The following is a 144179-nucleotide window of genomic DNA, read 5'->3' on the forward strand; positions in this document are numbered from 1 at the left end:
GATGTTTATGGGCTCCGGTTACCACTTAACACCATGTGGGCTGTGAGCTCGTCCACCCATCTAAGCAATAAGCAGAGCCGCTTAAAAAGATCTGGATTTTACGTTTATAAGTTGATGGGACTGGACTTTATTCGATGCAATTTAGACTTGAATAGCACGTGTTAAAGTGCGTAGCGGTATTCACGTTATGATTTCCATGAGCTCCGGGACCCGCTTAACACCAGGTGGCCAATATAGATAAATTAAAAAATATATATGTATCTGCTAACGACAATTCTAAGATACTTGTACATCCAATGACAATTTTATTATTGTAAGTCGATTTTGTCTCTTTTGTTATAAAACTAACATCATAATCCTTTAAAATAATATATTTTAGTTCTAAAGTCTAGAATTATTTGACGATTTTGCACGCAGCCCTAGGCGAAACGTGACTATCTGAAGCTTGCACTTGACTGTATGTAAATTCTAGGCCAAAGGTGTTCAGCTTGCTTAGTTTTACTGCGATTTCTAAGGAGTCTAGCGCAAAATTCTTTTTATTTTCAAGGTAACGTAAAATTAGGGAATTTCTAAATTGCAATAGATGTTTGATTCAGTCGAAGTGACATTAACAAGTTGTATTTTGAGTAATCTATATATTAATACGTGAAGCAAAAACTTTGTATCCCTTTTTACGAAAATTGCGTGGACGGAGGAGTATAACATTTTCCACACTTATAGAGATTATAGAGAAGAAGTGCACAATGCTAAAACTTTTTTTAAATAATGCATAAAAGATACATTAAATCAATACAGAAAATATTACACACACTACCATGTATTTGACACACACACGCATGGATACTATTTGTTCATTGTCAAACTTTTCTTATTGCATAAAGTCTATGGTCAAATTGAGAATATATTAAATACTGTTTGTCTTTGTTAATATTTGTCTAAAGTGTAGTCTTGGCGAAATATGTGATTATAGAAGTATAATATATTTATTATACTAAGACTATTTATTGTCTTTGACAATAGAGCCGTAATAATGTTCAAACTTATAATTTCAATTATTTATAGTCGAATTTTGACTGCGGGACCACTAGTTACATATAAATATATTTGTTCTGTAATATATTCCAGCATGTAATGAGGTCATTGAATCAATGACGTTTCCTGATTCCGGTTAACTGTCTCATTGTAGTAATTTACAAGAGACGCTAATGGTGATCTTAGAAAAAAAATCACAATATGTTCCACAATTTAGTACCAAGTACTGTTGATTTCATTAGTTCTAATTGACATGAAAATTGTTATAGCTTTATACAAGTTTTGTCGTAAATGAAACACAATTTTACTAATCGAGTTCCCGTTTTTTATTATAATATCTTCGTATTATTTCCGACATTTCGAGTTCTTTACAGTTTTCTTGATCATGAAAACCCGAGATTAAGTTGTAAAAGCAGTTCTACTTATATGTACCACTTATTTTTGTCAAAGAAAATACTTTAACTTTAGTGGTGATAAGGTACTGTTGTACGAAATTGAGAAAATATCTTTTTAAGAAAAGATTTTAACAATGAAATAGACAGAGAGAAAGTGAAAGAGACAGAGAAAGATTTACAACGACAATGACGTCAACCGTGCCGTGTGGAATTAGGAATAGGACTGACTGTATAGGGAGGGGATTGTTCTCTAACAAATGATCATAAGTACTGATGCTATTAGGGAAAGGTGATGATAGAAGCAAAGCTAAGTACCAGATGGTATCATAACAGTACGCTGCGTTTCAAAACATGTTGGTATTCTAGTTCTGTCGCAAACCGACAATGCGTTTTTAATTGTAAATCTAAAACAGGAATTACTATATTACGTACAGTAATGGATGACCTTGCTGCTCGTTGCCTTTTTGACAATTATCACCGTGTTATAGGTGTAACGAACGCCCATTTTTATGGATCTTCAATGGATGCCTCCATGGGACTGCTGGGACACAAGTTCGCGCTCTGATTGTAATAATAGCTATAGCCGAGAATAGGTCATATACCATGGTCACAGCACAAGTCACAGATCGTGTAATATAAAATACAACACCCGTAAAAATATAATTAGTGTAATTAGTAGTGGAAGTGTTGTGAGTCCGCGCGAGTAAGTACCACGGCTTATTTCTGCCGCGAAGCACTAATGCGTTTCGGTTTGAACGATGGGGCGGCCATTGTACTGTACAGAGACTTTAGAACTCATGTCTCAAGTTGGATGACGTTATTTACGTTAACCACTTAACACCGGGTGGGCTGTGATTTCGTCCACCCGTGTAAGCAGTAAAAAATAATCATGAACAGAAAAATTAAGTTCGTATTTCGAATAGTCTGCGGACTGCCGGAACGTACGAACAGATGAAGCAATAAAAGTAATTTTATTGGGGAACTGTATCGGTGTTTGTGCACAGGGCGGCCGCCGGACCTCTTTGTATGCTAATAGCCTTTGTTTCATAACTCGTAGGGCTTCTACTTAAAACTTTCGTTAAATGAAATTTATCGTAGCCACATCTATCGGTGATAACTGAAAGCCTGAATGAAGCACTTGAAGCAATTTGATATTAACGTCTGTATTTCGAGTTAGTTACATTTCTGTTTTAAATTAAGTGACGTCATCACTTTGGATCATTTAAACTAGTGGTCCCGCAGTAGTCGAAATTCGAGTATAATTAATTAAAATTATAAGTTTCAACATTATTATGGATCTATTGTCAAAGATTATTATTATACTTCTATAATCACTGATTTCATCAAAACTACACTATAGACAAATTAATAAACAATATTAACCTATTCTCAAATTGACCACAGACTATAAGCAACAAATTTTTGACAATAAACATAGAGTATACATATGTGTGTGTCAAATACATGGTAGTCTGTGTAATGTTTTTTTATTGATTTAATGTATTATTAATGCATAATAATAATAATAATAAATTGCATTCTGCACTCCTTCACTATATATTCTCTATAAGCGTGAGAAATTTTATACTCCTCCGTCCGCGCAATTTTCGTAAAAAGGGGTACAAAGTTTTTGCTTCGCGTATTAATATATAGATTTCTTGACTGTATTTGTCAAATAATTTATACAAGTCGCGTTGCTTTGAGCATCAAAGCTGAAGAATGTAGTTTAGCATTTAAAGTGAGCGAGACGCCGTGATAATCGGGGATTGTGATTTATGCGTCGCGATTGATAAAACCCGTTCGTTGTCATTTTAATCCGCGGTAGTCAATCATATATTGTATATTTTGCTGTTTTTAAATAAATAATTTGGGGAAATAAGACATGAACTGACTTAGTGAACAGAGTACAAAGTCTTTGTACGGGAGCTTGAGTCTTTACGTCTCTACAAAATTCAATGTTTTTATGAGAAAATGTTGTTCATGTATTGTTTCAGCTATTTTACATGAGTCGGTCTAACTAAAGTACCTAATTAAAAATCAGTACCTAAAATTATTGTTATTAGTTATGTATATTAATATCTAATCTATAGTTATATAATTATCTATAGTTTATATCTAATTTAATCTAAAAACAATCTAATCTTTATTTTAATTTAATCTTATTATTTATATAATTTTGATAGCCCTGTGCATGACGTATGAAACCCAAATGCGTCCGCAGGCCACTGCGTTCATTCGCTTTATTCATGGAACCTCTGTGTACGCTGCACTTGGCGTAACCCTAAATATTAATAAACTCTTTACAAATTGTTTATAAGGTATTCAATTCAAACCACAACGAATGATGGGTAGTCATGGTGGTAGGACCTCTTGTGAGTCCGCACGGGTAGTGCTACACGGCAGAAATAGGCATCACCCCGCCTATTTCTGCCGTGAATCAGTATTCCGTTTCGGTTTGAAGGGTGGGATAGCCATACTGAGACCTTAGAACTTATATCTCAAGGTGGGTGGCGCATTTATGTTGTAGATGTCTATGGGCCCCAGTAACCACTTAACACCAGGTGGGTAGCAATAAAAAATAAAAAAAACAAAAAAAATGTATATCTTAAAATACAAATGATGATTTAAAAGTCTTAAGACTTTGTGTCTATTAGTTTATGTAAATATGTAGAAACATATTCGACTGTTTTCGCTTAATCATTTCAGCAAATAATGAAACTTGAGGTATTATTAAATCTGAGCACGCGCGTAATGAAATTAATCATGTGGCTGTAGATAGTGGTATGTGTGATTTAAGAGGTCGTTCCGAAGATTACGTGAGGCGAGTTCTAGGTGGAGAATTAGATTAGATTTTATAGCGTTTTCGATTTAATTTCTAGCAAAACATTATGAACTCAGAAAGAGTAACTTTGTTAAAAAAGATGTCAAAATGCTTCTCAGAAGTTTACAACTTTTATTCGCATCAAAGGAGAAAACTTTTTGAATCAAATTTTCAAATGGAATCAACAACTTAAAAGGGACGTCAAAAAGTGCAGCTTCTTCTATTCGCCAATTTGACGCAAGATTGATTCAATTCAGAATCTCCTTTCCAATTCTGCATACACCCGGATAATGCTTCAAGTGGTTCTGTCGATTTCGCAAACAAATTTACCCTGAGCTTCCCTGACGTTGAGCTGTCTCACTCCCATTTCATAAAGGGTTAATTGCTGCAGCTCTCCTTAAAGTGGACACTTTCGTGTCTCCTGACATTTGAGGTACGACGAATCGTCCAAAACGGACCCCTTTTTAGGGCGTGAAATTGAATCTTGTTGAGGGCGGAGGGTGCGCACAAAACTTAAATATTTAAGGCGAAATTACTATCTGGAGAGGCAACCCGACGATTTAAAGGTAAGGTATTAATTTTACGAGCCCCATTGTAACCGTAACCAGGACGTATGGAGTCGTTAACTCTCTTCGTCGGTTGTCGACTGAAATTGGTAGTAGGGACGAAGTCACCGGAGATGCCACTTTGTGTGTGGTGATGGAATTAATTAACATTAGCGAGGGCGTTACGTGCTATTTTCATGTGAGGTGGTTGATGAGATTCTGCGGTTGTTTCCACAAAGTTTAAATCTGTTCTATAGCATACTGGATTCTCGTTTACATTAAGGTGTGAGATATGATTCATTTCCAACGTGAAGTTTAGACTTAATATCCTAATAAATCCAGCAATGAACAACTGTAAAATAAATAAATAAAACAGTTGAAGCACTTATGACCAAACTTATGACCACTAAATATATTCTTTTTCTCTGCCACACTGAACATCTTTACAATAATGTATTGACCAGAAATTAGCACGTGACAGACACTATACATAATACATTTTCGTCGTTAACTTAATCAAGCCTTTGATCTTGTTCCAAAGATTTGCCGTATCAGTTGAACTTCATTAAAACCAACCTTTCAACTTTGATGGGCTCTCATTAATATGATACAGCATCGATACCTTTATCTTATAGTTTAGAAACAATGCCGATCGAGTTGAGGGTACGGAACCTAGGGGTCTCTGAAGATCCCGAGGGAAGTCAATTTCATTAATACTGTGGTTGGTCTCGCACTTGGCGGGGGTTCTGACATTTTTTTAACATGTTCATCGTAATTGAATACCTGGTGTTTGGAGGCAGTGAATTAAGATTAAGGTGACTTATTAGGCTCGTTTTTACTACCCTCTAGGGATTTTGCACTTTTTTAATTTTAGGGGCGTAATTTAGTGTACTTTTATTTTATTTTATGGTTTTACTTTAAGATGTAAATCTAAAACAGATTAGTGTTGTATATATTTTATAACGAATCTAGTATATCTGAAAAACTAATTAAATTTACTATTTTATAAATACATAAAATGCAGTATTAATTAAGAGCATTGTTTAAAACTCCTATTCCAGATCTATAAGACCTATCTCAATTAAGCTGCAAAGTTCAAAGTTAAAATGAAAGTCTTCCCATAAACTAATGCTTCCCAGTTTATCTTAAATTTATCTTCAAACTTGTTATTATTCTATACAAGAAAATTTTCCCGCAAAACACATTTCCCGAATAAAAATGGAAGCTTAAAGAGTTTGAGTTTTTGTGATGTAATCTTATGAGATTACCTTGAAATACTTTGAAAGGGGAAGGGAAACTCCCGAGAACAAAGGGATTGTTTTAGATTTGTTTTGTTTTATGAAGTTTACAAAATTTCTAGTATTTTGGAGGTTTGTATTTTATTACACAAATCAGTCAAAGTTCTCGATACTATCCAACAAGTGAAGGTTTGCCCTTTTTTTTGAGGAAAGTCCCGACATTTACGTTGTGATGTTGATTATCTCCGATACCACTGAAAGTCAGGGGAGCCTCACAGACGTCACAACGTGAATGCAGCCATCGTTCAGATAGGAAGTCACGGACTAGGAGATGTATGGAAATGGTAGTGCAAGGTAGAGGGGAAAGAGGTCGACCGAAGAAAACATCGATGGAGTATGTGAATGACGATGTAAGAGAGAGAGAGAGGAGTGAGTGTTGAGATGAGAGCAAGAAGATGATCTGATAGAAGAGAATGGAATAGAAAATTTCGCTGTGCCGACGCCACCTAGTGGGATAGGGTGGAGAAAAAAGAAGAAGTTCAGATAGGAAGATACGACTGCTTTGCGGCAGCAACGAGTATGATGGTGGTACCTTTAGTATTAGTTTATATCATCAGCAAAAAATATTTAATAAAACAAGTACATACATAATTATTAAATAATATAATTAATCGATAGACATTTCAGTTTTATCTTTCTAATTCAAGGCAGCCTTATCTAGTTATTATCCGCCATGATTCTTAAAGTATATATTACAGGGGCAAATTAATATAATCTAATAAATGTATAGTGTTTTTGATAACGTGTCAGTTCGTTCCACACGCATGCACCGAGCAGTCGCAATGAGCGTGAAAGTGATTCTGTGTCTCGTGCTAGCCTGCACATACGTTGAAGCTCTCCAAACTGTTAACGGAAAGATCAAAATCAGTGTCGGCACTAGCGCCGGATGTTCCGACACCGTGAACTTCATCAGCCAACAGCTTAAAGAAGCCTATGACCTGTACAAAGAATACCTAGAAATTGAATACGTACCTTGGGGTAGAACGCGTTTTGAGAATGGACAGTTTACTTGCCAATTTGGAGTCAACGACTGCTGGGCGAATAGAGTTCATCGGTGTGCCTTAAATATGCTGCGCGGGAACCAGGATGCCCAAGTACGCTACATGCAATGCGAATACGCTCCGCCTTTCCCGTCTTTTATACAAGGCTCATACGTCTGCGCGCGTGAGGCTGGCTTGGATCTGGTCAATTTGGACCATTGTGTTGCGAATGTTGGTGATGAGTTGGACACTAGAGCTCAAGCAGCCGCTGCCCAACCAATGGCAGTTATTAATTTCGTGCCTTCGATCGTTCTTAATGATGAGATTGATAGAAATCGCCACAACGAAGCTTTCAGGAGACTGCCCAGTTTGATTTGCTTCGCTTTACTTGACGACCCGAACAATGATATTACTAGTTGTCAAATTTAGATCACCAATGTTAATTGGATTTATTAAAAACTTTTTTAATTAACATTAGCGAGTTTCATTGCGTTATCCAAACTTCCTGTTCAAAAGAAACTGAATTCTTTGAATCGTCTTCATTTAATTTAATTACAAACATTAAACAGAAAATGAAATAGCTACTTGCTAAACTGTTTTAAGTCCGCTACTCAATTGACAATTTGAGAAGTTTTATCTTAGTTGGCCCCTATGCTCCGAGGCTCCTTTTCTGCTAAATGTCCAACTTTTGCCGCCTTTTAATCGTCAAAGTTCGGCAATTGGACAATCGGCTAGCAGAGATATAGCTAATAGCTGTGTTATTTCAGACGATAAGCTAAATGATAGCATTTTCGTTATTACATTGCAAACAGTGGCCTTGCTTATCTTTTAACACGAAAACTTCGTGTTTTGCTTTCATATGTCAAATTACCACTTAGTCTCGATGATAATATTCTCGGCATTAATCACACATTAATAAAATACAGTTAGAACTAATTGATATAATATATTTACTGATGATACAACGTCTAGTGAGTTCCTACGGGTAGATACACTTACCTGCCATGAAGTAGTAATGCGTTTCGGTTTGAAGAGTAGGGAAGCTGTTGTACTGGAAAAACTGAGACTTTAGAACTCATGTCTCAAAGTAGGTGGTGGCATTTACGTTGTTGATCTCTATGAGCTCCAGCTTAACACTAGATAGGCGGTCAGCTTATCTACCCAACTTAGCAATAAAACAATATATTATATTGGTATTCCCACAAAACATATGGCAGAAATACTAAAGGCACGTAGAGTTGCAAAATACGAATGGAACACTACATGTAATTTGATATTTAGCCTGTCCTTTTGGTTGTAATGGTTTGCAAACGATCGTCATTACTGTCCCGACAATGCATTGTGCATTGGAATACGAGTCGTCATAACATGGACTTACCACTTTTTTTACAGGGTTACATTTTTATTTTTTTATTTTATTTTTTATTGCTTAGGTGGTGGACGAGCTCACAGCCCACCTGGTGTTAAGTGGTTACTGGAGCCCATAGACATCTACAACGTAAATGCACCACCCACCTCGAGATATAAGTTCTAAGATCTCAGTATAGTTACAACGGCTACCCCACCCTTCGAACCGAAACGCATTACTGCTTCACGGCGGAAATAGGCGGGGTGGTGGTTCCTACCCGTGCGGACTCCCAAGAGGTCCTACCACAATTACTTCTAAGTTTCTTCTCAAGAACGGTTACTGGTTAGGTGTATTAATTCGTTGATCGGCGTTAGTATTAGCATAAATTATAGGCGTTCCTAGTGTTAAATGACTTCAGGAATGATCATTTAGTAGCTGTTCTATTGTTATTGACCAAATTGAAAATCTAGCAGAAGTAACTACATATGTGGACTCGAAATTAACTAATTCCAGTGTGCTTAGTGCAAGTTTTTAACGTTCACGATAGCGTAAAAGTGAACTTAAACTTGTATGCAGTTGGAACACCACCCTTAGCGGCAAGGGTTCTAACTCCATAGAAATTTGAATTAACTTTTAAACTAATGAGATCGTTAACGAATTCAAAATAAGCACAGAAAATTAGTACATTCTCGAATGGTCACGGATCACCAGGTAGGACATGGGTTCATCCATCGAAGCTCACTACCTAAGTAATAAAATGTAAAAACACCACATCATACGAAGTAGTAAACATATTTTGTACGAATATAAAGTGATACCTAATGCCCTGTTTAGCTTAGCATAGATATCAGGTCTCTCACTAATGTGGCCAGTCCTTTTTAATTGGTACAGACTACAAAGATATGTATTATTACGAGAAATATTTGCAAAAGGCATTATAGCTCATTACTTATCTATTTTAAAATATGTTTTTTTGAAAGCGAAGATAAATAGGCAAAGGCTTGACTTAACTTACAGTCATATGTTCATTGACCGTTGATAGCAATAAAAAAATGTTATTCAATAAGTTTTGTCATAATCCACGACGTAAATTCCAGAAAACCGCTTGAACTAATGTTATAGTGCTTTTCATATGCCGCCCCTTGTTTCCAAACTACGGTTAATGTCGTGAATCGACGTTGCAAAGTAGCCTGTGACATTTTTCAATAGTTAAACCGAGGGTATTATTGGTTCGTGAGCTCGAAAAATAGACCTAAATGGGATAAGTTTTAAATTGATATATATGTATGGATTGTTTATTTTAACTTCTTCCTAACAGAGAAAATGGTAGTCACCCAGTGCAGTTTCGTATATTGACTTGGACAAGGATAATTTGTAAAAGGTTTTGATACCTTACGTTGTAACAAATAATATAATAATAGGTATAAATACGTTTTCAAAGAATTTTTGCCCATGTAGGAATTGAACCCATGACCTCGAGCTGAACAATTAGGGACGCTAAGTATTGCACTACCGAGTTTGTCAAATTTTGAGCAATTCTATGGGCAAGTTTTCCCATTATGCGATTTCATCAAATTCACTCACTATCTCTGGGATAGGAAAACATAAAAATTGGACGTCATATTTATGCAAATGTATGTATATTATATAATTATTTACACAACATTTCTTCTGCAGACCACGTACATATAGGTACCATCAATGTACTTGATTAATTTCAGAAAGAGCCATGCATAGCATAAAGTTTTCTGCGAATTATTTTCGCGTTATTATCTAGAAATGGTCCAAACAGGCAAGAATAAAAAGAAAAATTATGTAAAATTCGATTTTATCTTAGCCTTTTGCTACTTTAGCTATTCCATTAAAAATAACTTGTTATTAATGGGTCATATCCATATGTTTACGTTTCGACACTATTTGAATAAACAACATTCACCATTGACAGGTCATAGCTGGTCTATCGGGTGCATTGCAACCGGTTAATGTGCAGCATTAACGGTTAAGCTGAGGTATTAACCGGACAACATACACCGTTTACCGGCATTATCACGTGTTATGGTTATTGACTTGTGGGTATTTGAATTTTGTACCCGGATTACATTGAAATTTGTTCTATAAAACACATCATCACTAACGAATCCTAATTTATTGACTAGGATTGTGTATCTATATTGAATTAAATGCGTTTAGTGAAATTTATTCACACATTTCCCATAATATAATTGTAAGATAACATCTGGCACAGTGTAATTACGATCAATACTTTAATACTTTTAACTTTAACTGTAATTACAATTAATTTATTAAATCATTAATTGTTGATTCCAAATCATTCTGGTTCTGTTCATTCGCTTTACCGTTCGTTTTGCTGCAACATAGATCCGCCATGACGTGGGTTATTCGAGGAGGACATGCTTGCGTTGAATGGCATTTGAACTTAGCGTGACCTGAAGTTTTCGGTACAATGTAAAGGATTCAGTATCCTAAAATTGTAAGGTTCCAAATGGAGCGCACAGCACGTGCACAATTGACATCCATTTTAGGCTTTAAGCAGGCATGGTGTCTTAGTCATGTTATTTGTAACTGGAGGAGCCGAATCTACTATACCTCAAGTTTTTCTGCAAGTCTTCGCTTTGCGGCTGAACCAGTGACGCGGGTAATATAGATTTCTGTAAGTCAGGTACCGCACCACCTTTTAACAGTAGACTATTCCGAATTCGTCCTATGTTAAATTAGTTTGCATTTGGTAGCGGCTCGGCTCTGTCTCTGGCATTGCTGAAGTCCATGGGCGACGGTAACCACTCACCATCAGATGGGTGGTATGGTCGTATGCTTAATAGGGCTATAAAAAAAAGTTAAATAGTCGTTAATTTGTTGGTTTTGAGTTCACTCAAGGAAGGCCGCGAATTCGACCAACCTTAAAGTGGAATTAGAAAAATAATAGTATTATTAATTCATTTTGAAATTTTGAAAGAAGCGCTTTATATGTTATTAAATTCATTTCAGGCAATTCCAGACCATGTTGCAGTTCATTATAAACTAATCGCACCCTACTAAAGGAATCTAGAAAATAATATAGTATCTATATCTCTCCTGTTAGTTCTTCCTTCAGCAACGTCAAGAATGAATTAATAACAGTTGAAATTTTACTACGCTGTTATTAAATTTCAGCGCCGTCAAGCTCTGACTATGGTGAAATATTCCTCGCTAAACTCCCGAAGACTTCCCGTCGTACCAATAGAATAGTCCCGTTAAAACTTTCGCTGTATTAAAACTTGAGATACGCACTTCGCGAGCATCGTTTCTTACTTTTATGCACTCCTGAGGTGTTTTCTCTGGCAGTAAAAACTTCCCAAAAACATGAATTTTTATTAACGTTCTCCATTTCGTGTACTGCCAAGCATATAACAGGGACAGATGAATTTCTACGCAAACCATAAAATGCCGTGAAGCCTGCATACGTATTTCACAGGGTCCGTATTGTTTTTTCGTTTTTAAATTTTGTATAACTTTAGAGCTATGTTTTATTGGAACGTTAACTAAACTAACTAACTAAACATCTGAGGTGTTTTTAAGGTGAGGCGAAGTTTGTAGAAATCGAACCCGATCATTGCTTTTTATTCAAAAATTAAAATCTATCGTGGGCTCTGATAGGACAAGATGGCTCAGATGACTTATTACCTGACAAGAGTGAGATGAGTGACAAAAGTGACTGTCAACTATTCACAGAATGGGAGGCCTATCCGACCTTTATTCAGGTCATCCAACTGCACTACATTCATCCCTGGGATACAATGCTAACCAAAAATAACATGGCCTTTTGACATGTCCGAGCGTAGACGGCATAGCCCTTTAGGCTACCAGCGAATAGGTAGGGAAAGCAAATAAGGCTTTATAACAGTAATTTTTAAAATTTAATTTATAATTTTTATTTAAATTATAATTTATCCAACCGTTTTTTAAGGTATTAACAAAAAGTAGAGGAGTTTAAGTAGGGACCCTGACATTAGACAGGGTATTCGCTAGGAAGAAGAATACGACGAAGAATAAGTTTTTAACAAAATATATTCGGCGCTAGCAAACAACTATGAAGCAAGTTTATTGTTTATTTAATTTTTTATTGAAAAATACATCTTGCTCACCTACCGAAATTGATTATCTCTTATTTGCTATATTTAATAAAATTTGATGTACAAATATTTCAATCATTTATCATTCAACGTACAAATATTATTTTGTTGAAATGCTACAGTATTAGTACAACATTGAGTCTGTGGGCGCGGTCTTTCCTCGAAATCACCAAACAGTGACAGTTACAGAGGATACACTGCTAGAGATAATCGTATCAAATTATTTTACCGTATGCGGTAACAGCTGCGTTCACCCACAGTCTGGTCAATAGATAATTTTCTCTCGGCTAGAATCTAGTAGTAGCTTAAAATATGGATAACAAGAACGTTCATCAATTTAAGAGCGTAAAATGTAATGTTTATAACCCTTAAGAATCAAACGGAATTTAATGATTAATTCTTTCGTTAATTCTGTAAGGGTTCCGAATACTCTAGGTTGTTAGTGTAAAAACAACAACTGAAATAAAATGGATACGCTATTATCAAATTTTATTGTATTTAAAATACAATAAGGAACCCTAGAAACTGATACAGAAATACACATCTGTCCTCGTCGGGTCCGGACGAGATGTAACAACCGAGCTCCCTGGAAGTGGCCGGTTGAATAATTGAACAAGCATGGTACAACGCGCGTGCAACGTTTCGGCGGATCGATATGAAGTTACACGATTAGTGCTGAAAATAATTTACTACTTATGATAGCTATTTATTTTATTCTATAACATTGCGGCAAGGCGTAGACATGTTTAATACTTTGACTATAGGGAATTCTGAATATCTTCATCCAATTGTTGCAGTACCTGGTCCACAACTCGAAGTACCTCGCACGAGTTTCATTAAAATTTCTTGTTAAAAAAAATATAAAACTCGTAGAATTTTTTGCAGCCATTCTGCTCGAAGGACCAAACACACTATGTACAGAATTGGACTGCACCGATTCTAGTATAATGGCCTGTGGCAAAGTCCCTACTCCAGTAACGACGACCTAAAAGAAGTAGATACGAAGTGTGGAACACCTTTTAAACCATATTGCATGTGTATGCTATGAATAATGATGTATTTATTACTTATAAGTGAGGATTTTCAGGCTAATAACATTAATACTTTTTATTAAGCGACAGAAATTGTGATACTTAAATAATAGTAAAATTATGTACCTTAAACACACAGGAATAAGTTTCCTATTGACTGAAACGAGAAACTTAACTACGGACTGCTAACATAAAGTTTAAGATGGCTTCATTTCAAGCAAACTTAAACACCAGAATTTGAAAATTATAAGTTCCCTACGAAATTTATTGAAACTGTTAACTTTGGTTGGTCGTAAAGATTCTAGCACGTAATTAAAAAATATGGGCCTTTAAATTTTTCACCCCCACAATGGAAATGTAATTTAACTCCATAGCCTGCCGTAAAGCGTCGAGCACGTGGCGTTTTATAATTGAATCAACGTACCAGATAGGTATTTGTACCACAAAAAGTGGCGCTTTAATAATAAAATCTTGTTAATAAGTAGGGTCTTTTATCTAATAATTCTATTCAATTGAGCCTTCATCGTCACCTACCTTTAGGTACCTAGTAATTCTTACAAATATTGCCCTTACCTTAATCCTTTTATGTGAAATGTAATATTTATGTGAAAAATGTTTATTTATTTTTATGTGCAAATGTACTATGAGTATGTCTATGTGTTTGAGTATATTATGTATATAAGTATATATATATGAAAGTATATATAAGTATATGAAATAGGAATATGAATTATGTGTATTATTTGTATATGTACAAACCGGGACAAGTGGCCAGTATTCGTTAGGCTCATAACATCTGCCCACAGCAATGTTACTGAATGACGACCACGACGGCTCTGACAAGAGTGATACGACAAAGAAAAAAAATGTACATTCGTATTCTTTACCCAATCAACGTGGTACATTACAATACATACATACATTACATGTAATAGCACAGTTCTAACCCAAACGGGTAGGTAACACCATATCTTCTGTTTCTACAGCGAAGAAGTCATGCATTTGAGGGGTGGAACAGCCGGTTCACAGTGCAATTGAGATTTCGACCTGATGTCTCAAGATTGTAACCATTTTGGACCATTTTTTTTTTTTTTTTTTTATTGCTTAGGTGGGTGGACGAGCTCACAGCCCACTTGGTGTTAAGTGGTTACTGGAGCCCATAGATATCCACAACGTAAATGCGCCACCCACCTTGAGATACAAGTTCTAAGGTCTCAAGTATAGTTACAACTGCTGCCCAACCCTTCAAACCGAAACGCATTACTGCTTCACGGCAGAAATAGGCAGGGTGGTGGTACCCACCCGCGCGGACTCACAAGAGGTCCTACCACCAGTAGTAGACCAGATGATCTATGGTCCTGTTCATCCATGGAGGCCTATATCCGCCTACGAATCAATGATAAGGCACTCGTAATATCGCGTTCAGTCACGTAGTTTCAAGATCTATATATTATTATGTAGGTAATACAATATTACATCTTAGTCCGTACAATCTTTACGTCAAAATCAAATTAACAGTTAAAACATTTTAAGGAATCCTCCGGTACGATTTCAAAAACTTTCGCATTAATAAGTCATCGAAAAGTCGAGAATAAAGTTTGTTTCAATAAAAAGACAGCGGAGTCTTTCAAAAGTACGAAGAGCTGATAAAACCTGCCGTCGGATATCGATTCTGACTTCGTTTTAAACAAGTTTGATGATACTTATCAAGTCAGGTTTGTTTTGTCTTTAAATCAAGATATTTTGTTAATTCATTCAAGACTAGTCTAGATTTCTTGTTCAATTCTCTCTTCTTCTAAGTTGTTATGTAGATTTTTCTTTTTAGTTATACTATTATTTATCTAGAAGCATTTTCTCCTTAATTATATAATTGGTTTTCGATGATTAACTTCACGATCTATCTGATATCATAATTGGAATATTAAAGTCCATTTTGAGGCAAGAAAAGTCTCAATAAAAAAATATTGTTAATGTTGTTAAATTGTTAGTTCCTGGAAAGGGAGCGTATTATACCTACTTTGTAGCAAATGTGGACAGGTGGTACCACACCTTACAACCCAGAATGCACTTTAGTATAGTCATTTTGAAAACTTAACTTATATTTAATCAACATTTCTTTCTTATTTACGATTTTAATAAATACATTCAATGCTAGCGAGCAACTATAAAGCAGGTTTATTGTGGATTTAAATTTTTATTGAAAAATACATCTTACTTACTTATCAACGTTCATTATCTCTGTTATATCTAATCAAATTTTATGTACAAGTATTTCAATCATTAATCATTCAACGAACAAATATTATTTAGGTCAAATGCAACAGTATTAGTACTTGAATTATTGGTCGAGTGCCCATCTCCATGGCAACGGTCCTGTAATAGTTTCCAATAAGCAATATCTTCCGAATGAGCGAGCCCGTGGCTAATTTATTTACAAGCTTTGTGGGAATGCCTCTGAGACAAAAGGTAAGCATATTTCGGCACGGAATAGTTACCTTGCTTAGTGAGGACTTAATAAAATAAATGTTTTAGTGTAGTTATAAAATCGTTATTTTATTTCGTCGGTACGTTCTTTAGATTGGTTTATTAATCTCGTTCGTTTGACGATTTTTTTCTCTCTGCAAGTATATCTAAAGTCTTCCAATAAGAATTTTCACTTTGATATAAAAAAAAACAAATATTTTTAAGGGAAATTAACGGTCGTTTTTTTTTTATTCTAAAGGAGAGGGTATGCCATTAATAATGGAAAACAATATCAGACAAATGGCCGCTACGTCTACGCCAGCATGAAGATATTCTTTTCATAAAAAAATCCATCAGGATTTACATTCGCACTTTTTGTATAGTTCTCGAAGAGCAGACGAAAGAGCTTATAGATGACGTGAATGTCACTTACATCAACATAGTAGGAAACTCAGCTTAGTGGAGTGGCTTACCTACCTAATTAATGGATAGGCATACTCCTTACAAATTTTACTCAGCATCAAGTTTATAGCCGATAGTTTTTTCATCAAATTTATGTACGCTCAAGCACACATTTTTAGACACTTAATCGCATTGTACTCATACAGTGGGCTGCAAAAGTTTTTCTGTTGTCTTTGTAGGCAGAAGAGCATACTGCCCCTTTCATGGTTGTGGTAACGGCCGCTCATGGGCCTTCCGCAAGCTTCTTTTGAAGAAGGGCATATCATAGCCTTCGGAAAACACCGTTGATGTGTGTGACTTGGTGGTACGTAGCGATGTTCATTGAAAACACAGAAAAAATATGAACCTATGATTAACGCCATCTAGTTTTCGAGGAAGGCAGATGAAATGAAGTCGTACGTAAAATATGTATGTTGTAAATTCCTAGATAAAACATAACAAAGTCTTAACAATACTTAATAACAAACAACAACTAGTCGTTATCTAAAATAGACATAGAAATAACATTAATAACGCCATCTAGTTTATATTTTAATAATTAATTAAACTGGATTAAATTTCTCATAGGATTATTACTAGGTTTGTACGACTTAGGGTGTCCTTGCAGTTACGCAGTTGACGGTACAATGGCTGTTCCATTAGGAAAAAAAACACTGATTTATCCAGTTAATATGTTTCTACCTAGCCGTGCGAGCTCAGTTCTCCATGCTAGCTAAATCTATAATATTATTACTAAATAAAGCAGGTGATTTAGTCACATTACGTTTTTTTTATATATTGTCTCTTAAAGTCAGTGCCCAGCTTAAGGTCTATTTAAGCTTTATACTTATATTCTAAATCATAGGATGTAAGGAGAAACTTTTGTAAACTCAATTCGATTCGAGAATGGATACCCAAATAGTTTGTAAATAGTAAATATTCGTTTTGCTGCTTTTTCCTTTTGATTCGAATTCGATTACGACTGTCAAACTTTGTTTACCCACAAAGTAATATATGACCTACAAAAAAGCAATTTCCCTGGTCAAGCGTTGTTAAGAGAAATGGAAACTTATTTAATAAACTACAAGAGTGAATGTTTCGTTGGTATTACAAACTCGAAAGTTTTGTTTTCAAGTATTCATAAGCAGAGTCGGATTATAGTTACTTGTTCCACAAATTTCGGTCCAACAATAACCAAGTCTCATATAAAAATAATCGTTGTTTATTTAGGGCTTGAGAATCGGGCCACGCTTTGCCCGAAACATTGCTTTATATCTAAATAACGCATTTAATATATGTATTATGTATATCGACCAAAGTCTGTATATTGATAGTACTAAATCAGAAATATAGAAAGTTTCAAATCAATCAGTTTTACGACGTATAGAGAATCAAACATAAAAATATGATTTTGTATGAACAACGTTGTAATATGCTAAATGTGAATGAACATTCTCGATTTCACGACATTTTTGGTTACTGAAATAATATCAATTTAAAGGCTTCAAGAAAACTTCGAAAATGCTATTCACTTTTTTTTTTTAATTGCCCTTTTAGGCAAACGAGCACACAGCCCACGGTGCCCGATGGTGCGTGGTAACCGTCGCCCATGGATGTTAGTAATACCAGGGGCAGAGTAAATCTGCTGCCTACCGTCTATGGGCTCGGACGACTTAAAACAACTAAGTTATTATTTATTGTTTTTACTTTTTTAATTAAATTATTGTTTTTCATGCTATTTTTAGTATTGTATCGATTTTGTATCGAATTCTTAATTGTTATTAATTGTTACATGTTGAAAACGGGAGGTTTTATGGCAAGCGAAGACCTGTGTCTTCGAATTTGTAAAGCAAGCCCTCATCATCTTTAGTTAAACATTTTGATATTTAGTAGACAGAAAATTGACGGCTCATCTGGCGCTAAGTGATTACCAAAGCTGATTAGTGCAATGCCTACACCAATTCCTGTCTCAGACATGATGACATCGAAGTTTCAATTTTATTGTAGCAACAGTAAGAATGGAAATAACTCAATGTCACACCAATGGAATTCTACATTTTCTTTAAAATAAATTGCATAGACTGGTAAAAGAGTTTATGGACCAACTGGTATTTCGTGGTTATTAGAGCTTATAGACTGCATATCGTGAACGTCGCCAACTACTTTGAAACATGAGGTCCAAGGTTTGGTCCAAGGTTTGGTTCAATATTTTTTTCCTATCTATGCTGATAGCCTTGAGAGGCTATTTCAGCTTGTCCTTGATGTGTAGGTGAGTTCACGGAGCTCTCACGGCTCTAGCAAGAGCAGTGCTTTGCAGAAGAATCTACCACCGGATCGGAAACGCAACCCATTGAGAAGATCCGGCGAGAAACTCAGTGGGCTGTGTCTATGGGTTAATTTACTCGACGAGCCCTTCGTCGCAAGCGACGGTTTTGGCGAGGACGGTGACCGTTGCTTGAGGTACCTAAAAGCGTCGTTAATGGATCGTGAGGATCCCGTAATGACGTGTTTAGGGTGAAATCGAGTGTTAACCATTTGGTCCACAGGATCGGGTATGGTTGGTCCAAGAAAACTTATTCTAAAATGCATAGTTTGTAACGTGCGCAAATCCGCCCATAAAATGTTTTAAAGCCACGAGCCCGGCCAAGGTAACCGATTTAGCCTCAATTTTCCATACGGATGGTCCCGTTGGTTCGCGTCGCGGATCTACTGCCAATAAACAATATCTTCCAGCCGAGCGATCGTCGAACGAGTATCTGCTAATTAGGGACGTGGAAACCGATCGAAAGGAAGCCTTTGATGCGAAACTGAAAAGGTGACAACGTTCTGACTCGCTCGGGCGAGTGTTTTCGATGTTTTTCGTGATGTTTGTATTGAACATTAAAATAGAGCAGTTGTCTGAAGCTGATTGATAATCAAAGAAGTAAATTGCTTGATCTTATACCTTTAAACGAGCAATTCTTGGAAATTCTCGGAATTCTCGATTCTCGGAAACGGCTCCAACGATTTTTATAAAATTTGGTATATAGGGGATTTGAGGAGCGATAAATCGATCTAGCTACAATTTATTTTCAGAAAATGTTGTTTTATTCGTGTTTTCAATAATCAACTTTATCGATAATCAACTTTATGACTCTTCCCGACATCTATTGGCGAATATTAATACAATTTTTCTTAATTGAGAGCAACTTACTACTTTAAAGACAAAACTAGAGGGCGTTATCAAAAAAAAAAAAAAACAGCAAAGCTCGGTCATCATCTACTTAGTCGTAAATCTGGATAGATCTTGCAAATTATTTTCATGTAGTTATAAATTTTATATTGCCCACAAGTCATTCATGGTAGCTTCACCAGTTCATTGTTCCTTTTCTTAGGAATACAACCTTTACTGCGCCTTCCAGGATCACTAAAAATCTTGAGCCTCTTCTACCATCTATTGAACTAGTAACGTGCTATCATTGTTTTGATGAAGAAAAGTAGGCAGTAGGTAGTTTTGTAGGCAGCGGCTTGGCTCTGCCCCTGGCATTGCTGAAGTCCATGGGCGACGGTAACCACTCACCATCAGGTGGGCCGTATGCCCGTCTGCCTACAAAGGCAATAAAAATAAAAAAATAAAAAATTTTCGATGTTTAACAACAACTCCTTTAAAGAAATTGACCGAATCAAAACAAATACCTAAAATTGTGTTAAAATACATTCTTTTTATTACAAAATGTTACTATGTTATGGACAATCTTATACTTTTATACATAAAAACTTTCTTATAGATATAAGATTATGGGCTCTGATAATCACTTAACACCAGGGTAGTGAGCTCGTCCAGTCAATAAAAAAATCCAACTTATTATGTTTATAATCACGTAACAAAAATTAAACTAAGCATGTATATTTTTAGTATAAAATGTAAAAAGTAAACGTATAAAATTTTATTTGCGGAAATCAGATTAAAACGTCACTTCCACAAATGAAACGAATCTATTGTCACTTCATTATGCTAGAATCCATCAAAATATTTAGGCTGTAGAGCATCTATATATTAATACGTGAAACAAAAACTTTGTATTCCTTTTTACGAAAATTGCGCGGACGGAGGAGTATGAAAGGACAATGCCCAAAAGTGGGCCAACTTTATGTCAAAACTATTTGTACTTGAAAAACTATGCCTTATTTTTTCACGTTGCTTAGTTTATGTATCAACATTTCATTCAACCTGGCATTGTTTTCCAAAAAAATAAATTACTTAATTTATAGCATCCTAAAACTATCCATGCCATAGTTTTTAAATTCGCCAATTTTCAAAGGGCTTCTTAGCCCATACAGCCTTATAGCAAATCTATATGCTGTCAAACGAAAGAGCTGTTTGTGACTTGATCAACAAATTAAAAAAAAATAGCTAATGCTTATAATTCACAGGTTTCTTAGTTTATTTTTGTTCAATTCAATATTTATTGTAATAATAATTATTACTTAAAACCATGAATTATTTAATATTTTTAGATATTAATGATTCCATTAGTAAAAATATCAATGGCCTACCATTACTCTATTCTTATTATTTATGATCAGAGAGTTTTGGCAGCAACCCGAGTGAAGCGTCACTTGAATTTTTATTTTAATGTTTTTTTAATAGTTTATTGTGTAATTTGTAGTATTTGTATTTGTAATATTGTGTATAAAAGGTCTGCGTAAGCTCATGCTCAGTCAATGTGGTATTCGTCGAGTTGACGTAAAAACTCCCAAAAAGCAATAAAAAGAGATACACCGGCTTTTTATTGACATAAATAATATATAACTTCGACAGACTAGGCTGTATAGGCTACGCTCTTTGCCTGCTTATTGGTGAATTTAAAAACAACAACAACAATATCGTTGCCTGCTTCCGGATTTTCATTTCATTTTATTATTATTATGAGGATATAATAATAATAAAATGTACGTAAGGGCTTATTTCTAGCAACATTAACCACAATTAACTTATTTAATACTGTAAATAATTATGAGAGCGATTATTGATTTCGAAGAAAACAATTAACAACTTAATTTAGCTGCAGAAAAAAACCGATTTCTCTTAAGCCTGGGTGAGAATATAAAAATCGTTTTCTGAATATGAAACGATATTTCTTTGTCTATCAAATTAAGTTAAAACCATCATGACAGGACAACTTTTTTTAGGGGCCCAAACGCCCATAGAAAATGGGCATTGTCCTTTTACACACTTATAGAGAATATAGAGAAGAAGGCTAATATTTTTTTTAAATAATGCATAAAAGATACATTAAATAAATAAAGAAAACATTACACACACTACATACCATGTATTTGACGCACACACGCATGCACACTATTTATTGTAAAACTTTTGTTCTTGACTTGAGAATAAATTAAATATTGTTTGTTGTCTTTATTAATATTTTTTATAGTGTAGACTTGGCGAAATTTGTGATTACAGAAGTATAAAATACAATCATAATAGTGTACAAACTTACAATTCCAATTAATTATAGTCGAATTTCGACTACTGCGGGACCTCTAGTTCTAATGAATCAGACATATACAGTTTTCATAGCTTCCAAGGTACACTGCTAAATATTAATAGCCTTCGGTATTCGGGTAGAAACGTTCATTAAAATTTGAAGCAAATGATTGATTTTCCTAGATAATTTTAGATGAATATCATGTTCTTACAGGAAGTGAAGCTCGTCGTAGCTTACCCGTCGCTTTGGACTTAAAGCTTCTCATGTAATTCTGAAACGTTAGCTGCGAGCTTGCTGCATGAAAATACGCCGTAACATATTTGTACAATGAATTTTTTAAACTAATTTTGTAAACTAATTTCATGGTCACGGACAGTGATTTTGTTCGCCGTAATTATATCTACTTACTCGCGAAAACCGAATAAAATATTTTATATATATTAATAATAATATATTCCTTTGAATGTGTAACCATTTTAAGTATGTATGTAAATGTGTATAATAATATGTATTTGTATTTAGTATAAATTTCATTGCTCCTACCACTATTTACTCTGCACTACCCTTGGTTAACTGGTAGGGAATGCCTTAGGCATTAAATCCGCATGTAAATTTTACATAAAGTGTAATAAATAAATAAATAAAATATTATACGCTATTTCTTTTGCGTCATAAAATAAACTTAGCAATACATCTAGCTTGTTCGTACGCCACGAAGAAAAAAAAACTACAGTATTAACTATTGGCTCTGATGACCAATCAACACTAGGTAAGTTATGAGCTCGATTATGCGTCTAAAACATCGATATATTACCACATATATAATCGGTAATATATCGATAGTCTAAAATCACAATCATCATCGAAGAACGTTGCCATTTTTTCATGAATTTTTTTATTGCGTAAATGGGTGAACGAGCTCACAGTACACCTAGTATTCAGTGGTTACTGGAGCCCATAGACATCTACAACGTAAATGCGCCACCCACCTTGAGATATAATTTCTAAGGTCTCAGTATAGTTACATATCGCAAACTCTGACAGTACGAGATTTGTTTAAATGCAAAACAGCGTGCACACAATGTTTTACATCTTCAGAATTTAAAATACGTCACGTCACTAGCCAGTAGCGTTGCCGTGAAAAATATCGTTCGGGCACCGGGTCGTGGGATCGATTTCAATAAGCGATAACTTCCGCATGACCGGACCACTGTGCTTTAGCGGACCGTTTGCGGGATCGGTGATCAAAGCCTCACAACTAGTGTTACAAACGTAACGTAATCATTTTTGGGGAATGTATATTTGTGAAGTTTTGATTTTTAAGTGTACTTCGGAAAGTTTTGCGTGGTAGTTCTTACGACTTCTTTTACGCTAACGCTACTATTTACGCTTCTTTAACGCTAAATTTTACCTCCCACTTCACTTACGTAGAAAATGAAAATGTCTTTGAATTATAGAATGTTAAAGAGCTATTTAAACTCCTGTTTTGAAACATTCTTTATTGCTGCTCCACTTGTATTGATCTTACCGTGATGTTATATAGCCTATAGCTTCCTCAATAAATGGCGTATCTAACACTGATAGAATTTTTCATCATCGGCCCAGTAGTTCCTTAGCGCGTTCAAACAAACAAGCTTTATAATATTAGTATACATTTCTAGTCAAATTTTAGTTGTGACCTAGTAGCAAACTGAAATATAAAGAACTGTAAATTGTATGTAAAAGACACGAGTTTTTCGTAGTAATGAGTGACTTTGAGCATATTTTATATATGTTAAAAAATAATCAAGGTAATATAAGAAATGTGAGCTTCACACGTACCTTTGTCTACGAGTTTATTATGTCTCGCGAACAAGCCAATACCTTGGACTGTCGTTACAAATATAATCATATTGATATGTTATATTTGAGCTATTTTCTATTAAATGTATAAAACTAAATGCGTTATTGAGGAGATATACCTCGAAAGAATAATATGCGCTTATTTAAAAAAAAATACAGGCTGTTACAAAAAATACATATTTCACACTTTTGACACGCGTGTCTCCCCTTTAGATTTATTGCAGTAAGAATATGAAGTAGCATTCCCGAGCAAGGATTTTCCTTTGTTTTCAACTGGAAGAGATAATATTAAAATGCTTTCGTTGTTACGTCACAGCGAACGATCTCGAATGTTTCGAATCAAAAAGAAATGTGCGGAAACGTCACGGAAATGTATTTGTGAAATTATCAAGATCTGTGACGATTTTCGTGACGTCACATTTGTGTGGTGTACGCGGATTACTTAATATGACTCTTATGGTTATTTTTTAAGGCTTAAAATACTTACTGGTGGTAGGACCTCTTGTGAGTCCGCGCGGGTAGGTACCACCGCCTTGCCTATTTCTGCCGTAAGGCAGTAATGCGTTTCGGTTTGAAGGGTGGGGCAGCCGTTGTAACTATACTTGAGACCTTAGAACTTATATCTCATGGTGGGTGGCACATTTACGTTGTAGATGTCTGTGGGCTCCAGTAACCACTTAACACCAGGTGGGCTGTGAGCTCGTCCACACATGTAAGCAATAAAATATATATGGAAATCAAGTGGTATTCGTGATGTAGTGTTTATGGTATCCCGTTAGTCATTGCCATCTGAATTGTATTGTAAATGTACAAAATTGTAAAAATGTAAGTATAAATTTAGTAAAGTTCCTTTTAGAAAAGATAGTTAGTGGTACGGCATCTTGTGAGCCCTTAGAACTTATATCTCAAGGTGGGTGGCTCATTTACGTTGTAGATGTCTATAAGCTCCAGTAACCACTTAACACCAGGTGGGCTGTGAGCTCGTCCACCCATTTAAGCAATAAAAAAAATCTCAACCTTAGTATTCATGTCTTAAGATTGGTGGCGGCATTTTTGTCGTTGATGCTTTCCTGTAACCACTTAAAACTGAGTGGGCCGTAAGCAATAAAAAAAGTGTATGAAACATATTTTTCAGTGATCAAAAATGACCCGACAAATTAAATTTCTCGATACCACTGAACTGCCTCTAACAGCAAGTCTAAGTTTCCTCATCTCGCTCGCATAATTCACTGTTAGAAAGTATTTATTATAAGCGGACCAAGTTCTTTCCGCCATCTCTCAAAACTATATCGACCGTTAAAGATCTATTACCTAACTTGCCCGGGGTTTCCCACTTAGTACCGTTCCAAGGAAATTGTTGTGAAATACGATGTGTTGTGACTATAACCAGTGGTGCTTGAATTTATGAAGCAAATTCGTTTGAAAAGAATTAAGGATGTTAGGAGCATTTTTTTTATTGAAATTAATTTATTGTCTTCCAGTGGTTCTGAAACTTTGTTTGTTAAACTTTCTTCTGAAAATTGTGGACCCATTTGTAATCTTTGGCTTAAAGTTTGAAAATCATAAAACTTAAAAAAATTCAAACTAAATAAAACTTTGAACCAACGAAATTCCAATCTATAATACATTTAGATTAATCATAACCCAGACCAAAGAAAAGAACAAACACATTTCTTTATTGACTTTTATGTCCCCCGGGACGAATACTAAAGCTTTCAAAATAATGAATTGATGCGTACAAATACTAGTATTTTCTTCACAATACACTTAAAGGCCTGCCTTGTAGAATGTATGCACATAATTTCAGGGTAAAATTGCCAACCCTTGTCACCTGGATGACCTTTATGAATTATACATGGCAATTTGCTGGCAGATAAGTTATCGGACAACGGCCGAATACATCTATATTGCCTCGAAAATTTCGAAGCTTATTCTTGTGAAGTCAAAATTATATGTAGCTTATTTTTTCAGCCGTATTTTAATTAGTAGTACTATGATGAGTGTATTGTAAGAGCCAGACCAAACTGTAAAAGTAGTTTCAATTATGGCTACGACACGTGGATATCGGAGAAAATGCTTTAATTTAAAATAATACAGTACTGACATTAATGACCACTTAAAAATATTTAAAAATAACAGCAATGCTCTTATTTCGTGCTTATCTTAAAATGTGAGTTAATTTTGTGGATCAGTCTACAGCTTGGGACATCCGTTGCCACATTCAACCCTTTTAAAGTAATCGAATGAGGTTTTTCTTTGCGGACATCCAGAATTGATATTTTATGTCTATCGATGGATACTTTTATTCGCTTGTTTAGGCAAATAGAAGGTTGAAACCGTAAACCGCCTCACGCACAGCCCGCCGTTAATATTATTCGGTGGTCTGGGTTGAGGAAACTTCGAGAAAGGTGTAAGGTTTGTTAGTTTTAGGATGTGTAGTGAAACTGCGTGGGCAGGTTACAGTAAAACCTGTTTATTCCCACCGCTGGGCAATCATGTGTTCCAATTTCAAGGGCTTTGAACAGATATACAATAAAATTTGGACTTCGGTGTTCTCACGTCTCCAGTGTAATATAATGTAAGGTAACATAGCTACCGAAAGAGAGACATATTTAAGTTTTCTTAAAAATTTTGGTTACACAAAAAGTATTTATCTAAATGTCCGTAAAATAAAAGCAAAGATACTTTATGCTATGAAGTTTTAATAACAGAAAATACTTATATCAAGAAACACTCAAAATTCTAGAAACAATAAAAGTTTGGCAAAAATAAGAAAAGCGTTCGTGCATTCGCAGAGGGGGATCCCTGCAACAGATGTTGCTGAATGATGAAAAGCTTAAAGCGATTACGCTTGCTTCAAGTTTAATGCAAAAATAAGTAGACAATGCAATCTTAAGTGTATTATTCCTTGGAATTTGTCATATTTTAAGAAGTTTTCTTTTCGAATTTCAAAACAGGGGACGAATAAATACGCGATGTTTAAAAAATGGAATGACTGCGACTTGTTTTCGTTCAGGAGAACATTTTATGGGTAATGTACTTAAAAGTTTAGGGGTTCTGTTTTTTTTAACGATTTAACTTTAAGCACTACCTATACGAAAAACATTAATAAAAGATAATGTTTTTGACCAACTCAAATGCTCCTTCTTCAAAAACTTCTTTAATATCTAGGATCAGGTGTATACGTCCCACACAATTTACGTTTAAAATTTAATAATATTAAGAAGTCTAGGCAATCTAAAAATATATTCAATGTATTTAAATAGCAAATCTAAAAGTTTATTATAGTATCATGTTGCTTATTAGTCTCTAGTATAGTCTGTATACAATAGACACGTCGTTTCATTACTTGGGGGTTTTGTTCTATAGGCCACGACGTCTTCTTCAAATTTTACTCAAGTCTAAACGTATGATAAAGACTAAAATGAAACGATTGTTTAAACATTGTAGACAAAGATGAAGATGTCTTTATGACCAAAGTATATTTGATAACATTCGAAGATCATGCATGATAGTCTTAAATGATATTACAAGGTAAAACCAAAGAAATATACTGATGATCATTTATAATAAATATAGTTTCGATATCTTATTGAAGTGAAAACTTCTTTAGAATCGTTGTGATTTCAAACCGGATGCAACGGAAAAAACGACAGGTAAGAGACACAAATACAAAAATGTGTAGGATGAAGCCAGCAAAGAATGAGACAGAAATATACATACTATTTAATACAGCGCCATCTGTGAGATTTTTTAATACTAACGTGTGTATGAAAGCTCTTGTAGTGAATTTTAATTTAGGATTATACGTGAAATTAAAATATCAACTCACAGAGGGCGCTACCTTACAATTATTTACTAATGACAAAATTTTACATTTACTTAAGACGTTTAGGATAATTCTATTTTAATTTTGGAAGGTTTCACTTCTACCACGTGTGAATTGCACACATTTTGTTTTTATTTATGTATAGTTTCTCGTTTGCGTTTGTTTGATGTAAAAAAAATTTTTAGACACATTTGTTTGAGCAAGGGGAAGATATGCTACTGCTTCTACAATGTTTGCTTTACTGTTCAGTGCGTTAGAAATACACGTGCATCAGACGTACGGGGTACTTTGTCAAAGAAAACATAATGGTGCAAATGTTTATTTTTGGTAGTATTTGGTGTTTATTTTAAAAATTTATTTAAAATATTGTTGTTCTAAAATACTTTTTAGATGACAGTTAATTTTTTTTTCACCATGTAACTGTATTCATATGTATAGCATCTTACCGATCCATATTATTAAAGTAGTTTCTTTTGTAGAATTTTCACTTCTAACCTATAAAGACTGAATTAAATTACGAAAACTAGACATAGTATAATTTAAAGCAAATTTTTCTTAATGTACTTCATTGCACCAATAAAATGCGGTCACTGCTGAGGTGTTTATACAACATGGAAAAAACGTTGTCGCAAAGTTCTGATTTTAAATACTTTACTAGCACGTTTTGGAATTTAAAGTAAAATTTATCCGCAGAAGTCGTGCATTCTCGTGTCGATTGTTCACGCGTTTATTCTACAGTCTTCCATATCGCGGCTGTTTATCGCACGATCGTCGCCCCCCGTCGCTTTCGATGATCTGTCTTTGAGGGAACTCGGGGCTTGCAGACGAGCGTTCGAAATGTTAAATTATCAGTTAACGATAATTAAAATTAGAGGTATTAATATATTTTTATCTTCGGAAGACTTACTACATAGTTATCGAAAAGCCAACTGTCATATAAAACGGAGTGGTGTAGTTATTCAAAGAAATAACAAAGATAAAATAAAGACATAATAATGAACCGTAAATAGAGGATTTAAAAAATTTAAAACAAAGTAAAATGATTTGTGTTTTGATGTGAGTAAAAAGGAAAAAAGGTGCGTGTACGCGCGTAAGAAGTTTTACTTTATTTTTATTAAATTTATTTCTTTTTTTTTTAATATTTAATAATTAATAATAAATATTTATCGTTAATAATTTAATAATATTTAGTATGAATTATATTAAATAATAATTTTGTCATTTATATTACTAAATAATATATACGGATAGTTAACCTCAATTGTATTGGAGCACTTAGGAAGGTTGATGAGCACAGTTTTTTCACAAATATTTTCTAATATTAATTAGTATTGAATTATTATAAATCAGAATATTGATTATAATTCAGACGCACATATAAAATTCGCACTTGTATAATGAAAACAAAACGAAAACACGTGTTTTAAATGTAGAAACTCAAAGCATGTGGATAAATTTTATTAATATAAATACACAGTGAACAGAGACGGCGTGCATGCCAATATGCGCCTCTAACAGAGGTTCCATTTCTGTTTTGTTGGTAGCATTTTTTACGAGTGTACATGCGTGAAAGTTCACCTGCGGCTATATTCAGACTCGCCAAGTTACGTCGGTCCTATTGTAATGAGCGATTTAGTGGGCAACTTCATTTCTGTTAATATTGTGACACGGTGCGCGCGCATCGTGAAATTTCACTCTCATCAATTTTTCATAACGCGCCTAAAGAAGTATAACTTCAAAAAAGTCGTACATATAGAGTTGGGTTTTATGGTCATGTTTTATTTTTCTTGTTATTCTTATCTTACGGCGATCGGTTATTAGAACCTACAAATTGTAGTTTAATTTGTTTATAGTTTAACTCTGACTCCTCATCTGACTTTAAAAATCTTTGATAACCACAGAACTAGATAGGTTTCGAGCTCAACTGTTCAGAGTTAAGTTAGGTATCAATTATAACTTTTGTACAAAATAATGTCTAGCGTTTCAAACGCTCGTGTGTATAGTTTTTTGTCGCGCGCACCCATGATCCATCTTCGTGAGTACACGCGCAAGCGACGCGTGATTCCACCAACAAGGGTGCAACGGAGGGAGCAGTGAAATATTTATTTTTTCCCTCCCGAACGTCGCGGGGACGACAAATGGTGGCAATGTCCGGACTTTGTAAGATGTTTTGTTAAAGGGATAGATTGAATGGGTGTCTGAGGACTAGTTTGTGTTGTCTGTTTAGCTATTTTCTGTGGGCCCTAAATTAGAAGTTGTTGTTTTGTTAATGTTAATTACATAATAATATAACAAAAATCGAAGCGTGTACAGAATTTCCTGGTTAATTGTCAGTTTTATACTGAATGTATCTTAGGAAAAATATGAATATACGTGCTGCAGACATAATTAAAACCGATTTTACGATTTTAATATTAAAAAATTGTATTGTCCTTTAATTATATTATTCCCAACATTTAGAATACTTTGCCGTTTTCATGCTCACGGATGAGTCGACGAGTTTTAATTCAATAATTTCAGTTTCCGTTTCTCGCTTTACCGTTAAAATATCAGAGTGAGACCTCAATCGAGTTGTATATTTTCAATTCGAATACAGATTTAGGTCTGTCCAAAATTGTGCTAAATCACTTTCGGCTAACGGTGTTTGTTTCAATTAAATCGGTCCAGCAGAAGATGTTTAGCTCTCTGACTATCTTACTAGGGTACCATTATTCTTCTACGAATTCTGCGTTTCTGCTGGAAGAGCGGGACAGCTGTTACACAATACGACTGTGATTTAGACTTCACATTTCAAGGCGACCGCACGATGTCTACAGGTTCTAGTAACCACTTAAAATTAAGAAGAAAGCTAGGTCGTTCACCCAACTACGCAATAAATAAATAAATGGTTTACGCGCAACTTGGTGCACGTGAAAGAAGTTTTACTTCTTTTGCGTTTTTCAAAAGAAGTTTTACTTTATTTTGAAATTGTGTTTTCTAGTTTTATTAATTTTCTAATTTCTCTTATAATAGGGAATACTGTGTATAAGAAAAACGACCTCTTCACTAATTATATATAGGATAATATATATTTTTTTAATCTTAAAATTAAAATATAAGGTAGTTAATATGTTACTGCCATCTACAGGAGCAATGAGAAACTAATAACAAGCCATCTGGTGGCCGAGGCCCGTAAACGAACTGTGTATAAGAGGAATGACCTAGTCACTTTCTCCCTCTCTCCACGGTCGAGTGGTTCGCGAGCCGCTCTACCTACTTTCTCTATTTCGCTTGTCCTAAATTGTATATTTTCTCTCTAGCCGTAACGAATCTCTCTCGAGTTAAATTTTACACTCAACGCGCCTAAAGAAGTTTCACTTCACAAATGTATGTTAGTTTTTGGTATTTTTTTAGCAGAATGCGTTGACAGATGCGCACCGATCTCACCGTATAAGAAGTATATCGACGGAAGAAAGCGGAATTGTCGTAACTTGAAAAAGCCAACTTTATACCGGAGCCATAAAAATATTTCAAAAATTCATACACCAGGTGAAGGAAGGTAGGTGTGTGTCTTTTTAATACGCTTTTATTAGCTTCAGACGTATGTATGTAACGAAATCTTTGAACATGATTTTGACCCCCTTCAAAACGTCGGATTAACTCGAAATTTGGTATAGTTATTAAGGATTGATGACAATTTAATATTTAAAAAAAATTAAAAAAAAAAAAATTAAAAAATTGAAATTCATTCTATAAATGAAAAATAAATAATAGTTTAAAAAAACTAACAAAATACTCTTTTATAGAAAATCCAACTAAAAAATAGAAAATAAGTTTAAACGTGGAGTGCTTTTCAGGATATTATCAAAATAACCCTTCTACTCATATCTGTTCATAAAATATTTATAGCTACTAATACCATGCACCCCACGACCCCACGCTTTTTTTTACAATAAAACCATTTTTTCTTACACTATTTTTTAATTCAAATTTATTAAAATTTATTTTCTATTTTTTTAGATGGATTTTCTATAAAAGCGTGTATTGTTAGTTTTTTAAATTATTATTTATTAGAAATAAAGAGGAGAAAGCGTTTCATCGAGTAAGATGAAACGTGAAACGAGATACGAGAATTTAATATGTGTATAAAATCTATATCGAATAAAGCGGTTTGTTATAATGCAATTGTAGCTCGGCGTTAGGCAGTCGGCACGCCCTAGCGAAAGGAAGTGAATAAATTTAGTTTCGACGATTTAATCGCGAGTAGACGCAAGTCACGCGATCTCGACGCGTAACAGGGAAAATAAACGACGTCTGTGGATCCCTTGAAGTCCTCGAATAATGATTTATGTATTTTAATTGGTCAGACGAGGTCAGGGTAGATTTTAAAGGGATATCGTACATGTCGACATCTTCCCATTGGAACGATAGAGTGGTATACTAAAACTGTTTTCCAGCGGCCATTCCCTGCGATAACTTGGATAAGTAAGGGAGGATATGACATGATGTGGAACTATTTAAGCGCTATGTTGTGTTATACCTATCGAAACAAACTTTTCCCTCCTGGCTGAGCTTGAGGCTGAGAAACTTAATCCTCCTCCCACTTGTCCTGGCGAAACTTAAAAGGCCCCTTAGGCCGTCACTTAGTCTTCTATCGCAAAAAAAAACAATATCGTGTTTTAGAAAAGACTAGGTACATATTTTTATTATTCGAAAATCAAATAGAATTTTTCGTACTTCCTTGAGGATAGAAAACAATATTGCTTCATATTATGGTCTATTTAATTATTGTTTAATATTCTATTCTAATATCCTTCTTGTTCAGACCTAAACAAACATTCCAAATTCAAAGTTAATCGCGCTCTAATATACTCACGATTTATAGATCCATACAAAGCTTATTTTCTATGGGATTTGATAAACAAATAAAAATTTCGTACATTCTTGAAGCTAGAAAACAATACTGCTTCATATTATGATCTATTGAATTATTGTTTAATATTCTATCCTAATATCCTCCTTGCTCAGACCTAGTTTCCTAAACAAACATTCCAAATTCAAAATTAATCGCGGTCTAATATACTCACGATTTATTGATCTATACAGAGCTGAGTTAGACGAAGCGATCACTTACAACGAAGCCCCGCTAATGGCTGAACACACAACGTAATAGGGCATCCGATTGATTTATGATTTCAATGCATGCACTGCAAACTGGATAGGTACCGCCGGCTTTAACCATTGATGTGTATCGATTATAATCGGATTTCAATTGTTTCGAGTGCATTTTCACGGCTTTTTATATTTCAAAGATATTCCATTGACCGCTTCGTTTGTCATGGTGATTCTGGTTGTTATATCACGGCGTTTGGGTTTGATTTCTAGTTGTAGTCAGTACTTACTCTGTACTGGTGGTAGGACCTCTTGTGAGTCCGCGCGGGTAGGTACCACCGCCCTGCCTATTTCTGCCGTGAAGCAGTAATGCGTTTCGGTTTGAAGGGTGGGGCAGCCGTTGTAACTATACTTGAGAGACCTTAGAACTTATATCTCAAAGTGGGTGGCGCATTCACGTCGTGGATGTCTATGGGTTCCAGTAACCACTTAACATCAGGTGGGCTGTGAGCTCGTCCACCTACCTAAGCAATAAAAAAATAAAAAAAAACTAAAGATTTTAGATATTTGCTATGCTTATTTGTGTCTGGTGCTAACAAAAAATATTATTATCATTGCATATGAGTGGTTTTAGAGCCGCTTTCCGACTACGCTATAATATGATAGCATATAGAATATAGTATATAGCTCATAGCATATCGCAATATCGCACATCATACATTATTATGGACACCTTCACACCGTACTATATATTGTTGGCTAAGTATAGGCTGCTATACTTTATGGCACTATAGTATAGCGTAGTCTGAAAGAACCTAAATTTCAGAGGCAACTTTTAAATTTCCGCGAATGCAATGAAACCGATGCGTTACTCGCACACACTGAGTTTCTCGTCGGATCTTCTCAGTGGATCGCGTTTCTGATCCGGTGGTAGATTCTGCGAAGCACTGCTCTTGCTAGGGCCAGTGTTAGCACCACTCCGGTTTGAGCCCCGTGAAATGGCTGAAATAGCCTCTAGCCTCTCAAGGCTTTCAGCAAAAAAAAAGAAGCCGATGCGCAATTGAACGTTTCAAGTTTCGTTACTCTGAAAGTGCTACTTAAAGCAGGTGTATTCGAAAATCAATTTGTCATAAAATCGCGGTCGAAAAACAATCGATTTTATTACTCCGTCGACTACACTTCACCGGCTTCCACACTAAATTCGCTGCATCGCTGCACCGAAACACCGACAGAAGCTTTACAGCGAACATTAAATCTCGTTCGCCGGTAAAACTGTTATAAATCGATTCAGCCAGGTTAAAGAATTAAATGGATCGTAAAAATTAATAGGCGTCTGTCGCGACGAATCGACGGGCACAAGCCGAATGGTACTTTCCCAGTTTATGAATTACTTGGGAACTTTATGACGGCTTTGTCAGGCTCGGCACTTTTTTCCCGCGTCACATGTTACAGACGGACGCGAAATTGGATTTTTTAGACAGAGAATGGGAAAAATATTGCGATAGGGTGTGTTTGTTCGGACGTACGCGCGCTGCTAAGTGATTGTTTTGTTTAGCACGCGATTTTTTTCGTTGATTTCGATGAAACAAACCCTACGTTCGTAATTTCGGTGTAAAGATAAATAGAAAATAAATGCTTTTCTTGCTAATTATGTTATCTAGTTATGATCTAAATGTATTTAGTACATAAACATAAAAACGACAACACATCTACAACAACAAAAAAACCTCAGACTTTGTGTTAATATGTGGCTTCGAGTACCAGGCTCTCATAAATAAAAGGAATACACATCGGAGTCGACCTTTGTACTGTGCACTCGACCGGCTGCGGGAGCACTGCACGCCTCGTGGAGCAACTACTGAAATGGCGAATGAAATGTTTTTAATATGCACGACGCGGGAAATTTAAAATTGGAATCTGCGCTCGCGGAAATATTTTTCTGGATGCTTCTTTGTTGCGTTTTGCATTAACGAAATCTTTCTTTTCACAAACGAATGGAATTTGTAAGACATTTAGTTTTGTTTTTCCCCTAAGAATCTGCTAGTATTTGCTAACAAATCGTAATCTATTTATTTATATTGAGAATACAATGACGCGGCAGTATATTAGAAATGTTACCTTAGTTTATTAATTATACCTTAGTTTTGAATATTCTGAATTGGCTATGGAATTTTAGATAATAACATTTGGCTATTGGTGTTTAGATGTTGTTAAGATAATATATTATACCATGTCACTTCGGCTTCCTTAATTTACTAATACTATATGTACTGGTGCTAGACTGTATAATGAACCTGAACGGGTAAATACCACTATTCAGCCTATTTTTATCGCGAAGAACTCCTATGCGTTTCGGTTTGAAGGACGAGAAATTCACGTCGGTAGTCACTAACCAGTGGGTCGATGATTGGTGTATGTTATTAGATATGTCAAATTTGTTGTTCAGGTAAAATAAAACACGATGCATTTTAATCGGATGAAGGGTTGCTCGAGCCAAACTCTTTAGTTCAGAAACTACCGGTATTATAGCAACGGTTACCATGGACACTTTGTTTATGTGTGTGCGATCTTAGATGATAAATCCATCCTGGATAGAATTTACGTACAATCCATTATTGATGATGTTAACATCCAGTTTACGAGCTCCGTTAGTTTTAGGCGTGTTTTATGGCCTGTAACTCTGCCAATGCCGGTCCCAAGCCCTGACGAGTAAAGAGGAGGGTCGAGTTGGAGTTTGACCTTTCCACCGTAAAACAGTCAACGCCGAATGTCTGGCGGCGGCTAATAAGCCAGACCCAAATAAGGCTTCAGCGGCCTTGAAGAGCTAAATCTCTTCCAAAAGCACCGCAGTGGAAGGACGCGGGAACCCACCATGTGTATTTTCCCAAGAAAGCCTCATGAGGCCACGACCCTCAGGATCGAGGACTATCGAGGCAAGGAGGGAAGATGGCCTGCAAACATATGTACACGTATGTTACTTCATCATTCTAATTCAATTTCTTTTCGAAATTGTGTTTTCCTTTTATCAGTTTTCACACTATTAAATTCTTATATATATATTTTTTTGTTATTGCTTAGATGGGTGGACGAGCTCACAGCCCAGCTGGTGTTAAGTGGTTACTGGAGCCCATAGACATTTACAACGTAAATGCGCCACCCACCTTGAGATATAAGTTCTAAGGCCTCAAGTATAGTTACAACGGCTGCCCCACCCTTCAAACCGCACCGCATTACTGCTTCACGGCAGAAATAGGCGGGGCGGTGGTACCTACCCGTGCGGACTCACAAGAGGTCCTACCACCAGTCCTTATATAACATTGTAACTTTTGGTAATCGAACTAATATGCCGAAATGTATTCAGTAGTAGCAAAACAGCATTGTATATTTCACGATTCAGTAACAAACATACTAACGATTAACGCAAACAAAAGTTAACACATATAACAATAATTCGTTTAATACGTATTATGTGAATTCGTAATGGCCGTATTAAAAGGAGCCATTATAAGCGGCTAACCGACTCGTGTAATCACCCATTTGTATGTAAATTAAACTTTACTAAGATAATATAAGGGATTTGACTCCTCGAGATGCGAGGTCAGGTAATTACGGAGTGGCTTTGTTTGATGAAGTATGAGATATCGGCTTTGTTTTAATCGTTGTTTACGTGTTATGTACTATTTATATTTATGTTTGTTTAATTATTATTGCACTAGTTATGTCGACGATTTCACGACTGAGCTAGTGTTGTGTTGAGTGTTTTTTTTTATTTTTTTTATTGCGTAGTTGGAAGGACGAGCTCACAGTCAACTCAACTCAAGTATAGTTACAAAGGCTGCCCCACCCTTCAAACCGAAACGCATTACTGCTTCACGGCAGAAATATTTAGGGTGGTGGTACCTACCCGCGCGGACTCACAAGAGGTCCTACCACCAATAATAATAGCTATTGGAGTCTACATAGACTTACTAATGTGTATGCCCTCCTAGCTTCAGATATAAGGTCGGATTGCTCATAGACTACCCCTACCTGTTTCTGCCTACGTTCCGGTTTAAAGGGTGGGGCAAAGTTGTACTATAAATTTAAACTTAGAACTCAGGTCTCAGGATGAGTGACGGCATTTGCGTTGTTGATATCTATGAGCTTCGGTAGCTACTTAATGCCGTGGACCGTGGGCTCTTTCACTCGTTCTGAGCAATGGAAAAGGTGGACCTGTTTATTAAAGTTCTTTATCCCTGACGGAGCACTCATCAGTCGCGAACATCAGTATTTTTTTTTATTGTTTGGATAGGTGGACGAGCTCACAGCCCACCTGGTGTTAAGTGGTTACTGGAGCCCATAGACATCTACGACGTAAATGCGGCACCCACCTTGAGATATATGTTCTAAGGTCTCAACTATACTTACAGCGGCTGCCCCACCCTTCAAACCGAAACGCATTACTGCTTCACGGCAGATTATTCACGGACAGAATCACCACCACCACTAAGGATTATTTTCAAACCACATCTAAACAAAGACATTGTACTATCACAGTGCTCGCTGCTTAATCATAGCGTACAAGTTTCAAAGAACCTGACTCTATACTGAAAATACAGTTTATTCCAGTCTAGAATACATTTGCATAGAAAACAGAGTACGTGCTTAATGTATAGACCGTTTTTCTTTAAGAACAAAAAAAAAACAGTGTAATCCAAGTTGAGAATACCAAAATAACTGGAATTATATATTACTAGCGACCCGCCCTCGCTTCGCTTCGGAAACATTAAAACACACATGAAACCAAAAAAATAAAATAATTTTTTTTTTTTAAAAAGTAGCCTATGTTCATCAGGGACAATGTCGGCTTCTAATGGAAAAATAATTTTTCAAATCGGTCCAGTAGTTTCGGAGCCTATTCGAAACAAACAAACAAACAAATCTTTCCTCTTTATAATATTAGTATAGATCATAGATATTAATCCAAATTAGACATATTAGTGTAGCCGGTAACTACCAGAGAATATAAGATTTTAAGAAGTTTGCATAGGTATAACCGATCAACCATATTTGGACCGTCGGTCTACCGAGCAATTTCACTCGCTCGATGGAAGATCTTCCTTTTGTGGTTATCTCCCAAAACTATTAAAAGTATCACGTGCTACAGATGACCTTGCCTTTACTTATCTTATAATAAATAAAATTAAAAAAAACTAAATCGAAACTAATGAGCTCGACCATATTAAAACGATCGTATCGTAACCAGAACATGAATGTTTAACAAACAGCCATTAAAAGCTAAACAAGTTCCGTTGCGTCATCAATCATCGTCGATTGACGGATGACGTCAGCATTGACAGTAATGAAATTTTACGCCTGCATCAGTGCGCTCCGTTCCGGTAATTAGACGATAAGTGGACTCGTAGATGGGATTCTCCCTAATGAGTATTTCGTATTTCAACTGGCTACGTTGTCAGCAGCCGCGACTTAGTTTGTACTTTGCTGTATTGTTCTAGATAGCATGATTAACTGTCTACAATGAGCAACATCGTTCAATTAATTATTAATATTAAATTCATTTAATAACACCACAAATGCTCGAGGTGGATAGTTAATATATTTGTTGGATAGTGGTGCATGATAATTTAATTTTGTGGTTTGATGGAAAATGATGTTACATGAAAAGTTACTAAAAAGCTAATAACGAAGAGCGACTAACGCTTTTATTTGTCTTTGATAGTCAAATCATTGAAATAAATATGATATTGGATAAATTTGTGCATATTTTGAAGTAACACAACCGAACACACAACTAGTTAATCCCACTGAATGTCTTGCTGGATCTTCTTAGTGGGTTACGATTTCCATCCGATGGTATATTCTGCGAAGCACTACTTCTGCTAGAGATAGTGTTCGCAAATTCTCTCAGGTTGAGCCCGTGAGCTCCCCTACCCGTCCGGACGTAGTTTGAATAGCCCCCTAGGCTACCACCGAATAGGTAGGTAAATAATAAAAAACGACTGCTTTACGGCAAATATTGGTTGTATGATAGTACCTGCACATGAGAGCACAATGCACCCAGTTCGGAGAGATTAGAGGCAGAATCAAGAATAATTTGTAAGGAACAAGATACTTTAAATAAGACTATTGGTCCCCAGTAGTCGAAATTCGACTATAATTAATTGAAATTATAAGTTTGTCACTATTATGATTCTATTGTCAAAGACTGTTTATTATACTTCTATAATCACAGATTTCGATAAGATTACACTCTTAGAATTACACTTTAGACAAATACTAATAAAGACAAATAATATTTATTCTACGAGTATTTTGAACACAGATTTTAAACAATAAGAAAAGTTTGACAATATACAAATAGTATGCATGCGTGTGTGTGTTAAATATGTGGTAATTGTTTTATTTATTTATTGATTTAATGTATTTTTTATGCATAATTACAGGTAAAGTACAGTATTGGTTTTGTACTTCGCCAACCATGAGCGACCACACCGGCGGTCACGACCTTTAAAAGACAACCAGGCATCCATGGTCACTTTGTATTTTTTTCTTTCTTTTGTTTAATTTTTTTTCTTTTCTTCCCTTCCTATGCTGATAGCCTTCAGACATCAGCGTAACCGGACGAGACCTGTCATATACATTACATTATTTTGATTGGTAGCATAGAAAATATTATTGTTCTGCTTGGAATCCTAAAGCTGTATTTTCACCTTGTGACGTATGTTAGCATTAGCATTAGTAGGAGTAGGAGGAAGCACCAACAACGTCTTGAGGGTACTAGCTGAAAGACTGGATGGCCCGACCCTGGGTAGGTTCATCAATTTGCATGTTCAGTTCGTAAGTTATTTGTAATACTAACACAATATGAGACTGATGTCGTGAAATAAAAGTTTATTATTATTATTACCATCACGGTACCTAGAGAAATGAAAAACTTCACAAATCGCTTTAAAACGTAGATTTAATTGAGACTGCTTTTATGTTTTAATATCGGGCTTATGATTTAATTTTAATACCATTTCAATATATTGCATGTTTTGAATAATTTACAGCTTTCGCGGACACTGATACGGACATACATAGATTCATATTTTTATTGATAGTGACATTCTTTTAACATAGTTTAAGGTTCTGTGATTTATTTGTAGAAAAAAATTACTAGATCTATGAAACCTTCATTAATTATTCCATTTGCATTTCAGCTGTAAGGAACGAATTGGTTGCACCACTAGCGTTGCTGATGTCCATAGGCGACTGTGACTAATTACAATTAGATGGACTGTACGCTCGTCAGTCCAAAAGGATTTTGAAGCTAGTTTTTTTCTTTTTCGAATTAGTTAAAAAATTTTGGCCTGTCGTTTCCTAAGGAACACCCGCGGGCTAATAAGACATGCATTAAAAAGGCTTTTAAATCGAAACAGCATAATATAAAGAGCAACAAAAACTGACATGACGTAGATACGAATAAAGGACAGGTCCTGTGACAACCGGAGATCGCAAGATACAAGTACACAAAATGTAGCATGCTGTTGTTAAACAAAAAGCAATTGCACTATAGACTCTGTGGAATTCCGATAAGGTTCGATGATGGTTTTCTGACCGCAAGCAATTTGTAATGGAAGCCGTCTTTTCGACGTCTTTGGGTGTAAATTATTCAAACGCGGCTCATCTTCGGACGCTTGACTGATTTCTACTTTTTATCTCCGGTAAGACAGTCTTAAAGGTAAAGTTTGGGGTTATTTGAGGAACGAGGAGCATGGGAGATTAACCACGGAATGTCATTGTGGTCAAAATCTCAAAGGTTTATGATTGACGCTATTATTTGTTTATTAGAAAATCTCAGTTGTGAGCCAGGTGGCCCCGGAATATGGGATTAAATTTTCTAAAACTTACAACTTAGAAGGCGAGCTTCTGAAGTGGTACTCGTTAGTACAAGTTTCGAAAAATGTCTTCAGTTAGTTTTGAAGCCAATTTTGAAAATTAGGATATTGTCAGATAGATCCGGAATTCATACAACATTAAAAGGTTTGACAGAACAATTTTCAAATAATTTCGCGACGTTTGATTAAAAATCTCACTTTTGTCATATTCTAATTTTCAACTTTAATAGCAATAATAGCAAGCAACTTTAATACGATTTTATTATTATTATTCTATATAGTGAAATTCGGGTATGCTCCACAATGAGTATCGTTGAATGTATAAAATACACCTATATATTCCAACCACATGTGCGTCGCTTGATATCGATGACAATATAGTCCAAATGTTTCTTGAAGTGAAAAACTATACCTTCTTCGTAATCAGACGAATAAGTTTCGAGTTCCAAAACCATAGTAATTTGCAGATACTTTGACAATATCAGATAGTATAAATATCAGATATTATATCAATAGGATCAGAACACAAAATTACCTCAAGGATCGGAGTATCGGGCACAGATTTGATCCGGTCCTCAAATAGTAAGAGAACGTGGTCAGTATAGTAGCGGTAATAGGCCTGATAACTCATTTCGACAGTCGTCAGAAAACAATAGTTTTAAGTCCGATATTCTAAATGAATAGATTTGGATCTTGTGAAATCCTTATGGTGTATATGAGTTTCGACTGTTTGACACTGGGTGAGAGGTAAAGTAAATAGTTTTAAGCAATCTATTTTTTATATATACTTGACTATCAGACCCGGCGGACTTCGTAGTGCCTCAATCGATAAATAAAAGACCTAAGCTTTTGTATAAAATAAACATAAAACAAACAAACGGAATCCGTTCAACGGGCGACACAAAGGAAAAACAAAATTATTATTTTTATTTAATTCCGAGCATTTTCATATCATCAATCTACCTTTTAAACCTTCTCTGGACTTTAACAAATAATTCAAGACCAAAATTAGCCAAATCGGTCCAGCCGTTCTCGAGTTTTAGCGAGACTAACGAACAGCAATTCATTTTTATATATTAAGATTTAGAATATTAATTATAATTTCACTGCCTCACTTTACAGTTCACAAGGCGACCTACTACAAAGTTCGTGGTAGAAGCAGGCAGAATGATGGTGCCCATGCATACTCATAATACGCCCTATTATGAATATCCTATAAAATGTTGACTAAAACGAGTATTTCACTGGAACGCCCATACAATATATAGAGTATATAAAACTGTCAGAATCGTGAAAACCGCTTAATAAAATGGAAACCATAAAACCTTACACGTAGAACATACCGTGTCCAACCACGAACGCTGAAGGTGCAAGTCGTGACTACGCGATCGTCCATTTATACAGGGAATATTTATTAATCAATATATACTATATATCATCACCTATGGTTGTATTCCTTAACAGAATCACACAGTATACATCATCTCGATCTAGAACATTACAAAACATTTCAGTTTTTAATTTCAAGATATTGTCAACTATTGCATTGTCGTTTCTACCTATAATTGAGGTAACATTTTTCATGTGTTTCTTGTCAATTTGTATCGTTTTGTATTGGTGTGAGTGGCATCACGTGCTAGTACAACTAATTAAATACATAAATAAAAACCAGTTTTTATTGCTCGCGAACTTACGGTCTTATCTTAAGCTAAATGGTTATGGGATTCTACAGATGTCAAAATGTGAATGGCGCCTTCAAATACATGAGTTCGAAGTCTCAAATGTATAATGGTTGTCTTACCCATCGTCAGAGCATGGGTGGGATATCACGATATCTATTAATGCCAGTGATCCCGCCACCTGGGTTTTTGCGCAGCCAAAATTATAAAAATCATCTTTTTCTTACTGTTATCCCAAATTATGTGTCGTCGACGCATGATAAGTATGCCGTCTTAGCATGCTGGATAAAGATTTCACATGATTACGTCTGCCTATCTGACATCAACCCTCCTTGGGTTATATCTCCAGCAGCACATTGCAACGTGCCCTAGAGAGTTGTTCTGTATTTTCATTCGGTGTTACTTTTACTACATTCGTTTTTGTTACTATGATTTACATATAATTATTATAAAAATTTACACTAAAATTTATATGTACTTTCAAATACACCACCATACCAGTCAGCAATAATATAGTCACGCAATAAAGTTATATGATAACGTTGTCACTTTAGGAATTGTTCATGAGCTGTGTCTAATGTGGTTCAGCCATACGAATATTTTTCAACTTTTTTTTCGGGCCTTGTGCCGCGCCTAGAAGGTATGTGGGACTTGATGATGTTGGGAGCAAACTGCAGGCTCAAGGAGTTTTAGGGCTTTACCGCACTAAAATACTCTCCTACGCTCTTACATCCTCCGTCCGATCTCCGTCCTTGGTCAGAACCCGGTCAGAGGGGGTTCCCGCAGTCAAAACTACAAACATATTCACGGCACCACTCCAAGGACGCCCGACCGAAGGGTAAGAATAATTATTATCCAAATGTCAAGTTTATTGCACATTTGATAGGACGGCTGCAGACAGCCAGCGGCTGCTCACACGCCCACAATCGTGGGTGCCTTTTACGGTAACGTATCTGATATTGCACTTAGATATTATAAATGTTCGATAGCTTTTGCTGAAAGTTGTGTTTAGTATTATCCTGGTTTTGCTTAAGACTTTCAAATTTACGGAATTCTTTGAAATAGCACGAGAATCTGACCCATGTTTGATATGTACAGGGTCTAGTGGTTGCTTTGTGGACTATTTTTATTTTGGAGTATCTGATACGAAGATACAGTGAAAGCATTCATAAAGTTTTACATCTTGCCTTTATCCTGCTATATGGGGTCGGCGCACCATTCACAGAACTACTATGAACATTTTCCCTCGGGCTATGTAGCTATATGGGGAGACCGTCATGCGAGATTTCTCATTCACAATCGAATGTTCATTATTTTCAAAGGTTCGTGATGACGCTTGTTTGAATTGTCCATCAAATTGACAATTTTTTGAACAATTCAATCAAACATTAAGTCACAATCTGTTCCAGAGCTAATCGTAAAATGTTTGTTTTACAAGAAATAAACATCGATACGATAAATGTTATTTTATTTCCAAACGTTATTCTTTATAAGCGAACTAACGAAGCCAACAAACTGAATAATCGCACTGAAAACTATTAAATTTACTGATAAATTTTTATTGAATTCCCCGTTCAATATGAGAGGCGAGGCGTTATTGATGGATGCGTCGTGACGGGCCAAAAGCACTAAAATGTAGTATGTCACAGCTTGGATATTTTGTTACTATAAATACTTTTCTCTCAAAAGATTTTGTGGGCAGACAAGTTCACGGTCCACTTGGTATTGAGCGGTTACTAGAGCCCATTTATAGAACAGCGTGAATGTCATCACCCACCTTGAAATATTATTTGGTCTCGTCTCAGCCGTATAAGAATAAAATTTAAAATATTTTTTTTTTAAGGTAAAATATTTGATGGCTTCGTAACTGGACAATTGGGTATAGGTCTATATATTGGCCTACCCACAGTATATTAATATTCTGTGCGTAGGCCTCCCACAAGGACCGACGAGGAACCTGAACCGACGACCTATTGAGGTTCGCGGGGATCCGCTGTATGTAGGCAGTGCAGGACCGACCTATGTAGCGAGGCTTGGGGGAGGCCTATGTCCTGCAGTGGACGTCTGTGGGCTGATAGAATAGAATAGTAATGTGACAATGAACAGGCAAAAATATAGGTCAGTTTCTGTAGTATTTATCCCTAACACCATATTATCCATAATCAATACATATAAATAAAATTGGAGTGTCTGTTTGTAATATTGAAATAACTGATTTTTACTACATGCATATGAATATAACTAGTCAGGTCATAAGTATTGTCACACAGTAAAAACTTTTCTTTTAGAATGCTGGCCACAAAAAAGTTTATTGAATTCGAATTTCGAATTGTTCATGAAAATAAAAATGTATACTTTTAGAATTTTACTCATTTTTAAATATGGAGTGGACGCTTAAAGAAGACCGTGTTGCAGTTATTGCGTTGCATCGTTGCGGTTACGCGCCAATTCAAATTTTTAACATACTGAAAAATTTGAATATAACCAAAAGATTCGTTTATCGTACCATCAAACGATACAATGAAGACTCTAGTGTAGATGACAGGTCAAGAAGTGGTCACCCTCGGTCTGTTAGGACTCCAGCAGTGATAAAAGCTGTGAAGGCGCGAATTCAAAGAAATCCCAAACGTAAGCAGAAACTGTTGGCCCTTCAGATGGGGTTAAGCAGAATCACGGTGAAAAGGGTGTTAAATGAAGAATCGAAGAAAAACAGGACATCGTTTGAATACTCGTCTAATGGACCTGAGACTGAAGAGATGCCGCGCTTTGTTGAAGCGGTACGCGGGAAAAAAATATCGGGAAATTCTTTTTTCGGATGAAAAATTTTTTACCGTAGAAGAGAGCTACAACAAAAAAAATGATAAGGTGTACGCACACAGTAGTGAAGAAGCGAGCAACCGTATTCCGCGTGTCCAACGAGGTCATTTTTCATCCTCGCTCATGGTATGGTTGGGAGTTTCTTATTGGGGCTTAACAGAGGTACATTTTTGTGAGAAAGGTGTAAAAACGAATGCAGCTGTGTATCAAAATACAGTCCTGACGAACCTTGTGGAACCTGTTTCTCATACCATGTTTAATAACAGGCACTGGGTATTCCAACAAGATTCGGCACCAGCTCACAGAGCGAAGAGCACACAAGACTGGCTGGCGGCGCGTGAAATCGACTTCATCCGGCACGAAGACTGGCCCTCCTCCAGTCCAGATTTGAATCCGTTAGATTATAAGATATGGCAACACTTGGAGGAAAAGGCGTGCTCAAAGCCTCATCCCAATTTGGAGTCACTCAAGACATCCTTGATTAAGGCAGCCGCCGATATTAACATGGACCTCGTTCGTGCTGCGATGAATGACAGGCCGCGCAGATTGAAGGCCTGTATTCAAAATCACGGAGGTCATTTTGAATAAACTTTAGTGTCATAAGAATCTATGTTTTGTTAAGTTCATTTTGGTATATGAATGGTTACATAATGAATAAACTTGTTTCAATTATTTTACATTAAACATGTGACAGAATTTATGACCTGACTAGGTATATACGGTACATACACCAAAATAATTTTTTTTACAATTTTTGTCTGTCTGTCTGGCTGTCTGTTTGTTCCGGCTAATCTCTGGAACGGCTTGATCGATTTTCACGGAACTTTCACTCACAGGTAGCTGATGATATAAGAAGTAACTTAGGCTACTTTTTTTAGACTAGCTTCGCCCCGCGGCGTCACCCGCAGTACTACAATAACCGCGGGTAACATCGCGGGACTCAACTATCAATAATAAAATTTAATGTTTCCGAAGCGAAGCGAGGGCGGGTCGATAGTCCAATATAAAAATTTATTAAAAAAAATTTTTTTTATGCAATGGGAATATAATATTTTTTCAGAAATGCGCCATTTTAGTGCCCAACACGAACCATAATACGGAACAATGTTTCATATCAAATTTTGGGACAAGTTTGTGTCTTTTTTCATGGGCCATGAGGAATCCATCACCGATATGAGGAAGATGTAAGGGAGCCGCGAAAAAGTGATTTGATAGATTGTAGCAAAGGGTGCGATGTAAAACTCGAAGAATACCTCCTATAAAGGAGTTTGATAGACGACATGTATTAGCGTGGGGAGATATTATTAGAATATTCGCTGCACCGTACGTTAGTATAACATAATATTAAACTTAAATCATGTTTAAACATTTAAGAGTGGTTCAGGCTATGTACACTACCGTTATGGGATACAATTCAGACTTCGATATCAGGTCACCAGGTTGTGGCATTCCCTTTGTCTTCTTCATTACCTATCCGATAACCATCTAACACCAGGTAGCCGAAAGCTCGACTTTCCATCGGTAGCAATAAATAAAAAGTTGGCTTAAACTAGCTGAATTTATAAAAAAAAAAGTATATGTTCAAATTTTTTTTCGATACAATTACTCTCATGATAGAAACGTTGGGAAATGCAAGCAATTTGGTTTTTTATATTTCGGTTACTGCATAGAATCTATGATCTATGTATTTAAATATATTTTTTCGCATAAAAATGTGACTGGGACACGAACTTGCGCAGTTAAACTTTAAGGGGGTAGCATCTCAGTTCGAACAGCATTTTCACACTCAGATGAAACTCAATCGAGCGAACGTCCCATAACTCAATGGCAGTAAACTTTAAAAGTCGCTTCTGCATTACAAAAGAACGAGGGAGCTAAAAATTTCAGAAACCCTCGAAAGGAATGCCGCAAGGAGTCGAAGGGAGCGTCTTACAAATAAGGGGGTAGAGTCCGTATTGTGTGGAACCTTCAAAACCAGACGATCTAATCGACCCTTTTGAAATTCCAACTAGCGGAAAAGTCATATTTCCATAACAATAAAAACGTGATCCGAACATCTAGAAACGTCCACCCGATATTCGCGGATCATAAAATCGGATTCGTTCTTTAAATGGAAAGTGTTTCATTTAATTTGAATCTCATTGATTGTTGCAAGCTTAAAAGGATTATGCAGGATTAATCTCATGTTTTTTTAAAAAATTATTGCTTAGATGGATGGACGAGCTCACAGCCCACCTGGTGTTAAGTGGTTACTGGAGCCCATAGACATCTACAACGTAAATGCGCCACCCACCTCGAGATATAAGTTCTAAGGTCTCAGTATATTTACAACGGCTACCCCACCCTTCAAACCGAATCGCATTACTGCTTCACGGCGGAAATAGGCGGGGTGGTGGTACCTACCCGTGCGGACTCCCAAGAGGTCCTACCACCAGTGATTACGCAAATTATAATTTTGCGAGTTTGGTTTTTATTACACGATGTTATTCCTTCACCGTGGAAGTCAATCGTGAATATTTGTTGAGTACGTATTTCATTAGAAAAATTGGTACCCGCCTGCGGGATTCGAACACCGGTGCATCGCTACATACGAATGCACCGGACGTCTTATCCTTTAGACCACGACGATTCTTGTATTTCTGTTTGCATGTCATGATCTACTATATTCTCTGAATATCTTGACCGAAAAATTAAGTTGTTTAATGGGGGTGCTAAGCATTGGTTGATTAAAATAGCTATACGATTAAAATTTGTATGGTCTGATTTTGAACACTATTTCACATTAGACGTATAATGCATCAAGCGAGGTAGTGCTTGCCTATTATTTGTGGGCTTTGGCTAATATATCTTGATAAAATAAAGAATGACTTCAAGTTAAAAGGTCTCAATGATAATAGTCTGATTCAAAAGCAGCATTGACCCGTTCTCCAGCAGCCATTGATACTGTTTCTTCATTTTTAGTCCGTAGTGTGAAGACCTAACTATTACAATAATCTTAGTAGGATATAATGCAAGTCTTGGATGGATCAATGGATGTTGATGCATCACTATTGTGCTTATGCAATTAGTACTGCGAAAAAAAAATGCATCATGCTTATGCTTTTTTTTTTATGAAAATTAATTATTATTATTTTTTATTTTTTATTTATTATCAATAAAAATCTAAAATCCATTTGATGGTTAGGTACGGATTGTTTTAGTTATTCATTATATATATATTAAGTACCTATTCCAAGTTCCTAGATATTTTTAAACACTACTCTCACAATTTTATGGAACAAAATTCAACCCTAGAGTGCGATCCACAACAAAACAACTCAAGGGACCAATTAGTTTCCTAGTTATGAACTTTTCATATGTCAGATTTATAACGTTCACATTTGGGAATAGTGGTACTAAAATATTTACATCGTTTTAAAACTAAGTGCAAGAGGCCATCGTTCAGACCTTTGTATTTAATATTTGAAGAAGACGTTGAAGAAGCTTTTTCGTGTTCAATATTCAACAAGTTACCGATTACTTAAATTGATAAAACTTTTACAGATTAGAATCAATCAATCGGTCTACAGGGAATCGTAGGTATGCCAATTTCAAAATATTGATAACATTGATTTTAAGTTCTTCAAGTTCAGAATTTGAACAAAATGTTCGTTAACTTGCTTTAATTAGCTGAACCTAAATGGGCTGCATGCAGTGAAATCTAGTTTACATGAATAAACCTTATTTTCATACAAATCCATCTCTGATTTCAAACAACGGAGGCCTTACCCGAGAATAAGCTACATCAGGTAGGTAGGATGCATAAATTTAGCCTAACAAATTGCGAATCGATGGAGAAAAGTTATGATTGTTCTATCCACCTCATTTATGTAAGATCGTAGATAATAGTATAAAGATAGAGAAAAGAAGTGGACAGGAGAATGTAAAAGAATAAATCTGAGGTCGTATTCTCCTTTCATCGCTTGTGAGAGGTAGAAGAGTTGGAGGCCCATCTAAATAGTTACTGAGGCCCATAGAAATCACGAAGGCCACTGCAACTGCCGACTGCAAGACATGAGATCGAAGTATCAATAGCATTTTACAACTCTTACCATATACTTAAAGTTGTAACGCAGAACTGCACATTTGTGCAGTTCTGCGTTACCGTTCTCCATTTGGAGCAATGGACAGTAAAGTTAGCCACTGAGGTAGAAAAACACTTTTTTTTTTATACAGGCAATGTTGCATTGTGCAGGTTTTCAAACCCACAATATTTCGAATTAAAATTTCAATTTAAGTTATTTATTTAGTTGTACAACATTAAGACATAACTAGTAAATTTGAATTCACTTTACTTCCACCAGTTGAAGGATTAATTAATCGTTGAGTACCCACTAAAGACTCAATTTATTTAAAGGAAAAACACATAAAGCACAGTCGCTCTCATTCGGTCTCATTTACATTTAAAAGTTGAATATAATCTGTATAATTTCAGGAGTCATTGAACGAATGACTTTGTTCCGTTCTCGTCGAGTTCACGAACAAGTTTTTAGTATGCGCGCGTCGTTTGTCAGCAAGAGACAGAGGGAAGCGTTAATTTGACAAGGGATCGTCTCGCGACAGTGACCCACTTGCGGAATTACGTTGTTCCACGTTCTTACCTTGTCGCAGTTTTTACGAACGTTATAAATCGTTTTAATGCGACGTTTACGTGGTGGATAGTTAGCGATGATCCTTTGTTGTCTAATGAATTTTACTGGATTGACCGAAGAAACGTCGTTCGCGTTTGGCTTAGACCTCACGGTTCTAGGTGAGTGGGGCACTCAGCTAGAACATAGCACGGCTATTTTGATAGTAAATTACGTATACGTTTTAATATTAACGGCCGTCTGGTGTAGTGGTAAGTGACATAGTCACTACACAAGGGGGTCGCGGGTTCGAATCCCGCCAAGGGAAGATATTTGTATGATGTATGAGTATGATGATAAATATTAAATGTCTTTTCTAGGGTTATGGGTGTATATTAAATATATGTATGTGTATAATAAAAATCTTACATTTATTTCCGTTATCTGATACCTGTAGCAAAAGTTCTTTACGAACTTAGCACGGGACCAGTTAACGTGGCGTGATTGTTACTATATATATGTATATTTATTTATTTATATTATATCGTTTGAAATCTGGATTGAGGGAAGGAATTTGGTTCTCTCTATGCTTTGTATCGTATGCTCTCTAGAGAGTGAGGAATTGTGTTAGATGATTCCATAATCTCGTTTTTATCATCGCACAGCCTTTTTTTCTTTTTTTTTTTCGGGTAGTGGGCCGAACCTCCTACGAAGTCTCCTCCAAAAGGGGCGCGCGGGGTATGTGAGACTCAACGGTCTGCATGGTGTTGTGAGCAGAAAGCGGGCCCAAGGATTTTAGGACCCACCCACTAAACGACTCCCCTGCACTCTTACACTCGACGTCCGATCCCCTCCGAGGTAAGAACCCGGATGAGGTAGGGGGGTTACCGGCCACCGAAGTAGAGTTCATCCATACTCTATAGAACCACTGCGTTCATCTTCAATGAGTTTATATAGATCATTTTTACCTTTACGTGCTTTACTCTGTGATAGTCCGTAGCTTCGCTGTATCCCTGTCAGTGCTGACGTGCATCGCCGATGGTGCTGATGGTAAACACTCACATTAAGTGGGCCAGGTGCTCAGATGCCTACTATGGTATTAAAGAAAAACCTCATCCAACCCACCAAGTGCAATAAAAAAACTTTGCATGCCGAATATAGAATGTAGAGAGTAATCAAAAAAACGTTTCGATTAAACCAAAATGTAAAAAGCAGATGTTTTTACATTAGTCAGTTCGTTTTTCATGAGAACTAATTCGACTCAGACCTCTATAAGTGAACATTATTAATCTTAGCGAGCTAGTTACTTCAGCAGTTTTCTACGTCAAACTTAAGAGCATTAAATGTAAAAACACTACACCAGTTTCGTAGTTGGCGAGTGGCCAGGAACTAAATGCCCCGTTTCTCAGGGGCTCAACGTGTTGGACCGATGGAGGGTATTAATGATTTTTAGAAAATAAATCACGATGAAACAGCATACTGCATGATCCGTTTTGTTACTAATTTCCTCATGCAAAAGGAACATGAGTATTTTTATGTAAGTTCGCAATAAGTTAAATAGATCGTCAGAAAATACCCTAAAATGTTGAAACGGTGGGTGCCTAGACCACCCAGCTCAACCAATTCATATAAATTCGTCGAATTCTCCTTAGATAGGAGGAGAATATTCCAGAAATTAAAACATTCCAAAATTTCTTTATCTACAAAATTAACAAGTCAAATATCATAAAATAAATCATATTTGGTTTCCAAGAAAACTTCATTAGTACAGGTTACATAAGTCAATTAGCCTAAACTAAATCGATGTCTTCGATAATACCTCAAGGATTTTACGTGGGCTCATTCACTTGATGATATCCTCTTTATTTCGTCACGAAGTTCAATATACCAATCCTATTTACGTAAGAACGAGAATAGTTATTCCAAGATAAAACACCTTGATTTTCGTCGGTGCCAGAAAATTTTGTATTCAGTTTTCATCCCGTCTCGCTTGGAGAATTCAAAAATATACTTTAACTTCCATCGGATTTCTTGTAATGTGATCTTGAATGCTAAAACCACGATGCTATTTACCGCATTTCGACAATAAATTAGGTAGTGTTTCCTCTTTTTTATCACGGAAAATACATTATATTTTATTTGCATCATGAATTTTAGCCATCATAGTTATGGAAAAAAAAATAGATTTCGATCATCTTTACATTTCAACTTGAAGTATTATACAAATTTAGCGGGCATGATAGCAGACGTTGGACTGCTTTAAAAATAAATAAATATAACCTAGATTGAATGCTACCATGTCGAATTGTAAATATAAACTTTCCAGGTACGCAGACCAGACCAGACCCAGAAAACCAAATAAAAAACTTTGAAATTTGACCAAACGTTTCAGAGTAGTTCAGTGATAAGCTTTTGTCACTGAATTCACCCTGAATCAATGCCAATCATGCCTCCGGATAGAGCGGTAATGTTTTATATGAATAAAGATAATATACGGGTGGCCCATAAGTCCTTTGATATGAAAAAAAATTTATTAAAATAAAACTAATTACATTATGAATTAAATTTTTATTTACATAAAAAGCTTAAAAAACGGGAATTATTTTTTGAAAATAACATCTCATAAATGTAATCCGTTGCGATCACGGCACTCTTGCAAACGACGTCTAAAATTGTCGATGACTGCGCGGCACGTCACTGCTGAAATGCTTGTCATTTCTCTGCGGATGTTTTCTTTTAGAGCCTCAATTGACCGCGGGTTTGTGTCGTATACTTTAGCCTTAAGGTAGCCCCACAAAAAAAAATCCATCGGGGTCAGATCTGGACTACGTGGAGGCCAGGAAATGTCTCCTCTCTTAGAGATAACTTTGCCAGGAAAAAGTTGACGGATAACGGGCATAGCAGTGTTAGAGGTGTGAGAAGTGGCCCCATCCTGTTGAAACCACGTCCTGGCATTAAAGCCTGAAAAGTTTTGCAATTCTGGTATGAAAAACTCTTCGATCATAGCCACATATCGCTCCGACGTAACAGTAACTGCGCGCCCTCTGCCATCCTCAAAGAAGTAAGGCCCTAGGATACCATGGGCTGACATAGCGGCCCAAACAGTCACTTTCGGACTATGTAAGGGCTTCTGATGCTTAAGTTTTGGATTGATGGGGCTCCAATAGCGGCAATTTTGTTTACTAACATGCCCGTTAAGATGGAAATGAGCCTCGTCAGAGAACATTATGTTATTGAAGGAAGTAAACCGATTCAACATTTCATTCGCATAATTTTGTCTTTGAATACCGTCAGTTTCCTTTAATTCTTGAACCAACTGAATTTTGTAAGGGTGCATATGTAAATCTTTCTTCAAAATCCGTTGTAACGATGTCCTGGATACGTTTAATGCTCTGGCGCGCTTACGAGTTGACTGTGTCGGATTTTCGCGAATAGACTGTGTCACTGTGTCTATGTTTTGTTCCGTACGTGACGTCCTTGGGCGACCCAACCGCGGTTTATCTAACGTCGAACCGGTCTCCTCGAACTTAGCAACCCAGTTCTTAATCGTTTGAAGAGTTGGAGTGTCGTCAAAGTTGTGTAAACCTTTGTGTTCTCGAAATTTACGCCGCGCAACGGTTGCCGAATTGTCGTTTTTATAAAACTCGCGCACACAAAACGCACGGTCCGCTCCGGTAAAACGCTCCATCGCGACTAAATTCCCAGAAACCGAAGTTACTCCCCCCGCTTCCCCTGCACCGCTCACGCGCGCCCTGTTCGTTTTATTCAAAGGAGACTGAAACGATTACATACATTTTTGGGCCCGAATGTAACGTGATGAAACTAATATGAATTAATAGATTCAGATTTATCAGTACCTTGCTGAAAATTATAAAAGTTTTCTCAATCTGAGAGCCGAGTTAATAAAGATTTAGTAAAAGTTAGGTTATGTTACAATCTCTTTAAAAGAGCTGAATAATAACTTATTTAAGCATAAGTAAATGTTTATTATATCCATTGGATAATCTTTTAAATGTTATATTATGAATGAATATCAATGATATATATCAGGTATGGAATATGGAATTGCTATCCCACAATTCACACAGCGATCCATAATTTCAACAGTATCCAATGCAACAATTTCAAGTCAAACGTGTGAGCGATCTTCGGTGTCCAGTGTAGAAGCGATTGTCGTACAAGGCTGGCAGAGTTGGAATCCGTAATAATAAAGCAGTGATCGTTGAAAATATAAAAACAGCCGGATAGATACACACTCAAAATGCGTCGAACATACAAAACGAGTAGAGCAGAAAAAACCAACAAGCGCCAAAAAATAATTGTATAATCTATGAACAAACGTCATGTCAGCTTACTGTCAAAGCTGTCATCAAAAATACAATCGATTTTAATCGATTTGAAATCGATAATCATATTACTTTGTTAAGTAATAATAGACTTTTCTTCATTTATGTATATAATCGCAATTAAATCCGGCGCATACCGCACTTGTATACAACAAGTATAAATCGCTCATTTAAATGCTTTTGCATTAATTACCTAGTGCAATGTTTTTCTTTTTATAATCCTGTAATCGATTAATTAAATCGATCACACCGTTATACCGACAAAAACTAACTTTCTCATTTTTCTCCGGTCCCAGAAAGAGGATTGAGGTGATTTTTTATATTCTTATATAAAAAAATATGACAAATTTTTAGACTACATTCCAAGTTATTACATTTTTGGCCCACCATTTTCCGTCTCCTTTACTTTTCAAAGGACTTATGGGCCACCCTGTACATTAACAATGTATGAACGAATAAATAATGAACTGTTATTCATTAAAAATGAACTGTTTATTTCTATAGATGGGCAGACTAACTCATCTGGTTAGTAGGTCGTTACTAAAGCTGATAGGTATCACGATGCGAATACTGCTTTGAGACATGAGGTCGAAATCTCAATTGTACGGTACAAGACCTGTCCTACTTCACTCAGTATTCTGGTCGGAACTATGTATCTTATTAAATATGCACTCAAGAAATTTTGGAAAGAAATTCCGTTGGAAACGAACAGCGCAATAAAATAAACAAGTATCTACTGGTGCTTCCGATGCAACATAAATATTCATCGATAGACCATTAACAGAAAACAGAAATGGAGCCGTGAGATCAGGTATAAATATTAGATTCTTTTAATCCTGGTTCGTTCAAAATAGAGTCCCTTGGAATATTTACCCAATAAGATTAAATGGGAAAGCTTTTTCTTGTTGATTACGAAGAACAAAAGTGCGGTTGGAATAAGTAAAGAGTTCGGATAAACAGCTTGGATTTTTTGTGTTGGTAACCTAGTTGCAGGCGAAATAAATTGGTTTGTGCGACCCATTTAATGAATTCTTCGCGAGACACCCAGTGACACGTGGCGCGATGTAGCCCGGATATTACAGAAGATTTCCTCTTTATTTTTGTTGGTGGTGATATAATGTAACATCTTAAACAATTCAGGAACGTTGTTAATTTATAAATAGTTTTTGCGCCTTGATATAGTTTGTAGTTTTTAATTCGTCAAAATGCTATTGGTGATCTGGTTGAAATTGTATTCAGCGGTGAAAAGTACAGCAATGAGCTTATTTGTTTTATATATTTCAGACAGGCTATTTTCAGTACCAAAGTCGTATTGAAGGTGATAAACATCACGATGTGAATAGAACCATCTATCTGAATTATGTTGAGCTAAGACATGATGTCGCAGTTTCAATTCCAGGCTGTTTCAGCTTTTAAATTGAAACTAATAACTGGTTCGTAGAATATGTTCATGTTTTTGAAGAATTATCAGAATCTATCAAGTGTGCTCCAACTGTTAGTGTATATGTTACCGGCAATCTGTATAATTCAGGTATTCTATATAATACCTAAAACGTTAAGGTAATGTATGAAATATTATCAATATTATTTTCCAGTATATACTTTAACTTTATATCTATATATTAATACGTGAAGGAAAAACTTTGTACCCCTTTTTACGAAAATTGCGCGGGCAGAGGAGTATGAAATTTCCCACACTTATAGAGAATATAGAGAAGGACTGCAGAATGTTAATATTTTTTTAAATTATGCCTTAAAAATACATTAAAACAATAAAAAAAGCATTACACACACTACCATGTACTTGACGCACACACGCATGCATACTATTTGTTTATTGTCAAACTTTTCTTTGCAGTCTGTCAGTTATAGTCTGTCAAATTGAGAATATATTAAATATTGTTTTCTCTGTTGTGATTAAATAATAGTCTTTGACAATAGAATCATAATAGTGTACAAACTTATAATTTCCATTAGTTATACTCAAATTTCGACTACCAGGGGACTACTAGTTTTATATTATTATATTAATTTATATGATAGATATATATATATCATATAATATATATATATATATATATATATATAAAATTATATTCTCGGTCTGGATGAGACTGGCAGTCAATCAAATTTACTTGACAGCGAGAATGAAAGTCAGATGAAAATTATATTGGTTTGACAACAGTCCCTCTTTTGGAACAAAGTTCCTTATGGGACGATGCGGAGGGGTACCCTAACCGGGAAAAAACGTCCGTAACGTAAGATTTTTACTAGTAATGCACACAGTGTACGACTTAACTTTGTCATAACGTACAAAAAATAACATATTTTTTTATCATTGATTGACCACGATCTCAGAGCGTTCGTTTGCGCAATACACCAACTCTTATGCAAACAACCGTGAATGAAGTGTACCACAATAAGTTCGCACGTTACCGAATGACCGTGGGTTGTTGCGAAACCTCCAGTTTTATTTTCTTTATACCTCGAATAGAACTTAAAATTAATATTTTATAATAAGGAACTTCATTCCTATCCGGTGTCCCACGACACCACACATCTTTTTTTATTCCTTTTTGTTTTGCTGGCACGGTTCGCAAAGTTGTAGATATTGCAAGCAACGCAATGATATGAATATGTAAACAAGTCGCACTTCCTCTTCCCTGTTATCGTCTTTTACACAAATTGCCGGCAGCGCAATCGGTATTGTATAGAATGCCCAGGCAAAGTATAAAATGAAAAATATTTCATACATTACCTTAACGTTTTAGGTATTCTATACATTGCCGAGGTATTGTATAGAATACCGTATTATACAGATTGTCGGTAGCATATACATAGATAAAAAAGTTACCAGGAGTAATTTGGATCATATTTGTAACAAAAACCTACAACCGGTTGCTATGGGTTTCCCACACATACCTTCTTACACTCACTCATGCTCAGACTCATTACACACAGAGGGTACATTAATACATTAATTTCTATATTTTTTGTTAATTGTTATATTTTTAAGCACATATTGTCACTTTTATGTAATCCATGAATTTCAGTTTTGTCTTTTTGTATTTGAAGTAAAGCTGTTGTATTCTTTGTACGAGGAGCACTGCTGCTTGAGATACAGGTTTTATCACCTACTTCAAGCACAGATGCAAATTATGATTGTGTTTCTACTTCTATGTTAACAATAAATAAATAAAAATAAATGGGTTGTCGGTGTCAGCCTGAATTTTAATATTAGTGATAATAAGGTCACTTCCTAAATTGTTGTCACCAATATCCGTTTCCTACGTTAGCAATAATAAGGTCACAGTTCGACCTTGTCAAGCCAGCTCACAGCTCGAACAAAGGGCATATAATCGCCAAATCCAGCAGAATTTCATTGCCATCATTAGAAAAAAAGACGAATAAGTGATTTTCTCTCTGAAAAATCGTGAGTCTGCGCAGTGAGTCTCACAAAAATAATGTCGCTCCAAATTGAATCATTTGTAATATTCATTCCTTTTTACTCATGCTTCTGTGGACGGTTTGTAAAATCTGACAAGGATGTTATGATTTTACTAGATCTTCTTTTTTTAATTTTTCTAAATGAATGATTCTATGTGTACCTTAGTTGTGAACATGAAAACATCATTGTACTTCCAGAATATGTTACAGCCATAGCGCCCGCTATGGCACGGTGTTTCTTGAGTTGTCATTCTCAAAACAAGGTGTGAAGAGCATCTTTAGTTTTTTTTTTCCTACTTAAGCTGGTAGCCTTAAGGGGCTTTTCCAGCGTAACCTTAACTAGTAGGTGAGCTCACGGGGCTCAAACCTGACGACGTTGCTAACACGAACCCTAGCAAGAGCCGTGCTTCGCAGAATCTACCACCGGATCGGAAACGCGACCCACTGAGAAGATCCGGCGAGAAACTCAGTGGGCTGTGTCTGAGGGTTAATTTACTCGTGGAGCCCATCACCGCAAGCGACGGGTTCGACGAGAACGGTGACCGGTGCTTGAAGTACCTAAAAGCACCGTTAGTGGATCGAGAGGATCCGAAATGACGTGCATCTTTAGTAACTGTACCTGCTTACCTCAAGCAATTAGTCCTGGAATCGACCATATTTAATATACTCTTTGTGTGTGATATTCCAATATTGAAATGTGGGTAAATATGATAGTTAAAAAAAATTAACTTATGATTAAATAAAAATAATGTTTGAGCGACTCGTCTAGTCAACAACGAGAACTTTAACTCGTCTAACATTTGAAAATATTTTGACATCCGCACCATTAAACCGCGGGTGTGAGAGGAAGATAGCGAGATGCCCGTACGACGTTCCCAATCCCATATAATAGTGATTAATTTGAACAGTATCTTGACGTCACTTGTGCTTAATGAAATAAAATGAAATATACGTTTTGGAACGAAGATCCTTATGGGACGATGCGGAGGGGTACCCTAACCGGGAAAAAAGGTCCGTAACGTAAGAATTTTATTAGTAATGTTCACAGCGTACGACTTAACTTTGTAATAACGTACAAAAAATAACATATTTTTTATCATTCATTGACCACGATCTCAGAGCGTTCGTTTGCGCAATACACTAACCAACTCTTATGCAAACAACCGTGAATGAAGTGTATCAAAATAAGTTCGCACGTTGCCGAATGACCGTGGGTTGTTGCGAAACCTCCAGTTTTATTTTCTTTATACCTCAAAAAGAACTTAAAATTAATATTTATATAATAAGGAGCTTCTATCCGGTGTCCCACGACACCACACATATTTTTTTTGCGTCACACGACCGACCTAAACTTGCATTTCCAGTCGTACTAATTCTCAGTGAATCCCGTCGTTCCTCCTTTATGGAACTCGTTTCACGATAATCAACTGTCTTCAGGAATCCGTCGACGTCAACGTGCCGGAAACGGAAGAAGAATAATCCGTTTCAATGTATCTTTATTAATATCTTTGCTTTTAAATCGTCACTTGGAAGTTGATGGTGATTTAATTTGTGTTTTCATAAAACGTTTCTTCTATGGAGATTGGATTTAGATCGAAAATCTTTCGAGCGTGTCTTTTTTATATCTGTAGTTGAGTTGACGAGCTCGCAGCTCATTCGTAATAAATGGTACTAATTATTACATACAGAATGCGAATTTATAAATCCCAATGAAATTGTTTATTTAACATAACATTTTCACGGTATAAATAGGTGGTAATATTTTGCGGGTTTGCAATACGCCTCAAAGGTCATTTTTGTAAATCTTTAATATCTGTATTAGTTTGTCAAAGTTATACATTTTAATTGATTTGGCATAAGTGAAGATTACTTTACGTCGATTATAATCTTATAAGAATGAAAATTTATAAAAAAAGGTTAGTAATACCGTATGTAGAATGTAGGGTGTACACAGTAAGTAGGGACTCCAGACTGAGCCCCGTAAAACCGTCTACACATCCGGTGAAGCTAACATAACCCTTAGCGGTTACTAACATTGAAATAAAAATAGTAATTAAACAATAAAGAATGATAACTATTTTGAGAGCTATGAAACATTTTTTTATTGCTTAGTTGGGTGGACGAGCTCACAGCCCACCTGGTGTTAAGTGGTTACTGGAGTCCATTGACATCTACGACGTAAATGCGCCACTCACCTTAAGATATCTAAGGTCTCAGTATAGTGACAACAGTTGGTCCGCCCTTCAATCCGAAACGCATAACTGCTTCACGGCAGAAATAGGCAGGGTGGTAGAACCTACCCGCGCGGACTCACAAGAGGTCCTACCACCAGTAATATTTTCAATTCCAAATTTATGTTCCCGTTCCAAGGAACATCGCAAAATAAACAACAGAAATAACAACTTACCGAGCAACCTAAATAAGGAAAGGAGCAATCTGATTTCTCGCTCTTGTCCCGAGTTAGAGGGAAATAAAACTGTCGTTTCATAGCGGAACGGGGTTGGACATGTTACTGCACCCGCTACTGGTATGCGGGAGTCTAGTGGCCCGGCTGTAGGGGGAGGCTCCCTGGCGACGTCACCCGCGATCCGAGCGGTACAAATCACGCGATTTGTGCACGCGACCCAACTACTCCGACCTCTGTAAAATCAATTAAAATTTCCTAACATCCGGCTTTGTTCGACTTCCATTACCGCTTGTGTTATAAAAGCGAAAAGTCCACTACGAAACGAGCCAGTAATACAATTAGTTTCGTTTCGCTTAACCACAATGGTTGCGTGAAGTGATTGTTGGTTGCTGAAGCACTATAAAATATCGATGTTACTGTTTATTTTCCAGTAAACGCCTCTGTTTTTTTTTCTTTCTAATAAAAAAAAAATGCCGTTGAAATAATAAGTCAGCTGTCAGGGGCACAATAGATAGCACGCCAAAATCTTTGTCAGGCACGACGCTACACGAAACCTTATGCAAATGTAGCTTTATAAGGTTTTCTGCCTTTTCATGGCGCGACAACGTGTTTTATGGGACAATTTCGAGGGCAACGCATCTGGATTAAGTTTTACGACCCTCGTGATAAGACTGACTTTGGTGTGACACTGTATCATGAAAAGAACTTGAGAAACTATTTTTGTATAATAAATATTATTCCAAGTGAAGTACTTCGTATTTGTAATAAACCGTGTTCAAGTACTTCGCTTTTCTTAAAATAAACTTCTCATACAAAGTTTACAGGTACAGTTTTGTTTTGAAACATGATTTCAAGAGTTTTCAACAGAATTCTCGTTTCTTTACAAGTTTGGGAACAGCTGTGTTTTCCTTTCAACAACATTACGTTGAAATCGGCATAGATTAGCGCGTTCACAAAAAGCAAACCTATGTGTCTGTACTTGTCATAAACAAGGAGTGAAAGAAAGCCGGGCTACGCATTCCGCCCACTGTCACATAATGGGCGGGTGGCAATTTAAAACAATAAGCACGCTTTCATTTCCAAGCTATACTTTATGCTTGGCAAGCACGCGAACTCTGCTTATTATGTATCGCTTGCTCGGCGCTCGAACCCCGCGAATGCTTATTACTGCGTTAACAGACTTTTTTAGTAACAATAAATGAATCTTTTCTAATGCTTTCCGAATGTCGTAAATACTGTTTTGGTTCACTGTATGAGATTAATATCGAGTTGCTTCTGTATTTTTCTGTAAATTCGAATTATAAGCAAATTATTTCGAAATTATGTCAAAAAAACACAGACAGGAAGACAGCATACGAAGATACTTTCTGTTTCATTTAAATGTACAGAAAATAACAAAGGTAATATATGTGTGGCATTTAAGAACGCACCTTTTTATGATGCGTAAGCCGGAACGCACGAGAGGTGGGAAAAAGAATATAGTCTGTGACACGGGACCTTTTTACCGCCAAAAATTTAAAACGTAAAAATAATTTATAATGTATTTAATAACTAATATAATATAATAACTTAGGATTGTTTATGCCACTACAACAATAAAGCTCCTATTGTTTCAACTGTAATGTTAATTACATAAAACACGACTTTACTGGCGAAATAAAGAAGGGACTCTATACGGACTCCCTTATATGCATACGGGATGTCCAACAAAGGGCATGTCAAGCGGAAAAATTTAGGTAGTGTTTGTGATTAGTTAGTAGTTAGTAAGTATATTAGAATAATCGATATGACGGGAAAAAAAGAAGTTTCCCCTAGTAAATGGTTTCAGAATAAATATATACTCATAATACTTGAACATAACGATCACACTATTTCTTTGCCAACCCTTGAATTATGTTTTCCGCGAGGTATCGTAATATGTTTCGTTCACCTTGAAGCAAGAGTTTTAAGGTATCAGCTGTAACAGTACAGCGGCCGTTCCACCCTTCAAATCGAAACGCATTACTGCTTCACGGTAAAAACAGGCAGGTACCTACCTATGCGGACTGACGAGACGTCCTACCATCAGTATAAGGTTTGATTAATATCCATTCTAGGACACCCTTTATATACCACTATAACGCCTCTTTCGTGCCTAGAGTCTATGTCATTAAGTATCGTATTATTCAAGCAGTGATTAATTTGAAGACCCATTCGTGCTAGTGGGCTGAGAACGTTTGTATGATGGACAGTGCTGTAGTTCATACAGTACAGAGCTACCTCGCTCATTCGCGAAGCAGCTACTCTTGAGTAGTTAGGTCTCCTTTGGAGACGCTCGGGTAGCTGTTAGCAAATCCTACCCTTCTTGGCTGAGCCCTTGCTCCCTGCTTGCCCTGGTAAAACTGGAAAGGCCAACAGTAATTTTACAAACATAAATAAATAAGCTGCCTCGCCGGAGATGTGTGATCGAGTGCAAATTATCCGGTCTTGGAATTCAGTAATCTGCAAGCACTAAGGTAATGAAACAGTTCGCATGCACGCTGTATGACTAGATTATAAATATCTTGTAGAAAAGTAGTCTGCAGTAAGCGCGATATTGATATATCGACGAAAAAATAAAATCTTTACTCTTTGCTACCACGAAAACTAAAAAGTATTCGAAGTCTGGAAAATAAACGATATTAAGAAACGTAAAATTAGTTTTATTTATATCCATGATTTGCAATGACTAAAGAAAATACTTTAAGGAAATCACTGTGGTTGATATTTTGAAGATACAATACTGTTTTGGCGTAACATAACTGCCGTGGATGGCTTGTATCGAGCTGCAGGAGTGTAGAAAATACGGTGTTCATCATTTTAGTGTGACTGTTGCAGTTGTTCCGTCGTAGGTTTTTTTATTTTATATATTTTTTATTGCTTACATGTGTGGACGAGCTCACAGCCCACCTGGTGTTAAGTGGTTACTGGAGCCAGTCGTAGAAGTCAATCGTGAACATTTGTTGAGTACTTATTTCATTAGAAAAATTGGTACCCGCCTGGGATTCGAACATCGGTGCATCCCTCAACACGACTGCAGTTTAATTAACAGAAACTCTGGAAAATATAAAGATACAGCAGGTATGTTGCGGTGTACTATTAATAAAACATTATTAAAGAAAATACATACACACATTATATAGATAATTACCGTTAAAGCTTCGACAAAGTGGCATGACACGAGAGCCCTCTCATCGTGGCCGCTGGAAACTACATATCCGATCCTGTAGACCGAATGGTAAACAAGCCAAAAGTCGCCCAAAGCACGTCATTACGATCCTTCCGATCCTTCCGATCCATTAACGGTGCTTTTAGGCACCACAAGCACCGGTCACCGTCCTCGTCGAACCCGTTGCTTGCGACGAAGAGCTCGACGAGCTAATTAACCCACAGACACAGCCCACTGAGTTTCTCGCCGGATGAAGAGGACTGAGAAGTCAGTGGGTCGCGTTTCCGATCCGGTGGTAGATTCTGCGAAGCACTGCTCTTTATAGGGTCAGTGTTAGCAACACTCCAGTTTGAGCCACGTGAGCTCACCTACACACGTTAAAGTGAAGCTGAAATAGCATCTCAAGGCTATCAGCATAGGCAGGAAAAAAAAGGAAAAAAAAACCGTTAAAAATGTGTATTTTTAAAAATTATATTATAAAATTTATATAATATATGTATTGCATTAAACTTAGACCCGAGGTTTACCTTGGACCAGCTCTTTCGAGTTTTCGCAAGAATTCAGAAGCACACTTGGCCTTTAAATTGGAAAATCTAAATGAAATAGAATAGAAAATCGGAGGTTTCGAATGTTTCTTTAACGAAACAATACACTTCGTCTAGACATTCTTTAAATAAATTATAGTTTCGATAAAAATAATAAAGCGCTTCAGTTGAACGAAACCTTTGCTTGGCGAGCTGACGACGCGAGGCATTCTTTTCAAAATAATGGTTTCTTTGCAGAAGTTATGTTAACGTCTTCATTGTGTCTTATAAATATTGAAAGCTTTGAGAATTTGATGTGCAGAAACTTCATAATTGCCATTAATGTTGCATGATAAAAATAACATTTTTATTCTAATCAATTCTAATTTATACGATAAGACGTGGGGTGCATTCGTGTTTAGCGATCCACTGGTGTTCGAGTCTCAAGCGGGTACCAATTTTTCTAATGAAATACGTACTCAACAAATGTTCACGACTTCCACGGTGAAGGAATAACATCGTGTAATAAAAATCAAACCCGCAAAATTATAATTTGCGCAATTACTTGTGGTAGGACCTCTTGTGAATCCGCGCGGGTAGGTACCATCACCCTGCCTATTTCTGCCATGAAGCAGTAATGCTTTGAAGGGTGGGGCAGCCAAATTCAAATTCAAAATCATTTATTTCAACTTGGATATCATTAAAAACACACTTGTTGAATGTCAAAATGTAAAAGAAAATGTTAACTCTACCACCGGTTCCAAAAAAAGCCACAGTCCTGAGAAGAACCGGCGAAACAAACTCAGCGGCCTTTTTTTTTTTTTTGTATTTTCTCAACTATTTTCTTTTTTTTTTTAACAAGAAAACATATTTACAGTATACAAAAAAACAAGTCAAAAAAATACAATTCAAATAAATAATAATAATAATGAAAAATGAAAAGGCCAGGAGCGAACGCCTCATTCCCACGTAGTGCCATCTAGTAAAAAATCCTTAACTTTATAATATGCCTTGTTGCACAAACGTTCCTTGACAGTTTTCTTAAATCTATGAACAGGTAGTAGTTGAACGTTTTGTGGGATCTTGTTGAAAAGCTGTACACCCAGCCCCCTGAAAGAGTTGCTTATTTTCTTAATTCGAGCCACCGGCAACGCAAGCCTATGTTTGTTCCTAGTGTTCACATTATGCAAATCGCAGACTCTGGGGAATTCTACAATGTTTTTACGCACGTACAATAAATTTTCAAAAATGTATTGGGACGCTAAAGTTAGAATTTTGATTTCCTTAAACTTGTCCCTCAAGGATTCCCTCAGGTGCATATTATAAATAGCACGAATAGCCCTCTTCTGCAGGATGAAAATCGTTTCGACATCGGCAGCATTGCCCCATAGCAAAATGCCATAGGACATAACACTATGAAAATAACTGAAATAAACTAGACGTGCCGTATCTTCATCAGTATACGTTCGTATTTTTTTTACCGCAAACGCTGCAGAACTAAGTCTATTCGCTAACTTGCATATGTGAGGACCCCACTGCAGCCTGGAATCAACTGTTATACCAAGAAAAACTGTCGAATCAACAAGCTCCAGTGTCTCTCCACTTACAATGATATTAGTGTCTACTTGTCTAACATTAGGTGTGGTAAATTTTATACATTTTGTTTCTTTGTTATTTAATAACAGATTATTAACACTAAACCAATGTACCACGCGCGAGATAGCATCATTCACATCGTCATAATCTTCCAATTGTCGTTTAATTTTAAGCAATAAGGATGTATCATCAGCGAATAATACGACCTCGTGACGGGTTTCAATAAACTTTGGTAAATCATTGATATACACAAGAAATAAGAAGGGACCCAATATGGAACCCTGAGGAACACCCATATTAAGTAAGACACCGGAAGATCTCTTTCCTTTAACGTCTACCTTTTGGATTCTTCCGGATAAATAAGATTTAATAAGTTCTAATGAAACGCCCCTAATACCATAATGGTGTAATTTCCTCAACAATGTATTATGCTCAACACAATCAAAAGCTTTAGATAAGTCGCAGAATACCCCAAGGGCATTATGCGATTCCTCCCAAGCCTGAAAAATATTTTTAATAAGATCTACACCTGCATCAATAGTCGAACGGCCTCTAGTGAATCCATATTGTTTGTTATGAAGCAGGTTATTGGAATAGAAATGGTTCAAAAGCTGTTCCAAAATAATTTTTTCAAAAATTTTACTCAAAGTTGGTAGTACTGAAATGGGTCTAAAGTTAGTGGGGTCAAAAGTACTACCAGATTTAAACAGAGGTATTATTTTACTATATTTCATTAGATCAGGAAACACACCACTATCAATACAGTCATTAAATATTGTAGCAAGGTAAGGTGCGATTATATCAATAATGGATTTTATAACCTTAATTGATATTCCCCATAAATCACCAGTTTTTTTAATATTAATGAGCTTGAAATTATCAATTATGTCCTTTATAGCAATATTTGTGAACTTAAAGTTAACACTGCATTTATCAACATGATCTTGCAGTAATGCCGTTGTAACTATACTGAGACCTTAGAACTTATATCTCAAGGTGGGTGGCGCATTTACGTTATAGATGTCCATGGGCTCCAGTAACCATTTAACACCAGGTGGGCTTTGAGCTCGTCCCCCCTCTAAGCAATAAAAAAAATCATGTTAGCAAAGGTAATAGTTATTTTTTTTGCTCGTGAATGCACAAACAACTTGATATTAAATGACTTTCACTTGGATTAAACAATTATAAATTTTTATTACATAGTATTTACAATGGTCGTCTTTTCCTTTTCTCTACATTTGTATTGCAATGTTCTGTACCACCACTACAAATACGGAGTTTTCTATAACACTGTATTTGTTTGAATAATGTTTGTTTTAGCTTCGTTGGACATCCAAACATTGTAAAACTTATAAAACGGCGACTAACCCCTAGGCTATTATAGGTTTTAATGCAGCACGTTACATTCGTAACAAAGTGGCGCCGAGTATATTATGGATCTTTTATGAGATCCTCGTAAAGGCAAGGCCGTCATCAGCCCTGAAGTTTGGAAGGCTTTAAAAGATTAAAGCCATTAAATTTTTATGAAGGCCCCTGTCAGTGAACCGGCAATACTTACGATAAGGACTGACTCAGGAATTTCTAGTTACATTTTCTGAGAAATACTGCTGCGTAAACGAGATAAAAGTTCCTCAACATGACTATGCTGAAACGAAATGGCGTTTAAATCTTCGAGATAACGCTGTGTATATCGACATTATAATTCAAAATTAGTGCATTGGGAAAGTATAAGAGATAACATTCTGTGGGTCTCTGAATTAAATTGCCGTCTTCGAATTTTCTTTTCAGACTTTTGGGTGTGTTAGATTGCCGATTAGATGAATGGGGTTGATATTATTTTATTATAGACTAGCGACCAGCCCTCGCTTCGCTTCGGAAACATTAAATTTTATTATTGATAGCTGAGTCCCGCGATGTTACCCGCGGTTAGTGTCGTACTGCGGGTGGCGTCGCGGGGCGAAACTAGTCTAAAAAAGTAGCCTAAGTTACTCCTTATATCATCAGCTACCTGTCAGTGAAAGTATCGTCAAAATCGGTCCAGCCGTTCCAGAGATTAGCCGGAACAAACAGACAGACAAACAGATAGACAAAAAAATGTTATTTTGGTGTATGTGCCGTGCCGTATATATTCATATGCATGTAGTAAAATGCGGTTATTTCAATATTACAAACAGACACTCCAATTTTATTTATATTTATAGATTGGCAAGTCGATATCTTGACTGTAATAAGAATTTTAAATGAATTAAAATTATTTGAGGGATATATGGATGTCAGCATTTTTGGACTTTGCTAATCGCTTAATATCTATAAGTTATAAGCTATAAAATCACCAATAATTTGAGTGAAATTATAATAAAACATTTAAACTATAACGTGATAGTTCACACAGCAAAAGCGTAGTTGTTACAGCCCACTTAAATGAATTGAAGATCGCAAAACCTTGTAAAATTCGTTTCCTAACTAGGTCCACACAAAGCTTTGCAATACGGCTTTGCTCTCCAGTTCGGAAGCAAGCGAGCACAAAGGCTACCCTAGCAAAGAGCCATTTGTCTATTTTACTCAATGTATCTCGTTACAGCGAACTGATTATGCGGGCCCGCACACTTACGTTCCTTTGTCGGTCTACAATTGTTTCATCTAAAAAGGATTAGATAGCTCGTATGAAAATAGTTTGGTGTGTGATTTTCGGGGAAATACAACGGAAATACAATTTTTAACGGGCAAACCCTTACACCTTAAAAACCTTAAAACTTAAAACATTAAGTTTAAGTTAACACCTTAAAACTTTAAGTTTAAGTCTCAATATTATATGAGGTAGTCAGAGCAAAAGTGGCCTAGCCCAAAATATTTCATATTTGGGCTTATACCTAGTCAGGTCATAAATTCTGTCACATGTTTAATGTAAAATAATTGAAACAAGTTTATTAATTATGTAACCATTCATATACCAAAATGAACTTAACAAAACATAGATTCTTATGACACTAAAGTTTATTCAAAATAACCTCCGTGATTTTGAATACAGGCCTTCAATCTGCGCGGCCAGTCGTCTATCGCAGCACGAACGAGGTCCATGTCAATATCGGCGGCTGCCTTAATCAAGGATGTCTTGAGTGACTCCAAATTGGGATGAGGCTTTGAGCACGCCTTTTCCTCCAAGTGTTCCCATATCTTGTAATCTAACGGATTCAAATCTGGACTGGAGGAGGGCCAGTCTTCGTGCCGGATGAAGTCGATTTCACGTTCCGCCAGCCAGTCTTGTGTGCTCTTCGCTCTATGAGCTGGCGCCGAATCTTGTTGGAATACCCAGTGCCTGTTATTGAACATGGTATGAGAAACAGGTTCCACAAGGTTCGTCAGGACTGTATTTTGATGAACAACTGCATTCGTTTTTACACCTTTCTCACAAATATGTACCTCTGTTAAGCCCCAATAAGAAACACCCAACCATACCATGAGCGAGGATGGAAAATGACCTCGTTAGACACGCGGAATACGGTTGCTCGCTTCTTCACTACTGTGTACACCTGCGTACACCTTATCATTTTGTTTGTTGTAGCTCTCTTCTACGGTAAAAATTTTTTCATCCGAAAAAAGAATTTCCCGATATTTTTTTCCCGCGTACCGTTTCAACAAAGCGCGGCATCTCTTCAGTCTCAGGTCCATTAGACGAGCATTCAAACGATGTCCTGTTTTTCTTCGATATGCCCGAAGCCCTAAGTCTTCATTTAACACCCTTTTCACTGTGGTTCTACTTAACCCCATCTGAAGGCCCAACAGTGCTTCTTTGAATTCGCGCCTTCACAGCTTTTATCACTGCTGGAGTCCTAACAGACCGAGGGCGACCACTTTTTGACCTGTCATCTACACTAGAGTCTTCATTGTATCGTTTGATGGTACGATAAACGAATATTTTGGTTATATTCAAATTTTTCAGTATGTTAAAAATTTGAATTGGCGCGTAACCGCAACGGTGCAACGCAATAACTGCAACACGGTCTTCTTTAAGCGTCCACTCCATATTTAAAAATGAGTCAAAATTCTAAAAGTATACATTTTCATTTTCATGAACAATTCGAAATTCGAATTCAATAAACTTTTTTGTGGCCAGCATTCTAAAAGAAAAGTTTTTACTGTGTGACAATACTTATGACCTGACTAGTTATATTGCAATATATTTAAAACATTATCATTTTTTATGCAAAACCATCCTATACCTAGTTTTACCTATTGATAACAGATGGCTTAATAAACATTATTTTTGCGCGTATTATTTTTGCATACGAAGCAGTGTAAAAGTAAATTCAAAACTCATTATCTTCATATTGACTATGGTAAGCTTAGGTCGCTTTTGCGCTGACGGCCTCATATAAAAGCTACAACTTAAACAAAAATAGAGAAAAATTGGCCCAATTTATAAATAGAAAGAGTGCTGTTCAATTCTTCATAATGACACCGGGCAATACACATCATTAGATTTTTAGCATAGTCTGAACAAAAGTGGTTCGTAAAGGTCACGTTACTCAACACTGAGGAACGCGGTACAAGGAGGAGGTGAGAGTTTGGTTGGCAAGTGTTAATGCATCCGCCATACCTTGGTGGCTATATACCTTACAACCTCAGATGATTAATTGTTTCGGTTTCTTCAGACTTTTTGAAATATACCTTTAAATTATGTATAATATCAAGTTGCAATAAGTAGTACTTGTCTCAGCTTTTTGATCACAGTTCCCAAAATTTCTACAGCACTTTCTGGCATAATGTTATTACGTACAATGTCGCAAAAACCTATCGAAAAAAATGGCAAAATTATTTTAAAATCAAATATAAAGTATGGTAAAAATATCTTGAATTGTCCATATAAAATACAAAATGACTTTTCCCAAGTCTATTATTAAGTAAGCAAAGTAGCTTTGTTTTATTCAATGCAAATATTTCAATACAAACCGATCTTAATTACCTATTGTTTCATCATGAATTTCAAGTTGTATGAATACGGACGTTTGTGTAAATGCACGGAAAATGGGTCGATCCTTACCATTAATTGAATGCAATTAATTAGCCGTTTTCATTTGTTTGAAATTACTTCTAACTGCGCTTTGTTTATTGCAAACGTATTTTTTATGTTTTTTTTGTTTTCATAAAAAGTGAATTTTCTTTTGATTGAATAACAACATTCAAAGATTACATGTAAACCGATTGGGTCTTTACCGCTCATCAATAAATTCATGCAAATTAGAATTTGATTTTTTTTCCTACCTAAGCTGATAGCCTTGAGAGGCAATTTCAACGGAACCTTAACTAGTAGGTGAGCTCACGGGGCTCAAGCCTGACGACGTTGCTAACACGAATCCTAGTAAGAGCCGTGCTTCGCAGAATCTACCACCGGAACGGAAACGCGACCCACTGAGAAGATCCGGCGAGAAACTCAGTGGGCTGTGTCTGAGGGTTAATTTACTCGTCGCCCTTCGTCGCAAGCGACGGGTTCGACGTGAACGATGACCGGTGCTTGAGGTACCTAAAAGCACCGTTAGTGGATCCGAAATGACGTGTTTGGGGCGACGTCGACTGCTTTCCATTCTTTCCGCAGGATCGGGAATGTAGTTACCGGTAGCTACGATGAGAGGGTTCTCGTGTCGTGCCGCTTTATCGAAGTGGAACCAAAATTTTAAAAGTTCAGATTGGAAACGTGGATTTCGACCAAAATCCAAATCATGTAATCAAACAATATGTACGCATATTATTATTATCTTAAACATTTCCATTAGTTCCAAAGAAAGGCCACTGAACAACTATATTGCTTCGATTTATTAACGTAAACATCTACACATCTCGATATCAGATTAACTTCGACATAGAAGAATGTTATCTTAATTTATACAAACAGAAGCGTAGTTAATTAGGTATATTTCATTCTGTGACGCCCTTCAAGTTCAAAGATAAAGATAAAATTATGATCATTCACTTTAGATTTCAAAGATAACATTGATACGGTATTATGCGGAACATTTAGGAGTTACGAAAAAGCTGTATATGGCTATATGAATAGAAAAATTGAAGTTTTAAGTTTAATATCGAGGCAGCCAGAAATTCGGATCGACTTTTAAGACTATTAGGACTTTCTGTTATTGAAATAAATGTAGATAGAAATAAAAATGAACGATAATGCAGTAAAGTCTTCAGTTTTTGCGAGTAGTATACATAATTAAACTTAACTACTTTTACGGTTTTTATTTTCATTATATTATTTTAGGCGTTTTCAAAAATAGACATTGAACGGGGTCACGGACGACAAACGTGTTGTTCGCCAATATTTTTCTATAAAAAATCTTTCTCAAATTTGCAATAAAATGTCATTTATGTCATTGATTTTTTTTTGTCGAGACCTTTTGAAATCCTGAGACAATATAAGATATTATCTTAAATATAGACATGAACCGTAGTAATTTTTTAACCAAACAAATTCTTGAAAAACCCCATTTTAAAATTTTATAACAATGAGATCTAGATAATCCTTTGTAACTTAACAACCTATTCCAACTACGCGTGGACGGGCAGAAAGATTGTTAAACATAATATGTACTAATAAAATAGCTTGTCCAAAATCTATATACATACGTCTTCAACGATCCTCTACACTGTTTAATTTAAATTATCTTTTAGTTCAAGCAATGCTCTTAATTGGAAGTCAAACATGTTTATTAAAAAGTTTCAATGGCCTTATAATTAATTACTCTTTGTACTATGCAATGATTTTTTATACAACATATATGTTATCTTCATAGTAACTGACTCTTCAAATCTGATCGCGCCATATATATCTACATACCTATCGAAATAGTGCACACACATGTTGACAAGTAGCATTAATGAAAAGTATAAAAGATGGGATAAGCGCGTGAGTAAAAAAGATAGCTATAATTGGAACGATTGCACTTGTAATATTATTATTGCATTTGTTTAGACGCGACTAAAGACGAAACGTCCCAATTGGCCTGTTTTCGAGTCTTCACTTGACGTGCGCTTGAAACATATCTGCTTCTTTTTACATATAAAATATCATTGGTACTATGTCTTTTACATCATAGTTAAGAAAATTTTCAATTTGGGCCGGTACTTTGTGTGAATTGAAATGCTAATCAAATATTTAAAGATGTTATATAATTTTTAGGCTAAAATTGATGCCACGGGATCTTTGCTCAACATCTTTCCAAAATATAGGAGGGAGTTTCTCTAGTAAATTTCAGGACACTCAAGAACCTACAACTTACGTTTTAGTGGCGCAAAGCTGAAAGTGAAACCCCTTTAATTGGAATTGTATAATAAAAATCAATTCAGCAATCAAAATTATAGTATTTATAATTACTAGTCGTAAGGCATCTTACGAGAGCGCACGGGTAGGTATCACCACCCTGCCTATTTCCACAGTTTTAGGGGACTATATAGATTTTTTGTGTGCACATCTGCGATCAGTCTTGGACTATGAGCAGATGTAACACAGTAACATGATGCTATTACATTGATATCGGAAAACGGAATTTGCGTAGTTTTTCTAGGTTCAGCAACCTTTGTGGCTGAAAACGTAGAATAGAGTTTTATGTCAGGACTCGGCCTGTCTATACAGGCCCAATTTTTTTTTATTGCCTTTGTAGGCAGATGAGCACACGGCTCACCTGATAAGTGATGAGTGGTAACCATCGCTCATGGACGTCAGCAATGTTGGGGGCACAGCCAAGCTGCTGCCTATAGCGATGATACGGAGTCAGCTAAACATGCCATTCATTATTTCCTTGTGATATTTGTGATGCGTGTTCTATTGATATGAGACATGCTGTTTGCCGTTTGGGTCGAGGGTGTTACCGACTGACCTAATTTAACTCCAAAGTAGTAAATTGTTCACGTTCTAAGGGCCGAATAACCTACCTAATAGCCTACCACCACCCGGCCTCAGTAATCGTGTATCGTAATGTACTAATGAATAAATTAGTAGAGTTTTCTAGATTCAAAGTTCCAGTCTTGTGAAATTTCAAATTCTCGTATTTTTATGTTCCTAAGAAGATTGCAAAATTTTCACTCCGCTGTCTCTCTGAAAATCTCAAAGAATGTTTTTCAATCGAACGAAATTGAACAAACCCAATATTCGCTTTGAGTTCTTGTGAACTAGATATCGCTGCAAACCACTCTCGAAGATTGCTGCACTGGATTTTTAAATAAAAAAACTAACTTGAACTTGTCTATAAAAAATATGTCGAGCAACGTCATTTGAAGGTAATAAAAAAGCTTAAACTATCTTGTACCGCATTAATACCATTAAAAAAAACTGTTAAATTAAAGTTATTAATAATGGACAGTGAGAGGAACATCTAGAAAATTTAGAAGTCGTCGTGGCCTAAAAGATAAGACGTCCGGTGCATTCGTATCTAGCGATGCAATGGTGTTCGAATCCCGCTGGCGTGTTGGTACATTTTTCTAATGAAATACGTACTCAAAAAATGTTCACGATTGACTTCCACGGTGAAGGAATAACATCGTGTAATAAAAATCAAACCCGCTAAATTATAATTGTCCGCACGTGTAGGTACCACCACCCTGCCTATTTCTACCGTGAAGCAGTAATGCGCTTCGGTTTGAAGGGTGGGTCAGCCGTCGTAACTCTACTGAGACCTTAGAACTTATATCTCAAGGTGGGTGGCGCATTTACGTCGTAGATGTCTATGGGCTCCAGTAACCACTTAACACCAGGTGGGCTGTGAGCTCGTCCATCCATCAAAGCAATAAAAAAAAATCTGAGATAAATTTCATTTTCCATTATTGCCAACAAAGACAAACTGATAATTTGCCGTTTGAAAACTTACGATGGTATATCACTAATACACGTATAGCGAAGTAGTCAATTTACTTCTTTGTCTCCGTTTGTGAACACAAGGATTTAATTTACTGCAGTCGCTTTGAAATAAACTCAAGAATCCGTTCTGGATATTGCAAAAAGGCAATCTATGCTTTGAGTTATTTTCCGTCTGGGCCACGCGGAGCGTCTCGTGCAGATACGACATCTTTTATAATTCTATTTTTAAAGATGCTTTTTTCATAGATCGGTCAAAGGGTTCACGGTCTAGCTCGTAAAAAGCATGAGGTCGAAATCTTAATTTTATTATATAACCGCATCTGTGACAAGTTTCTAGGAATGCCTGACTGCTTCGTGCAATAGGCATCGCTTATTGGGCGTGTCAATGAGGAAACGAAGATGACAATTCGTCTTTTCGCATTAAATCTGTGTAATTTCCAAAAATATTTGAAATTGAGTTAATATGCGGAATTATTTGGTATCACCAGTATTTTTCTCATAAATACTGTCAAAAGAGCGTAGTTTAGTTTTAGTTTTTTTTTAGTTTCCCTATATTTTGACTACTATGAACAAAATTAATACATAATTTTATCATACTTTAAAGGACAGATAATGTAACTGGTAAAAAATAAAAAATAAATGTTGCATAGATCATCAATTTTAAAAATATCACATGTTAAACCTTTAAAACACTCCTGTAAAATTAATAAGTTTTGAGATTATACAGTTTTAATGCGAGAAGACGATTTGTTTAAATGGACGCAATCATCATGAAACGACTACGTATGTACTGAAAATATCGTATTTTTAACAAATGTATAGTTTTGTGCATTTGTAGAACATAGACGCACGAAACAACCTTTTCTGGATTTGTTTTTTTAAATGTTTTTATTTCCTGTCAGATTATGCGAGTCGTAGATAATGATAAGGTGACAATCTGGAGAAGCTGCTGGTAACAGGCAAGGTATGCGGGAGAAGGCACAGAGGCAGAAATCCAATGCGCTGGTCGGACCAAATACGCTCCACTCTCAATACCTCAGTCCACGTTGCTATCCACACAGCCGAGGACAGGCAGGAATGGCGCAAGATGATGCAGGAGAAAGTGATTAGAGGAGGCCACGACCCTCAGCACTGAGGATTATCGACGCAAGGAGGAGGAGATAATGATATGAGTATAATGAAATCTACTTATATAGTTTACGCTTCGTGTTGACGAAATCATATGGTAGTCGCAGACGGCTTATGTCGTAATAACGCACGTAAATATAGTTCTAAATCATGTTACAATTTAAAGCCTTATAATAGCAATAAATAAAATAGAATATTTTTAAACACAAGTAAATTAATTTCTATGTTGTACACAAATTTAACTAGTAAACGATAAATATTTCATAGAAACAGGTTGTGTACACATTGATTTAAATAATATGTAAAAGATTGTTAAATTTGGGGAAGCTAATTTCTGCTGAGCTGGACCTATCGGACGGCTTGAGTTTTGAAACTCGAAACCGGGGCCAATAGTGCAGCTACACTACTACTGGACATATTTTAATGAAGGCAAAATAAAACGCAGCGTTTATTCTTTATACTGTCGTAGAAAAAGTATGAAATGAAATAATCTAAATTCTGCGATGACTTTATCTTGAAAGTGTTTAAAAAAATTGCAACAAAATGTTGTTGAAGCTTTTTATCATAAACTAGAAACATAAACATATCACTAGGTTCAGCAATGTTAGTTGAAAATTTATTGTCTTGATGGGCTATAATTCAGAATACTTTTGACGTTTTATTCAGAAGAGCATCAGTTATGGACATCAGAAAATCGGCAACCACGCCGCTCCCTATCGCTGTATCACTTCATATGAAACAGAATATCTGCCTGTTGATTCCTAATATTTAACTTCTAGTGTCTCTCCAGTATCAACAGCAGGCTCCCTAGTTTGATTATTTTTACACCGACAGGCCATATATTTCATTCTGCTTTAAGTATGACGAATCGATTTTCAGATGCTTCTCAACCATATCGTGTTTCTGCATATCAAGACGCCTTATTAAAGATAATAGTATGATCAATGTAAGCAGAAAGCCTTTCGTTAATTCAGAAAGAGTACAATAGAGTTTTTCTTTATGTAGCGCTATAGTTTTAGTGTCCAGTGCGTTCCGTAGAGACGACAAACACAGCGAGTCGTGCCAGCTGTGTCTGGATATGATGTCTTTAATTAAGGCCCTCGGCTCGGACAACTTTCCTCCTTGCCTTTTCTATATTGTGTCAAGTTATATGCCGGAATCTTTGTAGAACAGGTTTTGTTAGTGAATAAGTTTTTTTACTAAGCTCACGGATCCAAATTCAATTGACATACGTTTTCCGGGGTTTTTCAATATAGTGCTTGAAGTGTTTGCTATGAAAATGTTCTTTATTTAGGGATTTAAATGTCTTTTGCTATGTTATTTCGCGTTTAATTTGATTATTTCCGACGTTTGAATACATTGTAATTTTGATCATGACGGACGACTAAGGTATTATTCGTAGACATTAGAATTTCGTGCTAATTACCGTCACAATTTCTTAAAAAAATATTTCTCTATATTTACGTTTCTTTGCATCCTTAAAGAACTAGCACAACTTGATGTCTGACGATCTGATTTTCGTCTTCACGATAAGAGGTTAAAGAGAGTTTGTGTGCGTGTGCGTGTTCGTGTTCGTGTTCGTGTGCGTGTGCGTGTGCGTGTGCGTAATGAAATAAAAGAATGAACACGATATTATACAATACATAACAGTAGTTTGAATTACGTCTACGACTTGCAAGTACTAATGCTATGATGTTAATTTAATTTTTTATAATAATTTAATTTCAAAAAGAAACAGTAGGTAAACCTGTCCCGATATTATGATTTATTATAGTCACTCATGTCGTAAATAATATAAAGAGATTTCAAACGGACAGTTCATGATAATAAAGCAATGTTGGATAGATAAATTACTCTGTATACATAACAATTATAGAAAATGTATAATGATGCATTGCAGCTTCAAAAATGTAAAGAGCTGGTTTTTTTTTTTTGGTCAGGAGGAAATCGCCGGTCTTCCGCCCTCCACTGGGGATAGAGGGCGGAGCATGTCAGAGTCGAACTGACTAAAACCTCCTGTCGCTCAACAACCAACGTCCAAACCTCGCATGAGACAGAACACATGAAGAGGCAAAGGGGGGAAAGTGAAGCGTTTAGTGCCGAGCACATCTCTCCCATCACCCTCCCCCTCGGGACGCCGGCCCGGCGGTCGTCGGCGCTACGACCACCAGCCCTCTCGGTCGGCAGGCTATCCGAAGCCCGCCTAGATGACGCCGGTTAGAGTGAGCTATCCTACAGAATACCCCGCTGGACCAGAACCAGCGTGGGTCGAGGATAGCCGGCCTTCCATCACCCGGATGCTCTTGCGTAAAACGCGTGCAGAGCAGCTTGCACGTCGTCTTCTTAGCCCCCCCCTCGCCGGTCCCCAGACCGACATGTGAGGGGGGACCCGAAACACTTAGAGGGCCAGGGCTTGGGCGAGATCCGCCTCCCTGGCCCCCGCTCGACGGCGGCGGGATTGTGCGTCTCTCACGCGCCCCGCCGCCTCCTTCTGCGAGATGGTGCACTCGCAGAAGTTGAGCATCGCCTTCCACGACTCGTCGTCGCCGAGCATCGATGCCACAACACTCGGCAACGACAAGTCGTTTCCTACTTTTGCGACGAGGACACGGCGCCACCCCTCCCATGCGGGGCAGGCGACGAGCGTATGCTCTGCCGTGTCCAAGTCGCAATCACAATGGTGGTAAATAATTATATCTCCCAATTCATGAGGTCCCTACAGAACTTGTAATCTGTACCGTTTTAAAAAGCATTTTTCCAATATTAAAACCAGTGAAGCATTTTAGTTTTAGTCGAATATTTTAATACTTAAATTTTTAATCCGTGACGTCAGATTCGAGCGACAGATGCTGCTCAATATTTATAAAGGCTTTATTAACAGCCTTCGTTCGGGCTTACAAAATTCGACTTACAAAAATGAAATTTCTGTAACATTGCAATTTTTGTTTTTAACAAATTTAAAAATGGAATTTCATTGAAAATCAACGTTATTATTAAATATATTAATATTTTTATAATTCTTTCGATTTTCTAAATTGAGGCTAGACGGATATACAAGGGGCAATTTGTATTATAAAATCCGGAAAATGCGTAATCTGTGTTCGATATAATAATATGTATTTGTAAGCTTGAAGGTAGATATTATCTTGTTGAACACCGAGTAAAACGAAGTCACCTTTGATTTCTGATTTAATCAACAATATGTTAACTTGACAATTCACTTTAACACTTGTCCAACTTTAACCAGTACGTACAACAGTCACTGAATCACACAACGTAACAACGATATAGTAAGTGCACCGGGCAAACGCAGTCGAACGAATGTTCATTGCGTTTTTTTTTTTTTTTTTTTTTTCCTACCTAAGCTGAGAGCCTTGAGAGGCTATGTCAGCGTAACCCTAACTTTTGTAGGTGAGCTCACGGGGCTCAAACCTGATGACGTTGCTAACACGAACCCTAGCAAGAGCCGTGCTTCGCAGAATCTACCACCGGATCGGAAACGCGACCCACTGAGAAGATCCGGCGAGAAACTCAGTGGGCTGTGTCTGGGAGTTAATTTACTCGTCGAGCCCTTCGTCGCAAGCGACGGGTTCGACGAGAACGGTGACCGGTGCTTGAAGTACCTAGAAGCACCGTTAGTGGATCGGGAGGATCCGAGATGACGTGTTTTGGGGGACGTCGACTGCTTTCCATTCTGTCCGCAGGATCGGGAATGTAGTTACCGGCGGCCACGATGAGAGGGTTCTCGTGTCGTGCCGCTTTGTCGAAGTGGCGCATGGACGCCGACTTATATACTTACTGATGGACTCTAAGTCCAGGTCGTCATGGAGGTCGACGTTCCTGACGAACCACGGGGCTCCGACGGCTATCCTGCAAAAACGGGATTGAATAATTTGGAATGATTTCAAGTGTATGCGGGCCGCGTGAGCGAACACTACACTTGCATAGGTCATGACGGGGCGTATGCAAGTTTTGTAGAGTGTCACCTTATTTCTAAGGGACATTTTACTTCGCCTACATATCATCGGGTAGAGACGTCCTAGAATGAAGGCGGCACGATCGCGTACCGTCTTGATGTGGGGGCGGAATGTCATCCTACTGTCGAGGGTGACGCCTAAATATTTGACCTTCGGGGCCCACGGTATGGGCTGGTCGAACATCGTGATCGGGCGAACGGCGGGGGCGGGGGTATTGACGCGCCTAGTCGGGAGGGGGATGCTCAGCGTGGTGTTCGGAGGGCGACCCCTTTTGAAGAGCACCGCTGTGCTTTTCGTGGGGTTAATGTCGATGCGCCACTTCCGGAACCACTGTCCCATGGTGGTAGCTGCGGTCTGAAGTCGTCGATGAAGCAACGCCTTCTTCCTACACGAGTAGTAGATGGCGGTGTCATCGGCGAAGAGCGCCAGATGGGTCTCCGGAGACCGGGGTATATCGTTGATATACAAACTGAATAGTAACGGGGAGAGGGCGGAGCCTTGCGGGACTCCGGCTGTGACGTGACGGGGCCGGGAACGCGTTCCCTCGACTCGATATCGGAACGAACGGTTCGACAAGTAGTCTCGTATGATGAGCACGAGTCTGTCTGGCACTCCCATGTTATACAGTTTGAATATCAAACCGTTGTGCCAGACTTTGTCGAACGCCTTCGCTATATCGAAGAAGAGGGCTCCTGTCGGAATGGGTTTCCGCCTGTTCAGCCCTAGTAAGATGTGCTCCGTGAGGCGGTGCACTTGATGGACGCACGAGTGTCTGGCGCGGAATCCAAACTGCTCGTCTATAAGAATTTTATTCGCGGATACGAAATCCCAGAGGCGTTTACGAAGGAGCCGTTCGTATAATTTGCCTATCGCCGGGAGGAGACTGATGGGGCGGTAACTCGCGGTTTCGTTATTCGGTTTGCCCGGCTTGTGTATGCCGATAACGTCCGCTTCTTTCCACGCCGCGGGAAAGATGCAGTTCGTCATAGCAGCATTTAATATCGTGGCCAACATCGTTATCAGTTGGGCTGGTAACAGTTTTAGCGCGCGGTTGCGGATGCCGTCGGAGCCGGGAGCTTTCCGTGGTTGTAGGCTATCGATCGCCTCCTTGACCTCGGAAGTGGTAATGGGGGTAACGCGTCCGAGGGCGGCAGGGAAGCTCTGCGCTCGACCTCCCTGTCGACGAACTCGGTGTGTTCGGGGTCCGCGTGTTGAGTGCTGGTGGTGCACTGTTCTTGCAGTGCATCGGCCAGCAACTCTGCCTTGTCATCGTCATCGTAAGCCGGTGATTGGCCTGAGGGGCGTACGAGAGGCGGCATAGTGGCTATAGTTTCGGACTTGAGGGTCCTAGCTAGTCGCCAGTATGCTTGGTGGGTGGGCGCGAGTTCTTCTAAATAACTATCCCAGTTTTCGTTTCGGGCGTCGCTTAAGCGGGATTTGACCTCCCGCTGTAAGCGACGCATCCGAGTCCGGTTTGAATCCGTGGGATATCGATCGTAGGCCCGGATCGCCACGTTTCTAATTCTAACGAGGTCCCTAAGATCGGGGGAAAGTCTGATGCGGTGGAAGCAGTCCTCCACATCGACTTGTTTCGAGGATCTTATGATCGCCGTCGAGACGTGATCAGTGAAGATGTTTATGGATTCGACGGTATCCTCGGGGGATGGAGTTGAATCCGGGCCGCAAGGGAGGATTGGTGGAGCGGTGTCAGCTAAGCACGTGCCCAGCTTCTTCCAATCCACCATGGTCCTCGTATCTGGTTCGCGGTTGACTGGGCGACCGAGCTGCATTACGACAGGTCGGTGGTCTGAGTCGAGTTCTGACATTGCCTCGATGGAGCGCAAGCGCAGAGTTACGTTCCTCAGCAGTGCCAGATCTATTGTGCTCGGACGACGCGCGGCGTTGTACGGATAGCACGTGGGGGTCGGGGGGTTGAATATCTCGAATGTGAGGTCGTCTATGAACGCGTCGAGACGCCTACCGTTCACATTCGTGCGATGGCAGTTCCACCTAGTGTGGTGGCAATTTAAATCGCCTGCCAGAATGACCGCGTCCCCCATACCGAGCAGTGTCTCGAGGTCACTGCTCAGTAGGGGTTTGTCAGGAGGGAGATATACGGATGCGATGACGATCGGCTGGTGTCCCGTCAGCGCGATGCGGCACACTGACGCCTCGATATGTAAGAGCGAGGGAGTATCGAGAGGGACGCAGTGCAGGGCCCTCCTATAGTAAATGACAGTCCCGCCCTTGCGGGTGGAGAGTCTGTCATTCCTAACCATGACGTAATTCGCGACTTTGGGGTCGCGACGCGAGGGCTTTAGGAAGGTCTCCTGCACCAGAAGGATGTCGATGAGATTGTCACGTAGAAACTCATAAACCTGGTCGCGCTGACGCGCGAGTCCGTTAGCATTATAGAATGCTAACTTCAAAGAATGGGGTTTTAATCTCGCGTTGCACGCCATTGATTACCGGTAATCAAACCAGCGTGCGCTGGACGGACTCGATGACGTCGATGTACTCGAACGTCGCGTTTAGGCGGTCTTCGGCCGTGACCGCTCTGCGCATGGCGTCGGCGAATGCACGCATGCGGTCAATATTTATCGCGGCGATGTAGTCGCGAATAATTGTGAAGTCATTTGAGTGCGCGGGGCCGGGGCGAGGCGCGGGACCGGGCGCGGGCGCGGGGGCGGGGCGCGGCGCGAGTAGAGGTTGCGGCGCGTACCGCGGTTGGGGTGCCGGTGGTTTCCCTGCCAGCGTGAGCGGCAGCGGTTTTGCCCACGCGGAGACGGTGGGCACCGGTGCCGGCACGAAGGCAGGCTTCGGCGCACGGGGCGCCGAAGTCTTTGGGCCGACGGTTTTTGGAGGCGCGTTGGCCAGACGCTTCCGCGGGGCCTTGGGGCATCCGCGGTAGTTGGCTGTGTGGCCCTGCTTTTGGCAGAGCACACAGCTCGGAGGTTCGGTCGCGGTCTCTTTGACCCGCGAACAGTCGGCTGTCGCGTGGTCACCGAGGCACTTTACGCACCGTGGACGCGCGTGGCAGTTGCGCGCGGAGTGGCCGTAAAGCTGGCAGCGGTGGCACTGCCCGGGAGTGCCTTTTCTATATGGGGCCTCGACGGTGACCCCGGATAAGCCGCAAACGGTGCGGAGGCTTGAGGCAATCCGTTTGCCTTCGGCGGTTGGTTCTAACGCGACGAGAACCATATTATACGCGAATTTATCGCGCCCGCTGTGCATTCGGTGCACGCTTACAATCGGGTACGCCTGCCCGATGAGGTCCTCCTTGACTAGCTCGACGTCGAGCTCCTTCGGTACTCCGCGTATTACTACGCGGAGCTCGCGATCCTCCTGGAGCGCATAAGTGTGGAAGCTTATGCGTTCCTTTCGGAGGTGGGCTGTCAGCGCCCTGTGGTCGTCCGGTGAGGCCGTTTTTATCTGTATACCGTGCGCGATGTTACGCGCATGGATGACGGTGACGTTTTGTGCCTTACAGGCACGGGATACGCGATCCCACGCGGTCTTATCTTGTAAAATTACCGGCGGCGGCGCGGGAATTTTGCGGACGGACGCGGGTTGGGGTCGCGGCGACGGGGTTGCGCGGCGAGGGGAGTCGGGTGAGACCACGACTTTAGGACGCGACGCGTTCGCGGCCTTTGGCTGTTTCGGCGCCGCGGACGGTTCCACGGCGCGGGCGCGTTTTTTCCCGCGCGCGACGGTGGTGAACCCTTCCGAGGTTCCCGGTTGGGGACTCGCGGCGGACTCGTACTCCATTTCCGACTCGGAGTCGGAGCCGGAGCTTGATGCCGCGCAAGACGCGATCGACGCAGGCGCGGGGGTGGGGGGCGACATCGGCGAGTCGCGAGGTACCGGCGCGGGGGGCGACAACGGAGAGTCGCGGAGTGCCGGCGCGTCAAGGCCGGCCTTGTAAACTTCGAACCTTGCGATTATGTCCGGACAGACGTCGCGGACGAACTTCATGAATAGCACAGCGTTGGTGTCACTCATGGTGACGTGTGCCCGGGGGGGGCGTCCCCGGGGCTTAAAGCAAACTCGCCGAAAGGCGAGTCCCCTGAGTGGGAGTTCACCCCCTGAGCTTTGCCAGCTCCAAGGGGGGGGAGTGCCTTTGCCGTGAAAACGGCAGTCGGCTGGGAATTGGGGTGGAAAGTTGGGAAGGTAGGGCTCCACTGGGTTGTGAGAATGCCACAACAAGCGGTGATCTCAGTGGAGTTTTAGTCTCGAAAGAGACTGTTTTGCTCGCCGAATATATAAATGAATTTAATATATGAAATGGATGGGTGATAGTGAGTTAGCGTTACGAGTGCACAACTCAAGTACAAACTGTTTTTACAACTCAAGGTCGCGACGCCAGCGACAGCGCGTCAAGAATGCACAACAATGCCGCGATCGGTGCGACAACGACAATGTTGGACAACTCGAGACTCACGTTCGCGACGGCAGCGACAATAATTTGCAAAAACGCGTCCGGACCGAACGGCGATGCAATCGGAACTGTTCATTGCGAGGCACGTACCGCCTTTTTATACTGGCCGGCGCAGCTGGCTTATTTATGAGTCATTTCTGTTGCACCTGTTGTTTGTGAGTCGAACGACACGGCCGGCGCACCTGGCTTGTGTGAGTCACTCCTATTGCACGTGCTAAACAGAAATATCGTTAACGCCGTCATATTTATCTATGAAGAAATTCAGTATTTATTTGTAAATTTTGAAATCTGATTCCTTATAGATTAATTAGTTGACTTACATGTAATCTCAATCACCTTTTCCATTAATATGTGATTAAATTTATGACTATGAATATATGTATAATATATTCATAGGGGCTCCGGCCCCGCTCGGGTCTTTAACAAAAATTTCAACGATATTTGACATTGTTTAATTTTTTTTAAATAAAAAAAACACTTATTGCGGCATAACTATAATAAAGACATATGTTGTCGCGACACTTTTTGTAAATAATAATGTGTTCTACAAAGTCGTAGCAGATTATTTTATTCTATCATCAATAGTTTTCGCAGGGCACGCGATGTAAAGAATATTTTAGGTAATTTTTTTACACCTTGGGTTCCATTATTGGAGTTTTAGTAAGGATCGCTAATATTTTTCAAAAAATATTCAAAAATTATAGCCTATGTCACCCGGGGATAGTGTAGCTTCGAAACAGTGAAAGAATTTTTCAAATCGGTTCAGTAGTTTCGGAGCCTATTCAATACAAACAAACAAACAAATCTTTTCTCTTTATAATATTAGTATAGATATATGATTAAAAATATACGATTCACTTTACGCTATAGAAGCGACGTCAAAAGGAAAGGTTGTGTTCGACAAATCGAATCTCCCGAAGTTGATTATATCCTAACGTAATTATCCAAGTTTTGCTTCGCTTCAAAGAAAATTATATCAAAACCAATTACGAATATTTAATTAGTTCATTAATTAATACGGTAATTGTGAATTGGCAAATAGCAAATGTATTAGTGTTGTGGCAGAATGGGGTGGCTTGCGAGTAGATACTTTAAATTTAATAACAATATTTAATGCACTATAATATTTTGAAGATTTTAATTAAATGATACAGCCACGGCTACTCTGTCAAGAGCATCCGAATGAGAAGAAGAATCAAATGATAAGGATTGATAAGGTCGAAATATTTTAATATAAAAATTATAAAAGCGAATTTTGTGAGGATGCATAAATGTTTGGTACTCTCACGCAACGCTGATTTTTAACGAATTTTGATGAAACTTCACAATATTGGTAAATAAAAATAAGGTACTCTACGTATCTTGAAATTTGGCCAGTCGTTTAGTAAGTATCTTAATTAGTAAGGCACCTTCAGTGTGTCGTCCAGTTTACTTAGCACTGTAACAATTTAATGGACTGCTAACCTTGATCACTGGACGTCATTTTTGCAGGAAATAATTTAATAGCTGACGACACATAGACTACGTTCGATAAATTTATAATGTTTTATATGATTTAGAACATACACATGCGAACATTAGCCACTTTTAGCTTTTTTTTAATTTATTGCTTAGATGGGTAGACGAGCTCACAGCCCACCTGGTGTTAAGTGGTTACCGGAACCCATAGACATCTACAACGTAAATGCGCCACCCACCTTGAGATATAAGTTCTAAGATCTCAGTATAGTTACAACGGCTGCCCCGCGGCAGAAATAGGCAGGGCGGTGGTACCTACCCGTGCGGTACAAGAGGTCCTACCACCGGTATAACCTACAAGATATTTGAAGATGAGTAAGCGGTTATTCCCCCGCCGAAACAAGGTATTTTGTTAAAGTAATCGCATTAGTAAATCACACTTATAGCTCATCTAAATTTACACCAAAGGTGTGTGGAATACAGCTAAAAATAGAAGCGCAATTACGTTTAATAACAGCTGACAAATGCGGGCGCATGCAATAGGCAGTCAGCTCTGTCGGTTTATAAATTGCTATGAGCAAAGGGCGGGTTTCGTCATTCAATGTCTTTCGTCCTACAATTACCTTTTTGTATCACGTGAATATAAATTAATAATATTCTATGCTTACAATCTGTTACCAACTGAGAATGACCGTAATTTAACATGTTTTTCTCAATTCACTTTCTTCTATTCGGTTGAGGCTTTGTAAGTTATTTTGAATAAGTTTCCTAATTTTGCAGTAGGCAGCGGCTTCGCAGTAGGCAGCGGCTTCGCAGTAGGCAGCGGCTTGGCTCTGCTCCTGGCATTGCTGAAGTCCATGGGCGACGGTAACCATTTACCATCAGGTGGGCCGTACGTTCGTCTGCCTACAAAGGCAATAAAAAAAAAAATAATAATTAAACATAGACTTTTTTGAACACAACTCAGAATCAAATGGCGACGTTAGTAAATGCGGAGATAAAAAAAAAAATTGTTACCACGTTTTGTGTACACGTTTCTTTGTTGGTTAATTAGGGAGAATTCTGTAATTAATTTAGAAGTATATTCGAGATATGTTGTGTGTGATATAAAATTTTGAGCATAGCTACAAATCGAATGACAGATTAAGAAAATGACGAAAAAATATTAGGAGAATAAGATGTATTTCCAACTTCTTTATTAATGCTTTGATAATTTAATTAATTTTACAAAGTTTCAGTAAATCGACCGTTTTGTGAAATAAAACTTTAGATATTATGATTGTTTCTATATTTTTTATCGATGTCCCACGTATATATTTTCATAGACACCCCAATCTTAGCCATTTCTATCGTAAAGCAGACATACGTTCCGGTTTGTTGAGTTATACATACAATCCTTATACAATCCAATTGAGAGTCCCACTTTATAACCCAAGGTGGTGGGCGCCATTCATTACGTGAAGCGCATGGGCTCCAGTAACCAGTTAACACAAGATGAGCTTTGAGTTCTTTAACTTCTTCTTTTTTTTACTGCCTTTGTAGGCAGACGAGCATACGGCCCACCTGATGGTAAGTAGTCACCTTCGCTCGTGGATGTCAGCAATGCCAGGGGCAGAGCCAAGCCGCTGCCTACCATAAAATCTTCTTCTATTTAAGCAATAAAAAAGCGGTCTCTACGCATTCATATCGCCATTTAAAAATGCATAACATAACACACATAGCTGACTACGATAATCCGAATCTTGTATTCTATTCTGTCTTTATTATTACGGCAATTAAAATATAATCAACCTTTTACTTGTGAATCAGAGCATGCGACAGCATCAACCAGATATACAACCAGTTAAACGATGACTAATTTAATAGACGCGTCTTGCTTTATTACCTCACCTGAGCCGGTGGGGTTGCAGTAAATCTCTTTTTATATCTTTCGATTTATCCTCGAGCATAATTTTAAAGTTCCACCCAAGTTGACGTTCTTAATTACGTTTCCTAGTAAGATTCACACTGCGGTGTTTTAGAGGCGAACGAAGATAAATTATGTATAAAAATTTATAGATGTCTGATCTGAGTTTTCGTTTTGTTTCCGGTGTCCAATGAATTATTGTACGGAGACATCATTCGATTGCTCGTTGATCGACCATCGAATTGTGCGTGAAAGTTAGGTGTTTCATTGTTTTGAGGCGAGATAAATATATCTGCCTTATTGTCACCGAAATTCACTTGATTCGTATTCATTCGTAATTTGTTTTCCGAGGTAATTTTTTTTTATTGCTTACATACGTGGATAAGCTCACGGCTCACCTAGTGTGAAGTGGTTACCGGAGCCCATATATATACTGCTTCACGGCAGAAAGAGGTAGGATGGTGCATAGAGATTTCTACTATAAATCACAAAAAGTACGTTTAATTAACCAGTCATAGTGGTCACTCATTATCAACCAGCAAATGAAACATTCAATCAGAAATGAAAGCCACGTTTGTTATAAACTATTTATATCAATTAAGGATTAATTCTGGAACGGTCATGTCTGTCGATTCATTATGGACAATCGTATAGTAATCGATTTCATTAGTGCCCCACGTGCGGGATTCGTGGAGCATTTGCTATATATTTTTTCAACAAAACGCGTGGAGTTCGGCTGTGAAGGCTTGGAGTATGCGACAACTGGATAGGTCTGTAAATATTTCGAAAAATGAGTCGACCACGAAACCCTGCTTTTTTTTCAACTTTTTTTTTCTACCTAATCTATTAAACTCGAGGGGTTATTCTGGTGAGCTCACGGGGCTCAAACCTGACGTGGTTGCTAACACCAAGCAAACACTTCGCCGAATCTACCTCCAGATCGGAAACGCGACCCACTGAGAAGATCCGGCGAGAAACTCAGTGTGCAGTGTCTATAGGTTAATTTACTCGTCGAGCCCTTTCTCGCAAGTGACGGGTTTGACGAGAACAATGACCGGCAGGAAGCCCTGGACAAACATACGTAGACCTTAAATATTATACTTATGGCTACAATTATACGTACCTACTGAACTAAGTTATATTTGAACTAAGTTACCCGCCGATTAAGACGTCCGGTGCATCCGTAATTCGATAAGCCAGAATTGAATTCTGAAAGCTGGTAGCCACCATATTTTAACTATATACAAAAATGCAGCTAAGATTTTGTGTTCATAAACGAATTCTACGACAAAGAAATCAGTGTGGCTGGCCAAATTATAATCTAAAAAAGATGTGTGGTGTCGTGGGAAACCGGATAGGAACGGAGTTCCTTATTATAAAAATATAAATTTTATGTTCTATTTGAGGCATAAAGAAAATAAAGTTGGAGGTTTCGCAACGACCCACGGTCATTTGGTAACGTGCGAACTTATTGTGGTACACTTCATTCACGGTTGTTTGCATAAGAGTTAGTGTATTGCGCAAACGACGCTCTGAGATCGTGGTCAATGAATGATAAAAAAATGTGTTATTTTTTGTACGTTATTACAAAGTTAAGTCGTACACTGTGTGCATTACTAATTTGTACGTTATTACAAAGTTAAGGTGTACGCTGTGTGCATTACTAATAAAAATCTTACGTTACGGACGTTTTTCCCGGTTACGGTACCCCTCCGCATCGTCCCATAGGGAGTTTCGTTCCAAAACTTCTAATAAATGCAAGTACAGAAGATTTCTTTATACACAGATAAAATAAAATTAATATTATTTGAAGTCGTATCTAGTTTCGTATAGATCCAAGTATAATAGAATAGTGGTGTTTCGGGCAGGTTTCCGGTAATGAACGGGCGTTGTAGGGAAGTAATGGGAGGGACGGTTGTGGCGCGCCAACCGCAGTTAGTGGTCACTCTGCGCTTCACTCGCCTTGTATTTGATAATATTACACCGGTTTTGGGAATCGAATTTTAAGCTCTAGTACTTAAAATCGAGTTTTGATTGAAAGCGTACGAGGATTCATTTTTATAAATGAAAATCGTCTGTTTTGGTTATGTTTCTCCCAAATTTGATCAAGAATGTTTTCTCATGATTTTTGTAGATAATAAATAATATTATACGCTTTAGTTAGCTGAAGGTTTTTGATTCTGTAGTATAGTAGGTAAATTCACTAAAATTTATAGACTGCATTACATAAATACCTTTAGCCAGTTTTAGAAGTGATATTGTATAGGCTTTTTTAAATCTTATATGGGTAAACGAGCTCACAGCCGACTTGACGTTAAGTGGTTACCGGAGCCCATAGACATCTATAATGTAAATGCTGCCGTGCACCCCGAGACACGAGTTGTAAGGTTTTAACAGTAAAACAGCAACCTCAGCCTAAAAATCGAAATGCATTACTGCTTCACGGCAAAAATAGGCAGGGTGGTGTTACCTATCCGTGCGGGGTCATAAAAACCTTAACCACCAGTAATTAGGCAATTTATAATTTTGCTGGTTGGATTTTTATTACACGATGCTATTCCTTCACCGTGGAAGTCAATCGTGAACAATTGTTAAGTACGTATTTCAGTAGAAAAATTGGTACCCGCCTGCGGGATTCCAACACCGTTGCATCGCTCGACACGAATCCACCGGGCGTCTTATCCTTTAGACCACGACGGCTTCGAAGTTGTATTTTAATATCTTTTCTACTCTTTAATTTGGAACGTACGCCAACTTGGTGACCGAAATAGGCAGGGTGATGGTACTGACTTGCGATGACTCACTACTATCAGAAGAGATGGTGTGTTGCATTTATATTCTAGACCCTTAACACATCTGAAACTTATTTGTATAAATTAAGGTCTAGTAGTCTGCTTGACTTGGGGCTTTGTCTAGCTGCCAAGTAAGCCCCGGCTACTACACACTCGGAAGCTTTTAAATCAAAAAAATATGTGTGGCGTCGTGAGACACAGGACAGGAACGAAGTTCCATATATAAAAAAAAAAGGAATTACGAGAAAAAAATCGCGCGGTGAAATATCGCTGTGCGGAAAACAAGGCCTTATTCCACGGACTTTTTCTTACGGTTTTTACCTGCACATTTTTTTCAGTTCGGTCGCGCAGCAAAATCCCTATCTCCTCCAAGCCTGCCGTAAGGAACTTCGTTCCAATTATAAAACTGCTTTCATTTTGTTTACGATACGTGTAAACTGAAAAAAGTACTAGAATAACAAGGTACACAATCCACACTACTTTGTTGATTATAGCTAGTAAGTTGGTACACTTTTATGCCTTTAAAATTTGTTCTTGTACCTACCTCGTAATGTAACGTGTTCTAATATTAATTTAATAATCTTATGAAGTTGTATCTACACGCCGGTATTCCTAACTACATAAAAGAACAACACAATCACGTTGGAGAACTCAATCACTTTTTCAAATTCGGAACGTTACGGAAAATAGGAATCATGTCTGCCTTTATATTCACTGATCCTCGCACCATTTGCCCACCCATCTTTGATTGAAGTGAGTAACCGGATATCCGGCCACGTTTAACGTTTTCTTCCCTTTTTTTACGGTGAATATCCCTTTATCATGTTTCGGCTTTTGATGTTTGGATTTGTTTAATACGTTTTCCTCGTAACGAATATTGCTTTCAGAAATTCATTTTTAGAGCACTCGTGCAGAAAAATGGAACACAAATATTGTTGATATTATTTTTGGAATATACAAGTAGGGAACGATATCTATACTAATATTATAAAGAGGAAAGATTTGTTTGTTTGTTTGTTTCGAATAGGCTCCGAAACTACTGGACCGATTTGAAAAATTATTTTTCCATTAGAAGCCGTCATTGTCCCTGATGAACATAGGCTACTTTTTTTATTTATTTATTTATTTATTTTTTTTGGTTTCATGTGTGTTTTAATGTTTCCGAAGCGAAGCGAGGGCGGGTCGCTAGTATAGTAATATGTACGTACGTATGTAATAACCACGAGCGCTATTTCAACATTTACAGCCTCGAGTATATTTTAATCAGCTTAAAATTCTTTGGGAAGCCAAAGTTATCGATAACGCGTCAGTCGTAACTGTCTCCAGACATTTGAATGTGATTGGATGAACCACTTTACTTTGTGAAAGAATTATAGCTGTTTGTTTACTGTTTACCGTTTGTTATTACTGGAATTGTATACCAAATAATTCTTGGTGGTAAAGCATATTCTGAGTTCGATTATATGACCACCATTCTCCCAGTACCGGCTGCGAAGCAATGTGAAACTTTAACCTGATGTTTCAATACAGATTACGGATCCAATCAGTATTTGTTGAATGCAGCTGAGTCAATAAAATTCATCTACGCGTTTGCCAAATAAATAAATAAACATCGACTGAATTAATTTGAATTGAACGAAATAAGTGATAAATATTCCTATATTCACATGAAATTTTCTATATAGCTTTAAATTATTTTTGGTTTGAACATAGATAGACCATACTTTCAGGACAGAGTCCAAAAATACTCCGAAAAAAGGTCTGAACTGGATCCCCTAGAGCGGGCAGACGGTAGGCCTTTCCAAGCAGACTTGGTGGCGTATTGTGGCAGCGGAGATAGAGACAACCAGTCTAACCTGGTCCGAAGTAAAGCGCGTAGTTTAAGATCCGATCTTGTTACATGCGAAGCTCCCTATTCCAACTGGGGGCCTTAGGACCTTAAATAACAACAACAAGAACAACAACTACAATATCAAGTGTGTTTCTGGTAAAGTGGGCTGCAAAAGTATATCGATAGTACAGTAAAGATTGTATGCACCTATAAATAACCCAATCGTATTAATCGTAAGTACCATTACTTTATTTTAAGTCTATAATTATTTGATCACAAACAATTAGCCTGTTTTCTGGTGAGTGATCGCTTATACCATGGATGTTAGCTACATAGGCGGCACTGAAAATTTCGGGAATTAAGGAAGTGACACAACATTATTATTTAAAAATGTATTTATTGCTTTTCGAAGTATTCTCCGCGAAATTTGACACATTTTTCCATACGATGGAACCAATCATTGAAGCAACCATTCCATTCGGAAGTTGGGGTCTCCAAAATGGCCGTTTTGTAGGCGTCCACAGCTTCTTCAGGTGATGAAAATCTCTGTCCACGCAATTTATTCTTTATTTTAGGGAAAGTATAGAAATCATTAGGGCTTAGGTCGGGGCTGTACGGCGGATGGTCTAATAATTCTATGTTTTCTTGCTCTAAAAACTCTTTTGTTCTGTGCGCGGTGTGAGAACTCGCATTGTCGTGATGGAAGATGATGCGGCGGTTGCAGTTCTCTTTACGGAGTTCAGAAACGACCTGTGGCAAACAAATGCTAGCATACCATTCTGCATTAACCGTTCTTTGTTCCTCAAGAGGAATAATCGTAACATGGCCGGTTTTGGAGACAAACGTGGCCACCATTTTTTTTGCAACACTCCGTGAACGAACAATTTTTGTTGTCTTTAACTCATTTTCGAACACCCAAACTCGTGACTGGTTTTTTGTTTCGGGTTCGTACGCATATATCCGGGATTCGTCACCCGATACAATGTCGTATACAGCATTTGAGGATCCTGCGTGGAATCTTTCGAGAGTTCTGACGCACCAAGTAACGCGAGCCGCTTTTTGCTCTTCACAGAGCGAATGCGGTATCCATCGGGAAAACAACTTTTTTACACCTAATTGTTCATGCAAGATTATTTGTATTTGACTCATGCCAATGTCTAAAGTTGCCTGAATTTCGCGGTATGTCACATGTCGATCTTCCTCAATCAGCTTACGCACCGCATCAACGTTTTCTTGGGTGACTGCAGTTTTTGGACGACCTTGACGGGGATCATCACTGAGCTTGACACGTCCACGTTGAAACTCAGCAAACCAGCGATAAATTGTGCTTTTGGATGGGGCTTCATCACCAAATACAGAAATCATCCGGTCATCACACTGTTTTTGTGTTAAGCCACTTCGAAAGTCATAATAAATCATCGCTCTTGAATTTTCTCGAGTCAATTCCATTTTCTCAACGACTAAACAAGTTTGACAAAACCTCGTGACAAGACCGAGAATCTTTTTTTAAATAAATAAATTGTATTCGATTTTTAAAACCAAGGAGTTTTCAATTAAAAAGATTTTAATATGACAGGAACAGTGGAAATATTCCATTCCCGATACTTTTAGTGCAGCCCTCGTATGTGGTGGTCATAGCCAAGCTGCTGTCGCAAAGAGTCTTCGGACCTCGTTTGAAGAAGGAAATGGCATAGAAGAAACACATTTTATATAATTCAGATAAGAAATATACTTATTCTAAGGAGGCAAACATACAATATCATTATTTAGAATGAAAAGGAAGTCAGTTTAAAAAAAATAATACGCCAGTTTACCTTTCGGCACTTGCATTTGATTGTTCACGTGATTGAAACTAAATAAATAATTAATCAATAAATGATTAGGAACAGATCGTGCACGGTTATTCGGCCCCAAATTAGGATTCCCTTTGTTATGTTATTGGTACCAGATTTTTATTTTTTTCCTACCTCCGCTTGTAGCCTATGGAGTTATGCCAGCGTAACCGGGCGAGCTGGTACCAGAGGCTGAAATACATACTTATATACATTTAAATATATTATTATACATATACAGATAATAATCCAGAAAAAAGCAAACTAACCTGTAAATCACACGAATGTTTGCTCAATGTGGGAATCGAATATACGATTCTCGGCGCTACATTCAGGGACGATAATTCACCACCGATTCAGTCACGATTATAGAGATAAATACCTCTTGTGAGTCCGCGCGGGTAGGTACCACCACCCTACCTATTTCTGCCGTGAAGTAGTAATGCGTTTCGCCTTGAATTGTGGGGCAGCCAAAAGGCCCATCTGTCATTCGTTGTAATCTATTAAGACTTCGAGTATTTTTTCTATAAATGTGCCCGTCATACTTATCAAATTGTTATTCGTATAGAAAAATAAAGTTCAGCGCCGTCTCCTTTACAAGTAAATAGATACCATAGTTGTTTATCAAAATAATATCAATGTAGAATTTTATATAATTTAACCCGCAAAATTATAATTTGCGTAATTACTGGTGGTAGGACCTTTTGTGAGTCCGCACGGGTAGGTACCACCACCCCTATACTTGAGAGCTTAGAACTTATTGTCGCCCGGGACACCAGTGCTACGAGGCCCCTATTGTTTGTGCTGTGCAATTGTGTGTGCCCAAGTGTGAGAGTGTTTCATCTGGAGTTGCTGTTTCGGAGTGGAAACGCCCCGAACAGTGAGACGAAGGACCCGGGAACAGGTAAGTGGATCGACACTTCTTTCCTTAAACGATTAGTTTAATACGGGTAGGTGTCGACCAGCCTGTGTAAGCTGCGTTACCGTTTTATTTGAATATAAAACCGGCGAACGTTAGCGCCACCGAGTCTGGCCTCCCTGTGTCATTCCCAGTCCTCTCCTACCCTTCGGGGCTAGGCGGGGCGGTCGCAAAACCCGATAAACTGGTCTACGTAGAAGGTTGTTGGCGTTTGAACCCCCTACCGTTAGTTAATTAAATCTAGACAGTAAGATTATTTAATCCCTTATTTTTATAAATTAATTTCTTAGTACCATTTAATATAATAGCAGTAATTTTATTTCGTTATTTCATTAGTTTACCAATTAATTTAATCTACCCACTTTTAACAAAAACAAGTGGCGCTGCCATAGAATATTAAAATTACGTTGTCTTTTCTTTTGCATCTACCTACTTTTAATATCACATTTTGTTTAACATAGTTTAGTTTAAAATTTTAATACATTGATTCTGGCGCACCGGTCGGCATTCATAAGTGGTCTATGCTGTCTATCCATCCATTGTTTATTTAGAGTTATCCTGATTTGCTTTATTAAGTTAGTGTTAGTATTTGGTGGGGTTCCCGTCTAATTATTCCTTCATTTGATTGAATTTAATTTAATTTATTATCTTGTTATTTTGTTGTTTTATTTCAGTTTCTTTCTTTATTGTTATTTTTACTTTATTTTAGTATAGGTTTTCAATAGTTGGGTGTTCAGTGACCCTTTTACTAGTGAAATTCGCTGGTAAAAGAGAGTTACTCAACAATCCGGTAAGTTTATTGTTTGTTAAGTACATTTGTATAATATAGGTTGTTAATATATTATTATTAATTTGTTTATTTTGAATTCTTTTGATTCATTGGGGACTAGTTTGTACCGGAACCGGGACTCACCGCTTGTCTAACACTGACCGAGTACAGATGCAAGTGTAGTTATATTATTTAGTTTAGTACATTCATTATTAATTAGCACTCATTAGTTATCGGTAGATTTTAATTTAATTTCGAGCAGTTAGTCTAGTTAGTCTCTTTTCTGTTATTTTATAGTTATAATTATATAATAGCAGTATCCCTTATTGCCGGTTAACCGGAGCCCAGTCTAACAAAGTAACATACCAACTGGCAACGCTCGGGAGTACCAATGACTCAACCATCGTAGGACCAGGGAAATCATGTCGTCGGGGAACTCACCCCCGTTAATCAGCACACCCGGCCCGTCCAATAAGGGACGTCAGGCGATTCACAAGCCAACACCTGCAACCCGTACAAGCTTGACGGGACTCGGGTTGGACAGCCAGCCCGGGCCTTCGGTCGCGGCCCAGGGGTCCCCGAGGATCGGACCGAGGGAAGGTAATCTTCCCTCGTTGACCGATCCCTCCGGGCCCTCTCGGCCGCGGAAGAAGGCCAGGTCTGAGTCTGACCGAGGCTCGTCAAGCGACAAGGATAAGCGTCCGCGACTGGGTCCTTCCTCCAGATCGGAGGGAGAGGAAAGTGCGACCACATCCACCGATCATTCCTCAACTGAATCCGTGACTCCTTCCACGTCTAGATCTTCGTCCCCCTCTGGGAGCCCAATCCCAGCCAATAAACCAATTCCGAAGCCTAGGGCCCCCGCCAGGACAGGGACAGCCCTTAGGCAACTACGATCCCCTCCACGTTCTCCCTCCCTAACGTTATCCCCAATCCCGGTGGACTCAACCCGAGGTGCCCCCGCCCTAAGCGGCACGGCGGGCAACCTGGATTCCACCAGGTATATGGACCTCGAGTCCACCAGACCCCAACATATTCCCTTACCGACAAACCCCAAGCCTTCTACCTCCTACGCTGCCATGGCAGCTAGGCCAGGTATTCCTACCACCCAGAGGACTTCCCAATCCTCAAAAGCCCCTCCCCCGAGGTCGAAGGGTCGTGCCCAGGAGGTATTACGTCGACACCCACCAATTATGGTGGAGGCCCTCCCAAATTGGCCTCGCCATTTGGCGGCCATTAGGGAGCGCTTAGGTCGAGCTCCCTCGGCGCGACCCTTCGGCGCCGGTTTTAGATTTCTGCCGACGTCGGTCGAGGAGTACAGGGCGGTCCAGGCCTACCTGTCGGAGGCCTCTGCCAGGGATGGTACCATTAAATGGTACTGTTATGCCCTGGCGGAGGAGATGCCTTCTAAGGTGGCGGTCCGGGGCCTCCCTGCCGACACCGACGAGGCAGAAATAGTCAATGTCCTGAAGGAGCTGGGATTCCCGGCTCGATATGCCAGGTGCATCAGGTCCCAGAGAGGGCGACCGGGCTGCGTGTTTCACGTAGCCCTGGACCACCTCTCAAGGGACGACCTCGCCCGCTTGTACGCAGTCAACGAACTGTTGTACTTGCCGGGGGTGACAGTTGAGGGATGGCGTCCAACCCGAGGGCCCGCGCAGTGTCATCGCTGCCAGGCCTTCGGACACGCATCCTACAACTGCCATCGCGCGGTCCGCTGCGTAAGGTGTGCCGGAGAGCACATTGTAGCGGACTGCCCGAGGCCGAGGGACGGCCCATTCTCCTGCGCCAATTGTGGGAAGGACCACGTCGCCGTCGACAGACGGTGTGCGGTCTTCCGCAAACGGGCCAGGATGATGGGAGTCACCGTCCCTCCTCCTGCGCCACCGGTGCCTCGGGCCGGGGGTGCAGCTCCTGTGGCTGTACTTCCCATAGTAAGGGGGAAGGGGAAGGGGAAAGGGAAATCTTCCCTTCCCCCGGCCCCTACCCCTCGAAACTCCATTCCGTCCGCCGTGGTAGTGGAGGCTGAGCCGTCAGCGACCACGTTGATGGCGCAGGCCAACCGGCCGCGGCGGACAAATAAACCCATTCCCGCTCCTCGTGGTCGCACTACCGCTGGTGTCACACCTACACCTCGCACGACCGGCGGTCCTGCACCCGGAAAAAATAGTAAAAGGAACAAAAAGAAAAAACAAAAGAAAAAAGATAAAAAAAAAGTGTGTGTGTCCGCTCCGACGCACGACTGGAGTTTACTGGATATAAAAAATTAAACGAAACAATACGAGAAATAGTTCTATATTACGACAACACGATACACAACAGATTATTAACAAATTAACGAGACACAAAACAAACGACTAACAAATATATGAAAATACAATAATGAGAGAAACGCGCGATCAGTACGAGGCTTTGTGGCGGACTGCCGGCGCAGCAGCCCGGCGTCACCTGCGATAACGCGGCCGCGCGTTGGCTCCTGATTGGCGCGCGCACGCATCACGCAATCAGGAGCCAATCAGGCGCATAACGCATTTCGTGTGACATGCTAGGCGCATAACGCATTTCGTGTGACATGCTAGTACGATTTTGGTCCCCATAATTTTCATACCCCGGGCCTATATATGTAAATCGATTCTAAAGGAGTAAACTCCAAAAAAGAGGCACGAGAGAGAGAGGAAGCCATCGGAGTGACTGATGCTGTACCTCTCGAACAATCCCAAATTAACGTTGAGACAATGGAGGTCAATGAGGCCTCTCCTACTGCCCAAACATCGAACTCCAATCTGCCATTGCCATCGGCCCATCTGGCCGAAGACAATTTTAATATGAACAGCCAGCCCCCCCTTCCCCCCCGCCCTCAGCGCGAGCGCCGCAGCGGTCGACAGGCCTCCCAGCCTGCCGGCTTTGCTGCATGGCTGCTCACACTGTGGGAAAAATTGTCCGAGGTGATCTCCGGAGTAATCCGTGAGATCGCCTCGGGAGCCAGTCCCTTCGGGGCGCTCCTGTCGGGGTTCTACCGAATGATTGCGCAGTTCAATGGCTAGCCAGGAGCTGCGCATCATTTATTGGAACCCCGACGGGATAAAGTCCCGAAAGAACGACCTGCTTGTTCTCGTCCGGGAGTATAACCCAGAGGTTGTGCTCCTGGGCGAGACCAAGCTACGTCCTCAGGATGCGTTCAGGATTCCCAGCTACTTCATGTACCGACGTGACGAGCTTACCCCTGCCGGGCGGCCGTTCAGGGGCACTGCGGCCCTCGTCAGGCGGGACGTGGTGCATGATCAGTTGGATTTGCTGTCCTTCACATCGACAAGGTCAGTCGGTGTGAGGGTACACACCTCGGGGGGAGATATGCGGATTTATGCCGCGTATAGACCCCCGGGGCCTGAATTTCACCCTGAGGACATAAGACGGGCCCTGAATCACGACAGCCGCCCAGCTCTGCTGGTCGGGGACCTCAACGCGAAGCACGTCGCGTGGGGCTCCCGACTTAACTCAGCAGTGGGCAGGCGGCTGTTAGAAGATGCCGATAGGGGCGACTACTCTGTGGTCGGCCCCGACGAACCCACACACATCCCGACCGCCGCGCGCTATCAGCCCGATGTGCTGGATGTGTGTGTGCACAAGGGGCTACGGTGCCCCGTAACGATCGAGGCACTGTACGACCTGGGTACCCCACATCTCCCTATCCTGGTGACACTGGGAATGGGGCTCACCCGGGTTGCGACCTCGCCCCTACGACCGAAGGTCGACTGGGAGCTCTTTAAGAGACGACTAGTCGACCTTCCCGTGATTCAGGACCCCAACACCCCTGATGGGGTCGACGATGCGGCAACCCGCCTTGTTGACTCCATCAGGGGAGCGATCGACCAGGCGACGACTCTTGTGCCCAGCGGCGGGCCCAGAGGTATACTCCCGGCCCATCTGAAGGCGATTATTCGCCGGAAGAGGGGCTTGAGGAGGCTCTGGGCGACAACTCGTTGTCCCAGGATAAAGCGCGAGCTTAATGAGCTGGAAGCGGAGCTGGCGACAAAGATTAGCACCTTTAGGGGCTATGCCTGGCAGGAGAGGATCGAGGAGGCCCGCGAGGACCCCTCCTCAGTATCCCTCCACCGGCTTTGTCGCCAGCTCTCAAATCGGCCTGCCCCGACTTGTCCACTCGTGGACGAGAGGGGCAACCGATGCTTCTCGGCTCAGGCCCGCGCCGACATCCTGGCCGAAATGCTGGAGCGGCAGTTCGCTCCTAATGACTCTGCACCCTCAGAGGCCGCATTCCACCAATCGGTGGAAGAGAGCGTAGCAAGCCTACTCTCCTCCCCGGTGCCACCGTTGGGAGATGGTGATTTCATCACTCCCAGCGAATTGCGCCTCATCATCAAGCGGATGAAGAGGCGCAAGGCGCCGGGCGAGGACGGTATTCCCTCCCTCGCCTTTTTCCACTTCCCTGAAACGGTCGTGTCATATATGACACGGCTGTTCAACTCCATTCTGTCCACAGGACACTTCCCGGGAATTTGGAAATTGGGCAAGGTTATCGCCTTGCCCAAACCCGGCAAGGACAGGAGAAATCCCTCCAGTTACCGTCCGATCACGCTGCTGTCGCACGTGGGCAAGTTGTTCGAGCGGCTGCTGCTGAGAAGGATGTCGCCGTACATCCTTCTCAGACCCGAGCAATTCGGGTTTCGTAGCGGTCACTCGACAACGCTGCAATTGGTCCGCGTCATGCATCACTTGGCGGATCGGACCAACGCGCGCCAGTACACGGCCGCAGTCTTTCTCGACATCGAGAAGGCCTTCGACCGTGTCTGGCATGCGGGACTGATCCACAAGCTGTTGCAGAACACGGACCTCCAGCACGCCTACGTGCGACTGCTGGAGTCGTACCTGGAGGGAAGATCCTTCCTTGTCGCGGTCGAGGGCGCCAAGTCGTCGGTGCGCCCAGTCACGGCCGGAGTTCCGCAGGGGAGCGTCCTGGCACCATTCCTCTACGCTCTCTACACCAACGACATTCCCACGCTCGAGGGCAACCTCGAAGCGTGGGAAGCCGACGTGAAGTTGGCGCTGTTTGCCGACGACAGCGCCTACTTCGCGTCATCCAACTTCCCCTCTGCGGCCATTTCGAGGATGCAGAGGTTATTGGACTTACTGCCCCAGTGGCTGGACCGATGGAGGGTCGCGGTCAACGTGGGGAAGACCGCGGCTATCCTCTTCGGTCCGGTCCGCTCAAGAGTCGTCCCGGGACAGCTCAGTCTCCGTGGCGCTAATGTCGAGTTTAGATCCAGCGTCCGGTACTTGGGGGTCGATATCGACCGGAGTTTGAGGATGACCGCCCACGCCAATAAGGCGTTGGCGGCCGCTCGCTACGCGAGATTCCTCCTCCGGCAGGTGTTGGCCTCCAGGTTGCCGGTCAGGACTAAGCTCGGCATTTATAAGACGTATGTCCGTTCCCGTATCACGTACGCAGCTGCGGCCTGGTATCACCTCATCCCGCAGGTCACGCGGGTGAAGTTACAGGCCCAGCAGAATCTGGCTCTTCGCACGATAGTCGGAGCAGGGCGTTACGTCAGTAATGCCGTAATCGCCCGGGATCTGGATGTGGAGTCGCTCGAGGAGTTCATCCGGAGGCTAGCTCGTAATCTTTACGAGCGGGCTGACGGTGGACCCCACGAGCATCTCCACAATTTAGCTCCCTTGCACGCTAGACCACCTGATGGTCTGGCGCTACCAAGGGAGCTACTGGAACCCCCGGCTATGGTAAGATAGTCGGCTTAATCGGAGTGATATGGGAGTGCTCATAATGAGTGCCCCCATGGGACTGAGCTGTCCACACTCGTCATTTCCCCCCCACATCGTTGGGGTGCCCCCTTATGGGGACCCATTTCCCACCCCCGTTGGGTGGACCACTCCCCCTTATGGGGAGTGATTATATCGGTCCCTCCCCGCGACGGTCTTCCCCTTCTGGGGAGCCCTTAGCGGGTGAGCGCCAAACTAGTGTCGCTGCCCCTCCTCTAGTTTGTAGAGGTGGGGCCGCGGCATGTATATAGTAGAGTAGTTAGTCTTTAGTTAGTTGTGTAGTTAGTTGTAAGGAAAAAAAAAAAAAAAAAAAAAAAAAAAAAAAAAAAAAAAAAAAAAAAAAAAAAAAAAAATTTGCATTAGGAAGCAGAGGACAGCGGCCGGCGCCGGGGTGACTTCGCCACGGGCATCGAGCCGTCATCAGACCAGCCCATCGTATTATGTTTATTTATATATCATTTTGTCGATGCTATACAGCCGTGCACGCTGCGAACAGTGTACCTTCCCCAAAGTCCTCCCTGCATCTACGTCACCCCTGCCCTATGTGGCAGGGAGCTCCATCCCGGGTAGTGGGGTTTGCCCCGAGGCCCGTTCCGTGCCCCCGAAAGGGGGTACGACGACCCTTCTTGCTTGCTTAGAACTTATATCTCAAGGTGGGTGGCGAATTTACGTTGTAGATGTCTCTGGGCTCCAGTAACCACTTAACACCAGGTAGGCTGTGAGCTCATCCACCTATCTAAGCAAAAAAAATTTTTTTTTTAATTATGTTTACTCTGCTGACCGTACCTGTAAACACAGACGGAAATTTCAGCTTCCTTTGAATGCACGTTAACGTAACACGACATTAAGTTATATAAAGCGTATAAAAACAAATGAACGTTGGCTACCACCACCACTGACCTATTTTTGCGCGAACATAGAAAGTTAGTGTACGCCCGTTGCAACGGATTGCGCGGAGCTGTATTCAATTTGTTTAATTGCGGCCGGCAAACTTGTGGGGTGTACTGGTTTTATTGTTAGCCGACTCTCGCGCGGAAATCTAGATTTAACGTGTGCATAATTCGTTTGCAGTTGTTTGTTTGAAAGACGAAACGTAAATACGTGTTTGCGTGAGTTGCATTCTAAAATGTTGGTAATGTTCTATTGAGGCCATCTCTATTGTGAGGACAACTTTCCCCTTACCTCGCTAAATAGATATAACAAAATAATCGAACACGATTTTTCTGTACACTGAACAAATGTAAAAAAAAAAACAGTAAGCTTCCAATTATAGAATAACGATTTTAAAAATTCTTTTCTGTTTGTTTGTTCGCGCGTATCTCCGAAACTACTGAACGATTTTTTTAATGTTATTTTTACAAATTACTTTGAGGCTTTGTTTCACAAAAAATCGGATATTGTAAAAAGGTTATCTTCAATGATACCATGATTGTATACTAGCTGACCCGGCAGACTTCGTAGTGCCTCAATCGACAAATAAAAGACCTAAAATTTTGTATAAAAAAAGATTAAAACAAACAAAAGGAATCCGTCCGACGGGGGACACATCAAAGGAAAAACAAAATTGTTATTTTTATTTAATGCCGAGCATTTTCATATTTATTTACCTTTTGAACCTTCTCTGGACTTTCAGAAATAATTTAAGACCAAAATTAGCCAAATCGGTCCAGCCGTTCTCGAGTTTTAGAGAGACTTTCATTTTTATATAATAATATATAGATTGTATATGGAGTATTTTTCCGTCCTAGTGATATAAAAGGCAATCCACGTAGGCAAGCCGCGGGCGGAAAGCCAGGTATAAAAAAAAGAACAGAAAAAGAAGTATTTAAAAATTGATTACCATTGCCTATATGGCTTAAGCACGCGTTTATAATTTGGATGTTATTGTTTTTGATATTTCGAATATTTTACAGTTTTCTTGGTCACGGAGGGCTGAGGCTGATTCCTCGACACTTGAATATCGTGCCGACTATTTTTCCAATAAATATATTTCTAAACATTATGAATATATGCACACAATAAGAGCTAGGTAATAGTAATCATAAAAAATAACTGGGGGAAAAAACCACGCACGGTCATCCGGCCTCAAATTAAGATACCTTGTGTTATGGGTACCAGAGACTGATATACATACGTAATATACCTTTAAATACATAATTATATAGACTAGTGGTCCCGCAGTAGTCGAAATTCGATTATAATTAATTGAAATTGTAAGTTTGTACACTATTATGATTCTATTTTCAAAGACTTCTATTATACTTCTATAATCACAAATTTCGCTAAGACTACACTATAGAAAAATATAGTTATAATAAAGACAAACAATATTTAATCTATTCTCAATTTGACCACAGACGTCAAGAACAAAAGTTTGACAATAAATAAAATATAGTATGCATGTGTGTGTGCGTCAAATTCATGGTAGTGTGTGTAATGTTTTTTTTATTGATTTAATGTATAGTTTAGGCATAATTTTAAAAAATATTAACATTCTGCACTCCTCTATATTCTCTACAAGTGTGGGGAATTTTATACTCCTCGTCAGCGCAATTTTCGTAAAAAGGAGTACAAAGTTTTTCCTTCACGTATTAATATAAAGATAACTAGACGTACTCGCCCGCTTCGTTGGGCATTTAAAATTGACATAATTACTTATTGTCATTATTATTAGGGGGTCTAACACTCATATAAATATTAGCCTATCCATTAAGTAAATGTATTTTCTACATGGATACCAAGTTTCAAGTCAATCGGATGCATGTTTTAGTAGTTATAACGGAACATCCTTAAAAACCACTGTAGGTTTATATATTAGTATATATTAGATAAACACCTAAAATAGATGGGGAGCAAACAAACCTGTTCGTCACTCGAATTTTTCCCCTTTGTGGGAATCGAACCCACGATCCTTGGCGTAATAGTCAGCAGCGCTAACTACTGCACTAATGAGCCAGTCAGAATAATATAACTTAATCTGGTATTTTGTTTGGCTTGGGTTTTCATCATTACGATAAGAGAACCAAGTGTTACATAGACGCTATAATCTTCACCTCCATTCGAATTAAGCATGATTTGAAAAGTTGAGACACAGATTTCTTCCTAAAAAAAAACTAAATAAATCAATTTCAGCTTAAATATTGTAAATAGTATCTTTTCAAATACGTTTCCCCAAGTAAACCCTTTCAACTTTAGCCCACAGAAGCCATTAATAAAAAGCACATTTTCGATATTAAACTTACAAAGGGGTTCGTGATTGTTTTCTCCCTCGGAAAAATGTTGCGAAAGTCACATTTTTATATCGGCAACACCACGGGGATGTGTTTATCGCGTTAATGTCATTGCAATTGATTTTTATAAATATGAACAATATTTTGGCCTTGGCTTTGTTTTTACAAGTTGAAATGTTTCATCCTTTAAATCAAGAACCGAGAAATAGACCATGGCATCGGCCCATGCGCTATGTCCTAACACCTCTAAATTTGTGATTTTGGAACTTGGCACGTATTTTCTTATTACAAGGTGTAGGTAATAAATTGCATTTTTTAGTTGCCTAAGGGGCTATTCCAGCTTCAAGTGGACGGGTAGGCGAGCTAACGGGCTCAACCTGAGAGAATTTGTAAACACTAGCCTTAGCAATAGCAGTGCTTCGCTGAATCTACTACCGGATCGAAACCACCATCCACTGAGAATATCAGACGAGAAACTGAGTGGGCTGTGTCTATGGGTTAGTTCGTTCGTAATCTTCTATTTCGACGAGGACAGTGACCGATTCTTGAGGAGCCTAAAAGCACGGAGAGTGGATCGGGGGGATCCGACAAGACATGGCAACTTTGCGTTGTCCTGTCGCTTGGTTCAGATGTGTAGCGGCGACCAAGATTAGAGGATTGTCGTGACAGTTAATTGCATTAAGAGTTAAGTGTTCGTGATTTTTGGAATTAGTATCTAGCTCGTTAGGAATACCGGGAGCGAGGGCACCCCAGGCAAGTGACAAGTATGATGCTGATTGGTTATTGTGAAATAACAGCAAACTCATAAAATATCGCGCCGCGCCATGTCGCAGTTATACACAAGCTGGACAATGCAAGAACAATCACATAAATGTGTGTTACTTTTAGGGTTCGGCGCAACCGTGTTTTTGTTTGGAAATATATTTTATTCGAATCACATTTAAAATACACAGTATCAAATAAAATCATTGATTAGTCAACAAAGTTAATGATAGTATTATCACTCGTATCTAGCGATCCGACTGTACCAGTGTCCAGATTCCATAGACAGAATTTTTTTTTTTTTCAAATACTTTATTAAGTCCTATTCACGCAGGATATCGATAAGACTTTCCGGTTCAAAAGGGCAGAATTTTAAAGTGTATGGCGGAATTCACACTTAGCTCCGGTGGTCATTTGACACCGGCAGGCCTTTTAATATTATATTATTTAGGAAGGAAGGATTACTGGTGGCTCGCAGCCTTTCCAACTTCACCAGGACAGGTGGGCGAGAATGGGCTCAACACGGAGGGATAGGATTTGTTAACAGCTGCCCAAGCGCCTCCGGAGTTGCTCGCGAATCATCCAGGAGGGCCGATTTCGTTAGCCAATTTATACAAAAAAAAAACCATTGGTTAAAATTCTGGTAACTTCTAATATATTAATATATACCTAACTGCTAGACGCTTCAAACGACTTAAGCAACGATTACTCTCCACAATATGTTGTTCTACAAAATGTATGTTACTATACATAACTCATGAATGTGTATACAGTATTAATTTTTCTGATGCAATGGATGTTTTCTGCAAAGTAATTTTTAGTCAAACCAAACTACCCATCAATTTTATAGCAGTTAATAGACTCACCGGCCATAATATTTTCAGCTAAATTGGCAGATTCTAGCATTCGTATGTGGCGGCTCGTTAAAAATAATGAGATCGATTTCGCTAGTAAATTTGGTGTTTCTTGTGCAGTCACATAGTGGTTTCAGTGAAGACAATTACTCGGATTATGATTTTTTTTAATTTTTATTGGTATCGCTATTGGAGAATTGAAATCATTTCGATAGCGAACCGTTCAAGTCTGGCACGTTTGCTTCTAGATTGGTTTGATCTTTATTGGAAGTAGAAACAATAATTCGTTCCTCTGTTTAGATATCATTGACGTAAATTTTAGCGTCAATGTATTCCAGTTTGAAGGGTGGAACGGCACTAAAAAAATGAGACTTTGAACTCATGTCTCAAGATGGACTTCACGTTCTGTTGGAATCTTTGGACTACAGTAAATATCCAATTCCAAATAGCTGATTGCTTAGTTTTTTATAGATTTATCAATTGGGATCGGTAACAATAATCACACTGTGCTTTTCAAGCACAGAACAGTTCATAGCACAAGATCCTCATAATAATTTCCCGGGGAACAGTTTACGAGCACGCAATAGCAATTTTGAAGCGATTGCTTAGCCCATGTTTTGCTGCCCTTTACCAAACTAAGGGAAACCCGAGACATTTAACAATCAAATACCAGATACATTATCACATTTTGAAAATGTATCGAAACGTCAATTATTTACGTGATTTTTTTCGTATGAACGTATAGTTTCAATTTAGTTCTTTCTACTACCGTTCTGGTAACGCGTGAATTGATACACCAATGGTTATTATATCCGGACATCACAGCGCTAATCACAGCGAAGCGTTGCGTCAGATAATCAAGTGAAGTTCATTATCATTCAAAATATTGAATACTAGCGACCCGCCCTCGCTTCGCTTCGGTGACAGTAAGTTTTATTATTGATAGCTGAGTCCCGCGATGTTACCCGCGGTTGGTGTCGTACCGCGGGTGACGCCGCGGGGCGAAGCTAGTCTAAAAAAAGTAGCCTAAATTACTCCTTATATCATCAGCTACCTATCAGTGAAAGTCTCGTCAAAATCGGTCCAGCCGTTCCAGAGATTAGCCGGAACAAACAGACAGACAGACAAAAATTGTAAAAAAATATATTTTGGTGTATGTACATATTATATTCATAATATGCATGTAGTAAAAAGTGGTTATTTCAATATTACAAACAGACACTCCAATTTTATTTATATGCATAGAATAGTTAAATTGATAGGTACTACACTCAAAAAAGTGCTTGAGCTAGTAACAAAAATATTTTGTTAATCACAGAAATAGTTAGTAGATATTTTTGTCTTTAGACGGCCCATTGTGCGGTTGTGTTCTAAATGAATAAGTCTTGTGGTGGGAAGCGACATTCACATTACCAAATATCAAAAGGATTAGTAGCTTAGTCTCCTCTGTCTGTCAATCGATTTTCTTTTTGTTTGTTTACTACTTATTGATGATATTTAGTTAGTGAGTGTTCTCAATTAAAAAATAACCACTCTATCTATTTCAGTGAGCGGTTATGGATACCAGTTTTAAAGGTATGCCTATATATATATATTTTTTTTTTATTGCCCTTGTAGGCAGACGAGCATACGGCCCACCTGATGGTGAGTGGTTACCGTCGCCCATGGACTTCAGCAATGCCAGGGGCAGAGCCAAGCCGCTGCCTACCGCTTAATACTCTCCACAAGCCTCGTTTGAAGAAGGACATATATTGAATATTTGAAATAAATACGATGTCATAGCGCTCGGGAAACACCGTGGAGGGGAGCTCATTCCATAGCCGGATGGTACGTGGCAAAAAAGATCTCTGGAAACGCACTGTGGATGACCGCAGTGGCTCCAGGTAGTATGGATGAACTCTACTCCGGTGGCGGGTGGTGCGATGGTAAAAACGAAATGCCGGTATCATCTCGAACAATTCCTCAGAGCACTCCCCATGGAACATACGGTACAGAATACAGAGGGAACCGAAGTCCCTCCGCAGACCCAGAGGCTCCAAACGATCCGTGAGAATGGGATTATCGACAATCCGAACGGCCCTCTTCTGTATGGAGTCAAATGGAAGAAGCTGGTATTTGGGAGCCCCGGCCCAGAGATGGGAGCAGTACTCCACGCGAGGCCGGACTTGTGCTTTATAAAGCAAAAGTCTTTGTCCAGGCGTGAAGTACCGCTTTGCTCTGTTGAGGACTCCCAGCATTTTGGACGCCAACTTGGCTTTGCCTTCCAAATGACTCCGAAACTGGACATCGCTCGAAATGTCGACCCCAAGTATCCCGATACTCTCGGAAGGTTGCAGGAATACTCCTTGGAATTGCGGCGCCATGACAAAGGGGTCCTTCTTCGCAGTGAGCGCGCAAACTTGTGTCTTTATCGGGTTCTTCATCGGGTTCTTCAGTCATTCGGAGACTCGCCCCAGAGAGTTCTCCACTTCAGACACAAGTTTTGATCGTCTCTCTTGCACCGCGCTCCGAGAAAGACTCTGATGGCCGATATATCGCGCATCCCCCGTGCTGTCATCCGCATAGCAATGCATGCCATCAATAGACAGCATGTCATTGATATAGAGGATGAAAAGCGTGGGGGAGAGCACCGAACCTTGTGGAACGCCAGCGTTAATGGTCATGGTATCAGAGCAGTCACCGTCTACAACGACCGTGATGCTCCGCCCATCCAAAAAGCTAGCGATCCACTTGCAGAGTCCCTCGGGGATTCCGTAAGATGGTAGCTTCGATAGAAGTGCCCTACGCCAGACCCTGTCGAAGGCTCGATATATTGTCGATATATTTGAGACAATTGAGATTTCGGCCTCATATTTGCAGGTGGGTAGTGGCCATCTACCAAAAAATACCAGACAGTATGGGCGAAATTGGTACATTGCGAATGACAAGAATAACCGGGTATACGAATTTGCAGTTTTTCAACATGCCTGGGTCAGGGATGCCGACTGTTTCAAAAGGTTTGATAAAGTCTAAATACTCGCAAAAGAAAACGAGCTAATTTCCAGTATGGCGCTCGAAACCTTTGAAATAAAATTATACCCAAGAATATTAACAGCACAGATTGTGCTTATCTAAGGGTATCCTCCTTATATGAACTTGACACGATCATTAATCATACTGTCTGACCTCAAGATGCCGTTAGTACTTGTATGTTCAAAGAAATGTAAATCTCAATAGATACTTTTATAGAGAATGACATGGTGGTCAGCGTAACATTCAAATGTTAACTAATAGATAAGTTAGTCGTACATGACCAAGAAAATTGACATTTTTCGAAACACCGAAAGTACCTAATAAAATGAAAACGACTAACGCAAAATTAAACTTGGTAATAGGTAAACTGTATATCTATATATATAAAAGAAAGTCGTGTTAGTTATACTATTTATAACTCAAGAACGGCTGAACTGATTTAGCTGAAAATTGGTAGGTAGGTAGCTTAGAACCAGGAGAAGGACATAGCATACTTTTTATCACGTTCCCGTGGGACGTAAAACAAAACGTGGTATAACAAAACGCAACTAATATGGAATAACAAAACGCAACTGACAGCTAAACGTAATGTAGTCTATGGTTAATTATAATAGTATTTTGAAGTTGACTGGTTGATGTGTTTGTTTTGAGTTTCTATTAGCTTATTATGCCGAGATAGGTAATAATTAAGAAAGCCATGGCGCGACAAACACGATCAAATCTTTCTCGACGAAGCCGTAATGCAACTAGGATTCGAAACATTGCGAGTGAAAGGACTGAAGAAGAACAAGAAGTATAATAATAATAACAACTAAAATACATGGCCAATAAAGAATCATTAAAATACTTGCTTTTTTAATTTACATTACTTAATTATCCAACCAAAAAATTGACCTTGATAAAATCAAAAGTCAGCTCATTTATTGCCTCTAAGGCGGAACAAAGTTCGCCGGGTCAGCTAGTATTTGAAATAAATACGATATAGGCACACTAATACCACATCGAGTTTAATTTTAATTGATTAACAACACACAAAACTCCGACGATTTGTTTCTATCAAACTAACCGGTTTTTAATACTCACTTATTTCCCGAATTTATATTATAGAAATTACAATACAAAAACTTTATTAAAATAACATGAGAATCGCTTTGTCGCACGCAACGAAGCAGTTATCGAGATTCGTTGACCCAATTCATCAATTAATTGGCGCGATACGATTAATAAATCCCTATACATTCTCCCTTCTAATATTTCGTTATTAAGTTTCAAATCGAATTCTCAGATTGTTTACTGGATCGTTGTACGAATAAACTGCTCTGGGTAAGGGCGGGAGTTTAATAATAAGCGACGATTATAGAGCGTGGGGTAAGCTCGAGCGGAATACGCCGTTAGCAATTTGAGATATACGGACCGATATTTCGTAAAATAATGAAGCTTTTAATTCACCGCAAATTAAGAGGTTTGCGCGTTTTTTTTTACTTTGTGAGTTAGGGAGTGGATGTGTGCATCAATTATAATAGAAGTACATTGATGTTACTCATAATAAACATTTACTAAACATGTTTTAATGTTAGTCTGTATATTAAGGTAACTGTTGATAAGGTGCGCGGTAAACCTTAAGCTCTCTCTCTCTCTCTCTCTCTTCTTCGTCGTCGTTTCCTCATTACTGAGGGTCGTGACCACCTTGGTCTGGTTTTTGCACCAGCTTCCTTCAATGTTGAATGGCGCCCGGGACGCTGGTGTTTGTGGCCTCCTTGACAATGTTCGTCCACCTGGCTGGCAATCTTCCTCGACCGCTCTTTCCTTCCACGTGACCTACAACTATTAGTATCTTAAGCTAAACGGATATAAAAAAGGTCATAAGTGTTTTGGTTTTCAATTTGTTTTATAAATTTCACAATTTATTAATTAAGTTTATTAAATAACCAAGATAAGTTACATATTTCGATGAGCCAAAAAAAGGGTCTCATTTGTAAACGTAAGAAAATAAAATATCACAAACATAATTTTTAGACGAATTATTTTGATAATTTCCTCTCATAAACATAACTTATAGGATACAATATAATAAATGCCATATAATAGTAATATAAACGAAACTAGTAGCGTCTGAAAAGCGCGTCTGTGAAGTGCTGTAGCGTTTGTAAATAACTCCCCTCACACTTGATATTCAGTTTGCAATATCTTTGTTTAAACTTGAGACAGGCCGCGGATTAGGCTAGATTAATTTTGATGGACTGCAAGGAATTGTTTCGTTGACAGACGGCCTTAAAGGGGAGAAATTATTTAATAATTTTCTGCTTACAGTTTCGTATTGTTTTAATTAAACTCCGAATTTATTTGAAGGGTGGATCGTAAATGTTTTAGATAAGTGCGGTGATTGATCGCCAGTAAATTCCGTAAGAGACATTATAAATACATAGTAATATGATTTTTGTATTTCCTCACATCGAATTTAAAAATACAAGATAGATAGATAGATAGATAGATACAATACAGATTCGACGTCTAGAGGTCTAGAGACTTAACACATTTTCAGGATTGATTTCCACGGTGAAGGAATAATATCGTATAATAAAAATGAAACTAGCTAAAATTATTTTTTATATTATAAAATTATATTTATATTTACTGGTGGTTAGGGTGTTTTGTGAGTCCGCACGGGTAGGTACTACCACCCTACCCATTTCTGCCGTGAAGCAGTAATGCATTTCCGTTTGAAGGGTGGGACAGCTGTTGTACTGTAAAAACGGAGACTTAGAGCTCATATCTCAAGGTGGGTGGTGGCATTTACGTCTATTGGCTCCGGTAACTAATTAACCGGGTGGATCAGGGATTCGTCCACCCTTATAAGCAATTAAACAAGAATTGATCATTTATATTAAAAAATGAACATTATGTAATTCAACATTCGCACACCAAAACTTTTCGTTGATGTTTGAATTGGTATTAAGTATTATTATTTCTAATAAGATCACCAACATAAGCCCACAGTCGTCCACTGGTGAACATAGGTCTTTATAATAGTTATACGGATGTTATTTTTGCATCTATTACTGCCATCTAGCGGTCACTAGCCCGAACTTCAGTTTGTTTTGTTACTCAAAGATGGCGTTACTGACGTAAAATGCTCCTGCGCAGATAATGTTAATATAACTGTTTTCATTGAATGTATTTTCTTTTACTCACTTAGTTACTTTAAAATAATAAATGAAACAATCTTTTATTTTACTTGAATTTAACATTTCACATTTTAAGTAATAACAAAATTATCTCATCATCACCAGAATAATTTTATTACTTAACTTTCGGACTTGTTTAACAAAAGTCACATTCCATTTAATTCATTTCACGGCTGTCCCTAAAAAGAAGCGAACGTATTAAACAAATCCAACGAAACGGACATGTAAAAAGATCAACAAATATGAATGTGTAATGAGTCATATTTTAAGATGCAGCCATGAACGCAGTCGTTATTGCGTGACATATGGCTGTCAGAACTAGTCGGATTACCGATTTCACAGGGATCCGACCGGCTCGGATCCCATTACGGAGGAGCTCGGTAATTGCGTATTATAAAAAACAAACACGTTAATAATTTTGTTTTAAGAATAGAGCTAAAGACCCGCGGATGTGAAAACGAGATTACGAGGTGCAGATGATATTTGCTACTTTTTTTTTATTGCTTAGATGGGTGGACTAGCTTACAGCCCACCTGGTGTTAAGTAGTTACTGGAGCCCATAGACATCTACGACGTAAATGCGCCACCCACCTTGAGATATACATTCTAAGGTCTCAAGTATGGTTACAACGGCTGCCACACCCTTCAAACCGAAACGCATTTCTGCTTCACGGCAGGGCACTTCAGGGTGGTGGTACCTACCCGTGCGGACTCACAAGAGGTCCTAACATCAGTAAAAAAGTGGAGAATATCTAGTAGATTCTGGGACTGGCTAATCCGAGGATACTTAAAATGAATCTATTTGTAAGTGACCTAAAAGACTGAAACATACATTAACAAACAGAAGAAGGCAAAGTTAGGCAATCCAGGCGCTTCGTAACAGAAATCGACATAATTAGTTCAGTGCGCCGTGTAGGGCACCGGTGACCTACATGACAGTCAAAGGGTGAAATAAATTCTTTCATTCAATGCTTTATGTTCAAGTCGAAATTGAATAAGTTTTTACAATAGGTTTATTCAATTAGCTTATTAATCTAGCATATTTTCAGCCCACTTCCCTGCACATTTCTGAAGCGAAGTATGTGCTCCAGTTTGAAGGGCGGGGCAGTAATCTAAAATTATAAAGCTAAAGAGTTTGTTTGTTTGAACGCGCTAATCTCAGGAACTACTGGCCCGATTTGAAATTCTTTCAGTGTTAGATAGCTCATTTATTGAGGAAGGCTATATAACATCATGGTAAGGCCGTAAAGCCGTAAGGCCAAGTAAAAGTGGAGCACCGATAAAGAATGTTTCAAAATAGAGGTTTAAATAGCTCCTTAACATTCTATAATTCAAAAATATTTTCACGTTCTACGTAAATGAAGTGGGGGTAAAATTTAGCGTTATGCCAAAATAACTATTCCATGCGGACGGAGTCGCGGGCAAAAGCTAGATAAACAATAAAGCTAAAGATCGGTCTGATAAGTCAATATGGCGCAATTTCCATTGTCACACGTTATGTGTCGTTATTCCTTCATTTCATAATAATGTGAAAATCGTTTGTGTAAATCTATGATTGTAAAATACAGACAGACAAGCAAAATTATTAAACGTTTAAGCTTTAAGCTATGAAACTATAATAAAAACGTAAGCCGCAGTCTCGGGAATTGCGTCTCCTCCTAAAATCCATGCGTGAGCAATAATTTATGAATGTTATGAAAAAAAAACCCGGCAAAAACACGTCACGGGTCGTCGCCTCGCATATTTCCGAGGGACTAACACATGTCAAGGAGAATGGTAGCTTGAAATGCACTAAAAACGACAGACTTAAGATTTAAAGATGCGTGTACACGTGACCGATTTTCAGATGTAAAAGATCAAATAAAACGGTAGCTAAGTTTGACATATGATGATATGACATTAATCTGTCATGAGTTGGCCTTTTTTTAAATGTCTGGTTTGCAAAAACCCTGTTCAGGTGGTTTTGGAACAAATTAAAATTCTAAATCACCATGAATAGGAAAAAGTAAATAGATATAAATGTAAAGAAAAACCTTTTTTATGTAATTTTTACAATTACACAAAAAAGGTTTTTCTTTACATAAAAACTTTAAAGTTTTTTAAAAAAAAGGATTTTTCTTGTATAGATTGACAGAACTCTCTGTCATTGTGAAAAAAGACGAGTCCGGTTTTATTTAATTCAAGAATACTGTGTAAATTAAATTGTGGAAAATAAAGGCTTTAAATGGTGTTTTCTTAATATTGTTCAGAAAACGCAATTATTAAGTATTCTATAATATTATTGTTTAACCACTTTCAGAATATTCCATATCATTATATAAATATCCGAATACTTGAAAATAAAAGTACATTAAAATTATCCTTGTTCATTTAACAAAAGCGTTTTATCTTAATTCAAAAAATTAAAACCGAAAAACGCTTCATTGTAAGAAGAAGTAGTGTGCACAAGTATTTAGCAGTGATGTATGTATAGGACAGATGCAGCATTACGTAGGATTATCTTAAATAAAGCCACCTGTTTGAAAGTCGGATTTCAGTACTGAAACGTGCCCTTTTAGAGACGGAAACATTTATTTTAATATTACGAACGGCATGTTTATGGCGCCGGAACGTAATTTTGATGCAGGGTTGCTTAATGTACAATCCGTTTCTTAATATGTTGCAGTCTCGGAAAATTAGCTATTTATTGACTTTAAGATCGAATGTCTTATTAAATATATGTAATGAATGATTGAATGTCAATCTGTCATATGACAATTGACAGTTGTTTAAATAATTTTTTGGTTAATGAACGTTGTGAAATGTGTGATAAAGAATTATTGAAGAAAGGGGATTATTATTATATGATATAGGTATTTAAATCTATGGTGTTATTTCTAAAACAAAAATAAAGGAAGATATAATTATATAAGATTTCTTCTTTACACAATCGTCTCTTGTAAATAAGACTAAGTGTTGTAATTAGTGGTGAGCCTTTGCGTATTGTAATTGATTATAATAATTAGTTTTATTAGTGAGAGATTAGTTGTTACAAAATACATTAAATGCGTTTATCGTTATTGATTTGAAATTTTACTTTCTATTTTGGCCATCGACCGACAGATGGTGCTACTTGTATCTATCTTGTATGGTATTATTTGTAGTTTAATTAATTCAGAAGTCATTAAAGAACATAATTGCAACGATGGTCATTACTTATTAAACACACTTTATAACGAACATTGTATTCTACGAAGATTTACTGCCATAAAAAACTTTGGTCAATTTATTAGTTTAAAAATATACCTATAGAACTAAGAAAAAAACATAATATTTACAAAACTATTAAAAGTGCTTTTCCAAATAAACATTTTAAGTCTTAGGAAGCAGCAGGCGTTTTGCGGGCGTAGGTTTTGTCCAGGATAGTATAATGAATTGATTTTGAGCATAATTAGGAGTGATTATGCTAATGCGAAAATGAATACTCGCGCCGAAATAAATTCATAAAAAATTGGCAATGTGTTAGCTGAGGCATAAAAAGCAGCGATAGAGGAAGGCTTAACTGTGCCTTTTGCATTGCTGATTTGCATGAGCAACTGCGACCACTCATTACCACAGTCCTATAAAGATTCAGCAACTCTACTGGTACAGTTGACTCCTTAGCTGACAGCGTCTAATTTTATTTTTTATTGCTAAGGTTGATGGGCGAGCTCATAGTCCACCTGGTGTTAAGTGTTACCGGAGCCCATTGACATCAACAATGTAAATGCTGTCACCCACCTTGTGATAGAATAGTTCTAAGCTCTCAGTTTTTACAGTACAAAGTTACTGACACGAAAAAAATGTTGTTTTCCGATTTAAAGAGTGAAACAGCCATTATATAACATGTACAACACAAAGGAGGTTTCCGCCTCGTGTCTCAAGGTGGGCGGCAGTGTTGACATTGACATGTCTATGGACTTCGAAAACACATTAACACCCAGTGGGCCGTGCCCACATGCAGCAATAAATAATGTATTTTTGTGACATAACAACGCTGACGTACATTCAAAGGCACTTGACAAGGCATTACGTAGTTCGTATTTTGTTTTTTTTCTGTTTTTTTTTTACTTACCCATGCTCATAGCCTGCTGATATCAGCGTTACCCTAGCCTGTAGGTAAGCTCTCGGGACTCAAAGCGGTGGTGTTGCTAACACTGCCCTAGCAAGCGCAGTGCTTCCCAGAATCTAGCACCGGATCGGAAACGCGACCCACTGAGAAGATCCGGCGAGAAACTCAGTGGGTTGTGTCTATGGGTTAATTTACTCACCGAGTACGGTGACCGGAAAAAAGCAAAAGTATCTTGTGCAGATGATGGACCTGTAATATAACGCAGAATTTATTTTAAATTAAACCCTAATATTGTTACGAAGATGATTTCTGTAACAAGACACTCGAAAGCGCCCTAAAGTGTGCTCCTTAATGAGATTATAAGCAGGCTGGTTGTTCGGACTTATCTAATCTCCCCTTGTTTCCTTCCAGAAGCCACTTAAACGGGGAGAGTAAAACTATGATAAATGATAATGATACAAACAAATCGAGATTTAAATAATAATAATCATCACTAAATGGATCAAAAACAATGCGATTGCATTTAAAAATGTTAGTATTTTTTAATGTTAGCATTGTCTGTGTTAGTCCATAGATCGTTTTGGCCATGTACCATCCAGCTTTGTATGAACTTCCATAGTCTTTCTTGAATATTATGAAATGTTATTCTCCAAATGAGACTTTCGCAGTGTACTCAGTTTTTTTAATGATTAATGGTTTATTGTTGGCCCGGAGACCTTTCGAGTTTCACAAGGACAGGTGGGCGAGCAAGGGGTCAGCTAGAAGGGGCGAGATTTGTTAACAGTTACCCGAGAGGCTCCAAGGGAGACCTTACAACTCAAGGGTACACTCAGGTATAGGTAGCTACCGTATGACGGTAGATTATGCGCTCGTCTGTCTTCAAAGGCAGTAAAAAAAGGAGTTCATACTAGAACACCAAAAACAACTGTCTTACACCATTGGTTTTTGCTGTGGGGCGTTGCATAAAAACTGAACAGAATTTGCGAAAAAAATTGAACTTTCACACCACACAGATATTATCGTTGAGTATGTAAACAAAAAAGTGTCATCCTGTTCGACGTCGTAAGATGTTTTTTTTTTTTTTTTAAATAAAACCCCCACCTACTACTCTTCATTAAAAACTTAAGCGACATCCGCGAAGTGGCGGCACGGTTTCAATCATCTTTGCCTTTGACAAAAAAAAAACCCTTAAAAGTTAACGTTTTCGTCGAAATTTACGATGAAGTCGTCGCTATTCCAGTTTACGGTGTTCGAAATATCTCAATGATTCAAAATTAAATATTTGGAACAGAATCGTAGTTTATTTATTTATTGCTTAAATATGAGGACGAGCTCACAGCCTACCTGGTGCTAGTGAAGACATGAGTTCTAAGGTCTCAGGTTTTACAGTACAATGGCTGCCCTATCCTTCAAACGGAAACGCATTACTGCTTCACGACAGAAGCAGGGTGGTGGTACCTACCCGTGCGGACTCACAGGACTTTTTACCACCAGTAATTACGCATATTACATATAATTTTATGGGTTTGATTTTTATTAAACGATTTTATTCCTTCACCGTGGAAGTAAGCTGTGAACAATTCTTAAGTAATTCATTGTAATATTGATACCTGCCTGCGGGTTTCGAACCTCGGCACAGCCGCGTCGCTTAATACGATCACAGCGGGCGTCTTATCCTTTAGGCCACGACGACTTGACGATTTAATCGATGATAACTGAAATCAAAACTTCATCATCATTTTGACTTTTTTTTTCTAGCTATTTCAGCTTCTCCTTGACGTGTAGGTCAGACCGGGAGTGTTGCTAGCACTGGTCCTAGCAAGAGCAGTGCTTCGCGGAATCTACCACCGGATCGGAAACGCGACCCACTGAGAAGATTCAGCGAGAAACGCAGTGGGCTGTGTCTATGGGTTAATTCGCTCTTCGAGCCCTTCGTCGCAAGCGACGGATACGACGAGGACATTGACCGGTGCTTGTGGTGTCTAAAAGCACCGTTAATGGATCGGGAGGATCCGTAATGACGTGTTTAAGGCGACGTTGACTGTTTACCATTTGGTCTACAGGATCAAGTATGGCATTTTGACAGCTCACAGAGCACAAACGTAAAAAAAAAGTTTTCTTTTTTTCATGTGCGGCACTTAATCAACATCAATCCACCGATCAGGCACGGATTTAACAAGTAATATCGATGCTACGTGTCCCCATGTTTGTGTATTCAATGTGCCCGTAACGTAATTCAGTAAGCGAATTGTACGCGGCTCCGTCACAGAACGAGTATTGGTACAGAGTACTGCATTTCTGAGAATACAGATTTCACGTTTTGAATTTGGAGACTGATTTAAACATACAAGCAAACTTCCTCATATTTTATCAAAATTAAATGGTTACGGAGCATTTTGTTTTTCGCTTAGCATACATTGGCAAGCAAACATCTTAAACGCAAAATACAGTATCTATCAACAACTTTTTTAGTCAAAGTGGCTTAAAGTATGAATATACATACATACTTATTTACTTTGCGTCTGTTGTACTTCTATCAAGCGATGCGACTATGTATGTTCAAATCTAACATCCTCCATTTGTTTATTCTTTTTTCCACATTTGCATTCGCTCGTAAATTCAGCAGTATCCATAGCTTACTATCCAACCTAACTTTTTTACTCCTCCCTCTAATACTTGTTGATGGTATGGTGGGCTATTTTTCGCCCTGCGATTTCGATATATTTCAATGCGTGGGACGTATAATTCACACGACCATGTCTCATAGCTTCGTAAGTATGGCAAATGCCATATCTGCCCACTTAGACCAAAACTAAAATAAATAAATGTAAGATTGGTAAGAATGGAACGTATGAAAAGAGTGTAGAACGGAGCGCTAAGATGTGAGTAAGAGAAAACGGTAAGAAAGTGAAAAGTGAATGACAGAGAGAATAACAGAGAAAAGAAAGATGGCGAGGACGGTTAAATGAACAAGGCGTAAAAAATTGTAACAACATTTTTAATTATTATATTATAGAAGATTTTACTAACGAAAAGTAAAAGTGCCACAGAAGGTTAATTTTTGAATTTTTTCCGGTTAATTGATCCCAATTCTATTTAAACAACATAGACGATAAGTGGAATAAAACCAATAATCTTTACTTTATTCGCTATCCTCTCACGCGTCTATACCGTTCTGGCTTGTCACTACAACGTATGCACTCCACAAATCACCGGTCCGGCTGCGCCATTTTTTGTCCCTACGTTCATTTTGGTACGGAATTGAGTTTGGTTCGTTCGAAAATTAGTTTAAAAAGTGTGTGTTGTAAACAAGGAATGTATGGCTCGATGTGTCATCGGTTCTAACGCGATAGTTTTTAGCAGTGAGATTTTCATTTTGCTTCTTCGTTTTCCGATACGTGATTTAACTTGTTCGATTAGTGGAATGGAAGGTGTTGGTCCACAAGAGTCGCTAGTACGTTGCCTATTTCTGCCGTCAAACGATTATGAATTCTGTTTACGGGGCTGGATAGCTGATTTTCCAGAAACGTAAGTACAGCCACATGTTTTACATTACAATTTATATAAGCTAAGGGTATCTGCACATCATAGAAGCTAAGCGGTTCTAAAGCGTCAAGTCATCACAGCATGCTATCTTGTAATAGCTGCCCCATCAAACTATTACTATCAAACAGGACAGCAGAATCCGGAATGTGGTACATACCCGTCCGATCACCAAATCCAGACAACGATCAAATTTTATTTATAACTACCTTAAACAATCTATATATGAATCTATACGTGAAGGAAAAACTTTGTATCCCTTTTTACGAAAATTGCGCGGACAGAGGAGTATGAAATTTCCCACACTTATAGAGAATATAGAGAAGGAGTGCAGAATGCCTAAAAATACATTAAATCAATAAAAAAACATTACACACACTACCTGTATTTGACGCACACACGAATGCATACTATTTATTTATTGTCAAACTTTTGCTCTTGACGTCTGTGGTCAAATTGAGAATAGATTAAATATTGTTTGTCTTTATTGATATTTTTCTATAATGTAATCTTGGTGAAATTTGTGATTATAGAAGTATAATAGTCTTTAAAAATAGGATCATAATAGTGTACTAACTTAAAATTTCAATTAATTATAGTCGAATCTCGACTACTACGGGACCACTAGTTGATATTATTTCACGCAATATTTTACTTAAATAGCAAAAACATTATTAAATCATGTTATGAAATTTTACGTTCCTTAACCAACGCCTGAATTGATGCCAACAAAAATCGAAGCGTTAATTATTTCATGCAATTTTATACGTTTGCAGATTTCGTGTACAAAAAACCTTTACGAATCCCCAACAGAAATACTCGGAGGGATGTTAAAATATCAAATTATCGTTACGGATACACGAGGGCCGAACTCTTCAAAGACCAGTCTTGTAAACGTGAATTTATTATACGGGGCATGTAATTTCAACTGGCGTATTATTATATTTCAAAGTGTTTTGTCGTAAATCAGGATGGTTATAATTTTAAACGACGTTCGATGCTTTTAGGACTCAAAGAATGATCGTAAAGTCACTCGTAATCTTTGGAATCGGACGGCGTTCTTCGTTCGCTATACTCAATATTTTTATTACTGTTTTCGACTGTGTGTTCGATTTTTTATTTCCTGACAAAAAAAATTAAGCCTTGAATAATTATCATGGTAACTAGAAAAATGTTGAAGTATGTTTTAAAGCATGCAGTAGAAAGTTGAAAGCTGTATATTTTACAATGCTTGTGTAATGAACAAATTAAATTTTTAAGGGATTTTATGACCTGGTAACTAAGACCTTTAGGTCAAGTTTTATTTTAATTTATATTCTTATTTCTATGAAAAATGATAATATACAGTGAAACGAATTGAAGTTGATTAATACGAACTATGGCAGGAAATGAAGTGTAATGAAATGAGATGATATGGTATGAAATATAATCTAAGTAAAATGGTGGTCATTTACTGAGACTTTTTTAATGGACTTTTTGCAGTATCCCGAGAAGTTACGTTTAGCGGCTTTGTTTCATTTTCCCACATTTGTGCACTTTCACAGATATTAAATAGTTAATAAACCACCTTTATTACCCATTTAAACCTGAAGAAACACTATATGGACAAAATAAAACAAATCACACAACTTCGCTCCTCGCGTTCCCGCCAAAAAGTCCGAACAAATTAAACTACACATATCTATAATAGAATATAGAAATAATTTATTCACTATAAAAGATAAGGTGTACGTTTTAAATAAAGTTAGTAAATGAGTAATTGAAAACTTAAATCAGGTTTAGTGAGCAAGCTTTGTTTCTTTCAGCAATAAGCAATCATGAAATATACGTATTAAAACTACAATGCAAAAGTAGAACAATTGATCAGATTTACTTTAGACTGACTTACGGATCTGACTGTCAATCTATACAGATAAATAAAATTGGTGTGTCTGTTTGTAATATTGAAATAACCTCTTTTTACTACATGCGTATGAATATATAATATACGTTACATACACCAAAATAATTATTTTTACAATTTTTGTCTGTCTGTCTGTGATGTTTGTTCCGGCTAATGCCTGGAACGGCTGGACCGATTTTGATGAGACTTTCACTAATAGTTACCTGATGATATAAGGAGTAACTAAGGCTTTTTTTAAACTAGCTTCGCCCCGCGGCGTCACCCGGAATTATTGTCGTACCGCGCGCAACATGGCGGGACTCGCCTATCAATAATAAAATTTAATGTTTCCGAAGCGAAACATACAATAAATACAATAAATATATGTAATACTAGCGTGTAATACTACTATATTTAAATTTAGTCATAAGCGTATGACTATATTTTGCAAATGTAAACTTTGACTTTGATGTAAAAGTTACGTTGTAACGTAAAAAATAAAGTCAAAGTCAAAGTACGTACATGAGGTCTCGCGTTGTTGAGGTCTCGCGTTGTTGAGGTCTCGCGTTGTATGAGGTCCCGCGTTGTATGTGGTCTCGCATTGTATGAGGTCCCGCGTTGTATGAGGTCTCGCGTTTTATGAGGTCTCACTTGTAGTAGGACTCGCGTTGTATGAGGTCCCGTGGGACACAGCTATCAATTATAAAATTTAATGTTTCCGAAGCGAAGCGAGGGCGGGTCGCCAGTCTTCAATAAAAGAGTGCACTTGATAAAGAAATAATAATATTTTTGGATAATATATTCACTGTGTTTCTCAGGTTTACATCTATATAAAAAAAATATATGTATATGTGTATTTGCAAATTTATTTTTCTTTTCCTTTGTTAGTATATAAATGGCGTGCTTTTAATGTAATGGATGTAACTGTATCTATAACTAAAATAATGTATGTGAAAAAAGATTCTTGTATATAAAGGTGACGCTAGAGTCGTTACTGACCCCTGCTGTTGCTTAGGACTCTTTTCAAATCTAGTTCGAAGAAGGAAAATTTAATTGCCATTATAAAACCCTTTCGAAAGGAATTCGTTGGGGATAAGAAGGCACGTGGAAAAAATATCTTTTAATCTAATTGTAGTATATGCAGCACATTCCGAACTATCTTCCTTAGCTTGCTTGCTTAGGTAAGTAAAGAGTTACTGTCATAGAGAATACCAATAACGGGATTAGGATGATACGACCTCTTGTGAGTCCGCACGGGTAGGCTTTTTCTGACCAAAACCTACAAATAAATTACAATTGTAACTTCATTACATAGCTCACAAAGTTGATGACGTAGGTATTTGAAAGAATAATAATCAATAACCTATAAAAAAAACTCGACTAATATGAAATTATAAATTTAATGATTTAGTACAAACCGTTACATGTTGGGTTTTTAAGTCAAGGTACTAATCACTATAGGTACCAATAATAATAGTTTCAGATAATTTCTCATAATTCACTTTAATTTTCTTTTCTCGTATTCTTTGTTCTCGGTAACAGACATTAATCATTTTTTAGTTTTGACCGTTTTACGAACACAATGACTTTTATGTAAATTGCTTTTCGTTAATTAGTACCTTCACACATTTAGAATTTATAGCTTCTTTGATTTGAACTTCGAAAGCTTAGGTTTTAGAAAAAAACCTTTTTTTTATTGCTTAGATGGGTGAACGAGCTCACAGCCTACCTGGTGTTAAGCGGTTACTGGAGCCCATAGACATCCACAACGCAAATCCTCCCAAATAAGTTCTAAGATCCCAAGTACAGTTACAACGGCTGCCCCACCCTTCAAATCGAAACGCATTACTGCTTCACGGCAGAAATAGGCAGGATGTTTATGATAAAAATGATGTGTCTTTTATTCCAACATAGATTTGCAGAAGTTTCGTGAGGCCAGTTCTTTGGATGATAATTTTCTACTTCATTTGAACGTTATAGTGACAACTAAAAAAGAGAGTTTCTCCACTGATCAGAATGGCATTTCTCAGTATACAGACGGATCGAATTTTTGAACTTGTATATTGCTAGGTTTGTCCTACTTCTATTTTAATATACCTATATAATAGCTATCTACTACTACTACTAGCTACTAGCAACGCTATTATACTTCTTACCTGTTTTTTAATTTTTTTTATTGCTTAGATAGTTGGACGAGCTCACAGCCCACCTGATGTTAAGTGCTTATTGGAGCCCATAGACATCTACAACGTAAATGCGCCACCAACCTTGAGATATAATTTCTAAGGTCTCAGTATAGTTACAACGGCTACCCCACCCTTCAAACCGAAACGCATTACTGCTTCACGGCAGAAATAGGCGGGGTGGTGGTACCTACCCGTGCGGACTCACAAGAGTGAATCACATAGTATGTTCGATATTTACTATTAAAAAAAGTTCGATTTGAACCAATTTTCTAGCCGTAAGTCATGATCCCAATAAAACAAGCAACAACATATTAACCAACAAATTTGTTGGACCGCATACTTTGAGCGCATCTCAGTCAATTTGGGTCCTTATTAAATTACTGGACCAACACTTTAGTGCTTTCCTAGCGGACCGATGAGTCCAAACAAAGATAAACTTTTACCACTAGTATATACGAGTTATATTTATTTGTAGCGATTCAAAGTAATTCGGGTCGATGGGTTAATCTGAAAACGACTGTATGGTCTTGAGCTTACAGTTGATTTTATAAGTGATGCAGGGTAATGGGTATCATAACATGTGAGAGACAGGGTCGATGAATGATGTTACGTTTCGGAGCCTCTGACTTCAGTGTGTGATCGAATGTTGGGTGCTAAGTGGTGATAGTACGCTGGCCAGTATTTATTGGCCATAACACTAGCATGGCATTAGATTGTGTTCATTGATAGCTGGATTTTTTGCGGTAAGCAGCGCCATGGCTTGAAGTCATTCTCGATGAATACGAGCGAAGCAAGCTCTCGTCATTGGCTGGAATGCCATTTGATATTCTCAGCAATAACATTAAAATTTTGTAACTATACTGAGACCTTAGAACTTATATCTCATGGTGAGTGGCGCATTTACGTTGTAGATGTCTCCAGTGGCTCCAGTAACCACTTAACACCAAGTGGGCTGTGAGCTCGTCCACCAAACTAAGCAATAAAAAAAAAAACATTAACACGAAAGTTTGTGAAAATTCGAATGTAACACATGCTCATGAAGGACTGGCACTACGAAAAAAAATACTAATTTAAGACTAATGGCGGCATTAAGGTTGTTATGTCTTCCTGCGTCTTCATTCCCATAACCACCTAACGGTAGGTGGACATTGACCTCGTCCTTGTAAAATAATATTAGAATGCTGACAAGATTACCTATAAAATCGACATTACATTTACAATACTATAACAATCAGTTCTTTTTTCGAAATAAATTGAAAATAATCTTTCTTAAATTTTTCAACACTGAATTTATAAACTATAAATATAGATCTTAAGGCCATTTATTTTAATTTCACACCTCATCAATTAAGAACTAATAATTTAACACCTACAATACAGAATGCTCTTTTTCTTTTTACCCAAACGACCGTTACTAATACACAAACTACAATAAATTTAACATAATTAATTGTGAATGTAAATCAAAACGTGCATTAATACATGAAAGGAGATTTCATAATTATATTGTCACGTATTAAATAACTTTGTTCGAATATTTAAAGAGTAATGGCGTCATTTGTACGTGTCGCGCCAACGATCGATTAATGCGATCATTTGAATAATTTGTAATCGATATTCTAAATTAAATGAAACAGAAAATTTAATCCTTTAGACTATTAAATTTGATTGGAATAATCTACAAAAGCTGACCGTTGATTTTGTGGTGACAGTTGAGTGCTTAATTTCAAATGGAAAACTAAAGAAGGCTGTGAGAAGTAGAGACATTTGTTTTATCAATACCTTATGCTGTGATCATTGAATCATGTTTGTCTAGTACGTTTGGAAATATTTTAAGCTTTAAATGCTATTTTGTAATGGGTCCTGACCACGATTTCACATTTAATGAATTTCCGATGATTCATTTGATACGTATCATTCAATATTATATATTACCATTTTTAGTGTGGAAGAATGCCTCGTGGCTTTCCAGATACACCAGGAGGTTGGGTCAATACAGATTCATCCAAAGGGGGTAGTATTTATTAACAGCTACTGTAGTTTCTCTGAGGGAGACTTGACAGCTCCAGAGCAGCTGCTTCGCGAATGCATCTACTACGGGATCGGAATCGCGATCCACTGAGAAGATCCGGCAAGAAATTCATGTCATGAGATAAAGTTAGCCAAGGATAAACGCGGCACGGTCATCGATAGACTTTTTGTGGAAACGGAAAACCGTCCTGGCTTAAGGTATGCAGCTAGCCTAAGGGTAATTGGGGCTGTAATTGTATAAAGCCATTAAGTTTGACTTGTCTATATTAAAATTAATAAGTACAAAACATACAGTTCAGATGGTAGTATTTTCATAAGGCATTATTAGGTTTTCCGTAGACCAGTTTCATTAAAAAAATTATGCTCTAAAGCATTCTTCGTCGCCCAAAAAATTTAAAATATTAATTGCAAAGTTCTCACGGGTTGCTTGAAATCCCTATGTCCACGGAAGTGACTTCGGTTCTCTCTGTGTTTTGTACCGTCTCATGTTCCATGCAGAGTGCTCCGAAGCAATTGTTTGAAATGATCCCGTTATTTCGTTTTTAACATCGCACCGCCCGCCACCGAAGCAGATTTTGTCCACATTTTCTAAAACCGCTGCGCTCATCAACAGAGTGTGATTGCAGAGTTTTCCTTTTATTATGTGCCATCCGGCTTTCCTTGCTTCCTTTTCTTTTTTTTGCATATGTAAGTGGACAGCTTACATCTGGCGTTAAGTGTTTACCGGAGCCCATAAATATCTGCAATGTAAATGCCGACACCCACCTTGAGATATGAGTTCTAAGCTCTCATTATAGTTACAATGGCTGCCCCATCCTTCAAACCGAAATGCATTACTGCTTCACGGCAGAAATAGGCAGCGTTATGGTACCTACCTGTGCGGACTCACAAGAGGTCCTACCAGTAATTACGCAAACTATAATTTTGCGGGTTTGATTTTTATTACACGATGTTATTCACCGTGGAAGTCAATCATGAATATTTGGTAAGTACGTATTTCATTAGAAAAATTGGTACCCGTCTGCAGGTTTCGAATACCTTTAGGCCACAATGATTTCTGTGCAGGCTTCGATGCTGACTAAATGGGCCTCGAGTTTGATTCTCCGGCTAAATTTATTGAGTATGTTAGACATATTTGGAATCGTGAACGTTTGTTCTTAGGTTTGCGGAGGGTACCCAGCTGTAGACTGCGACTTGGCTATGCTTCCTGTATTGATGATGTTCATTATTGACCGTAGTCACTCACGATCAGGGCTGTAAGCTCGTTTGCCTACTAAGGCAATGAAGCCAAACAAATAATGTCTTACAGATCTATGCTAAAAATATTAAAGACTGCTTGTAATTGTAATCCAATAACAAAACGCGTCGAATTGTGAATGCGCATTCTAAGTTGAGATAAAGGCTGCAGGGCTTAGTGCCGCACGTGGCACACGCGTGTCCACCCCGAGTTCGAACAAAACGGGGGCCGCCAAAAACATTTCGCTTCCTTAATTCGGATGGCCGTTACACCGATTTATATTTACCTAATGTTGTTCTAATATAAAATGCGTGTTATTTTACGTTATAATCAAAATGTCTAATAACAGTTTCAAAATGTCCAATAACACCTAATGATTAGTATCTTTTTTTTTTCCTTCCTATGCTGATAGCCTTGAGAGGCTATTTCAGCTTCACCCTAACGTGTATAGGTGAGCTCACGGGACTCAAACCGGAGTTACTTGCTAATACTGACCCTAGCAAGAGCAGTGCTTCGCAGAATCTACGACCGGATCGGAAACGCGACCCACTGACAAGATCCGGCGAGAAACTCAGTGGGATGTGTCTATGGGTTAATTCGCTCGCCGAGCCCTTCGTCGCAAGCGACGGGTTCGACGAGGATGGTGACCGGCTTAGTATCTAATGTTTTATTAGATAAAGAAAAAGCATGTGCTTCTGTGCAAGATAACTAAATGATTGGAACTTTTACTGCTTGTCTCTTATGTTAGTAGTTCGTCGAATTACATAGTTATTTTCCTCGAATTTAAATTGATAATTATTAATTTCAAATGTAGCATAGGCATTGGAATATCGATGTAAACTAAAGTATACTAAAGAAACTAGCTTCTCTTTTTGAACTACAGTTCTTGATAACTTTTAAATTTCATTCTAAATCAAGAGTATTAAATTTTATTCATTTGGAAACTGTTACATAATACATTATATAAAAGTTGAAAAAAAAATCATACACAGAATATGCTTACGTGATTTTTTTCTTATTTAAACATCGACGGTGTAACACTGTGCCTTCATGCGTGTTTCTCGAAAATAAAACTCGAAATAAACCTCCCCATTAAGGAGTTAATGCGACAACGTTGTCCGTAGATTTACGCTGCGCTTTTCGAGTGGTTCTGTCCAATCGGCGCTGTCGACGATATTGTCATATAGAGCTCTCATTCGCTGCGGTGGCGAGTTTTTTTCCCAAAAGACCGTTAGTGGTCACGACACGATTTTTAAGCAAACCGATTGCAGCGCTGTTCAGCAGAATCACAGATGCATGGATTCAAGAGTAGCAGCATGCAACATGCTAAAGTTCTATAATATAGCTCTTAATTAATTGACTGAAAAAATCATATTAAGTAATCTGTATAATTATCATAAATTCAAAAGGCTTATATGTACTTGAACGTGCAAGAGTACATTGTGCACCAAGGGAGAAAAGTAGAACATTTCCTCTCGCGTGTAAAATGGCAAACACGCGGGATGAGATGTCCAACTTTTTTCCCGCGGTGCACATACTGTTTTTTCTCCTACCAGGCCGAAAAATCGTGGAGAATCGGGCCGCGGTCCAAGGGCGAAGCCCTGGCAGAGGGTAGGGGGGGCGGAGCCCCCCATACTCATAAAAAACAACTTAACTGTTTTTGAATTTTTAAATAAACTACTATAATTGAATAAAAACTGTCTGATAAACTTATCTTTGTTTAATACTTCAGTGTTAAATTTTATTGCATTTTGTTTATTTCACTTTTACACTAAACACAATATTGCAAATTACCCGAGCACAACAATGGCGGAGAATTATAGGTGCGTGAGAGCAGACGTAGACACTAACGCGCATGCGCATTTCTCAGTGCCCAGGGAGGAAAAGTTAGACTTTCTTCCCTATACAGCGGGAGGAAAATCAAACTTTCAGCGTAGGTAGGGGTAAAAATGTGTTTTCAATTAGGATTGAGTTGAATTAATATTTGCCCTCTATATTTGGTATATTTTTTTTTATTGCTTAAATGGATGGACGAGCTCACAGCCCACCTGATGTTAAGTGATCACTGGGGCCAATAGACATCTACAACGTAAATCCGCCACCCACCTTAAGATATAAGTTCTAAGGTCTTAGTATAGTTACAACGGCTACCCCACCCTTCAAACCGAAACGCATTAGTGCTTCACGGCCGAAATAGGCAGGGTGGTGGTACCTACCTGTGCGGACTCACAAGAGGTCCTACCACCAGTCAAAGTATTTATCACCATATTAGTATTTTTATCAAATCGTATCGTAAAGCTTAAAAGATTTTTTTCATTTGGTGCTGGTGAAAACGTCGCAGCTTCGCGGTCGAGCCGCGGATGACCGTTTTCATTTTGCCACTCCACTCGAGTACTCGATTGTGTTTGTATCTTTTGTGTAATAAGAACAAAATTAACAGTAACTATACTGAGACCTTAGAACTCTTATCTCAATGTTGGTGGCAGCATTAACGTTGTAGATGTCCTCTCAGTGGGTCGCGTTTCCGATCCAGTGGTAGATTCTGCGAAGCACTGCTCTTGCTAGGGTCAGTGTTAGCATCACTCCGGATTGAGCCCCGTGAGCTCACCTACTAGCTAAGGTTACGCTGAAATAGCCTCTGAAGGCTATCAGCTTAAGTAGAAAAAAAAAGATGTCTGTGGGCTCTGGTAACTACTTAAAACCAGGTGGGCCGTGAGCTCGTCCACTCATATAAGCAATAGAAAAAAAAGATGCGTTCAGTTTTTATGTACCAATTATATTAATATTACGGCTATGTATCTAAATTTAGACTTCTACAAAATGTTTTTGTATCCTGAACCTTTACTGGTTTCGTTTGGGCAATTTATTTCAGTTTCCATTCTGATCTTCTGCAGCAATGCAGCAGTTCTACATATTTTTTGGTTCTCGTTCGTTGCAGCTTTCCCTTATTATTTTTAGATAATATCTTGGGCATTGCTGGCCAAACTAACGATACTACGATTTGCCATTAGATTCGTAGACTTCGTAGTGCCTCAATCGATAAATATAAGACCTAAACTTTTGTATAAAATACACTTAAAACAAACAAAAAGAATCCGTTCGACGGGGGACACATCAAAGGAAAAACCAAATTGTTATTTTTATTTAATTCCGAGCATTTTCATATTTATTTACCCTTTAAACCTTTTCTGGACTTTTACCAATAATTCAAGACCAAAATTAGCCAAATCGCTTCAGCCGTTCTCGAGTTTTAGCAAGACTAACGAACGGCAATTCATTTTTATATACATATATAGATGGATAGATTTTATTCTGTAAATATCAACATTATGAAATAAGCGCTCAGATTTTAGAAAAAGAATAGAGCCAAACAAATTTAATATTAACACGCTTCCACAGTATTACAGTTTGCTTTAATACAAATAGACTATTTCATTTTGACGATTTTTACGTATAAGCCTCGAGAATTCAGAGTTTTACCTCAACATTTTTAATGCTTATTTCAACATAGTTGATAATTTCAAAATCCTTCAGCAAGTATAGATTAGCAGAGTAAAATAGGGAAACGTTATTATTTTTCGCCCAAAATTCCCATGTTATACCTATCCATTTTAATAAAACGCCAGACTCATATTAATAGCGTGTGCGCTAGAACACGTATCGTTCTGTTGTAACACGTTTAAAAGCATTTTCAGCTGAAAACGAACGAATATGGCCCCGCAGACTGGCCATAACGCAAGCCACAATTACACACATTCATCAACTAAAAGTTTTCATGTGCGATTAATTAAATGATAGCCCGCTTCGTAGATTTTATTTCTATAGATTCTTAATTTGATGGTTTCGTTTTACTGCTATAATACCGTTTAGTTTTACGGTGATGAAATCAGTTCAGGGCCCACTTTGAGTTAAGTGGCGTTACGCAAATATACTCTTTATGTCATTTTGACTTAGGCCTGATGTCCTTTACATATTAGCTTGTAGAACAAACCTTACTTCTGTAGTCATTAAGAAGCCGTCTCAAATTTCAAAGTATTCATTGAATGAATTCAATCAATTGTGATTTCTTGGAGGCTGTGTTTGTGTCGTTTTCAGCCGTTTGATCATCTCGAACACCTCAATAGACTCTTGAGACGAGACTTAATTAGTCGATAAAAGCAGTTCAGTTTTAGAAGAGTCCTTAGCGATTCTCGATTTTAAGAGCTTCTAGCTTTGTTTGATTATTGGTTTTAATCCAACTACTTATCGTCGTTTAGCTAACGATACCATCAATTTTGATTAGTTTTGTGGCGACACAGAAGTCTGAATATATCGTCTAAGGAAGTCAGACAAATGACAAATAGCAAACAGCGTATAATCTAAAGTGAGCAAATTTGACTAAGCAACGCTGTTTTACTTGATAGTGGTAGTACTGTGTGTTGGAGGGCCGTAAATGTTGAATTTGAAGTTATTTATCGAATTCAGGTAAGTTGAGTTGGCATTTGAGTCATAAATGTACGGAGTTTAGTAGCTAACTGGTGAATATTAAGTGGTAAGTACTGGGTTAGACCGTATAAAGTAATCAATCTTCTGAAGTTTTTTTGGTATATACATATTAGGAACAGTAAGGCTAAATTGCTAGCGTTTAATTGAATTCGAAAGTTTTATTTCTTTATTTTTTGCTTTGTTGGGTGGACGAGCTCATAGCCCACCTGTTCTGAAGTGGTTACTGGAGCCATAGACATCTACGACGTAAATGGGCCACTCACCTTGAGATATAAGTTCTAAGGTCTCAAGTATAGTTACAACGGCTGCCCCACCCTTCAAACCGAAACGCATTACTGCTTCACGGCAGAAATAGGCAAGGTGGCGGTACCTACCCGCGCGGACTCACAAGAGGCCCTACCACCAGTAATTACGCAAATTATAATTTTGCGGATTTGATTTTTATTACACGATGCTATTCCTTCACCGTGGAAGTCAATAGTGAACATTTGTTGAGTCATCGCCTACACTATATCTACACAATCATACGACCAAGACGAATAGTATAACATCAAAGCGTGTACGAGCAATCTGACGCGAAACCCTCCGCGCCTATTTTTAAAGTCGCGCAGGGGTTATACACACCGAAATAATACAGAATTTAACGTTCGACAATAATCACATCCTTTGGTGTTAAATGTCTCAATTAGGTACGGGAGAACGTGTGGACATGGTTTTGTTTAACGGCTTTTGAATACGGGCTGAAGCGATTGTTCCTGTGATGACTGTGTTATTGCTTTTGTTTCTGTACTGACTTTGACAAGTCAATTTACATTTATATGCTGACTACATTCTTTAGTAGGAAACCTAGTGGTTTGGGATTGTGAAAGTACCTATTTCATAGATCTGTCCGACTTTTAAAGGCAGTTGTATTTAAAAGGATTTGAGTTTTAACACATTCTATTGAAGTAATATTCAATTATTACAAGTGTTGAGTTTGATCCAATGTAAAAATAAACGTAATTCGATAATGCTTCATCAAACACTTTATCACACGATCTATCTATGAAAAACATACGGTATACGACGGTCACTTGTCGAAGGAATAAAATAAAATAAAAATTGGCAAATGAAATAGTGAATAATTCTTTACTTTTTCTTATAGATGTATTTTTTTAATACTGGGCAAACAACTCGATCTAAAATAATAAATGGGATCAAAGTTTTAATTTAAAAATAATATATTGCTTAATTATCTCACGATTCAAATCGTAACGTACTATGTTTGTTTCGCGGCAGAAATAGGCTTTGCCTACCCCTTACGAGCTTAAATTAATCCCAACTACTAAAAAAGCAGCATTTACAGCTTCAATCCACCCAACTTAAGCCCATTATTGGAAAAAACAAACAGAGAAAATGAAAATCAGTACAAAAATTATGGTCAAGAATCTATTAACGATCTATAGAGTTCTTTGAAATGCCACATGTGCCATATACATAATCCATCCAGCATCTAACATCAGATATCTAAAAATCCCATCACTACGTAGATAACATCAGGATAGCGATTCACAATAGTTCATTTAACTGTACACTAATGTTGACAATGAAATGTCGCCCCCACAGATTTGTATCGGTTATCGACACCCACGAGATTTATAATGACGAATCTCAATAATGTCCGTAGCACTGTCAATAGACATTGTTCTGTATTTATTATAAGAAGGTTTGTTTTGGTTTCTAATGAGTAACTATATGTATATGGTACAAACTTAACTTAAGACCTAAACATAAGTTGAAGTCGTCGTGGCCTAAAGGATAAGGCGCCCGGTGCAATCGTAGAAAGCGATGCATCGGTGTTCAAATCTCGCAGGCAGGTACCAATTTTTCTAATGATATACGTACTTAACAATTGTTCACAACTGACTTCCACAGTGAAGGAAAAAAATCGTGTAATAAAAATCAAACACGTAAAATTATAATTTGTGTAATTTCTGGTGGTAGGACGTCGCGTGAGTCCGTATGGTACGTTTTTTTTATTGCCCTTGTAGGCAGACGAGCATACGGCCCACCTGATGGTAAGTGGTTACTGGAACCCATAAATATCTACAGCGTAAATGCGCCACACACCTTGAGATATAAGTTCTAAGGTCTCAGTATAGTTACAACGGCTGCCTCACCCTTCAAACCGAAACGCATAGGCGAGGTGGTGGTACCCACCCGCGCGGACTCACAAGAGGTCCTACCACCAGTAATTACGCAAATTATAATTTTGCGGGTTTGGTTTTTATTACACGATGTTATTCCTTCACCGTGGAAGTCAATCGTGAACAATTGTTATGTACGTATTTCATTGGAAAAATTAGTACCCGCCTGCGGGATTCGAACACCGTTGCATATACGAATGCACCGGACGTCTTATCATTTAGGCCACGACGACTTTTCATGACAAACTTATCTAAGTCGAACTATTTAATCCTGAAATTGCTTAGTATAAAAAAAGCTTAGATTATTACTTAAATTTTATGTATATTATTAATACGAGTATGATAATGTAAGGAAAATTTTAACATAATTTGAAAAATATATATAAATAGTTAGAAGTTACATAAGTTCTCAGTACCGCTGCCGCATACGTGAGAGAAAGAGAAGCCAGACAGACTAACGCCGTGACGCGTTACGTAACGAAGCCATTTACCCTCTCATAAGAAGTTATCACTTTGATAAGTTTAATGATAAACAACACGAGGGAAATAAGTTATGTATTAAAATCGATACATCATCTTCTAACCGCATAGAATTTGGTAACAGATCATCGATCTATTTTCTCTATTATAATTTTTTATTGCTTAAATGGGTGGACGAGCTCATGTTCCACCTGGTGTTAAGTGGTTCATGAAACACATAAATGCCACCGCCCTCATTAAGACATGTGTTCTAAATCTTATTTTTATAGTATTCTATCCTACAAACCGAAATGCATTATTGCTTCACGTCAGTAATAGGCAGGACGGTGGTACCTACGTGTGCGGACTCAAGAGACGCCCTACCACCAGCTTAATTGGCAATTCAATCATCTTTCGCTTTAAAACAAAATTAATTATTCCCATGAAATTTATGAAAGAGTAAGTAAATTACGCAGATTTACCCAAAGCGAATCAAACCCTCCCAAAGAGTAATACCTCTTTTGTTTCTAACCGTAATTAAGGGACAAAAGGTTATTTATGACATAACTGTATTAGTTTATATAAATCATTGGAATTTAATCAAGATTTTTGGCTGAAAATATTTTATTTCAAAAGTATTAAAACGTTACTAAATGATTTAATCAGTCTGTAATCATCAGTTATTTTTTTAAATTGTGTACTTTCAAAATGTTCGTTGTTTTAATGGGATTGGATTTCATTTTAGAATTCAGTACTTGATTATTTGAATTCATATAACCAACAAAAAAGCTGTGAGATTTTCTAATATTTACGAAAAAAAATCTTAACAAATTTTATGGCGCTGCAAGGAAATAGGATGCTATCAACGTTCCCTTTAATAAACAGTCACTTTCGCTGAAGCTCAAGGAAAAACAAAGCAAGGTAAAAAAAATAATCCCCCATGTTTCCGCACGACGGAACTACATAGGGGAGAGAGTCTAGCAAGTTTTAACATTACGACCTACAACTCTAGTGCTCTGTACTCATTAGAAGCTCGGAGCGAGCGAGGGACCGGAAGGGGCTCGGCCTGAAGCAAAAGGGTCCCTCCAGACGTCGAGGACCATCCGTAAGCGCACACCGCGACTAGGGCAACAGATTTCAGAGTAAGTATTTTTTTGTACTAAAACTTATTTAGTCCTAGTTTTGCTTATGGTTAGTTTCTGATATACACCACCTGTTTGTCTCTTCAAATAAAAACAGGATCTCGCTTTTAAAGCCTAAGATTGGGTATTGCTGTTGAATAAATAAATTTATATAACTAGTAGATCATAAAAGTATTTGTAAACGCTTTGGTACAGATTATTCAAATTGAAGTGTATTATCTGTGCAACCTGTGCTAATGTATTCTGATGTGGCTTGAGAGCAAATATATTTTCATTGTGTCCTTTATAAGAAATCTGATTAGAGTTTTATTGAAATACTGCGAAATTCCAATAATTGTAATATTATATTTGCCCGTTGACTATTTTTCAATGTTAATTGTGTTTTGGTGTGTAATCAAGTATTTTCTCTTTCAATCTGTGGTTGTACGAATCATTCAATTGCTGACAGTGTTTGTAATAAGGCATTTTAATCGTCTCTAGAAATAATGTTATCGAATAGTAAATCGCTGTTTCTAATAAAGCATTTAGTGATTTCAGACTATTGGTATTAATTTCAAACGTGCATTTGATGATCATGGCTTAATAGTTAAAAGGCGATAGTAAGCACCAGTTAGTGTCTGCTGTCCGCTTTATATAGCGATTAATTTTTATTTTTTAATTTCCATTCTGAAATATCTTTTTGATCAACTGAAATGAAGTTTGAAATTGAACGAATGAAATTTATTTTCGAGTTTCGATAAATTTGCGGTATCAATTTTATTAACACAAAGGATTGGTATGTCGAATAATTTTATCATCGGTTGCAGAACAACATGGATTTCACCAGATCAAAAATGCTTAGGGCTGCTCGGACCTTTCTAATTAATTATTTTAACTGTGACCATGTGTAATAAGGAAATAAAAATTTGTAATCGAGAAAATGATTTCATGGCGGGGATTGTAGGGATGAGAACTATGAATTTTTTTTCAATAATTAAAATATCTTCCTAAATTGGGTCGTTGTTCAATCAATCATTAATCGGAAACAATTTGACAAATTAAAAAAAATCTCAAAGAAAAATTAGTCGATTTTATTTTAACTTCAACACACCCTTAAGAATATTTTTTTATTTTTCATCAAATAAAATGGATTTTAGGGGCTTCACGTTATGAAGCTAGCAAAATCCAATACACTAATAATACTGAATTGTGATCTATGTATCGACAGATGTTGTTTAAGGCTCAACCTCAGACAAATCTCCAATGGGTACATTCACCGTCCCATCAGTCTTAATAATGAAGGATCATGATTTAGATTGATAAAGCTACCCTTGGCCTCTGCTACAGTTTATGAACTTTATAGAGAGGGCCAAATAAAAAACACAATAGTTTCAACTATGGCATTTTGAATCATCGACCTACTGCTTTTCTCAGTTTAACAGATTTTGAAGTCGTCGTGGCCTAAAGGATAAAACATCCGGTGCATTCGTATGTAGCGATGCACCGGTGTTCGAATCCCGCAGGCGGGTACCAATTGTTCTAATGAAATACGTACTCAATTCACGATTGACTTCCACGGTGAAGGAATAACATCGTGTAATAAAAATCAGACCCGCAAAATTATAATTTGCATAATCACTGGTAGGGCCTCTTGGGAGTCCGCACGGGTAGGTACCACCGCCCTGCCTATTTCTGCCGTGAAGCAGTAATGCGTTTCGGTTCGAAGGGTCGGGTAGCCGTTGTAACTATACTGAGACCTCAGAACTTATATCTCAAGGTGGGTGGCGTGTTTATGTTGTAGATGTCTATGGGCTCCAGTAACCACTTAACATTAGGTGGGCTGTGAGCTCGTCCATCCATCTAAGCAATAAATAAATAAGCAATAAATTTTCCTAAATGAATGGAGAAAGAAGTGATGTCAAATACAATATTTGATAAATGAATCTATACTATAGTATTCGTTTTATTTTTGAAATCCTTTTTTTATTTCCATTGTAGGTAGTTGAATAATAAGTAGTTAGTAGAAGTCGTCCTGTAATATAGGTGTACTCGTATCCGCATCGCTTAGACCAGTGACCGAGGTTAAGGTCAAAATAGGCATGTTGAAGTATCATCAAGCTAATTTTTTTTTATTGCCTTTGTAGCCAGACGAGCATACGGCCCACCTGTGGTAAGTGGTCACCGTAGCTCATGGACGTCAGCAATGCCAAGGGCAGAGCCAAACCGCTGCCTACCATAGGTATCACGTAGGTACCAACCTATCTTGGCCTGCTTAACATTTGAGGTAGTAAAAATAAAATATCTTACCCCCGATTACTCTCTTTAGACAACCCATACTTGGTACTTGGCCAGGAAGGCCAAGTACCTGGGCGTTACCCTGGATGCATCCATGAAATTCCGCCCGCATATAAAATGAGTCCGCGACACGCAGCCTGCACACACATAGACACCCTCCAATCTCTACAATCTCGCTTTTGCAGGTTAGCCGTCGGAGCTCCGTGGTTCGTGAGGAACGTTGACCTACACGACCTGGGCCTCGAATCTATCCAGAAATACATGAAGTCAGCGTCGGGACGGTATTTCGATAAGGCCGCTGACTACTCCCCGAATCCTGATCACGCAGGAGCCAGTCACCGTCGACGCCCTAGACACGTCCTTACGGATCCTTCTGATCCAATAACCTTTTCATTAGACGCCTTCAGCTCTAACACTAGGAGCAGGCTTAGGGACCCCGGTAACCGTACTCGTCGAACTCGACAAAGAGTTCGCCGTGCAACCTAACCCATGAATCAGCTCGCTGAGTTTCTCGCCGGATCTTCTCAGCGGGTCGCGATTCAGATCCGGTAGTAGATTCATTCGCGAAGCAGTTGCTTTTGAGTTGTTAGGTCTCCTTCGGAGGGGCTCGGGTAACTGTTAGCAAATCCCACCCCTCCTGGCTGAGCCTTTGCTCGTCCACCCGTCCTGGTGAAACTGGAAAGGCCTACGGGCCACCAGTAATCCTTCGCCCATAAAAAAAAAAAAAATTTCTAAAACTTCTTAGCTCTGTGCACTGTACTCAATCATTACTTAAAAGGATTACAGATTTATCCCGCAGTCCCCACTATCAACGCCTTTACCTATCTATAAACATGATTGATGCATCCGCAGAATTTCTCTAATGTAATTAATCTATTTATGTATAATAATTTAAAAAATCTTGCTATTTTTAACGGATTTATAATCAAAATAAGACCGTCATTTTCTAGGCTATATTTTTTGCCCTTTTTTATTTATTCCTTATATGGATGGACGAGCTCACAGCCCACTTGGTGCTAAGTGGCTACCGGAGCCCATAAAGATCTACAACGTAAATGCGCCACCCACCTTGAGATATAACTTCTAAGGTCTCAGTATAGTTACAACGGCTACCCCACCCTTTAAACCGAAACGCATTACTGCTTCACGGCAGAAACAGGCGGGGTGGTGTTACCTACCCTTGCAGATTCACAAGAGATCCTTAGGCAGTCCGTAGGCAGATAAGCATACGGCCCAATTTTACTTTTACTTATTTTATTTTACTTTTATTTTTTTAATTAATACCTAGCTGCTTTTGTATTTTTAACGTAGCATAGCGAATTCGTGTGGTAAAGCTAACAGCTCACAAGGTTTACGTTTTGTTGAAAATACGAAAAAAACACGTTTAATAAATACAATATATATCAAGCTCGATATTATTGTACCTAATTAACGTCGCTAACTAACAACTAGCACAACGAAGGAATATAATCATGAAATAAAAATGAAAGGTGCACTCACAAAAACACAAAACTTGGCAGCATCAAGTTAATAGTGATTTATACAACAAGAAAATAGTATCATCTCTCTGGTGCAGAGCAGAAAGCGATCTTGTTCAGGCCACTGAGCTTCACGCCGGATCTTCTCAGTGGGTCGCGTGTCCGATCCGGTGCTAGATTCTGGGAAGCATTGCTCTTGTTAGGGCTAGTGTTAGCAAGGTCACCAGGTTAGAGCTCCGTGAGCTCACCTACTCGTTCGGTGAATCTAGTTTGACCCCTCGAGGTCCTAGTAGTAGGGGGTTTTGATCTTCTGATTAGTAGGTTCTGATCGATTTAAGATAGATTACTATGCTCAGTCAGCCCCTGTTTCGGGTACGACATTTACGAGGATCGGGCAGCGATCTCTGCGATCCGCATGGCAGCCAAAGGATTCATTAGTCGTCTAGTTTATGCCTCAACTACGGATAGATTTCTGCGCTGTTGTCACAAAGACGGCACCGGGTAAAAACGTTTATCACCTGGTAAGCATTTAACTGAAACAACTTATCATGAATTGAATATTCAGGGAGCAGTAAACAAGAGATTTCACTTTTCCTGGTAAATTTATAATACAGTTCGATCAAAGTCTTCAGAACAGCATAAGCGGCTTATTATTATAAGTTTGTTGAGTTTCGACTTATCGGAGGTAATTTGTAATTGGAATACGCAGTCAATTTTATCAGCCACTTTGAGATTTTGTATCGAAAGCTCTAATAGGTAGTATAGTCAGGCAGGCTTGCACTTCGTTCTATCATAAGTTTGAAAATGAGTTTTGTAAAAGCAAAAGGATAACTTATCTTCTGACTTGTCTTGTCAAGTTTTTTTTAATTATTCCGTCTTTTTCATATTCCTATCTGTCGTGGCGTGGAACCTCTTTGACAGGACATACGACCTACAACGACTAGACATAGACTAAGACAGAGGCTTGACAAGTAATTCGAAAAGAAACAAAAGAAACGAAATGGAACGAGGGCGAACATAACAGACAGCAGTCAGTATTTTCAATGTCTTTCTAAAAGTCGTACGCGAACCAGACAACTAAGAACGAATTGACTGTTTACCTATTACGTACTACATAAAATAAACGACAAACGAACGAACCGACCGTTCACTATCAATATGAATATGTATAAGGATAGACATTATGACTTAGAAGTGATAGTTTCATGATTTAGAAATTTTAGAACGAATCTCCTATACGGTTTTTTTGAGTGACATTCATAACATACCAGTTTGTCCATAAAAAAATAAACACTCGTACTTTTTTTTTTGCTTTTGTAGGCAGACGATCATATGGCCCACCTGATGGTGAGTGGTTACCGTCGCCCATGGACTTCAGCAATGCCAGGGGCAGAGCCAAGCCGCTGCCTACCGTACTTCACAATTTGTAATACATCTCTAATGATATTCAAGGAAATTACTGCTTTGTATATGACGGCGCCAAGAATGGCTGAGCGGCCGTTCCGTCATCACTCTTATTCCGTTGAACCCAGTGTATTGTAATAATTGTAATAAAAGTCAATAAAACCGGCAGACCGACAGAGCGACCGACCGACTTGACTGCCTGAGACAGACTGAGGCGACACTGTTCACGCACCGCCGTTTTATACTGTGGCGTTACGGTGTCTACCCTACATTATTGTGATATTTATCAAAACAAACATTTTATCATTTAGAATAACAATCATAACAATGTCTTAATATTACTAAAGTCGTTATCCATAAGTAAATAAACTAAGCTATATATTTATTATGTTATTTATTGCCAATTGTGGCGTTTGCGCCCACACGGCCATACTGACTCCAGCGCGTCCCTTGCGCTGTTTTATTTCACATAAGACATAGCCCCGACTGAGTTAAAGCCAACACACAAGACATAGCCCCGACTGAGTTAAAGCCAACACACAAGACATAGCCCCGACTGAGTTAAAGCCAACACACAAGACACAGCCCCGACTGAGTTAAAGCCAACACACAAGACATAGCCCCGACTTAGTTAAAGCCAACACACAAGACATAGCCCCGACTGAGTTAAAGCCAACAGACAAGACATAGCCCCGACTGAGTTAAAGCCAACACACAAGACATAGCCCCGACTGAGATATAGCCAACACACAACACATAGCCCCGACTGAGATATAGCCAACACACAACATATAGCCCCGACTGAGATATAGCCAACACACAAGACATAGCCCCGACCGAGATATAGCCAACACACAAGACATAGCCCCGACCGAGATATAGCCAACACACAAGATATAGCCTCGACCGAGATATAGCCAACACACAAGATATCACCCATACGGGATCTAGCCAACACACAAGGCATCACCCATACGGGATCTAGCCAACACACAAGGCATCACCCATACGGGATCTAGCCAACACGCAAGGCATCACCCATACGGGATCTAGCCAACACACAAGGCATCACCCATACGGGATCTAGCCAACACGCAAGGCATCACCCATACGGGATCTAGCCAACACACAAGGCATCACCCATACGGGATCTAGCCAACACGCAAGGCATCACCCATACGGGATCTAGCCAACACGCAAGGCATCACCCATACGGGATCTAGCCAACACACAAGGCATCACCCATACGGGATCTAGCCAACACACAAGACCAGGATTAAGGATTCGCATGGTGGCCCGCCAGCGTTTTAGGAAGGATAATTGGATAGGAAAATAAAAGTAGACACTTAAGTCATTTTACAGCAGAGCAAATCGCTCTGCCCATATGGTCAATTTGTCAGTTATCAGGATCCTCTAACATTTAGAGGACTGATTCACCATTACCAAACCTTTACCATTACCAAACCTTTACCTTTACCTTTATCAAAACACATTGGATTGCAGAGACCGCTCGTCCATCCATTTCTTACCAACTGATTCAACTTCTCTTAATTCAACATTCAGCGGACCATTTTCAATCTGCTTTATTTTAATGGCAGGTGGGGAACATCATCCTCCCAATGCCTTTGCATCCCTGTCCCACTTTGGTACTGCAGCCTATAATCAACATCACCGCGTCGGTAGCTTTTCTAAAAATCGAACATGGCACGCCAGTGAGAGTAGTAGTTCTGATCCCACTTCTGATGACGGCGCCAAGAATGGCTGAGCGGCCGTTCCGTCATCACTCTTATTCCGTTGAACCCAGTGTATTGTAATAATTGTAATAAAAGTCAATAAAACCGGCAGACCGACAGAGCGACCGACCGACTTGACTGCCTGAGACAGACTGAGGCGACACTGTTCACGCACCGCCGTTTTATACTGTGGCGTTACGGTGTCTACCCTACATTATTGTGATATTTATCAAAACAAACATTTTATCATTTAGAATAACAATCATAACAATGTCTTAATATTACTAAAGTCGTTATCCATAAGTAAATAAACTAAGCTATATATTTATTATGTTATTTATTGCCAATTGTGGCGTTTGCGCCCACATATACGTCCTTTATCTGCAGAAAAAATAGTCTGCCAAACAATCGTGGCACGTGTCCGCACTACAAAAAATCTAGGAAGGTGATCGTTAAAGTTTCCGCTTGGGTCGCCGTAGAGGTCGCGAGGGGACAAAATTGAAATCTGTTCGTTCTTGGTACAGAATGCATAGTTTGTTTTATTTGAATCAAATCCACAAATCTTATTGCAGTCCATATGACTTCTTTCCTCGTAAAAGAGTTTTCATATTTCAATATGAAAACAACAAAGAAATCTATATTAGAGTTGGGAACAATTTTCAGTGGGTTCTACGTACGGAATCATATAGTTCAATTGAATATTCCTATGTTTTAAATTTTCACTTATTGTTTGTTATCAACAAAACTTTTTTTTTACGTCAATAGTAAGCTTTTTGGCTTAAAGCAGTTCGTCATTGGATATTAACATCAAAGTCTAAGACTGCAGAAACGACAAACTATTTCTTTTATAGGCTTCATGTGTTTTGTTGTAAAGTGAAATGCTATCTATAGATTCGATACATCATTACCGTGAATACGGAGAAAGGTTTGAGTATTATTGTGTTTGAATGGATAGAAATGTTGAATTATATTATAAGGGAATAATAACATCTCTTGGATCCATTTTTTTTATGTACCCTCGTATTTTTTAAGCAAATGAACTTCTTAGCTACCTACAATGAAGTTCCTACTGTTATCTAATAATAATTGCTCGATATATTTACTAGTCATGTAGATATTGAATTTGTCGTTAATTTAAAGAAATAAAGGTAATAAGCTTATATTAATATTTTTTGTTAATTGTTGACGTCGTCGCTTTTATTTATATAATAACAAAAATGACAATATCTATGTTCTCATATCAACGACTATAAGAGTTACATGTTTTACTAGGAACTTATCAAATTCTTTTTCTTTTATAAAAGCTCTCTTAAATGATTTTCACTATTCGGACTATTTTACATGACCTCTGACCTTTATTCCTATTTACCAAAATGGGTTTAAATTTATTTCTTTTTACAAAAAAATTAAAATTAAATTAACCTTGATTATAACCCAAACACTCATTGTCTTAAAAATTTAATAAAAAACACTCAAAATTAACTACCCAGAACATCGCAGCTAAATTGAAAAGTCAACGATTCCCATCATTATCTCGAGACAAGTAATTTTATTCAAGAACTTAAAAAACATTAATAGAAGCGAAGGAACCGGCAATTTGGATGCGATTCACTAAACGATCTTATATTAAAAACTGTGATCAACTAAATGTTTCGGGAGACCCGTTCATTGAAAGTCGAAAATGATTATTTCGGTTTCTTTGTGAACAATGTGTGGTACTAAAGACGGAGGGTCGTGATCGAGCCAGTGAGACAAATACTATTAAATTATTTTGAACCAATCGTGACGTCATCATCTGAGATTTGTGGATTTCACTGCTTGCGAAATTGTCAGAGATTAGAACGAATTTCAAAAACCTGCTCATCGTGAGCAGAACAGAATGCAATTTGCATTTCAATGATCCCGATTAAAAAATACTGCTAATGTCTACGTAGTTATGTCTATAATCGATCGCGTCAAATTCTTTAGACAAAGTCAATGGTTATAGGCACTAAATAATTAAGCCGCGATCAAAGAATTTCAAAAGCTTGCAATCGAATTATAATAATGAAATTGATACAACCGCTTATCCGGCTGAATACCAAGGATGTAAAGTTTATATAGAA

The 144179-nt window shown here is 38.4% G+C and overlaps 1 protein-coding gene across 1 annotated transcript; it reads left to right on the forward strand.

Annotated features, from left to right (window-relative positions):
* Positions 1–6798: 6798 nt before the first annotated feature.
* Positions 6799–7545, forward strand: LOC114251002 (GILT-like protein 1). The gene has a single exon (XM_028185147.2). It carries the CDS (start codon positions 6814–6816, stop codon positions 7498–7500), a length of 687 nt encoding a protein of 228 aa, XP_028040948.2. The 5' UTR covers positions 6799–6813; the 3' UTR covers positions 7501–7545.
* Positions 7546–144179: the final 136634 nt, after the last annotated feature.

Source organism: Bombyx mandarina, chromosome 23 (assembly GCF_030267445.1).
Source record: "Bombyx mandarina strain Sakado chromosome 23, ASM3026744v2".
NCBI classification, from domain to species: Eukaryota; Metazoa; Arthropoda; class Insecta; order Lepidoptera; family Bombycidae; genus Bombyx; species Bombyx mandarina.

Bases quoted from the DNA above. Each gene is read 5' to 3' on its own strand.
- LOC114251002 (XM_028185147.2), top strand. From the start codon at position 6,814: ATGTATAGTGTTTTTGATAACGTGTCAGTTCGTTCCACACGCATGCAC.